The following is a 144,179-nucleotide window of genomic DNA, read 5'->3' as shown; positions in this document are numbered from 1 at the left end:
TTCTATTTCCCGGGTCATATAACTGATCTCTGTGTTTCTAAAATCAATGCCTTTCCTGTAATCTAATTTTCAAAAGTATGCCATATGTCCTCTTTCCTGCTGGTGTTTTTTTTTTGAGGGTCCAGGACCCTCTTATAAAAAGGCCTAAGGAGAAAGAGGTGTACTGGGTGTCCATCGAATAATTTTTTTGATTCAAATTTACATTTGCAAAAAATTATCTATGGGTTTCTAAAATCAATGCCTTTCCTGTACTCTTACTCTATTGTTCAAAAGTATGCCATATGTCCCCTTTCCTGCTGGTGTTTTGTTTGAGGGTCCTGGACCCTCTTATAAAAAGGCCTAGGGAGAAAGAATTGTACTGTGTGTTCATCCAATCAATTTTATTGATTCAAATTCACGGTTGCAACAAATTATCCACGGGTTTCTAAAATCAATGCCTTTCCTATAATCTTTTTTTCACAAAGGATGCCTACTGCTGGTTTTGTTGAGTGTCCTGGAGCCTCTGCTAAAAAGGCCGAAGGATAAAGAAGTGTACTGGGTGTCTATTCAATGTTTTTTTAGATTTCCCGTTTGTAACAAATTTTTTCTGTCTTTCTAAAATCAATGCCTTTCCTGTAATCTATTTTTCAAAAGGATGCCATATGTCCTCTTTCATGCTGTTCTTTCTGTTGAGGCTCCGGGACACTCTTCTAAAAAGGCCTAAGGATAAAGAAGTGTACTGGGTGTATAATCTATGTTTTTTTAGATTTCACGGTTGCAACTAATGATCTCTGTGTTTCTAAAATCAATGCCTTTCCTGAAATCTAATTTTCTAAAGGATGCCATATCTCCTCTTTCATGCTGCTGGTTTTGTGGAGGGTCCTGTAGCCTCTGCTAAAAAGGCCTAAGGATAAATAAGTGTACTTGGTGTATAATCGAAGTTTTCTGCGATTTCGTGGTTGCAACTAATGATCTCTGTGTTTCTAAAATCAATGCCTTTCCTGTAATCTAATTTTCTAAAGGATGCCATATGTCCTCTTTCATGCTGCTGGTTTTGTGGAGGGTCCTGGAGCCTCTGCGAAAAAGGCCTAAGGATAAATAAGTGTACTTGGTGTATAATCCAATTTTTTAGAGATTGCACTGTTGCAACTAATGATCTCTGTGTTTCTAAAATCAATGCCTTTCCAGAAATCTATTTTTCTAAAGGATGCCATATGTCCTCTTTACTGCTGCTGGTTTTGTTGAGGGTCCTGGAGCCTCTGCTACTAAGGCCTAAGGATAAATAAGTGTCCTGGTTGTCTAATCCATTTTTTTTTTGATTTCCCGGTTGCAACAAATTATCTCCGGGTTTCTAAAATCAATGCCTTTCCTGTAATCTATTAGTCACAAGGATGCCATATGTCCTCTTTCATGCTGTTGTTTCTGTTGAGGCTACGGGAGACTCTTCTAAAAAGGCCTAAGGATAAAGAAGTGTACTGGGTGTATAATCTATGTTTTTTTAGATTTCACGTTTGCAAAAAATTATCCACGGGTTTCTAAAATCAATACCTTTCCAGTAATCTATTATTCACAAGGATGCCATATGTACTTTTTGATGCTGTTGTTTCGGTTGAGGCTCCGGGAGCCTCTTATTAAAAAGGCCTAATGAAAAATAAGTGTACTGGGTGTCTAATCAATGTTTTTTTCGATTTACCGGTTGCAACTAATGATCTCTGTGTTTCTGAAATCAATGCCTTTCCTATAATCATTTTTTCAAAAGGATGCCATATGTCCTCTTTGCTGCTGCTGGTTTTGTCGACGGTCCTGGAGCCTCTGCTGCGCATAATAAAGAAAAAAAAATTAATTTAACTTGACTTAATAACTGAAGCATGACTTCAGGAGTCAGGTGTGGTCGTAGGTAGTGGTTGTTGTTAGCAGATTATTTTTATTGCAAATTGCAATTGCCACAGCGTGCATAAAATGTGCGTCACTAGTCCAAATTTTAATTTTTTTTTTTCATTCAGGATTAGTTTGGGGTACGGCGCAATATTGGAAAGGCAAAAAACAGGTCTCGGTACCCGTTGATATAAGGGGTGACTACTAGTGCTTTTACCAGACTCCTCTTGGATAGCCCCAGGAAGTGTGAGTATGAATTCCAAAAAGAAAATTAAATTAAGGTTGAAAAATTACTCCTAAGTAAATTGTAAGACCTGGAGCTCCTCAAACACACGTCCTACCGCAACAGCTATAGGCTCCGCCCACCCAAATCTTACCTTTTTAATGCCAATTGATATTGCCACAGCTGGAACAACAGTAACTAACATGTGCGTCACCACAGTCTCCGAAGCTATTGTCGGATGTATACAAAAACAACAATAAAGAATTCCTTTTGGGGCGCAAAGAGATGGCTACCGGAACACTCCAGGAACTTCACAACAGTGGCTGTCTTGTGTTTCCGGTGATGTTGTAGACATCTGGGTAGTGTACAGGGAGGGCAAAAATCGTCTCCATCTCTGTGCACCACAGGACAGGACGTCCTTGTCATCCATAAGCACATGAAATTGCTGGCATTTTCGTTGCTTCAAGAAGTTCAGTTTTTGTGGTGATAGTACAGAATAAAATAAACTTTGGTTTCCTACCATACTCAAGACAATCTTGTAGTTCAAGCTTCGGACTTGCTGTGGGAAACAGTGGGCTGTCCATAGCAGGAAGATGATTTAGACAGAAGTAACGGGCTCTGATTGCAGGTGACACATGTTTATCGTCAATCATCAAAGGGGTTGCGTGCAGAATATGGCTGATGGCCCCTTATTCACATGTTTGTCCAGAGCAACAACATTTGCAAACAGACAGAAGAGAGGTCGGTTCTCACCAGCCTTAAGTTGAGCTTCAATTAGCAAATGCTGATATTCAAAAAATAGACAAACAGTGCCTTAAAAAACACATTTGCAATATGGATTTACCAGAGCAAGGTCATTGCAAGTATTTCCCACAATAACAAAATTAAAATGACACAACTCCGCAATCTTCCCCTTCACATTATTATTGTCACACTCCATTGTACTCCTATGCCCACCTCCCTGCTCTTGTTTTTGTTGAGGGTCCTGGAGCCTCTGCTAAAAAGGCCTATGGATAAATAAGTGTACTGGGTGTCTAATCAATGTTTTTTTCTATTTCACGGGTCATATAAATGATCTGTGGGATTCTAAAAACAATGCCTTTCCTGTAATCTTTTATTCAAAAGGATGACATATCTCCTCTTTCATGCTGTTGTTTCGGTTGAGGCTCCGGGACCCTCGTATTAAAAAGGCCTGAGCATAAATAAGTGTCACGGCTGTCTAATGAATGTTTTTTTCTAATTTCACGGTTGCAAATAATGATCTGTGGGTTTCTAAAATCAATGCCTTTACTGTAATCTTTTATTCAAAAGGACGACATATCTCCTCTTTCATGCTGTTTCGGTTGAGGCTCCGGGACCCTCGTATTAAAAAGGCCTGAGCATAAATAAGTGTCACGGCTGTGTAATGAATGTTTTTTTCTAATTTCACGGTTGCAAATAATGATCTGTGGGTTTCTAAAATCAATGCCTTTCCTGTAATCTATAATTCAAAAGGATGACATATCTCCTCTTTCATGCTGTTGTTTCGGTTGAGGCTCCGGGACCCTCGTATTAAAAAGGCCTGAGCATAAATAAGTGTCACGGCTGTGTAATCAATGTTTTTTTCTAATTTCACGGTTGCAAATAATGATCTGTGGGTTTCTAACATCAATGCCTTTACTGTAATCTTTTATTCAAAAGGATGACATATCTCCTCTTTCATGCTGTTGTTTCGGTTGAGGCTCCGGGACCCTCGTATTAAAAAGGCCTGAGCATAAATAAGTGTCACGGCTGTGTAATGAATGTTTTTTTCTAATTTCACGGTTGCAAATAATGATCTGTGGGTTTCTAAAATCAATGCCTTTCCTGTAATCTATAATTCAAAAGGATGACATATCTCCTCTTTCATGCTGTTGTTTCGGTTGAGGCTCCGGGACCCTCGTATTAAAAAGGCCTGAGCATAAATAAGTGTCACGGCTGTGTAATCAATGTTTTTTTCTAATTTCACGGTTGCAAATAATGATCTGTGGGTTTCTAACATCAATGCCTTTACTGTAATCTTTTATTCAAAAGGATGACATATCTCCTCTTTCATGCTGTTGTTTCGGTTGAGGCTCCGGGACCCTCGTATTAAAAAGGCCTGAGCATAAATAAGTGTCACGGCTGTCTAATGAATGTTTTTTTCTAATTTCACGGTTGCAAATAATGATCTGTGGGTTTCTAAAATCAATGCCTTTACTGTAATCTTTTATTCAAATGGATGACATATCTCCTCTTTCATGCTGTTGTTTCGATTGAGGCTCCGGGACCCTCGTATTAAAAAGGCCTGAGCATAAATAAGTGTCACGGCTGTGTAATCAATGTTTTTTTCTAATTTCACGATTGCAAATAATGATCTGTGGGTTTCTAAAATCAATGCCTTTCCTGTAATCTATAATTCAAAAGGATGACATATCTCCTCTTTCATGCTGTTGTTTCAGTTGAGGCTCCGGGACCCTCGTATTAAAAAGGCCTGAGCATAAATAAGTGTCACGGCTGTCTAATGAATGTTTTTTTCTAATTTCACGGTTGCAAATAATGATCTGTGGGTTTCTAACATCAATGCCTTTACTGTAATCTTTTATTCAAAAGGATGACATATCTCCTCTTTCATGCTGTTGTTTCGGTTGAGGCTCCGGGACCCTCGTATTAAAAAGGCCTGAGCATAAATAAGTGTCACGGCTGTCTAATGAATGTTTTTTTCTAATTTCACGGTTGCAAATAATGATCTGTGGGTTTCTAAAATCAATGCCTTTACTGTAATCTTTTATTCAAAAGGATGACATATCTCCTCTTTCATGCTGTTGTTTCGGTTGAGGCTCCGGGACCCTCGTATTAAAAAGGCCTGAGCATAAATAAGTGTCACGGCTGTGTAATCAATCTTTTTTTCTAATTTCACAGTTGCAAATAATGATCTGTGGGTTTCTAAAATCAATGCCTTTACTGTAATCTTTTATTCAAAAGGATCACATATCTCCTCTTTCATGCTGTTGTTTCGGTTGAGGCTCCGGGACCCTCGTATTAAAAAGGCCTGAGCATAAATAAGTGTCACGGCTGTCTAATGAATGTTTTTTTCTAATTTCACGGTTGCAAATAATGATCTGTGGGTTTCTAACATCAATGCCTTTACTGTAATCTTTTATTCAAAAGGATGACATATCTCCTCTTTCATGCTGTTGTTTCGGTTGAGGCTCCGGGACCCTCGTATTAAAAAGGCCTGAGCATAAATAAGTGTCACGGCTGTGTAATCAATGTTCTTTTCTAATTTCACGGTTGCAAATAATGATCTGTGGGTTTCTAAAATCAATGCCTTTACTGTAATCTTTTATTCAAAAGGATGACATATCTCCTCTTTCATGCTGTTGTTTCGATTGAGGCTCCGGGACCCTCGTATTAAAAAGGCCTGAGCATAAATAAGTGTCACGGGTGTGTAATCAATTTTTTTTTCTAAATTCACGGTTGCAAATAATGATCTGTGGGTTTCTAAAATCAATGCCTTTACTGTAATCTTTTATTCAAAAGGATGACATATCTCCTCTTTCATGCTGTTGTTTCGGTTGAGGCTCCGGGACCCTCGTATTAAAAAGGCCTGAGCATAAATAAGTGTCACGGCTGTGTAATCATTGTTTTTTTTCGAATTTCACGGTTGCAAATAATGATCTGTGGGTTTCTAAAATCAATGCCTTTACTGTAATCTTTTATTCAAAAGGATGACATATCTCCTCTTTCATGCTGTTGTTTCGGTTGAGGTTCCGGGACCCTCATATTAAAAAGGCCTGAGGATAAATAATTGTGTAACGGGTATCTAATGAATTTTTTTTTTTATTTCACGGGTCATATGAATGATCTCTGGGATTCTAAAATCAATGCCTTTCCTGTAATCTATTATTCAAAAGGATGACAGTACTACCAAAATACAGCCAATGAAGAGCCTTAGGAAGACTGAGCCAAGGTTGGATTGTAGTATTTGGTTAGGCTAATCATGATGGCCATGTAGACCACCACCACCGAGAGTCCTGGAAGTAACAGGGATGATGAGATGAAAGAGCTAAGAATAGTAGAACTTGAAACAACAGAGTTAGCCATGGGTGTTAGTGCAAAACCGCTTGGCTTTTTTTTGGCTTTGGGTGCGGCTATTCATGCAGGCCATATAGAGCTGACAACATTCGGTGTCGTATCAGCTATTAAACTAATAAGAACAGTACTACCAAAATACAGCCAATGAAGGGCCTTAGGAAGACTGGGCCAAGGTTGGATTGTAGTATTTGGTTAGGCTAATCATGATGGCCATGTAGACCACCACCACAGAGAGTCCTGGAAGTAACAGGGATGATGAGATGAAAGAGCTAAGAATAGTAGAACTTGAAACAACAGAGTTAGCCATGGGTGTTAGTGCAAAACCGCTTGGCTTTTTTTTGGCTTTGGGTGCGGCTATTCATGCAGGCCATATAGAGCTGACAACATTCGGTGTCGTATCAGCTATTAAACTAATAAGAACAGTACTACCAAAATACAGCCAATGAAGGGCCTTAGGAAGACCGGGCCAAGGTTGGATTGTAGTATTTGGTTAGGCTAATCATGATGGCCATGTAGACCACCATGTAGTAATAAGAACAGTACTACCAAAATACAGCCAATGAAGGGCCTTAGGAAGACTGAGCCAAGGTTGGATTGTAGTATTTGGTTAGGCTAATCATGATGGCCATGTAGACCACCACCACCGAGAGTCCTGGAAGTAACAGGGATGATGAGATGAAAGTGCTAAGAATAGTACTACTTGAAACAACAGAGTTAGCCATGGGTGTTAATCCAAGACCGCTTGGATTTATTTTTGTATTGGGTGCAGCTAATCATGCAGGCCATATAGAGCTGACAACATTCAGTGTTGTATCAGCTATAAAAATAATAAGAACTGTACTATCAAAATACAGACAATGAAGGGCCTATGAAGACTGAGCAAAGGTTGGATTGTAGTATTTTGTTCGGCTAATCATGATGGCCATGTAGATCGCCCGTAACAGGGATGAAAGTGCTAAGAATAGTACTAATTGAAACAACAGAGTTAGCCATGGGTGTTAGTCTAAGACCACTCTGCTTTTTTTGGGGTTTGGGTGCAGCTAATCATGAAGGCCAGATAGACCTGCCACCATTTGGTGTTGTAACAGGTATGAAAATGCAAAGAACAGTACTACTTAACACAACCTACTTACCATGGGTCCCAGAGCATATGTTTGGTTGTTATATTTTGTAAGGGTAATCATGCAGGCCATATAGACCTCCACCGATAGGGTGAGTATGAGTAACAGCTATTAAAATGCGAAGGACATTACTAATTAACACAACATAGTTACCATGGGTCGCAGACCAAGAGCAGATGTCTTATTATTATATTTTGTATGGGTAATCACCCAGGCCGTATAGACCTCACCAAATAGGGGGAGTTACAGAGATTAAAGTGCTAAGAATGGTAGTACTTAAAACACAACCTCGTTAAAATAGGTAGCAGACCACATGTCTTATTATTATAATTTTTCAGGGTAATCTGGCAGGCCATATAGAACTCCCCCGATAGGGGGGGGGGGGGAAACAGGGATTAAAGTGCTAAGAAAAGTACTAATTGACACAAGCTAGTTGGGTCCAAGAACGCATGTTTGATTATTAGAATTTATTAGGGTAATTATATATCTAACAAATCTATCTATTTCTCTTCTATCGATTCTATCTAACTATCAATCTATGTATATCTATCTATCCTATCTATCACTATCAATCTATCTTCTGTCCGGGATGTTTTGAGACAGCCACTTTGGGAATGTTAGTTGATTTAGACCCATTATGGCTTAAAAGCAGACTCTGCATCAACTATGTAATTTTCCATGGGAGTTTTGCCAGGGATCCCCCTCCAGCATGCAACAGTCCAGGTGTTAGTACCCTTGAAACAACTTTTCCATCACTATTGTGGCCAGAAAGAGTCCTTGTAGGTTTTAAAGTTCGCCTGCCTATTGAATTCAATGGCGGTTCGCGCGTTCACGAACAATACCGGAAGTTCGAGTCCGCGGTTCGCGACATCTCTACTCGCGACATGATAGTTTGGGGATAGAATCAGTTATACTCTTTAAACCATTCGTTCAATTTTTGAGTTTCTTTCTCAGGCTTGTTAATCTGTTGTTTAATGTTCTAGAAGGCCTTTTTTTCTTGGGTTTCTGATTTCTGGCTATATTTTCAGGTTAAAACAAGTAATGGGAGTGACAGCAACTAACTTTTATTGAAAAGTTACATAGACAAAAAATATGGTAACGTTTCGGGAGGCTATCCCTTAATCATGCGATGCCAAACAAACAAATATTACTGACTTATATACTGACATACCACTAGGTGGCGCTAATGATAATTTTGTATGTCAACTCATTCATGACCTGTACAACAGCATATTATACAATGTTACATACTTTTTCAAAATATTAAGTACAAAGTCATTCTTAATAGAATAAGCAGAATAAATATTCTAACTTGAAGGAAAGAATCACCATAGATTGCCCAATCAACTCATACATCAAGGAAATAACTATATTGCCTAGGAATGGGACTATAAAAACACAGACAAGTCCCAATCTTTATTTAGACCTTTAGGCTCAAGGGACCCTAATTCATAAATCCAGAAGGATTCTCTCTGCTTAAGACGAAGCTCCCTATCCCCCCTCTGCATACTACTTCAATATGGTCAATAATTTGAAATTTAAGTTGGCTAATTGAATGACCAGCTTTCAGAAAATGATTAGCTAGTGGGGCTTTTAAATTACCAGTACGAATATTACTTTTATGTTCTATAATCCGATCTTTAGAAGATCTAGTGGACTCTATACAACACCCCCACATGGGCATTTGATCATATAAATTATAAATGTAGTTAAACAGGTAAAAAAAACCTTTGATGGAATATTTTTTACCAGTGTGGGGGGTGATAAAATATGGGACCTTTGGTCATGTTACTACAACATGAGCACCCTAGACAGGGATAACGGCCCTTATTTTTTGAGGTAATATATCGGGAGCTAGTTTTGACTGTAGGGCCCACATCTGCTTTTACCAATTTCATTTGAATATTCATACCTTTTTATAGGCTGGCATAGGGTGTACTTGGAATTCTGCTATATTCGGATTACATCTAGCTAACACATCCCAATGTTTATTAATAATTCTCTGAATTTCAAAACTCTGTGAATTATATTCAGACACAAATAGCGATCTTTGATTTTTATCATCTATTTTTTCAGACTTACCTTTGTCTTTTGCTGACAGCAAATTGGATCTAGGTATAGATCTCACTAAATTGATCTCTTCATTAATTAATTTATCTGGATATCCTCTCTCTTTAAATCTATTCCCCATCTCCTCAAGCCTTTTATGTATAATACTCTCATAAGAGACAATCTTACGAACACGTAAGAGTTGGCTATGGGGAAGAGACCTATTCAGAGAAGATGGGTGGGCACTATCAAATCTTAGAAGGCTGTTGCGGTCAGTGCTTTTTCTAAAAAGATCAGTTTTAAATGAGTTGCCTTCTTTAATTACTCTTACGTCAAGAAAGTCTAAGTATTCATAGCTCCAGACTAATTTAAATTTTATATGATTGGTGGATAAATTTAGCTCATTCACAAAATCTACCAGGATTCCAACGTTGCCCAGCCATATTCCAAATATGTCATTGATGTATCGCCACCAGGTGGCGCCATATCGAATAAACATCTTATTGGAAAAAATATATTTTTCTTCATATAAATTCATAAATATGTTCACATAATTGGGGGCGACGTTGTAACTCATGGCAGTCCCCTGGAGCTGGAGAAAATAATCATCCTGAAACAGGAAATAGTTATTATATAATAAATAACAATTGCATTAAGAAATCAATTTGTGCTTGATTATATTTGGTATCGGATGTTAAAACCGAATATACTGAATCTATACCACTAGTATGCGTGATGTTTGTATATAAACTCTCCACATCAAGGGTGAAAAAAATAAATTTAGTGGTGGGGATTTTCAAGGAATTAAGTTTAAGAAGAAAGTCTCCTGTATCTTTAAAGGGACAGTCAAGTAAAAAAAAAAACTTTCATGATTTAAATAGAGAATGTAATTTTAAACAACTTTCCAATTTACTTTTATCACCAATTTTGATTTGTTCTCTTGGTATTCTTAGTTGAAAGCTAAAACTAGGAGGTTCATATGCTAATTTCTTAGACCTTGAAGACTTCCTCTAATCTGAATGTGATTTGACCACTAGAGGGCATTAGTTCATGAGTTTCATCTAGATAACATTGATCTCATGCACGTGAAGTTACCCAGGAGTGAGCACTGATTGGCTAAAATGGATGTCTGTCAAAAGAACTGAAATAAGGGGGCAGTTTGCAGAGGCTTAGATACAAGGTAATCACAGAGGTAAAAAGTGTATTTCTATCACAGTGTTGGTTACGCAAAACTGGGGAATGAGTAATAAAGGGATTATCTTTCTTTTTAAACAACAAAAATTCTGGTGTTGACAGTCCCTTTAATAAAGGAGTGAGATATCTCAACATAGGGGTGGAGAATTTTATCAAGAAATATTGGTAAACACTGAATTAGTGCTGGCCACGATAGGGCAACCCGGGGGAATGGCTAAATTTTTATGCACTTTAGGGAGTGAATAAATTACAGGAGTACATGGGTGGTCAGTTTTCAAAAAAAGTTTAACATCTTTACCTATAATGCCATTTTTCTCGGCTATTGATATAACTCTTTCTATTTCCCTTTGGATCTTAAAAACTGGGTTATATGCAATTCTCATATACACAGTGATGTCATCAAGTTGTTGTCTGATTTAATTCACATAGTAATCTTTATCTAAGACTACAACTGCCCCTCCCTTATCGGCCCTTTTCAGGATAATTTCTGGGTTATGTTGTAAACCCTGCATTGCTTTAAACTGCTCATCTGTCATATTTGCTTTAATGGGCTTAAATTTGTTACCAATATTACCATACTTTACCACTTTATTTTGTAGTTTTTCTATATCTTTTTGAACTAAGGTGACAAATGTTTCAACACTGTCATTAATAGCCCCAGGAATAAAACAACTTTTCTTTTTCAAACCAAATTGATTTAAATGGATCGTGGGACTCTCAGAGATGGTTGACAAATCTTTATCCCAGCATATTGTTTTAAGTCTTAGAGTCCTGAAAAATTTAAATAAATCTTTTTGTAGTTGAAAAAAGTTACAGTTCTTTTTAGGGCAAAATTAGAGTCCATTGATTAATAAGTCAAGTTCATCATTAACTAGTGTATGCTTAGAGTATGCTTCTCCACAACCCCTCCAGCATTTATTGCTCGCTGTCTTGTATATTTTTCGCAATCTACTACTACTACTGCTACTAAGGTACCATCGCATAAGGAATTTGTAATTAGTTTCCAACACCCTGACTGAGACGGACGATTTCTTAGTTTCAAGGAATGCTCTCTGCCAGTCTTTGTTTGATATGTCTAGTCCTAGTTCCCTTTCCCACACTCTGGTATAGTTGGGTAAATTCAGTGGGTCTCCCTTCAACAATTGTTTGTATACTATAGAAATTAAGTGTCTGGGGGTGTCGTTAGACAGGCAGAGAGTTTCAAATGGAGTCAGTTTTCTGGTTAGATACTGTCTTTTGGGGTGAGTGTGGATAAAATGGCAAGTCTGCATGTATGAGTACCAGTTTACATTAATGTCTGGGTGTGAATCTAGTATAGAGTCCAGGGGTCTAGGTGTCCCGTCTTGGAGAAATATTGAAATAGTTCTATTTTTAAGGTGTGTTCCTGAGGTCAACTGGCTGTCCCTGTGAGTCCAGGGGAGACCAATGTTATGACATATGGGTAACATGGGAGAAATAATAGTGGATATATATGTAGTGGTGTTTATCAGTCTGTCCCACATCTGGAATAGTTCTTCCAATACCTGGTAATGCTGAATAAGCGTCAGCCTTTGTTTAGCCGGAAGCCATGCTGCTATTCCTGCATTGCACAGTCCCATGATATGTCTATCAATTTGGACCCATTGCTTATGTGTGTTATTAGTGCACCACTCTACTAGATTTTGTAGGGCTATCGCTGTCTTGTACGTGTGGATGTTTGGGACTCCCAGTCCGCCGTTTTCTTTGGGCATATACATTGTTTAGCTATTCTTGGTCTAATACCCTGCCAGATAAATTGTTCCATCAAGAATTGGATATTAGAAAGGTATTGGGGTGGGAGGTGTATTGGAGCGGTTTGCAGTAAGTATAAGAACCTGGGAAGAACATTCATTTTAATTACATTAATTCTGCCTATCAACGAAGTGTATTTGCTCTTCCAACTGGAAAGGTCTGCTATTAATGTGCTTATAGTTCTTTATAGTTAGCCTGGAATATTACTTTGGGATCAGACGCAAGGAAAATACCTAAGTATTTAAGTTTCAACCTTTGTATTTTAAGTGGGCAATTTTGTGAAAGTTGTTGAAACCCTTTATCATCGTATGTTAGATTTAGCATTTCCGATTTATTGGTATTTATTAAGAAATGAGATACTTTCCCGTAACTCTAGAATAATTTTAGTGTCTCTTGTAAGGATTTCTCTAGTACCGTAAGTGTAAGTAGAACATCGTCGGCTTAAAGGGCTAACTTATGTTCTGTACCACCCACCTGTATGCCAAAGTCCCTTGTTTTCTATTAGGGTTCTAGTTCTCGTGACTTCATAGTTTGGGGATATAATCAGTTATACTTTTTAAACCATTCGTTCAATTTCTGAGTTTATTTATCAGGCTTGTTAATCTGTTGTTTAATGTTCTAGAAGGCCTTTTTTTCTTGGGTTTCTGATTTCTGACTATATTTTCAGGTTAATCTGGATAACAGTTTTTCAACCAGTGCTTTAAAAGGTCAGTTTTCTGTTCTTTTTATTTTGTTTGTTTGTTATGTCCCGTAAGAAGATTTGCTGATCTTTCTGACATTCTTGGTTTAGACCTAGCCAGAGCTAAAATTAATCAACAATAAAGTTCTGAAGAGCACTGGATAAAACTTAACTTTTATTATTCCTTCATGTAAAAACACATATAGAACAGCAGCTTGGTGTAACGGCAGATGTCCAATGACCCAGCTGATGCATTTTGGCAATAGCCCTGGGGGCCAACCTATCAAGCTCCGAACGGAGCTTGATGGCCTGTGTTTCTGGCGAGTCTTCAGACTCGCTAGAAACACAAGTTATGGAGACTGCTGCTCCATAACCCTGTCCGCCTGCTCTGATGAGGCGGACAGGAATCGCCGGAATTCATTGGCCGTGAGTCTGCAGGGGATGGCGTTGCACCAGCATCTCTTGTGAGCTGCTGTTGCAATGCTGAATACGGAGAGCGTATTGCTCTCCGCATTCAGCGATGTCTTGCGGACCTGATCCGCACTGTCGGATCAGGTCCGCAAAATATTTGATAATTAGGACCCATAGTCTTAGCTGCTATTTTCCAATTTTTTTTCCTCCTTGGATTTTTTTATATTTGTCTTTGGGATTTTGCAGGTTTTTGATATTAACTTCTTTATGGAAATTTTGTTGTTTTATTTAGCTATTTCTTCTGATAGAAGAATTTCTGCTCATTATGTCTTTTCTCCTTAGCTTTTTTAGACTAAGGTGCTGTTTTTTTTACTACGTTGGGACATTTGTTGTTCTTTCCATAGCATTATTCTAAGTGACCTAATTTGTTTTGGTTCTGTTAGAGCTTTGTAGTGTTATGTTGACACTAATAGGGTTTTCAGAAGAACATTTAGTTTGTTAGTTCCTTTTGCTGGTTTTATGTCATTCAGTTTTCTGCTGTTTCTTGGGCTTCTTGGTTAAAGATTTTGATTTATTTAGTTATTTTGTAGGCAGGTTAGCTTCCACCCAGATGGTTTTCTGTTCTTTCCTTCAGTCCAGTTGCCTTTTCTTGTATTTCTGATTGGTCCACTGGTTACTTCAGTTTTCCTAGACAACTATTTGCATTTATTTTCTACCATTTTTTATGTTTTTGCTTCTTCTGAGGCAGCCTTTGGTACAATGTCCTTCATGCAGTTATTTTTTTTTATTATTGCCTTTTTTAGGCTCTATTGGGGTTGTGAATTTAGTTTCTCAATGAAAAAAGATGTTTTTGTAGATCCCTCCCTTTTATGTTATTACTTGTGGACTACACAGCCAGGGCCGGATTGGGCAGCCGGGATACCGGGAAAAATCCCGGTGGGCCGCCGGCCGGTAGCTCAGCTGGGCTGCCTGGCTGGCTGCAGCTGTATAAATTATATTTTTGCAATTGCAGCTTTGCGATATTGTGGCCGCCGGCAGGTAATCAGTCCCTGCTGTTACACTGACTTAGTAACCACTAAGGCTGCGGCACTGTGTAGTAAAAGTTGTTATTAAACTTATTTATAAGTTACATTAACCCCCTCTTAGACTCCGCTGCCTCCGCAAGTTAACCGGCCGCCGACGCTAACCTAAGACCTTACCGCAACTAGTAACTCCTCACTTAGCCAATATAAGCCAGCCCTTAGCCAAATTATAGCGAATCATAATTTCTCTTAGACAGTGACTGAGTCTGTGTCTGAGACTGTCTCTCACTCACACAGTCACAGACTCAGTCTGACTGTCTGTCAAAGCAGTGTCACTCACTGAGGGCCAGGACCTGGGCCGCCAGGGAGGAGGAGGACTCAGGATTCAGCCGAGCCCAGGAATCATCATATGCAGGGCGCGGGCCAGGTCAGGTGGGGTGGGCCGGCGCCGGCGGCTTGTGATGTCACGCCACTGTGTGAGGTGAGTTGACTTCACTGGTGTTCTCATCTCGTGACATAGTGGAGGGAGCCTCAGCCTGGAAGCGGCTGCGTCGCAGCGCAGCGCAGCATCAGTGAGTAGTACAGTAACTTGTAAGTTGAAGCTCAAGCAGGCCATGTGGGGTCACGTGTGGACAGTACACTGGACAGTGGGAGCAGCAGGACTAGGGAGTCAGACGGAACGGAATAGACAGCGGGACCGGCGGCAACTTGGGAAGCGCCAGGCAGAAAAAGCAGAGCAGAGGCAGGCAGCAGGCACATCATTCGGTTCAAGTCTGAAGATTAATTCACGATCAACAAAGGCTTGTGTTTGAGCTCAGGTGAGAGCAATTGTTGGATTTCTCTATTACATGCTTGCAATTACCATTCTTTGTGCAGCAACAAGCTGTGAGTCTCCCGTGTAGATGTGATTTAAAAATAATTTGACTGCATGTAGATCTGCCCTGTGATAATCCATATGGAGGTGTGGGGCCAGGGGTATGCAAGATGCTGCATAAGAAGGCTCTTTGTTCATTGCTAGGTGTCCAGTCATTTGTGTTAGATCATGTCCTGCTTCGTTTGGCATTTGGGGGTGCATAAAGGACTCATGTATGTAGTATATATATTTTTTAATAATTATTGTTGTGAATAGTGAATGTGATACACGTTAGTGACTGTCTGTGTGAAGTCCAGTAGAAGACATACTGACCGTGTCAAAATATGGCAGACTGTTTTATATAAGCATGGCATCTACACTTCATGCAGATATTCATTATGGTGGAGAATGGAGATATATTTATTCATAGTGTTTTTACTTGGAGATTATCTAGAGAATTTAGCCCAACACCTGCTTTTGCAAAAATGCTCCAAGTAAAAACACTATGAATAATTATATCTCCACCATAATTAATATATTCAGTGGCCTCTATGTATGAAGCCGTCTACTTAGCTGCATTCGCCGGCCCAATACGCTCGCCTAACCTCGCCAACCATCGCCGCCGCGGAACTGAATACGTTCGCCAAAGTTATCAAAAAAGCTGTCAAGAAGCCGCGCACAAAGTACGGAGCGATGAGCAGCGGACTGTTGTTAACTGACAGTCATCGATCTCGCTGCTCATCGGCTTCTTCGCAGCTTTTTTGATAGCCTGTCACTAAGCACCCACACTAAACTACACTGTTTTACCCCCTAAACCGCCACTCCCAGAGCCCCCCACAACTAAATAAAGTTATTACCCCCTAAACCGCCGCTCCTGGACCACGCCGCAACTATAATAAATGTATTAACCCCTAAACCGCCACACCCGGAGCCCTATATTAACCCCTTAACGACTCATGTCGTACAGGGTAAGTCTTGCACAATCTGGTCTTTAAAGACCAGAGACGTACCCTGTACGACATAGGAGTTTAAAGCAGCTGGAAGCGATCCTGATCGCTTCCAGCTGCTTTCAAGGTATTGCTGTGATGCCTCCATATTGAGGCATCACTGCAATACCTTTACTGGCACTCCGATGCAGAGAGGGCCACTCTGTGGCCCTCTCTGCATCGTCCAGCGATGGTGCCGATCGTTGGTGGGTGGGAGGCCCATCGCTGGTGTGCTTCGGTCACAATAGTCCCCGTGCGTGTGGGAGCGCGCACGGGGGCGGGGGGAATGTGCGCGCGCATGTGTGCACGTGCACACCCCTGCGATCAGCACTGTTTTTGTATTGTGCTGTTAGTGGGAGGTGTTTGGGAGAGCAGGGGGGTGGGAGTGGGATATACAGTTTGAAAAAGGGATCAATGGGAGGAGGGGAGGGGAGGGAGTGGGGGATCATCTACAACACAAATAAAATTAAAAAAATAAATAAAAGAAATGGACATTATTTTTGAAAAGTGGGTACTGGCAGACAGCTGCCAGTACCCAAAATGGCACCAAATAGTGAGAGGGGTAGGGATAGAGAGCTGTTTAGGGGGGCTCAGGGGGATTGGGTGGTAAGGGGGGATCCTACACTGCAGAAAATATATAAATGTAAAAAAAACAAAAAAAAAAACAAACACAAACTTTTTTTTTTATACTGGCAGACTTTCTGCCATTACTTAAGATGGCGGGGACATTTGTGGGGTGGGGGAGGGAAGAGAGCTGCTTGGGAGGGATCAGGGGGTGGAAATGTGTCAGGTGGGAGGCTGATCTCTACACTAAAGCTAAAATTAACCCTTCAAGCTCCCTACTAGCTACCTAATTAACCCCTGCATTGCTGGGCATAATACAAGTGTGGTGCGCAGCAGCATTTAGCGGTCTTCTAATTACCAAAAAGAAACGCTAAAGCCATATATGTCTGCTATTTCTGAACAAAGGGGATTCCAGAGAAGCATTTACAACCATTTGTGCCATAATTGCACAAGCTGTTTGTAAATCATTTCAGTCAGAAACCTAAAGTTAGTGAAAAAGTGAACTTTTTTTTAATTTGATTGCATTTGGCGGTAAAATGGTGGCATGAAATATACTAAAATGGACCTAGATCAATACTTTGGGTTGTCTACTACACTACACTAAAGCTAAAATTAACCCTGCAAGCTCCCTACAACCTACCTAATTAACCCCTTCACTGCTGGGCATAATACACGTGTGGTGCGCAGTGGCATTTAGCGGCCTTCTAATTACCAAAAAGTAATGCCAAAGCCATATATGTCTGCTATTTCTGAACAAAGGGGATCCCAGAAAAGCATATACAACCATTTATGCCATAATTGCACAAACTGTTTGTAAATAATTTTAGTGAGAAACCTAAAGTTTGAGAAAAAGTGAACAAATTTTTTTTTATTTGATCGCATTTGGCGGTGAAATGGTGGCATGAAATATACCAAAATGGGCCTAGATCAATACTTTGGAATGTCTTCTAAAAAAATATATATATATACATGCCAAGGGATATTCAGGGATTCCTGAAAGATATCAGTGTCACAATGTAACTAGCGCTAATTTTGAAAAAAAGTGGTTTGGAAAGAGCAAAGTTCTACTTGTATTTATTGCCCTATAACTTGCAAAAAAAAAGCAAAGAACATGTAAACATTGGGTATTTCTAAACTCAGGACAAAATTTTGAAACTATTTAGCATGGATGTTTTTTGGTGGTTGTAGATATGTAACAGATTTTGGGGGTCAAAGTTAGAAAAAGTGTGTTTTTTTCTATTTTTTCCCCATATGATGAAAATAATGGTATCTTTAGAAGTCCATTTAATGGCGAGAAAAACGGTATCTATATGTGTGGGTACAGTAAATGAGTAAGAGGAAAATTACAGCTAAACACAAACACCGCAAAAATTTAAAAATAGCCCTGGTCCTTAAGGGAAAGAAATTGAAAAAATGGCCTTGTCCTTAAGGGGTTAAAGTTATTAACCCCTATCCTGCCCCCCACTACACCGCCGCAACCTATATTCAAGTTATTAACCCCTATCCTGCGGATCCCGGACCCCGCCACAACTAAATACATTTTTTAACCCCTAAACCCGCTGCTCCCGGACCCCAGCCGCAACTAAATTAAATGTTTAACCCCTAAACCGCCGCTCCCACACCCCGCCGCCACCTATATTAAACTTATTAACCCTTAAACCTAAGTCTAACACTAACACCCCCCCTAACTTTAATATTATTTTAATAAATCTAAATAAAACTTACTATTATTAACTAAATTATTCCTATTTAAAACTAAATACTTACCTGTAAAATAAATCCTAAGATAGCTAAAATATATATAATTATATTGTAGCTATTTTAGGATTTATATTTATTTTACAGGCAACTTTGTATTTATTTTAACTAGGTACAATAGCTATTAAATAGTTAATAACTATTTTAGCTACCTAGCTAAAATACTTACAAAATTACCTGTAAAATAAATCCTAACCTAAGTTACAATTAAACCTAACACAACACTATCATAAAATAAATGAATTACCTACAATTACCCAAAATTAAATTAAATAAACTAAACTATAGTACAAAAAACAACAAACACTAAATTACAGAAAATAAAAAAGAATTACAAGAAGTTTAAACTAATTACACCTAATCTAAGCCCCCTAATAAAATAATAAAGCCCCCCAAAATAAAAAAATGCCCTACCCTATTCTAAATGACCAAGTAACCAGCTCTTTTACCACCCCTTAAAAGGGCTTTTTGCGGGGCATTGCCCCAAAGTAATCAGCTCTTTTACCTGTAAAAAAAAAATACAACCCCCCCCCCCAACATTAAAACCCACCACCCAGATTGAACTTCAATCTGATTGGCTGATTCAATCAGCCAATCAGATTTTTCCTACCTTAATTCCAATTGGCTAATAGAATCCTATCAGCCAATCGGAATTCGAGGGACGCCATCTTGGAACCTTCATTCGTCGTTCAGTCGTTGGTTGAAGAGGATGGCTCTGTGTTGGCTCCTTTGACGATGGCTCCGCTCCGCTCCGCTCCGGATAGATGAAGATTGAAGACGCCGCCTGGATGAAGACTTCATTCGGATGGAGGACCTCCTCTGCACACCTTGGATGAAGATTTCGGACCGGTTGGGTGAAGACGGCTCCAGGTAGGGTGATCTTCAGGGGGTTAGCGTTAGTTTTTTTTAAGGGGGGTTTGGGTGGGTTAGAGTAGGGGTATATGGGTGGTGGGTTTTAATGTTGGGGGGGTTGTATTTTTTTTTACAGGTAAAAGAGCTGATTACTTTGGGGCAATGCCCCGCAAAGGCCCTTTTAAGGGTTGGTAAAAGAGCTGATTACTTGGTAATTTAGAATAGGGTAGGCATTTTTTTATTTTGGGGGGCTTTATTATTTTATTAGGGGCTTAGATTAGTGTAATTAGTTTAAACTTCTTGTAATTCTTTTTTATTTTCTGTAATTTAGTGTTTGGGTTTTTTTTTGTACTATAGTTTAGTTTATTTAATTTAATTTTAGGTAATTGTAGGTAATTTATTTAATGATAGTGTAGTGTTAGGTTTAATTGTAACTTAGGGTAGGATTTATTTTACAGGTAATTTTTGTAAGTATTTTAGCTAGGTAGCTATTAAATAGTTAATAACTATTTAATACTATTGTCCTATTTAAAATAAATACAAAGTTGCCTGTAAAATAAAAATAAATCCTAAAATAGCTACAATATAATTATTAGTTATATTGTAGCTATCTTAGGGTTTATTTTACAGGTAAGTATTTAGTTTTAAATAGGAATAATTTAGTTAATACGAGTAATATTATTTAGATTTATTAAAATAATATTTAAGTTAAGGGGGGTTAGTGTTAGACTTAGGTTTATGGGTTAATAATTTTAATATAGGTGGCGGCGGTATAGGGGGGCAGGATAGGGGTTAATAACTTTAATATAGGTGGCGACGGGGTCCGGAAGCGGCAGTTTAGGGGTTAAACTATTTAGTTCCGGCGGGGTCCGGGATCCGCAGGATAGGGGTTAATAAGTTTCTATAGGTGGCGGCGGTATAGGGGGGCGGCAGATTAGGGTTTAATATGTATAATGTAGGTGGTAACGGGGTCAGGGAGTGGTGGTTTAGGGGTTAACATGTTTAATATAGTTGCGGCGGGGTCCGGGAGCGGCGGTTTATGGGGTAATAAATTTATTTAGTTGCGGCGGTGTAGGGGGGGCAGATTAGGGGTGTTTTGACTCGGGGTACATGTTAGGGTGTTAGGTGCAGAAATCTCCCATAGGAATCAATGGGATATCGGGCAGCAGCGAACATGAGCTTTCGCTATGGTCAGACTCCCATTGATTCCTATGGGATCTGCCGCCTCTAGGGCGGCGGATTGAAATCCAGGTACGCTGGGCCGGAATAGTGCCGAGCGTACCTGGTAGTAGTTTGATAACTACCAAAAGTAGTCAGATTGTGCCGAACTTGTGTTCAGAACATCTGTAGTGACGTAACCATCGATCTGTGTCGGACTGAGTCTGGTGGATCATATGTTACGTCACTAAATTCTACTTTTGCCGGGCAGTAGGGGTTGATAACTATGGCGAATCAGCCTCGCCACAAATACGCTGCGGAATTCCAGCGTATTTGCGGTTGACGGCTTGATAACTAGAGGCCATAGTGTTTTTACTTGGAGCATTTTTGCAAAATCAGGTGTTGGGCTAAATTCTCTAGATTATCTAGAGAATTTAGCCCAACACCTTGGCAGGTATCCTGTCTGATGTCTTGTTGGTGTGTGAGTGTGCGTGTGAGTGTGTGTGAGTGTGTGAGTATGTATGGGCTCCTTGTCACATTTGGGGGTGCATAAAGGACTCGTGTATGTAGTATATATTTTTTTTAATAATTATTGTTGTGAATAGTGAATGTGATACACGTTAGTGACTGTCTGTGTGAAGTCCAGTAGAAGACATACTGACCGTGTCAAAATATGGCAGACTGTTTTATATAAGCATGGCATCTACACTTCATGCAGATATTCATTATGGTGGAGAATGGAGATATATTTATTCATAGTGTTTTTACTTGGAGATTATCTAGAGAATTTAGCCCAACACCTGCTTTTGCAAAAATGCTCCAAGTAAAAACACTATGAATAATTATATCTCCACCATAATGAATATATTCATAGTGTTTTTACTTGGAGCATTTTTGCAAAAGCAGATGTTGGGCTAAATTCTCTAGATTATCTAGAGAATTTAGCCCAACACCTTGGCAGGTATCCTGTCTTATGTCTTGTTGGTGTGTGAGTGTGCGTGTGTGACTGTGTGAGCGTGTGAGTATGTATGGGCTCATTGTCACAATTCTTGTCTGAGAAATTTCAAGAGTTAACTGTAATAATAAATGTCAGTATATTTATAAGAATCTTCAGTAGTGCTCTCCAAATAATATATCCGTTTATGGCAGGGTTATAATACAATACATTTAATAATTATCCTTTAAAATATAAACCCTCAATCAGTATGCATCTACTAGAAACCATAAAATTAATATAAATATCTGAATTCTTTTTATTAGTTAATATCTATGAACACATTGGAATATATTTGTAATACCAGATATATGAAACAATATTATACATATTTAAAAACTATTAAGATATGCTATACTTCTTACAAAGCTCATAAAAGTTTACCTTTAGAACTAGCCTATTTACAATAGCCTTTCTTCAATGAACACAATGAGATTCTAAGTAAAATACTCAGCTATTTACCCACGCTTTATTCTAACACAATTCTAATTTAACACATCAAAAATTTCACAGATAAATTACTTAGGTGTGCTAGCTGGAGGCGCTGGTTCAGCTTGTATCAGTCGTTGGTATCTTCCTTTCCTTCCTCGGTTGTATAACTCTAGGTGCAAAATAGTGGTGCTGAAATATCAGACAATACACCATACAAAGGTGAATATCTACTCACAGTGTATATTGCAGGTTACCGGCTCCTTCCCAATATGAAAAGACAATATCACAGATTTAGTAAAAAAGTTTGTCTTTATTTGGCTCTTACTTAGCCTACAAGATACAAATTTACAAATTTAACACTATATAGGGCTATGGATATCAGTTTTAAAATACAATTTTTTTCTTTAAGTCTGTTTACATACAGCAACAATGAATGTTTGCTTTAAATGTTTTGCATACAAAGGCAAGCTAAGAGCTATTTAAAACTATGAAATACAGTTTAAAAACACAATTTGCTCACTTCAATCTACCAATAATCTTTTAATACTTTACCAGGATGAACACCAATCGATATCCAATATCTCTTAGCAGGTTTAATCTCACCTCAGAAATACCAATAAGTATATTTTGCAATCAATGAGAAAAGGTAGACTAGCTGTGCCAGAGTAATGGTACTTTTCACGCCCAACAAACCAGTTACAAGTTAGCTCAGCAAAATCTGTCCCTTTTCCTATCTTGCATTAGCTTATATGAGTTTCCATCATGGGTGAGGATATGGAAGGCCCTTTTCGGAAACCTGCTTTGTTATTGGCCCTTACGCTTGTCCCTTCTGATTGGTTCACCTTGTGAATGTATGTTGTCAAGGAGATACCAACCATCTCTTGGTTGCAATTCTCGCATCATAGCACCGGGGGCAGTGTGACAACAGCACAGCAATACATTTCACCATCCAACATTTTTTAAATAATTCATTTTTTCTATGAAATGGTTATTCATTAGACCATAACTTCCTGCATCAATCGCTCACAGTATCAATCACAGATGTGGTAGTATCTCATCACCTCTCTGATCATTTTGATATGAAACATCATGTGTCTAACATTTTATTATATTAAAGCAAATTAATACTGCTAATTATTCTGAAATTAATGGCATTTATACATCTGTTATATATGTATTTACACAAATACAGCCTGTTCTACATCTCCAACAAGTTCTGCATGCATGAATTTTTCTATGGTCCATCTGAAATAAAAATAAGTGTTATTAATTATTTCTTTTTAGTTCCATAAATATTCTTAAAATAATACAGATGCCAAGACATTTTATGCTTTAAAAAAAGAAAAAGAAATATATATATATATATAATATATATATATATATATATATATATATATATATATATATATATATATAATATATATATATACACACACACACATTCATTTCTATGCAGTATCTTGTATTTATTATCTTTAAACTCCATCTGATAAAACAGAAAAACATGTCATATATTTTAAATATGGGATTATTACAATTTCCATTCAATTTATTACAGATTTGAATGTATTTATTCATATATCTATTCACTGCAGCAATTATTTATTAATATAATATGTCCCACTTCCATATATATACACATATATGGGTTATTTGAATTATTTCAAACACACATTAAAATATTGGCATCATTTCCTTTTCAAAATGTATTTATTTTTATTTATGCATACAGGGAATTGTAAATGCTAATTTGTCTGTTCCTTGCACATGGAGACTTCATAAACAGCAGAGATCATTTTACGAGTAGTTGTAAAAGTCACAATACAACATATTTTCTGTTAGCTAGCAATACAGACGTCTATTTGATGTTTAGGGGCAATTAACAAGCCTGTGCTAATTACCATTTCCCTATGATTTTGACCAGCTTTTCACTGCTGATTACAGACTCAGCGTCCCTCTCACCACAGGTAGTAGTATTCCTGATCTAGGTGCCATGCTTATCTTTGTTTGAAAAAGATCTAATCTCATTAAGTGGTGATGTAAAAAAAATGTTTTGAAGTTTGTATTTGGCTAGGGAGCAAATGTCCCTTTTGAAGTTTCTTTAGACTCCTGCTTGTATTTAAGTCTTGAAATGTGTATTCAATTCATGGGGTTTTGAATCAATCCTGACATCAGATTGCAGCCCTTACTTTAGTAATATCTGATAAAAAGATGGTTTCATACATAAACACATTCCCTTGTCCTATTTACACACACATATATATATATATATATATATATATATATATATATATTATATATATATATGTCATTTACCTGTACCCTGACAAAGTAAAAGCATAGCAAAAGAATAAAAATAAAGGTGTGTCACAACCCATTGATCTGATGACAATAATTGTGTCACAACTTAGTGCTCACAAGCTAACAGCTGTAGCAACACACTACAGGCATTTTACTTTGCTGTGTATGTAATGAAGTCCTATAGCACAACATCCCATTCACTAAGGCATTGGTTATAATGATCTGACATCTCACTTGGGTATATAGCTGATATACAGGGCCCAGCGACCAGGCCCAGGAAGCAATCTCTTTATTGCCCCAAATGTGACTTTTACAGAGAGTAACTTTTAATGAATATATGTAGGGGGCGGGGCGGGCCGGTCTATACAAATTTCCAGGGCTGGTCTGATTTCCCAGTCCGGCCCTGTACACAGCTTGGTCATTAGTTCACACGACTAAGGGATAATGGACTCTCACCACCTGTATGAAAGAAAAAATAATTTATGCTGACCTGATAAATTTCTTTCTTTCATGGTGGTGAGCGTCCACAAGACCACACCCTTTTTTTGTTCTGGGTGGGATTTTTCCTTTTTTGGGCACATCTTTTTTCCCTGCTCCTTTTGTGTCTCTTATTCCTTTTTTCCTACCTCATTTTGCTTGGATATACGTCAGCATGGCCACCACTAAGAAGCATTCCCCTTATTTTTTTATTTTTTAATCTCAGCCTTGATAAAAAAAAAATTATAACAGATTGTTATATTTGTATCTTCAATAAAGAAAAGCATATCTTGGTTAATCCTTTCTTTTTAAATTATTTTTTCATTGAATAAATTTACAAGCTCAAATCACAAAATACACATTAAACAAAAGGGAAAGTAATTACAATCAATAATGACATTTTGTTTTAAAATAAATCTTATCTTTCAACCAATCCATCTTTTTTTTTCTCTGCTTGGCGTAAAGGGTCAGAATGCCTTTTACAACTAGTATTACATAATATGAAACTTTGTAAAACATATTAAAAAAAACATATAGTCAATAAAATTAATTTAATTAACAAACATTCAAAAGCTTCATTTAACCCCTTCAGTACCAGGACTTTCAGAAAAAATACCGGAGAATTTTTAGCATTTTTGCTATCACTCCATTTAAAAAGAAATAGAGCCTTGTTTTTATTTTCCTGTCAAAACTATATATATACATGGCACAAATGATTGTAAAAGCTTCTCTGGGACCCCCATTGTTCAGAAATAGTAGACATGTATAGCTTTACAATTGCGTTTTGGGAATTAGAAGGCCACTAATTGTAGCTGCGCACCACACTTCTATTATTCCTGGCACTGAAGGGGTTAATCAGATAGCTTGTAAGGTTAATTTTAGCTTTAGTGTAGAGATTACCTTCCCGCCTGACACTTCCCAACCCCGATCCCTACCTGATCCCTTCCAAACAGCTCTCTTTCCTCCCTCACCCCCACTAGTCACCATCATCGTAGGTACTGGCAGACAGTCTGCCATTATGAAAATGTAAGGCAAATTTTCTTTTTAATTTAAATATTTTTTTTATATGTTTTAATATTTTCTGCAGTGTAGGATCCCCCCTTACCCTCCACCCTCCCTGATCCCTCCCATACAGCTCTCTACCCCCCCCCATATAACTAGTGTCTGACATCTTAGGTACTGTCAGTAGCTATAACACACTTTTTATAATTGTTTCCCACCCACACATTTTCTGTAGTTTAGTGCCCCCCACCTCTCCCCCTCCTGCGATCATTATTTAGGGATCATCTTTTTCTGTAGTGTAGCTCCCCATCCCCTTACTCTCCCTTTTATTTATTTTTTTCCATAGTATAGTGCCCTCCCACTCCCTACCCCTCCGCTACTGGACCTCCCAGATTCCTTCCCATACCTCCCGCCGGCACCAGTAGCAGATCATTACAGACGGTGACACATACAGTGTCACCATCTGTAATGAGCTGGCATCTGCCTTCATATGGAACCAGAATACCGATCGAGCGCCAGTTCCATATGCGGGTAGATGCCTGGAGCTCAGGAACTCCAGCTCTCAGCTGCAACTTTACAGCCAAGACTGCTGGATCTTCTTGCAGCTCAGATGTATATACGCTGTGCAGTACAATAAGCAAAGTACTGCATGACGTGTATATATATATATATATATATACGTCATTATGGGTTAAGGGGTTAAAGGGACTCATATTCTACATTCATCTTTGGGAAACTTAATATAGTATCTCCTCCATAAGACAAGCATGCAATGTAAAGGTACATTGTAGGATCATTTTTTCATTATCCTACAATTTATCTTTTTTTTCTTCTTTTGTCATATGTATTCACTATGGGAGGAAAAGGAGGCGTGCATTTAAATTACTGTGGGCTGCACGAACAAGGTATATCTTCTCCCAAGTAAGGTGCGGCTTAGGTTGTGGGAAAAGTATCTTTCTGGAATGGTTCTATAGCAAACAGTAAGTTAAATTTTAATATATAAACATTTTTTTAAAACACAGATCATACTACAATAGCTGTCATCCACCTGCGTAAAAGAGGGCACTGCCAAAGTGACATATGGAATAATATGGATAATATCAACATCACTATTCAGTTTAAAGAAATGCTGTGTCGTTTTCTACAACGTGGTTATCCAAAAAAAGGAGCTAAACAAGCAAAAACGAAGGGTATTAGAATCTACCCAGGGATGTGCACAACCAAAGAATAAACAAAAGGGACTAACTTTTACGACTACTTACACGCATGACAAACAGAACATGAATGGATGCCTTCATAAAAATTGTCATGTCCTGGTCACCAATTCAACTTTGCCCTTCTACAATATGCACCACCCGAGTGGGATTTAAGAGATCTAGATCCCTCAGAGATGTATTAGTGTAAACAGCTCCAGTACACTGCTATTAAAAGAGGATGTGGTTGCAAGTCAACAAACCAGGATGCTATAGATGTGCAGGATGCACTACATGCAATGGCTTAATAACTGGCTAATACTTTACCCACCTGTATAAAAATAAACAATTCTACCACAAATACCAACCTACTTGTACAACCACATGCATAGTATACCTATTGCACTGCGTTTGTGGTCTCATCTATGTGGGAAAGACAAATGATGACCACAGCCATACACACTGTGATACAAAGGGGCAACTCAGATCAGCCTGTTGCATGCCAGTCTGTACAGGCAGGACACTTGGTTGCAGATTTGAAATACACAATTACAGATCATGTACCAACACCAAACAGAGGGGGAGATCGTGGAAGGCTTTTACTTTATTAAGAAGCACGATGGACTTTTGAACTGGGCACCCTAAAACCAAGGGGCCTCAATTTCCAGCTAGATTTGAATTGCTACTTATAGTCCTTTCCCTCCTCTTTTCATTATTTTCATTTTCTTCCTTTTTTTCTCATTCAAAGCAACCTAAAACAGTTTCTTTCATGTAATTAGCAAGAGTCCATGAGCTAGTGACGTATGGGATATACATTCCTACCAGGAGGGGCAAAGTTTCCCAAACCTCAAAATGCCTATAAATACACCCCTCACCACACCCACAATTCAGTTTTACAAACTTTGCCTCCGATGGAGGTGGTGAAGTAAGTTTGTGCTAGATTCTACGTTGATATGCGCTCCGCAGCAAGTTGGAGCCCGGTTTTCCTCTCAGCGTGCAGTGAATGTCAGAGGGATGTGAGGAGAGTATTGCCTATTTGAATGCAGTGATCTCCTTCTAAGGGGTCTATTTCATAGGTTCTCTGTTATCGGTCGTAGAGATTCATCTCTTACCTCCCTTTTCAGATCGACGATATACTCTTATATATACCATTACCTCTGCTGATTCTCGTTTCAGTACTGGTTTGGCTATCTGCTATATGTAGATGAGTGTCCTGGGGTAAGTAAGTCTTATTTTCTGTGACACTCCTAGCTATGGTTGGGCACTTTGTTTATAAAGTTCTAAATATATGTATTCAAACATTTATTTGCCTTGACTCAGAATGTTCAACTTTCCTTATTTTCAGACAGTCAGTTTCATATTTGGGATAATGCATTTTAATTTAACATTTTTCTTACCTTAAAATTTGACTTTTTCCCTGTGGGCTGTTAGGCTCGCGGGGGCTGAAAATGCTTCATTTTATTGCGTCATTCTTGGCGCGGACTTTTTTGGCGCAAAAATTCTATTTCCGTTTCCGGCGTCATACGTGTCGCCGGAAGTTGCGTCATTTTTTTGACGTTATTTTGCGCCAAAAATGTCGGCGTTCCGGATGTGGCGTCATTTTTGGCGCCAAAAAGCATTTAGGCGCCAAATAATGTGGGCGTCTTATTTGGCGCGAAAAAATATGGGCGTCACTTTTGTCTCCACATTATTTAAGTCTCATTTTTTCTTGCTTCTGGTTGCTAGAAGCTTGTTCTTTGGCATTTTTTCCCATTCCTGAAACTGTCATTTAAGGAATTTGATAAATTTTGCTTTATATATATGTTGTTTTTTCTCTTACATATTGCAAGATGTCTCACGTTGCATCTGAGTCAGAAGATACTACAGGAAAATCGCTGTCAAGTGCTGAATCTACCAAAGCTAAGTGTATCTGCTGTAAACTTTTGGTAGCTATTCCTCCAGCTGTTGTTTGTATTGATTGTCATGGCAAACTTGTTAAAGCAGATAATATTTCCTTTAGTAAAGTGCCATTGCCTGTTGCAGTTCCTTCAACATCTAAGGTGCAGAATGTTCCTGATAATATAAGAGATTTTGTTTCTGAATCCATAAAGAAGGCTATGTCTGTTATTTCTCCTTCTAGTAAACGTAAAAAATCTTTTAAAACTTCTCTCCCTACAGATGAATTTTTAACTGAACATCATCATTCTGATTCTGATGATTCCTCTGGTTCAGAGGATTCTGTCTCAGAGGTTGATGCTGATAAATCTTCATATTTATTTAAAATGGAATTTATTCGTTCTTTACTTAAAGAAGTCCTAATTGCTTTAGAAATAGAGGATTCTGGTCCTCTTGATACTAAATCTAAACGTTTAAATAAGGTTTTTAAATCTCCTGTAGTTATTCCAGAAGTTTTTCCTGTCCCTGATGCTATTTCTGCAGTAATTTCCAAAGAATGGGATAATTTGGGTAATTCATTTACTCCTTCTAAACGTTTTAAGCAATTATATCCTGTGCCGTCTGACAGATTAGAATTTTGGGACAAGATCCCTAAAGTTGATGGGGCTATTTCTACCCTTGCTAAACGTACTACTATTCCTACGTCAGATGGTACTTCGTTTAAGGATCCTCTAGATAGGAAAATTGAGTCCTTTCTAAGAAAAGCTTATCTGTGTTCAGGTAATCTTCTTAGACCTGCTATATCTTTGGCTGATGTTGCTGCAGCTTCAACTTTTTGGTTGGAAACTTTAGCGCAACAAGTAACACATCGTGATTCTCATGATATTATTATTCTTCTTCAACATGCTAATAATTTTATCTGTGATGCCATTTTTGATATTATCAGAGTTGATGTCAGGTTTATGTCTCTAGCTATTTTAGCTAGAAGAGCTTTATGGCTTAAAACTTGGAATGCTGATATGGCTTCTAAATCAACTTTACTTTCCATTTCTTTCCAGGGTAACAAATTATTTGGTTCTCAGTTGGATTCCATTATTTCAACTGTTACTGGTGGGAAAGGAACTTTTTTACCACAGGATAAAAAATCTAAAGGTAAAAACAGGGCTAATAATCGTTTTCGTTCCTTTCGTTTCAACAAAGAACAAAAGCCTGATCCTTCATCCTCAGGAGCAGTTTCAGTTTGGAGACCATCTCCAGTCTGGAATAAATCCAAGCCAGCTAGAAAGGCAAAGCCTGCTTCTAAGTCCACATGAAGGTGCGGCCCTCATTCCAGCTCAGCTGGTAGGGGGCAGGTTACGTTTTTTCAAGAAAATTTGGATCAATTCTGTTCACAATCTTTGGATTCAGAGCATTGTTTCAGAAGGGTACAGAATTGGTTTCAAGTTGAGACCTCCTGCAAAGAGATTTTTTCTTTCCCGTGTCCCAGTAAATCCAGTAAAAGCTCAAGCATTTCTGAAATGTGTTTCAGATCTAGAGTTGACTGGAGTAATTATGCCAGTTCCAGTTCCGGAACAGGGGATGGGGTTTTATTCAAATCTCTTCATTGTACCAAAGAAGGAGAATTCTTTCAGACCAGTTCTGGATCTAAAAATATTGAATCGTTATGTAAGGATACCAACGTTCAAGATGGTAACTGTAAGGACTATCTTACCTTTTGTTCAGCAAGGGAATTATATGTCCACAATAGATTTACAGGATGCATATCTGCATATTCCGATTCATCCAGATCATTATCAGTTCCTGAGATTCTCGTTTCTGGACAAGCATTACCAGTTTGTGGCTCTGCCGTTTGGCCTAGCTACAGCTCCAAGAATTTTACAAAGGTTCTCGGTGCCCTGCTGTCTGTAATCAGAGAACAGGGTATTGTGGTATTTCCTTATTTGGACGATATCTTGGTACTTGCTCAGTCTTTACATTTAGCAGAATCTCATACGAATCGACTTGTGTTGTTTCTTCAAGATCATGGTTGGAGGATCAATTTACCAAAAAGTTCTTTGATTCCTCAGACAAGGGTAATCTTTCTGGGTTTCCAGATGGATTCAGTGTCCATGACTCTGTCTTTAACAGACAAGAGACGTCTAAAGTTGATTACAGCTTGTCGAAACCTTCAGTCACAATCATTCCCTTCGGTAGCCTTATGCATGGAAATTCTAGGTCTTATGACTGCTGCATCGGACGCGATCCCCTTTGCTCGTTTTCACATGCGACCTCTTCAGCTCTGTATGCTGAAGCAATGGTGCAAGGATTACACGAAGATATCTCAATTAATATCTTTAAAACCGATTGTTCGACACTCTCTAACATGGTGGACAGATCACCATCGTTTAATTCAGGGGGCTTCTTTTGTGCTTCCGACCTGGACTGTAATTTCAACAGATGCAAGTCTCACAGGTTGGGGAGCTGTGTGGGGATCTCTGACGGCACAAGGAGTTTGGGAATCTCAGGAGGTGAGATTACCAATCAATATTTTGGAACTCTGTGCAATTTTCAGAGCTCTTCAGTTTTGGCCTCTTCTGAAGAGAGAATCGTTCATTTGTTTTCAGACAGACAATGTCACAACTGTGGCATACATCAATCATCAAGGAGGGACTCACAGTCCTCTGGCTATGAAAGAAGTATCTCGAATTTTGGTTTGGGCGGAATCCAGCTCCTGTCTAATCTCTGCGGTTCATATCCCAGGTGTAGACAATTGGGAAGCGGATTATCTCAGTCGCCAAACGTTGCATCCGGGCGAATGGTCTCTTCACCCAGAGGTATTTCTTCAGATTGTTCAAATGTGGGAACTTCCAGAAATAGATCTGATGGCGTCCCATCTAAACAAGAAACTTCCCAGGTATCTGTCCAGATCCCGGGATCCTCAGGCGGAGGCAGTGGATGCATTATCACTTCCTTGGAAGTATCATCCTGCCTATATCTTTCCGCCTCTAGTTCTTCTTCCAAGGGTAATCTCCAAGATTCTGAAGGAATGCTCGTTTGTCCTGCTGGTAGCTCCGGCATGGCCTCACAGGTTTTGGTATGCGGATCTTGTCCGGATGGCCTCTTGCCAACCGTGGACTCTTCCGTTAAGACCAGACCTTCTGTCACAAGGTCCTTTTTTCCATCAGGATCTGAAATCCTTAAATTTAAAGGTATGGAGATTGAACGCTTGATTCTTGGTCAAAGAGGTTTCTCTGACTCTGTGATTAATACTATGTTACAGGCTTGTAAATCTGTATCTCGAGAGATATATTATAGAGTCTGGAAGACTTATATTTCTTGGTGTCTTTCTCATCATTTTTCCTGGCATTCTTTTAGAATACCGAGAATTTTACAGTTCCTTCAGGATGGTTTAGATAAGGGTTTGTCCGCAAGTTCTTTGAAAGGACAAATCTCTGCTCTTTCTGTTCTTTTTCACAGAAAGATTGCTATTCTTCCTGATATTCATTGTTTTGTACAAGCTTTGGTTCGTATAAAACCTGTCATTAAGTCAATTTCTCCTCCTTGGAGTTTGAATTTGGTTCTGGGAGCTCTTCAAGCTCTCCTCCGTTTGAACCTATGCATTCATTGGACATTAAATTACTTTCTTGGAAAGTTTTGTTCCTTTTGGCCATCTCTTCTGCCAGAAGAGTTTCTGAATTATCTGCTCTTTCTTGTGAGTCTCCTTTTCTGATTTTTCATCAGGATAAGGCGGTGTTGCGAACTTCTTTTGAATTTTTACCTAAAGTTGTGAATTCCAACAACATTAGTAGAGAAATTGTGGTTCCTTCATTATGTCCTAATCCTAAGAATTCTAAGGAGAAATCGTTGCATTCTTTGGATGTTGTTAGAGCTTTGAAATATTATGTTGAAGCTACGAAATCTTTTCGTAAGACTTCTAGTCTATTTGTTATCTTTTCCGGTTCTAGAAAAGGCCAGAAAGCTTCTGCCATTTCTTTGGCATCTTGGTTGAAATCTTTAATTCATCTTGCCTATGTTGAGTCGGGTAAAACTCCGCCTCAGAGAATTACAGCTCATTCTACTAGGTCAGTTTCTACTTCCTGGGCGTTTAGGAATGAAGCTTCGGTTGAGCAGATCTGCAAAGCAGCAACTTGGTCCTCTTTGCATACTTTTACTAAATTCTACCATTTTGATGTATTTTCTTCTTCTGAAGCAGTTTTTGGTAGAAAAGTACTTCAGGCAGCGGTTTCAGTTTGAATCTTCTGCTTATGTTTTTCGTTAAACATTATTTTGGGTGTGGATTATTTTCAGCAGGAATTGGCTGTCTTTATTTTATCCCTCCCTCTCTAGTGACTCTTGTGTGGAAAGATCCACATCTTGGGTAGTCATTATCCCATACATCACTAGCTCATGGACTCTTGCTAATTACATGAAAGAAAACATAATTTATGTAAGAACTTACCTGATAAATTCATTTCTTTCATATTAGCAAGAGTCCATGAGGCCCGCCCTTTTTTGTGGTGGTTATGATTTTGTATAAAGCACAATTATTCCAATTCCTTATTTTATATGCTTTCGCACTTTTTTATCACCCCACTTCTTGGCTATTCGTTAAACTGAATTGTGGGTGTGGTGAGGGGTGTATTTATAGGCATTTTGAGGTTTGGGAAACTTTGCCCCTCCTGGTAGGAATGTATATCCCATACGTCACTAGCTCATGGACTCTTGCTAATATGAAAGAAATGAATTTATCAGGTAAGTTCTTACATAAATTATGTTTTTTACTTATCCAATGTAACCTAACTACTTCTAAGTACTGTTAACAAGTGAATAGCGGCTTAGTCTTCCTAGCAAGGATAAGGTATTTTTATTCAACACTATACAGCAATAGAATATGCTAAGAAGTATCAAAAATCGTCTAGATGGGGGGAACTTCCGGGAGGCGGCCATGACTGGTCGCATATTTATCAGCTCTCCTCATCAGCGCAAATCTACCTAAAAGCTCCTATTTAAAACTGCATCACACATATTTTTTTTGTGTCAAACTAACACAGATGAGTACCCTATAGTGTGTATGATCCTTATTTCTAGATTTGAGGCTATTCGCAGCACCCCGGTAAGGATCAGAGGTTGCAGCCTACCACTCTAACCCCCCCGGCAGGGCAATCATCCGCCTCTGTCGTTAAGAAGCAGGGAAGCTCCGCAAAACCCTGCAGGTTCTCCAACTATCAAGTCACTGCAAGCAAATCCTATAACATCGCCTACTACGTTTCCGTTCAACGTCTGGCCACAGGTGTCTACAATGGAGATCCCTTCAACTTTTTTCACGGAACTGCGCAACTTGCTCTTGAGTCATCACACAGACCTGGAAGGCAAGCTCTACCATTCACCTACTAGCAGCGACACTTACTTGTCTCCTCAGCCTGCTCGTTTTGAGACGAATCCATCTGATAATGGGGGTGGCGGCGTCCTTGGGCCCCGGCGTCTGCACCCTACATTTGATGAGCCTGTTAAGGTAACGGAGCGCAAGAATGGGGAGGCGGCTGTCATGCAGGAGAGCAGGCTGACAAATGGAACAGTGGCTGCCCTCAAGAATCCTACATATCTATACCAGGCCTGCGCTCCTTCAATTGCTGATTTCCCACTCACTGACCAGCAGAGCAGCATAGATGGTGAGCTCAGCCTGCAGACGCTGTTCCCTAAAGTAAAGGAGTGTAGCTATTACAACCTCTCACCGTGCATTACATATCCCTTTATCACTATCCTGAGAGGGGTTGGGATTCTCTGAGACCCAGGGCAATTACTGCCACTCTCGCAGAGGCTATGCTTAGGTTATTGCACAGCCCCACTATACCTTACATGGGATCCTGGAGGTCCGTGATCTCTTTATGAGTGGAGCGCAAGTCAGGGACTGATACTTTTGCTGTCTTTCTCGCGGCTTGCTAGCCGCTGTGGGAGAACGCTGGAGACCTATTTTCATAGGATATGTCACTAACCTGCTTGTTTTATTCACTGGGACGTTTGTTTGTTATCTCATTTATGATGCCTTGTTTTCTGCACTCGGACTGTTGGGCATGAACATGAGGTTGTGAATCCTATTCACATTGCCATTTATATTGGCCTTAGATATAAGTAACTGACTAGCTTATAGGAAATAAATATATTGGGCAGTTGAGATCCCCTGTTGTAGGTTTCATCAGCTGGGTAGTTACATTAAGCATCTAGCATTCGTAAAAATGTAATATGTACACTTTCTCTGTTAATAATGTGACCTTTATTGTGATGTGTCTCTCTTTTCTAGGCCACCATTCTGTTGCAGGCAGGTCCTGCACCAATACTCTCCCCTTGGGAAGATTAGAGCAACATTATATAAAGTTGTACCCAGTACTATATATATACATGCCCATAGTATGTTCTTTTTACAAACTAACTTACACTATGATATAGATGGTTCGGTTCACTTACATGTAAATACCTTAGTTTAAAGTTTTAAAACCTAGCCCAGTCTTTGATGTGGCTTGCAAAACTATAATCAGTCCCCCAGTTACCAGTGTTGCCCATCTTGTGTTCTAATGTTATACTTATTTATAATGTTCTATTGATTACTTCCCCTCAAAGTTAATGTGCATACCTTTAAAATCATATTTGTCCTAATGGTCTTCAATACACCCTAGCAGTCAGCTCACCAATTTACCTCCTTTAGCTAATTTATTTCTCGCCTACTTCTCCCTTCCGTCCAAACTAACTGATGGGATCTTTAAAGCTTGAATTATTTATCTTTTAGACCTACATTCTGATTAACTTGTAACTGAATGGCTGGAGTTGGCACTCTATTTGCTAGTGTTCTCTTTCAACCTACCTGTTACTTCAAGTTGGGAACCAAAAAATATAAAAAATGAGGTTCTTATTTGGAGACCCAAAAGTGGTTTCCATTGTGAGCATTAGCCTTTCCTATATTTCTTATATACATATGTCTGAGGTCCAAGAGCGTCCTCTTGTAGCAGTTGGGAGGCACTCAAGAATATTAGGCATCTTACCTGTGTGCTATACCTCTAAAATGTCCTTTTGAATTATTCTATGTATTTATAGATTTGTGTCATATGAAACTTATATGTTATTATTATTATGCTTGTTTTTTTCTTTGTTTCATGTATGCATTACTATGAACCTCCAATAAAAATTATAAAAAAAAAAAAGTCTAGATAATTGTGTTAAAGGGACACTCAATCAAAATTAAACGTTTATTATTCAGATAGAGCATGTCATTTTAAACAGCTTTCCAATTTACTTCCATTAACTAAATGTGCACAGTCTTTTTATATTTAAACTTTTTGAGTCCCCAGCTCCTACTGAACATGTGCTAGAATAAGTGTGTATGCATTTGTGAATGGCTGATGGCTGTCACATGGTATGTGTATGCATTTGTGATTGGCTTATGGCTGTCACATGGTACAGGGGGGGAGTGGAAAAAGACATAACTTAAAATTGTCAGAAAAAAAATCTACTACTCATTTGAAGCTCAGACTAAGTGCTATTGCATTGTCTTGTTATCTTGCATTTGTTGATTATGTAAATCTACTGTGTTGACTGGTCCTTTAAGATATGAGATTTAGCTATATATTGATACATTTAGCTCTTATCCATTCTTTAGTCTAATAATCTCCACCCTCAAATTTACTTTCATCCTATTTTCGGTTCAAACACTTCTGATTATTATCATTAACATTAATATAATTTGTGCTATTAATATACGTTATACTAGAAGCAGTGACTAAGGCTTTGATGAAAGAGATATGCAGGTAGAGAACTGCTTTAAAGGGACAGTCAACACCAGTATTTTTGTTGATTTAAAAGATAGGCAATCCCTTAATTACCAATTTCCCAGTTTTGCATAACCAACTCAGTTATAATTATACACGTTTTACCTCTGTAATTACCTTGTATCTAAGCCTCAGCAGATTGCCCCCTTATTTCAGTTCTTTTGACAGACTTCCATTTTAGCCAATCAGAGCTGACTCCATGGTAAATTCACGTGCATGAGCTCAATGTTATCTATATGAAACACATGAACTAATGCCCTCTAGTGGTGAAAAACTATCAAAATGCATTTAGATTAGAGGCAACCTTCAAGGTCTAAGAAATTAGCATATGAACCTCCTAGGTTTAGCTTTCAACTAAGAATACCAAGAGAACAAAGCAAAATTTTTGATAAAAGTAAATTGGAAAGTTGTTTAAAATCACATGCCCTATTTGAATCATGAAAGTTATTTTGGACTTGACTGTCCCTTTAAGTTAAAAAGCCTTGGCTTGTATAGAGTTGTCATGGTAACATCAGTACTAAAAATTCAAACTATAAACGTGTATGCACATAACACAACAATGCAACACTAAAGGATAATATGTTAGGATGCGAAAAGGTTTGTTTTATTTATTTGTGAGATTACTTGTGACCTTTAACCTAGAATACATTTATATCCACTGTTTTGTTTGTTTGTGCACAGATACATGCCAGGCGCTGCGTCATCTGGAGCAATGACGTCATTTCTGCTCTTAGGACGATGTAGTAGCGCTGGCAGGCAGTGGCTCGGAGATGTTGATATATGGTAGACGGGTAAGTGTGCACCACATTTAACCTCACAGCGAGTGATCTCTATGGATTTATATATATATATTGTATATTGAAAAAAGAAAGTACATTATCTTTTAGATGTAGAGATCACAACGTATGTATATGTGAAGAAAATATTTTTGGGATTAAAATATATTGAATATTCTAGAAATTAAAAGTGAATAAAAGCAGCAAAAAGACAATAGTACCTAAATCATGCATATTGCAGAATGCACAGATATTAAAAGAATAATAAGCATACAGCTGTATTCTGCCTTCAGTATGTTTGTGGACAATAGGGCATAGAAGGAGTGTTGTATGTTAAATGTTTGGGTAGGATGTGTTACATATATCACCGCAGAAGCTATACAACCATCTCTCTGTTGCCAGTTCCCTGTGTACATACACAATAACAGAGCACTTAAAACCTATCAACCCATGTAAAAACAATTTTGAATAAACTCAAAAATAAGAGCAAACAAAACACTTGCCTGGCCAGACCGGTGTAATTCCAAAACACAATGCGTTTCAGGGACACGCTCCTTCATCAGCTGTAGTTGAGTAATAACTGCCATGATAGACAATAGATATCAAATATACCTAAAGAACAGTTTATTAGAATAAAGAAAAACTTAATGATGAGTCTGACTTTCACTCTCAGGCTGAAACATTAAAATCAAGATTTATAGAAAAAGGCTTCAATCAAAACAAAGAAATATTGCATTAATGAGATAGATAATTGTAGAATATCTGAAATGAGTGATAATAGAAAATATACTAACAAGATGTTAACTACATATTGCCAGGATAAGTAACCTACTGAAGAAATTATTAAGCACTTGCATCTAGTGTGTAAGGACCCAATCTTAGGTCCAACTGCACCAAAAGCAAATCAAATGATTTGCAAAAAAAGAAAACTATTTAAATCAATTCTATCTCCCTCTGATTTGACTACTAAATTTGTGGAATGGGAATAGCAGAAAAATGAAAAACCTTATAGTACAAACCAAAAATGATGGGGTCTGACAAATGCACCTCCTACAGGATGACACAGATGCAGTCAATGTGAATACTGTACGTATTGCCCCAATAAAGCACTAACCTTCCTCCATGATGGAAGAAATGATAAAATAAATGTTTTTATAAATTGGGATACCACCTTTGTGATTTGTGATCTGTAGAGATGTAGTTGCAACCTATATTATATTGGACGCACTCCACATCCCTTATGTAAATGTATATACAAACATCTGTACAATATAAAAGTCAGTCTCTTAAAACATTCTGTCTCCCGTCATTTTGACCGGGTACACCAAAGAAACGTAAGCGATTTGATGGCCCTGGGTATTGAAGAGGAGATTGAGAAAGGAAGCTAAATAAATGGGAGACTTTTTGGGTACTTAATTTGCATACTCTATACCCAAAGGGACTAAACTAAAATTTTAATCTAGTTTCTTTTTTTATAATACTATGTTTATAGAATCAGTAATATGAAAGGAGAAAGAATGAAGCAGATACGATAAGATGTGTCTATGTCAGACAACAATGGGCATTCTGTTGAAGCACTTTAAATAAGAGCAAATGATCCTTATACACTACACCTTATGAAGGGGCGTGTCCATGAAACGCGTTGTGTTTTGGAATTACACCGGATTGGCCAGGCAACTGTTTTGTTTGCTCTAATTCTTGAGTTTATTCAAAATTGGTTTTATATGAGTTAATACAATGCCTTGCTAAAGTATTCACCCCTTGACTTTTTACCTATTTTGTTACATTACAGCCTTAACTTCAATGTTTTATTAATCTGAATTTTATGTGATGGATCAGAACACAATAGTCTAAGTTGGTGAAGTGAAATGAGAAAAATATATACATAAAACTATTTTTTAGAAATAGAAAACAAAAAATTGTCATGTGCGTATGTATTCACCCCCTTTGTTATGAAGCCCATAAAAAGCTCTGGTGCAACCAATTACCTTCAGAAGTCACATAATTAGTGAAATGATGTCCACCTGTGTGCAATCTAAGTGTCACATGATCTGTCATTACATATACACACCTTTTTTGAAAGGCCCCAGAGGCTGCAACACCTAAGCAAGAGGCACCAATAACCGAACACTGCCATGAAGACCAAGGAGCTCTCCAAACAAGTAAGGGACAATGTTGTTGAGAAGTACAAGTCATGGTTAGGTTATAAAAAAATATCCAAATCTTTGATGATCCCCAGGAGCACCATCAAATCGATCATAACCAAATGGAAAGAACATTGCACAACAGCAAACCTGCCAAGAGACGGCCACCCACCAAAACTCACGGACCGGGCAAGGAGGGCATTAATCAGACAGGCAGCACAGAGACCTAGGGTAACCCTGGAGGAGCTGCAGAGTTCCACAGCAGAGACTGGAGTATCTGTACATAGGCCGACAATAAGCCGTACGCTCCATAGAGTTGAGCTTTATGGCAGAGTGGCCAGAAGAAAGCCATTACTTTCAGCAAAAAACAAAATGGCACATTTTGAGTTTGCGAAAAGGCATGTGGGAGACTCCCAAAATGTATGGAGGAAGGTGCTCTGGTCTGATGAGACTAAAATTGAACTTTTCAGCCATCAAAGAAAATGCTATGTCAAACCCAACACATCAAATCACCTAAAGAACACCATCCCCACAGTGAAACATGGTGGTGGCAGCATCATGCTGTGGGGATGTTTTTCAGCAGCCGGGACTGGAAAACTGGTCAGAGTTGAGGGAAAGATGGATGGTGCTAAATACAGGGATATTCTTGAGCAAAACCTGTACCATTCTGTGCGTGATTTTAGGCTAGGACGGAGGTTCACCTTCCAGCAGGACAATGACCCCAAACACACTGCTAAAGCAACACTTGAGTGGTTTAAGGGGAAACATGTAAATGTGTTTGAATGGCCTAGACCTCAATCCAATATAAAATATGTGGTCAGACTTAAAGATTGCTGTTCACAAGCGCAAACCATCCAACTTGAAGGAGCTGGAGCAGTTTTGCAAGGAGGAATGGGCAAAAATCCCAGTGGTAAGATGTGGCAAGCTCATAGAGACTTAGCCAAAGCGACTTGGAGGTGTGATTGCTGCAAAAGGTGGCTCTACAAAGTATTGACTTTAGGGGGGTGAATAGTTATGCACATTTACTTTTTATGTTATTTTGCCCTATTTGTTGTTTGCTTCACAATAATAATAATAAAAAAAAACATCTTCAAAGTTGTGGGCATGTTCAGTAAATTAAATGATGCAAATCCTCAAACAATTCATGTTAATTCCAGGTTGTGAGGCAACAAAACATGAAATATGACAAGGGGGTGAATACTTTTTGCAAGGCATTGTATGTTTTAAATACTCTGTTATTGTGTATGTACACAGGGAACTGGTAATAGAGAGAGATGGTTGTGTAGTTTCTGCAGTGATATATGTAACAAATTCTACCCAAACATTAAACATTTAACACTCCTTCTATGCCATATTGACTACAAAAATACTTAAAAGAATAATAAAAATACAGCTGTATTCTTACTTAATATCTGTGCATTCTGCAATATGCATGATTTATAGAATAGAACGCTAGGTACTATTGCGTTTTTGCTGCTTTTATTCGCCTTTCATTTTAAGAATATTCAATATATTTTTTTAATCCCGAAAATATTTTGTTCACATATACATAACATATGCTGTAATCTGTACATCTAAAAGAGAATGTACTTTCCTTTAATATATACAATGTATTGAAGTTGAGACATCAGTCTCACTCTCTTTAAATTTTGATACACAATATAAAGACTATTTTTTTTATTTTAGTTAAACATAGCGCTGTTTCCTTTTGTTGTTTTTTCTCCAATTGACTATAAAATAGCAGCTGTTTAACAATTAATCTATCTTATATAGAATCTTTTACCTTATAAAGATTTGGTATATTCTTTACACTAGGTGGCGATCTCTAGTCAATTTAAAAAATATATATATACCTGTACATACACACACACATTCATTAAATATTGTAATAATTGATTTAAAATATGATATGGGAAAATATATAATAAAGACTATTAAACAATCAAACAATAAGTAGTAGGATAACTAAATTATCTAAGTAAAATAACTAAGTATCTGAATAAAATGTAATTAGAGTTGATTGTTTCTATAACAGAAAATCATCCAAACCGCCCTGTGAGATCCTGAAAGATGGAAGAAACGGGCAGAAAATGGGGTTGTGAAATGTATAGGAGGTGGGAAAATGAAGTCAGCACATCACCAGATGGGAAGGGAACAGTGAAATGGCGGATGGAAAGGCAGCAGAGCGCAGGTAAGAAGCGCTGCTGAAAGTGAATTAACAAGCTGAGGAAAGAAACACTGCAAGATACAAAACTTTAAAAAGAAAACTGGAATAAATAAAACATAAAGGGTCAGATTACAAGTTAAGCACAAAATATTGCTTTTGCGAGGGCAATATTTGCGCAGGTCAAACGTGCGCTAGTACTACAAGTTAGGTGTGTTCGCATTGCACGAATGCATTGCACTCACAAGAGCATGCTTCCATAGTCTTAAACATAGCGCAGCAAAGGGGGTAAGTTGTGCAGTGATGGGAAGCAGAGCTTAAATATATATGTATATGCTTATATACGTATTTATATTTACAGTGAACACAAATCTCCCTTGGCCCGCAATGTAAAGGTACTTTTCAGTGCAGTTTTTTTTTCTAACACCCACCACTTTTAACCCTTAAAAAAATGGCTTTTGGCAATTATATTTTAAAAAAAAATAAAGATGCTCATTGTTTTTTATTTTTAAACAAACACACCAATGTATTTTGGGGGCAATTGGGGCACATTTAGAAAATTAACCAGATATCTGATCACTGGTTAATTTTCAGAGCACTAATTTTTATCACTTTTACGGGCGCAATTCATTAGCACTCCACTTGTAATCTAGCCCAAAATATATTACAGATATTATAGGAAAATTTATAGTGAAATAAGTAGGAAATAAAAGAACAGAATAATCAACAGAGGAATAAAAAGGAGTGAAAATTAAATTCTAAAACGGAGAGAAAAATTATGAAAATCATTTAAAAAAAAAATTGTTGGTAAATTAATTAAAAACAAACGGCTAGATTACGAATTTTGCGTTATGAGCGTTGCGGTGCTAACTTGCACGTTTTTTCCACCGCTCACCTCCCTATAGCGCCGCTATTACAGGTTTTCATAAACCCAGCATTAGCAGGTAATAAGTGAGCGTTGAGCAAAATTGCGCTCCATACCGCACTCTAATACCACCGCTGCTTTGAGCTGGTTTTAAGTGCTCGTGCATGATTTCCCCATAGACATCAATGGGGAGAGCCGGCTGAAAAAAAAAGTCTAACTCCTGCAATAAAGGAGCGTAAAGCTCCATAACTCAGCCCCATTGATTCCTATGGGGAAATAAAAGTTATGTTTACACCTAACACCCTAACATAAACCCTGAGTCTAAACACCCCTAATCTGCCGCCCCCGACATCGCCGCCACCTACATTAGTTATTAACCCCTAATCTTCCGCCCCAATGTCGCCGCCACTATACTAAAGTTTTAAAAAAATCTAAATAAAACCTACTATTAATAACTAAATAATTCATATTTAAAACTAAATACTTACCTGTAAAATAAACCCTAAGATAGCTACAATATAACTAATAGTTACATTGTATCTATCTTAGGTTTTATTTTTATTTCACAGGCAAGTTTGTATTTATTTTAACTAGGTAGACTAGTTAGTAAATAGTTATTAACTAGCCACCTACCTAAAATAAATACAAATTTACCTGTAAAATAAAACCTAACCTGTCTTACACTAACACCTAACCTTACACTACAATTAAATAAATTACATTAATTAAATACAATTAACTAAATTACAAAAAAAAACAAAAACACTAAATTACACAAAATAAAAATAAGAAATTATCAAATATTTAAACTAATCACACCTAATCTAATAGCCCTATCAAAATAAAAAATCCCCCCAAAATAAAAAAAAAACCCTAGCCTAAACTAAACTACCAATAGCCCTTAAAAGGGCCATTTGCGGGGAATTGCCCCAAAGAAATCACCTCTTTTACCTGTAAAAAAATAATACAAACAATCCCCCAACAGTAAAACCCACCACCCACACAACCAAACCCCCCAAATAAAATCCAATCTAAAAAACCTAAACTCCCCATTGCCCTGAAAAGGGCATTTGGATGGGCAATGCCCTTAAAAGAGCATTCAGCTCTTTTTCCGCCCAAACCCTAAGCTAAAAATAAAACCCACCCAATAAACCCTTAAAAAAACCTAACACTAACCCCAGAAGATCCACTTTCAGTTTTTGAAGACCCGACATCCACCCTCAACGAAGCGGAAGAAGTCCTCAATGAAACGGCAGAAGTCTTCATCCAACCGGGCAGAAGTCTTCATCCAGACGGCATCTTCTATCTTCATCCATCCGGCGCGGAGCAGCTCCATCTTCAAGACATCCGGCGCAGAGCATCCTCTTCTTCCGACGGCTCTTCTCAAATGAAGGTTCCTTTAAGTGACTTCATCCAAGATGGCGTCCCTTGAATTCTGATTGGCTGATAGAATTCTATCAGCCAATCGGAATTAAAGGTGAAAAAATCCTATTGGCTGATGCAATCAGCCAATAGGATTGAGCTTCAATCCTATTGGCTTATCCAATCAGCCAATAGGATTAAGCTTGCATTGGCTGTTCCAATCATAACAGTAATGTAGGTTGCTGCAAAGTTAGGGACAGCAGATTAGGGGTTAATAATATTTAACTAGTATTTGCGATGCGGGAGTACGGCGGTTTAGGGGTTAATATGTTTATTCTAGTGGCGGCGATGTCCGGAGCGGCAGATTAGGGGTTAATAATTTTATTTTATTATTTGCAATGCGGGAGGGCCTCGGTTTAGGGGTTAATAGATAGTTTATGGGTGTTAGTGTACTTTTTAGCACTTTAGTTATGGGTTTTATGTTAAGGCGTTGTAACATAAAACCCATTACTACTGACTTTCAGGTGGCGGTACGAATCTTGACAGTATAGGGTGTACCGCTCACTTTTTGGCCTTCCAGGCAAACTCGTAATACCGGCGCAAAGGAAGTCCCATTGAAAAAGGACTTTTGGAAAGCTGCGGTAGTTACGTTGCATTACGGCCAAAAAAGTGTGCGGTGCAGCTAAACCTGCAAGACTTGTAATACCAGCGGTAGTAAAATAAAAGCCTTAACGCTGCTTTTTCACTCATACCACAAAACTCGTAATCAAGCCGAATGAAAATAAAAAAATAAGATGGTTGTAAATAAACCCATAAAGTGAGAGAAACAATAATGAAAATTGTGAATACAGGTAGCCCTCAGTTTCTGCTTCTGTTCCTGTATAGTTGTAAAACAAATTGGTGTAAAATAAACCCAGTTATATCATGTAAGTCAATGGGAAGTAAATGAGTTATGTTCCAGGCCCCTGTCAAAATTGACATTAGCAAGGTAATATTATAACTATATATATATATATATATATATATATATATATATATATATATATATATATATATATATATATATATATATATAATGTTTGTTATTGTGTAATATTTTATTATATTTAAAGCCCTCACATTAATGCTGTGTAAAAATCAGTAATATAAAAAGTGTATTTATGCTTGTGAGGCCAGTCAGTATCCATCTATAAGGCAGTTTTTTCTTCACATGCACACAGACAAACACTTGCTGTTAGCTTCAATATCAAAAAGATCAGCATGGAAACATATTTTTAATATGTTACTGCGCTTTTATATTTATGATAGCAATTTTATTTACAGTTCACCTATTCCCCAGTTTTGCATAACCAACACTGTTATAGTAATAAACTTTTTACCTCTGTGATTACCTTGTATCTAAGCCTCTGCAGACTGCCCCTTATCTCAGATCTTTTGACAAATTTGCATTTTAGCCAATCAGTACTAACTCCACAGGAGTGAACACAATGTTATCTATGTGACACACAGGAACTAGCTCTGTCTAACTGGGCAAAACTGTCAAAATGCACTGAGATGAGAGGCGGACTTTATTGATTTAGAAATCGGTTTGAGCCTACCTAGATTTAGCTTGTAACAAAGAATACCAAGAGAACAAAAGCTAATTTGATGATAAAAAATATATTGGAAAGTTGTATAAAATCGCATGCCCTATCTGAATCATTAAAGTTTAATTTTGAATTGACTGTCCCTTTAACATTATATAACATTATTGGAGTACCTTCCCCTGTATCATCAAATGTTCTATGCTTACATTCACATCCCACATAAATAATTTCAAGGGAGTGAGCACAATGCTATCTATATGGCACACATGAACTAGCACTGTTAAAAACTGTCCAAATGCACTGAGATAAGAGGCATCCTTCCATGGAAATTACCATATCAGCCTACCTAGATTTTGCTTTGAACAAAGAATACCAAGAGAACAAAAGCAAATTTGATGATAAAAATAAATTGGAAAGTTGTATAAAATCGTATGCCCTATCTGAATCATTAAAGTTTAATTTTGAATTGACTGTCCCTTTAACATTATATAACATTATTGGAGTACCTTCCCCTGTATCATCAAATGTTCTATGCTTACATTCACATCCCACATAAATAATTTCAAGGGAGTGAGCACAATGCTATCTATATGGCACACATGAACTAGCACTGTTAAAAACTGTCCAAATGCACTGAGATAAGAGGCATCCTTCAATGAAAATTACCATATGAGCACCATAGAGAACAAAGCAAATGTTATGATAAAAGTAAATTGGAAAGTTATTAAAATTGCATGCCCTATCTAAATCATGAAACTTTAATTTTGACTTGACTGTCCCTTTACTAGAGCAAACAAATGGCAAACTACTCGTGTGCTGTACACCATATTACAGTGCTGTACTATAAATGCAGGTGACAAAAACCCTTCTGCTAAGAAGCCTGTGGAATAACTTCTTCAATAGTGGTCACGTGATCACTTGGAACAGGCGCTATTGTGAAATGGTGCAAATTGAACCAGCTCGAAATGAGGGCTACCTGTACTGTAATTAAAACAATTCAATAACACTTGAAATAGAATAAAAATACTGAGCACTTGTGTTTAAGAGCAGCAAAGAGAAAAGGGGGAGATTAACTTCTGATTGGACACTATAAGAACCTTGGATTTCTCTGATTCGTCCTTTCCATTACTTATTTTTTTCATTGGTTTATATTATATGTTTTATGTTATTGTTTAATGTGCATGTTTTATGCTTTAAAGGGCTGTTTGAGTAGTAAAGAAATGTTATAGCAAAATATTAGTCTCTGTCCTTGTAATAAATAAGATGAGCATTAAAACGTAATTGTAGTACTAGACATTTTTGGTGTGCAAAATATTTCTCATATACACCTTTTCTTTGAATCACTATTCTGCAAGAACCTTACTATTAAAGGGAGACTAAAGTCAAAATTAAACTTTCATGATTCAGATGAAGGATTCCATTTTAAGAGACTTCCCAATTTACTTCTATTATCAAATTGTGCACAGTTTTTTTATGTGCACACTTTCTGAGGCACCCGCTATTACTGACCATGTGCAAGAGTTCAGTGTATTTGTAAGTAAATTTTAAAATTGTGCTTATTAGGGAAAAAAATTACTGCTCATTCCAAATCTACTGTATTTAATGGTCCTTTAACCCCTTAACGACAAAGGACGTGCCAGGCACGTCCTACAAAAAACGGTCTTTAACTACTAAAAACATGCCTGGCACATCCTTGGGGAATATGAGCGATGAAAGTGATTGTGATTGCTTCCAGCCACTCTCAGGGTAATGCAGCAATGCATCAATATTGAGGCATCGTGCAATACCCTCTGTGGCCCTCTCTGCATTGGCCAGCGATGGTGCTGATCGTTGGTGGCGTGGGATGGTTAGGAGGGAGGCGGGTGGAAGACCCATTGCTGGAGGGGGCGGGAGCGGATGAAACCGCTACGCTATGGAAAAAAGCAGTGAGTGGGAAGTAGGGAGGATGGAGGAGGTGTAAGGAAAGAGAGGGGTATCCTATGTGGAATTCGAGTTAGGAAAGCGATCTGGGAGGGGGAAGAGGGTAGTGTAATGAGGGGGGGCAACTACATTACAGAAAAAAATGTTTTTTTTTTCATTTTTATTAGTAAAATGAGCATAATTTGCAGCAAACTGGGTACTGGCAGACAGCTGCCAGTACCTAAGATGGCGGCAAATAGGTAGAGGGGGGAGGGTTAGAGAACTGTTTGGGGGGGATCAGGGAGGTTGGGTGGTAAGGAGGGTCCTACACTGCAGAAAATATATTTTAAAAAAAAATAACTTTTATTTTCATACTGGCAGACTTTCTGCCAGTACTTAAGATGGGGGTGACCACTGGGGGGGTGGGGAGGGAAGAGAGCTGTTGATCAGGGGGTGGGATGTGTCAGGTGGGACGGTAATCTATACACTAAAGCTATAATTAACCCTACAAACTACCTAATTAATCCATTCACTGCTGGGCATAATACAAGTGTGGTGCGCTGCTGCATTTTGTGGCCTTCTAATTATTAAAAAGAAATGCCAAAGCCATATATGTCTGCTATTTCTGAACAAAGGGGATCCCAGAGAAGTATTTACAACCATTTTTGCCATGATTGCACAAGCTGTTTGTAAATAATTTCAGAGAGAAACCTAAAGTTTATGAAAAAGTAAACTATTTTTTTTATTTTATCGCATTTGACGGTGAAATATACCAAAATGGGCCTAGATCAATACTTTGGGTTGTCTACTAAAAAATATATATATAGTTTTGATAGGTGAATATTAAAAAAGGCTTTATTTCTGTTTAAATGGAGTGATAGAAAAAATTATAAAAATACTCCGATCTTTTGGGGAAGTTTTAGTCTCACATTCCCGGTCCGTTAAGGAGGTAGACATTGGGTATTTTTAAACTCAGGACAAAATTTAGAAACTATTTAGCATTGGTGCTTTTTGGTGGTTATAGATGTGCAACAGATTTTGGGGGTCAAAGTTAGAAGCAATTTGTTTGTTTTTTTCATTTTTTCATAATATTTTATAATTTTTTATAGTTAATTATATTATATGATAAAAATAAAGAAATTCCATTTAATTGCGAAAAAAACTGTATATAATATGTGTGGGTACAGTAAATGAGTAAGTTGAAAATTACAGCTAAACACCGCTGAAATGTATAAACAGCCCTGGTCCTTAACAATAGGAAAATTGAAAAATGGTCTGGTCACTAAGAGGTTAACCATTATTCCTGCCCTTTGAGCAGAGAGGGGCACCCACCCAGGCCACTATGATTTTGGGAGCTCCAAAGTGTCAGGGGTGAGGGTATGAGAAGGTGCATTGTACGTCCTGTACTTATTTTATAAAAAAGTGTTTATAGTATCAGGAGGTGTAATAGATAGTGTTATGCTTTACAGAGGTAAGACTGAATATTGGGACAAGACTGGGCTATACTGGGGTCAGGGCATGGGGGGGGGGCACAAATTTGTCTTGTACAGGGCCAAGCAAATGGTAAAGTTGTCCCTGTTAATGAACCACACATAATATCCTAGATATATAATTAATATATTTATTCTAAGTAATATATAAATCGAATAATGCAACAAATCCCAATAATCAATATTTGCATAAAACATGTCACAAGTGACCGCAGCTCCACAACAAACAAGCAATGCTCTAAGTTTCCACCATCAGCATAGGAAACTGTATTACATTTTTTAAGCCCTGGGTTGCTAATAGCTATGCAAATGATTTCAATATATTTTCAAGCTCAGCATACCAGAGGGAAAGGGCAGAGATCTACTGAACATTCAGTGGCAACAGTGCACTTTAAATCAGGTAAAGATAACCTGTTCTAATTGGAGGCAATACCAAGCTTTCATTACTCATGCACAGACCTCTGGACCAGTGGCGTCACTAGGGTTGGTGTCACCCGGTGCGGTAAGTCATGGTGTCACCCCCCCCCAGAAAGCAGACACACACAAAAACACAGGCAAACACACATACAAACACTCAGACACACTTAAACACATACTCAGATGCACACACAAACACTCGGAAACACACTCAGACACACACAAAAAAACACACACAAAAAAACACACACACAAAAACACACACACAAAAACACTGAGACACACAAAAACTCAGACACACACATACAAAATATGTAAACTGCACTTCATTAATTAGGAAGCTCATGCCTAGAGCTGCTCCCTGGTTCAGCAGAACATCAAATGAAAGATAAACAGAGCACTCTAAAATAAATCACTGAAGAAAAGGTTTAAGCACGCAAACTATGAAAATTCTGCTCTCTGACCCTGTTCCAAGTCTGTCAGTGCACAGCCCTGGGCCGCATGTCACTGAGCAGTGAGCACAGATAGGCAGGCAGGTTTAGGCTAGCAGCGCAACTTTGCAAGCCCCACGGCACACCCACAACATTCATAGTGAAATTGGGCAGGGGAGGAGCAAAGTACAAACAAGCAAAAGCAGCCGGGAAAACTATTTGTTGAAATTGCAGCACTGGCTCAAGGGGCAAAAAAATTGTGTGTCTACAACTTCCCCAGTCCCACTAATGTTCACAAATGCCAGCCTCTAATAAAATAACCTATGCATCTCAACATTGTATTTCTTTGAATTTCAATAAAATGTAAAAAAAAAAAAAAAAAAAAAAAAAAAAAATTTTTTTTTTTTTTTTTTTGGTGTCACCCCCTGGAGGGTGTCACCCGGGTGCGGCCCGCCCCCCCCCGCCCCCCCCTAGTGACGCCACTGCTCTGGACCTGTCAGTCTTGTTTATACGCACACAAACCACAAAGAGAGCAAACACTTGTGAAATTACTGACCACACACCCCAAGAGTCTCTGATCTCACCCTGTAGATGTTTCTGTAGAGGTCACCATAGTGACAGTTCTCTGTGCTTGAATTACAATTTGCAGACACTTACACAAGCTTAGCTGGGGGACACACAGGTGTTAAATAAGTGAAATTGAAGTTTCTCTCTCTCTCTCTCTCTCTGTATTTCATACCTTACACCATAATTGAATCTACATCATAATTTGCTTTTCAATTTGAAGATTTTCTTTGGATTTTTTTTTTTAAATATATAAACAAAAACAACAACAGGTAAGCAGACAATGTGTGTTTTATGTGTTTTTGAAAATAATTCTAATCCTATAATGTATTACCTAGTTATTTTCAGGTGAGCAGTTGACATCATTGATATATAAATGAAAGGCTAGGGGTCACAAAGAAGACTTTTAGTCATGTTATTTGTCTACTACTCTTTACCTCTCCACGTTTGCAACACACAAAGTGCTTCTATTTTTGCAAAAGATTCACTCCTGTCATCTCTGTGTAGATCAAATTAATATGCTTCTGTATCTGTGCTTATAAGTAGTTTACACTTATATTATTTAAAGGGACAGTCTACTCCAGAATTTGTATTTCTTTATAGATAGATAATCCCTTTACTACCAATTCCCCAGTTTTGAATAACCAACACGGTTATAATAATATACTTTTTACCTCTGTGATTACCTTGTATATAAGCCTCTGCAGACTGCCCTCTTATTTCAGTTATTTTAACAAACTTGAATTTAGCCAATCAGTGCTGACTCCTAGGTAACTCCACAAGAGTGGAAAGATAATGATAGAAGCACCTAGGATTGTGGTTAATCCTGCTGCTACTGTATACAGTTAAACCCCTCAGGAAAAATTAAACTAAGTGTTAGGAAGAAAGTGAAGCAGCGCTAAAAGCACGTATACTAAGTAAAATAATAATATAATGATTTGGAAAGTGTATATACAAATAGTATTTAATGTGAGGTCAAAAAGGTTATATCAAATGTATCTAGACACAATTACACAGATACAAGTAGGGACATCTCCCAACAATGTTAATATACAGCAACAGAGTTAAAAAACACAAGTTATAATCTCTGCATTTCTAAAAACATAAAATTCTAATAAGAACACAGTCTCTGCTTCTAAAAAAGCAAGATGAGTAGGTAATACAGGAAAACAACCTCAGTCACCAATGGCGACAATATAGCAGAGGTGTTTATAGAGTAAGAACCTTAATGTAGTGTCAATACAAATGTCCCCTCCGCGGATCAGAAAGCATCCAGAGGGATCGCTAAGTTGGTTTGGGCAGAAGGTTACCTTAGTTACCTCAATCATAGTTACTCTGTGAGCCTTTATATCTCCAAATTTTCAGTGAGCACATCCAGCATGTGTTTGCGAAGTGTAGAGGCTCTGGCTGTAAGAGTAGAATCACCTGACTCACCTCCCCATATCCGGAGGTCAGAGGTCAGATGCGTCACAACGGTGACAGCTCAAGGGAATCCGCTGGTAATCAATAAATGTGATATGTGGTACTCCTGGTTGCAAATCCTGGTAACTTTTGATGAATGCCAGACACCTCCCTCTGTCCAATCCTCTGACTTCCACAGGGTGGGTGTGGTAGCGAGGTAGCGATGTGTGCTAACAAACCTCGGATCCGGAATGCAAACTTGGAAACAAGAACCAAATATTGTGAGTTGAAGTGACAGCAAGTCCTGATCAACATGTTTTGCCTGTAGAGGGGTTTATCAAGACATGCACATACTTCTCACTTCCAGATTTAAAAAAGCCTTCCTTCCTTTTGATTGGTCAGTTTTTTCTGAGTCCTAATTTAAGGTGGAAAGGTGAAGATCTTTCCCAAGTTATAGGGCAATAATGTAAATAGTAATGTCCCGTTATAGATGGACAATGTCTTTATATTGCTCTAATATAATATCATCATTAAGGTCACATATAAATATACAATACATAACTTAACAGACGTATTTATATAGGCTTATATAGACATGTACAATAAAAGAATATGGTAATGTAATGGCTTACAACTAGATGGATCATTGTAATTCAGTATACAACTTGAACAGATATAGTGCTGGAGGCTATTATGGGCCTATACAACACAAACAGGTGATAATATGATGGGATTGATTTAAGGTGGACTTACACCTAGGTGTTTGTGCAAGATAGAGGTTTAGGCATATGATGAAAGAGGTTGGATGTATGAGGATATTGGATGCTATATAAAAGGGGACATATCAATTTCGGAGTTTAGGCCTTTTGGAGATAATGTGTCTAATTTATAGATCATTTCTGCTTCAGTTTTTAGCAGTGTATTATCCCAATATGTATCTCTCTAAAATTACTATAGATACATGTATCTAAATTACCCCTGTCTATACAGGACAGATGTTCCCTGATTCTTTCGCGGACAGTTCGTGTCGTTTCACCTATATAAAGTTTTTTACATGAACACTCAATTGCGTAAACTACGAATTTGTCTTGGAATCTAATGATGTCTCTAATGATGTGTTCAAAATTGTTAGCGTTGGATTTAAGGACTTTTAATTTGCTACTATATTTGCACGCCCTGCATCAAAACCAGGGGAAGAAGCTTTTTAGTTGATTCCCTTCTATGCCTACTTCATAGTCCTTATTCCTCAATGTTTTTAGTTCACTGGGGGCTAGTATGCTTTTAAGATTTCTTGCTCTCCTTTATATCACTTTCAGTTGTTCTGCAACTTTTTCTCCTATGATGGGATCTGTTTGAACCAGATGCCAATGTCTTTTCAAAATGTTGGTTATTATTTTATTGTCATAATTGAAATCAGTGATGAACGGGACGTTAATTTTAGTTGAATCTGTTGGTCATTTGCATTATTCTGTTTGTATGTAAGGAGTCTTTTTCTATCCCTTTTTCAATTTCTTGTTTAGCTTGATTCGTAATGTCTGGGTCATAGCCTCTTTCTATGAACTTTTGTTCCAGAATTGGTATTTGTTCTTTAAAATCTTGTGTCCTGGAGCAATTTCTTTTAATTCTAAGGTATTGCCCCTTAGGTATGTTATCTTTCCACCTTTTGAGGTGGCAACTGTTGTAGTGAATTAGATTCTTGGCATCGACTTCCTTAAAGTGTGTTTTTGTTTCCCAAGTTATTGTCAACGACCTCAATATCCAAATCTAAGAATGTTATATGATGTTTACTGTAAGTATGGGTGAATGAGATGCCCATATTGTTCTTGTTCATGTCTGCAAGTATAGTATCTAGTTCTGATTGGTTCCCTTTCCAAACAAAAAATACATTGTCAATGTATCTTTTGTATAGCACAAGATTCGCACCCAGGCTATGGCTGGGGATGAATGCATTCTCCCAACGTCCCAGAAATAAATTGGCATAGCTGGGTGCGAATCTTGTGCCCATATCTGTCTCTCTCATTTGAATATAGAATTTCTCCTTTAATGAGAAGTAATTTTGATTTTAAATAAATTTTATTCCATTAATAATGAAGTCCTTCTGTTCCCTTGCTAGTGTGAGATCTCTGTCTAGATTAAATTGTAAACCCTTTATACCCAAATCATGATCTATAATGATGTATAGGGATGAGACGTCACATGTCACAAGTATATAGTGGGGGGGTTCCCATTCCAATCTATCCGGTTTAAAATGTCTGTTGTGTCTTTTAGATAGGAAGGAAGTTTTTTTTACATAATTTTGCAGGTACCCATCTATATACTGTAAGAGATTTGATGTAAGTGACTCTATACCCGATATTATGGGTCTGTTGGGCAGGAAGTAGAAAATAGGGGTATTAGGAAATTTGGTATATATAAACTCATATTCTTTTTTGTTTACAATTTGTTTGGTTTTGGCCTCATCTAGCAATTTAAAAAGTCTAAGGAAGAATTTTCTTGTGGGGTCTAGTTTAAGTTATTTATATGTTTTGATCTCGCCCAAAAGTCTATGTGCTTCCTGTATATAGTTGGATCTGTCCATGACCAATACTCCACCACCTTTATCCACTTGTTTTTTTTATTATTTCTTTGTAATTTTGTAGTTTTTTTTTTAGAACTGACCTTTCCCTAAATGTTAGATTTCTTGGTGTGTTATTCTTTATTTTGGCCATTGTTATGTCTTTTTGCACTAGTTTTTTGAATAATTCTAGATTTCTGCCCTTTTCATTAGTAGGGTAGAATCTAGATTTGAGTTTAAAGGAACACTAAACCCAAAAAATGTCTTTCATGATTCAGATAGAGAATACAATTTTAAACAACATTAGAATTTAATTCTATTATTAATTAGCTTCATTCTTTAGATATCCTTTGTTGTAGGAAGAAATAGCATTGCACATGGGTGAACCAATCAGATGAGGCATCTATGTGCAGCAACCAATCAGTAGCTACTGAGCCTATCTAGATATGCTTTTCAGCAAAGTATAGCAAGAGAATGAAGCAAATTAGACAATAGAAGTAAATTAGAAAGTTGTTTAAAATGGCATGTTCTTTCTAAATCATGAAAGAAAAAATTTGGGTTTAATGTCCCTTTAAGGTCTGAATTAATACTTTTTGGAGTGGGAGGTGTAGTTTCTACTTGATTGCTATTCTGCCAGTTTCTTTCAATTGGGTTTCAGATAAAGTATTTTTTAAATGTCAGTTTTCTAACAAACTGGCTAACATGGATATGTGTGTCGAATTTATTCAGCCTAGCTGATGGAGCAAAGCTAAGACCTAAATTTAATACTTTTTCTTTTTACTTACTTAGATTAAAAACACCATTTTTTGGTAGATACTTTACTCTTTTTATTTCTCTTTCTTTTTCCTCCTCTAGTTTATCTCTTGTTATTTTTCTTATTCCTATTGGGGGATCTTTTGTGTGTTCTGTATTTTTTGAGGGACCTGGTCTCTGTCTTTATAAAAACCTCTGCCATATTGTCGCCATTGGTGACTGACTTTGTTTTCCTGTATTACCCACTCATCTTGCTTTTTTAGAACCTGAGACTATGTTCTTGTTAGAATGTCATGTTTTTAGAAATGCCAAGATTTTAACTTGTGTTTTTTAAATCTGTTGCTGTATATGAACATTGTTGGGAGACATACTTGTATCTGTGTAATTGTTTCTAGATACATTTGATATAACCTTTCTGAACTCCACAGGAGTGAGCACAATGTTATCTATATGGCACATATGAACTAGCGTTGTCTAGCTGTAAAAAAATGTCCAAATGTACTGAGATAAGAGGCGGCCTTCAAGGGCTTAGAAATTAGTATATGAGCTTACCTAGGTTTAGCTTTCAACAAGGAATGCCAAGAGAACAAAGCAAATGTAATGATAAAAAGTAAATGTGAAAGTTGTTTAAAATTGCATGCCCTATCTGAATCATGAAAGTTTCATTTTGACTATACTGTCCCTTTAAGAATTGTTGGATATCTATCTGTATGTTTTTCTGTTGAGAGAGAGACAATTCATCTTTTCTATGTTTTTTAAAAGACTATGAAAGAGACACACTGTGTATGTGAGAAAAAAAAACACATGCATTAAGATTATAATAATATTTTGCAATGTTAATTGAAATGTATTTTGATAATTGTTAAAAAAACAAACAAAACAAAAAGAGATAGATAGACCGATATAATCCGTTTTGGAATTGGATAGTTGTAGAGTGTATTTTCAGTACCCTGAATGACTTGCAGCTGAGAATGTAAGAAGAACAGTTATTTAGGTAAAATCTCATTTGCTGAACCTGACACACATCTGTATAAACATTTCAGGTGTCTCAGATTTTTAAAGGCTGTGTTTAAAAAAAGCATAATTTAAAAAAAAAACTAAGATCACATATTTAATTAAATACACGGACTTGTATTTGTTTACAGACTATGGAGCAATGTTAACTTGGGCAAATTGAATTTATGAATTCCTGCAGTGGGTAAACGACTTATCAACAACCATGTTATCTGCCACAGACAGAAGTAACATTTTCAACCTGAACACTCAACAGCTAACAGAAATCCCAGAAGAAATTTTCAAAATCAATCATTTAAAATGTTTACAATTAAACAACAATGCAATAAAAGCCCTGTCTGCTGATGTGGGGCATCTTCATGAGCTTGAAATGTTGTCACTTGAAGGGAATTCACTGGTATCCTTACCAGCGGAAATTGGTTTTCTTTCTCAACTGCAAGCCTTAAATATAAGTCACAATTGCATAAAAAGTTTGCCTAATGAGATATCAGGCTTTGATAATATCAGACAAATCTTTGCAAGCCACAATAAACTTACACAGTTGCCTCATTGCGTGGGAAACCTCACAAACCTGCAGATTTTAGGATTAAGTGGGAACTCTCTTAAAACTCTCCCAGATTCTGTGTGCAACCTTCAGAACCTGCATGTGTTAAACCTTGATGACAATCATATTTCTACATTGCCAAAATCCATATTCCGTCTGCAACACCTGGTCAAGCTATGCCTATCTGGAAATCAGATTAAAAGTTTGCCAAAAGAAATCGGGCACCTCAGAAACCTACGAGAGCTGACACTAAGCAACAATCACCTCACCTTTTTACCAGTACAACTATTTAACTTGGCCAATCTAGAAGAGCTCATACTAGATGAGAACAGTTTGACCGTCCTATCAGAAAAGATTGAAAAACTGCAGCAGCTTAGAGTCCTTTCTATCTTAAATAATAAACTCAGAGCTATAACAGAAAATGTGTGCTGCTGTCCGTTCATAGAATGCCTGACCGTAAGTGGCAATCAGATAAGCAAACTTCCTGCCAAGATTCGGAAATTGAATAAGCTGAGGGAACTGCACATTGATCGAAATGAAATAGTGGATTTACCAGAACAGTTGGCTCATTTAACAAATCTATCTGTGGTTACTTGTTCTGAGAATGGTTTGCTGTATCTCCCAATTGAAATGAAAAGCTGCTGGCAAGTTACAAAGTTAGACTTACAAGGAAACAAACTGAAACAAATCCCAGCAGCATTGACCTCAATGACTGCTCTACTGTATTTAAACTTGAACAAAAATAACATAGTTGAGATACCTGAAAATATAACTTGCATGGAGAAACTAAAACATTTGGAATTAAGTGAAAATAACCTAAGAGTATTTTCTGTATATATCTGCAAGCTCCAATACCTCAATTACTTAGATCTCAGCAAAAATAAAATAGATAGAATTCCACCTGAGATTAGCAACATGGCTTCTCTTTGTGAGCTTCTACTGCAACTCAATACATTTACAGGATTTCCAGTTGAAATTTGCAGGTTAAAAAACCTTCAGAAAATTAACCTTTCAGACAATGAGATCCTAAATGTGCCCAAGGAAATTTGCCAACTACAAGGCCTTAAAGATTTGAATCTTTCGAACAATAACTTTAATTCATTTCCAATCTCTATTTGTGATGTCATTTCACTAGAAGTTTTGAAGATCACACAAGAAAATGGATTGAAGGTAAACACTACAGTTTTCAAAGTGCTCTGAAAAACTATCCCTATGGTTTACTGGCTCTGGTAGAAAAAATATAGTAACAAGAAATATCAAGCCTGAAATCTGCATGGTGTATTTCAATTTGACTTAGAAGCATTTTTGCAATATAGTAACATTAGCAAAAATGCTTCTACCAAAAGGTATTACTAGTTTTCAGATGCATACGCACATATCCTGTGAGGGTCAGTGCACCAGTACTCAAACACCATGCCTGCTCAGAGAGTGAGCAGTGACTTGTATGGCACAAACTATGTCTTCACAGACGCAATACACACCGCCACCAGCTCTCTGAGCAAGCATGGTGTATGAATACTGGTCAATGGGCACTCACAGGATATGTGCATATGCCACTGATAAGCAGTAATACATTTTATTAGAAGCATTTTTCCTCATGGGAGTATATTGCAAACGTTTCTTTTTCAAATTGAAATGCAGCCATATACATTTTCCTTTTTAACCTTTCTATCCCTTCACATTAATATATATTTTCTGTTACAATTGCACATTTGTAGACTCCAGTTATAATAGCTATTTCAGCTGACTGATGGATATATTTTTATTTTGCATACCTGGATTTAACGTGATGTTTGGGGGAGATAATATGTAGTAACTGGATAGAAAAATAGGAAGCGTGTGCACAGAAATAAATGCGTACCATAAATAAACTGCATCAATAAAGTCCAAGCCTGAGCACTGAGTTTAATTAAATAATGTATATAACATATTTCTTATTATTTAAACCCTGTAATGTAAATTCACTATTTGTCTACCTTCTCTGTAATTTAATAATGTTTGTTCACTGCCTCTAAAGGGCTAGAATAAACACTGCAGAGTTCATATACTTTGCTCTGCAACATTCTGCTCAGTGCAGGAGCTCATTCATTTATGCCCCTTTTTGACCACAGATAAGAATATAAGATAAATATTCTCAATAGGTTTTTTTCAAAGGGTATCAGCCTGGACTGCAAACCAATGCAAATTTGTGCTAACAAAATTACAGTTTTAACATTTTAGTGCTTATTTCTATATACTGGATAAACTGCACACAAATATAAAAATTATTTTAATGTACCGTTACCGAGAACATAGCAGTAGGCAGCCTGTTAGCCTGCATCTAAATACTTATTAACTTAGCTCTATATGTGTTTACAGTTAACTGCTCTCCCTGAAGAGTTGTGTAATCTGGAGAATCTCGTGCACCTTGATGTATCAGAGAATGCTCTGAAAACAATTCCAAACAGTATTGGAGAAATGAAGAATCTGACACAAATAATAGCATCAAACAACCAGCTTTGTTTTCTTCCGGCTTCCATAACCTCCTTGGAACGTCTTCAACAAGTCAATTTAAAGGGTAAGCACAGTTTTGTTTTTTAGAGTATATTATCTATATTATTATTTTTTTTTAAAATAGGAAATTAAACAAACAAATAATATAAAAAGGAAAAATAGAGTACAATACAGAAATGCTACAACCAGGACTACTAAAACAAAGATGTAGAATATCACTAGAAAAAGTCCAATAAATTTGTATAAACAACATCAAGTTCAGAATTGCCTTCTCATAGAAAAAATATTGTTCCATATCAATCCGTGATTGGCTGTTTGAAGGTTACTGGACAAATACTCTGAAACAAATGAAATAAGACAGAAGGAGTGTATAGGAATTGTGAAAAAGAGTCAAGTGAGAGATTAAGAAGAGAAAAAAACATGACAAAGGAGAGATTAAAGTAAATAGCTACAGGAACCTCAGAAGAATATATTGAGGTATCTAGCTTTTATGGAACCTCAGAAGAATATATCGAGGTATCTAGCTTTTATGATTGTCCCAATACAGTTGTAATTCTCCAAATTTTTACCGGAGTAAACATTAAGACGACTAGATTACAAGTTCAGCAAAAAATATTGCTTCTGCGAATGCGATATTTGCGCTCAATTAATTAATATTAGTGCACGCAAATGTGGGTTGGTATTACAAGTTAGATGCAATGCGAACGTGATATTGCGTTCACATTGCACGGAAGCTTTGCACTGAGGAGAGCACGCTTCCATAGGCTCCAATGGGAGCCTCGTTCTCATGCCATGAGACACGGCATGAAAACCTAGAGTAGCGAAGGTTGTAAGTAGCGCAGCAATGTGCAGCAAATTTATTTGCCAAAAGGCACTACACAATTTTTTTGGGTGGGGGGCAATTGAGGCACATTTTTAAAATTAACCAGAGGTCTTACCTCTGGTTAATTTTTTGAGCACTAATTAGCAGTAGCAATAACCAGCCACTTGTAGTGGCTGGTTATTTATTGAGCGTCCATAAATGGGAGAATTTTTCAGTTTACGGATGTGCGATAAATTAGCACTCCACGAGGCGTGTCTGAACATCGATCGGGAACGGTCTCTTTTTCTTAAGCTCCAGCTGAATCTCTTTTAATCTGCCGGTTAATAGAGTAGCCACAAAGCTATTTTAACGCTATTATATGTTGCACTGTCACAGTGGCCCATTTTTAGTGAACAACCTGGGTTGTCCTTGATGATTGGTGGATAAATTCATCCACCAATAAAAAGTGCTGTCCAGAGTTCTGAACCAAGAAAAAAAGATTAGATGCCTTCTTTTTCAAAAAAAGATAGCAAGAGAATGAAGAAAAATTGATAATAGGAGTAAAACACAAAGTTGCTTAAAATTGCATGCTCTATCTGAATCACAAGTGAAAAATGTGGGCTCAGTGTCCCTTTAACTTCTCTATCTGGATAGCCCGTGGGAGGTGTTCGATGTCAAAAGGTCTAGGCCCCTACTTTGGCCCCTAAAGAGTCCAAAGCAGCGCTCTGTTGTAGTTACATCAGTCGAAGAAGAACAGCATTTGACTCAGCAACAGGGCCGCCATCAAGGGGTGACAGGGGTGACTCCTGTCAGGGGCCCAATGGGCCAGGGGGGCCCCATGAGGCAGCCACCAGTGGGTACTACAGCAGAGTGCTAATTGAGCATGGGAAATGTTATTACAAGGAGTAAAGTATTAGCATTTGAGAGGATTTCTGAGTGTGCACTAAACCACTATGCACAGTTTGAGACAGACTTGGCACTTTGTTTGTACAGTGTGTGCCTGAGTCAGACGGTAGATCACTTTCATTTGCAGAGGAGGTAGGACTTACTTAGCAAATGTTTTTATTTCTTTGTGCAATTTCGGATTGTAACTTCAGTGTGGTAGTAGTTGTATGGTGGGGCCAGGGGTCCATAGAAACACATTTTTTTAGCAGCAGTGTATTTATGATTATTTGACAAATGCTGTAGAAATTCTATATTTAAAACCATGCAGAAATGTTTCCTCCTTAATACACAAATGGTAGGTGCCCTCTTGGCAGATATGCATTTTTATATATATATATATATATATATATATATATATATATATATATATATATATATATATATATATATATATATATATATATAAATAAAACATTCCAGTTTACTGCCCCTTTATGCAGGGACTTTCTAGATGCAAGGAGGCATTTTATCTAAGATTTTTACATCTGCATAAAATGTTATACTCTCAGACTAAGATTGCTCAGTGTTTGAAATGAGACAGGTTAACTTAAAACTGTTCAGTTTACACTACAGCTGACTTAATTTTGAAATACATACCAACAAGCCTAAATCCTGCATTTAACCAGATCTAATGGTATGAGTACCACAGCTTATGGTTCCACCAAGACCATATAGAGTACAGCATTTTCAAAATCCATAAGTACAGCTGACAGATGGGAACATTTGTACACTATATATGAAGTGGTGCTCTTAATTGGGGAAAAAAACAAACAAACATATGTCAACCTTTTAAAAGTACTTTTCTTCATCTAGTTATCTACCCAGATCATTAATGTACAATTTTGAATTCACAGAATTATTTTTGTTTGCACATTTACAAATATGATTCTTTAAAAAGTGATCTCTTAATTTCTGCATTTTTTTTTTATCATGCATGTCACACACTGTTGATTTAGGGGATGCAAGGTGCATAAATGTTTCCTCCTGTGAGTGTTTCTGTGGGTGTCTGTGTTTATGTCATTGTGCTTTGGTTTTTGTCTCTATGAGTGTGTATGTATTTTTTTTTCTGTGGGTCTCTCTGTGAGGGTGGGTGTGTATGTCTTTGTGCATTTTCTGTGGATGTCTGTGAGGGTGTGTGCATATGTCTTTGAGCTTTTTCTATGTGTGTCTCTGTGAGGGTGTGTGTATGTTTGTCTTTGTGTATTTTCTCTGGATGCCTCTGTGAGGGTGGGTGTGTATGTCTGTGTTTTCTGTGGATGTCTCTGTGAGGGTGTGTATGTATGTATGTATGTATGTCTGTGTTTTCTGTGGATGTCTCTGTGAGGGTGTGTGTTTTTTGTGGGTGTCTCTGTGAGGGTGTGTGTATGTTTTTGTGTGTTTTCTGTGGATGTCTCTGTGAGGGTGTGTGTATGTTTGTTTTTCTGTGTTTTATGTGGATGTCTCTCTGTGTGTGTATGTCTTTGTGTGTTTTCTGTGGGTGTCTCTGTGTGTGTGTGTGTATGTCTTTGTGTGTTTTCTGAGGCTGTATCTGTCGGTGTTTCCTTGGTTGTATGTGCAAGTTTGAGTTTGTGTGTGTGTCCATTGTCTGTTCCTTTTTAGGACATTTTGACCTTACTACTGATTATTCACATCTTTCTACAGACTTTCAGACTAACGAGACCTTTCCGGAAGTCACCAATCCACCATTTAACCTTTAAATTACTGTTTAGGCAGTTCAGGGCCCTTCCTTTCAGCCACTGCATGCTGTTGTTATCATTTAGTTGGGGATCTTCCTTTACAAAAAGATAATCAGAACTCCATATTTTGTTTTCTAAATCTCCTTTTTTTTTTATAAAACTGTAGTTTACCTCATTACTTGTCAGGTCAATGTAAACAAGTGCTGAGTGTCTGTTTCTGAGTGTGTTTCTTTGCGTGTCTGCTAGAGTGTCTATATGTGAATCCTTATGTGTGAGTGTGTGTGTGTGTGTTTCAGTGTATGAGTGTGTCTGTGTGTGTGTATGTTACTACCTTTACAACATTTCCAAGTTTAAATAGACACTTAAGAATAAAGTGCATATACATTTTAGTCACTTGGTCAAATATTGCACATGTCAAACGGTGGAGGGGGGGGGGGGCGGGCTGATCAATGGTTAAGTCAGGGGCCCCAAAATTTCTAGTGACTGCCCTGCTCAGCAATGTGTCTTGATCTCGATTCTGCAGTTTATCAACTTAGGTGCTTGGATTAGTCATTTAAATGTGGCATATTTTTTGTCAAAATAGCAGAGCTTCAAGTTTTTGCTGCCTGTCATGGCTGCTGCCCGGACACGCCCTCCAGATTACAAGTTTTTATACCTCCAGCAGCCATAGCCATATTGTCTGGAAAAGCCACGCTGATGTGTCTCATCCCTACAATTCACACCAAAACACATATCACAAAAATTCTCAATCTGCTTGCTGGAGATCTTCTTTGTAAGGTATGGAGCAAATACAGCAGAGACAAGGGAGGACACAGGCACACTTGCTAGAATACTTACATACCTACAGGTCACAAAGAAAAAGGGCTTTGGATTGCTACAGTCTCTTTAAACAAATAAATGCCTGGGGATGTGAATTAAAGCATAGACATTTGATGATACAGGGGAAAGTACTCCAATAATGTTATAACGTTTAAGGGACAAGCCAAAAATAAACTTTCATGACTCAGATAGGGCATGCCATCTTAAACAACTTTCCAATTTACTTTTATCATTAAATTTTTATTTGTTTTCTTGGTATTCTTTGATGAAAACTAAACATAGGTGGGCTCACTGATTTCTAAACAATTAAAGTTATAGTTATACAGTGCTAGTTCATGTGTGTCATATAGATAACTGCTATTATTGATTGCATAATATTTGTAGTGAAGTCCAACATAGATGCTAGAAACATAACAGGCCTTCAAAGTAGGAACAGTTCTTTAAGAACATATTACAAATCAGCTGCTTTTATTTAAACATATAGTTGCAAAACACTAAAAATAAGGTGCTCTTGTGGTATAGTATACTTATGTTATCATATAAAATATGCCTGATTAAGCAGCAACATTGTATTACGTGTTGCATATTGTTTTTATACTGTAATTATGTATCGTGTGTGGTATCACAACCAGGGTTTGTTGCTGCTACGGAGCACGCTGTCTGGGTAGTTGCCAATCGACCCATAAGTTAAGATAGTGCAACACACTTGTGATTCATATACTACAACATCTGAGTTTCTTCTTCTTTATGTTTCTGTTTTTTTACTGCTAGGAAATAAAAACATTTTATACTTGGCCGCTAACAAGAAATATACAAAAATATGGAAGTATTCAGATTTTAAACTGCCATATTTTTACCACTGATAATTTTAATAGTATTTTTAAGATACAATAGTAATAGCATTTGCTTAAATTAGAGAAAAAATAAGTGGGATAATAGAATTTTTTATGTCTTTTAAGGATGGGAACATGGATAGCCACCCTAATGTGTTAATAAATGATGTTAATTGACATTTGTCTGATCAGGAAAACAAGGGATATGGAATCTAACACAATAACGAATGTAAAAAGTACCTGATTTATTTTTAACAGGAAACCAACTGACATCTTTGCCCAGTGATTTCTACCGTCTGAGGAAACTAGAAAAAATACATTTTGATGATAACCAAATGTCCAGACCACCTCCTCTTGTATGTGAAGGAAATCAAGTGTATCCCATTGGATGTTACCTACAGAAGGATGACCTATGGGAAGGTATGTGACAAAGCCAATTCAGATTAGAATAGATGCACTATGTTCCTAAATCTGCTACTTATTCTGGTCAGGTTCCTCTTCATAAGTGATTACTGATTCTAAATATCATACTATTATCCTTGAGAGAAAATAAACAAATGATATCGTTGCATGGAATATATACGTTTCTTTCATGTAATTAGCAAGAGTCCATGAGCTAGTGACGTATGGGATATACATTCCTACCAGGAGGGGCAAAGTTTCCCAAACCTTAAAATGCCTATAAATACACCCCTCACCACACCCACAATTCAGTTTTACAAACTTTGCCTCCTATGGAGGTGGTGAAGTAAGTTTGTGCTAGATTTCTACGTTGATATGCGCTCCGCAGCAGGTTGGAGCCGGGTTTTCCTCTCAGCGTGCAGTGAATGTCAGAGGGATGTGAAGAGAGTATTGCCTATTTGAATACCATGGTCTTCCTCTAGGGGATCTATTTCATAGGTTCTCTGTTATCGGTCGTAGAGATTTCTTCTCCTACCTCCCTTTTCAGATCGACGATATACTCTTATATACCATTACCTCTACTGATTCTCGTTTCAGTACTGGTTTGGCTATCTACTATATGTAGATGAGTGTCTTAGGGTAAGTAAGTCTTATTTTATTTATGACACTCTATATATATATATGTAAAGTTCTAAATATATGTTTTAAACTTATATTTGCCATGATTCAGGATATTCAGTATTCCTTCTTTCAGACTGTCAGTTTAATTTTTGGGGGAAAATGCTTATGAATTAATATTTTTTCTTACCTTAAAAATATTCAAATTGACTTTTTTCCTTGCGGGCTGTTAGGCTCGCGAGGGCAGAAAATGCTTTAATTTATTGCGTCATTTTTGGCGCAAACTTTTTGGCGCAAAATATTTGTAATTTCCGGCGCCATAGTTGACGCCGGAAGTTTGTTCATGGTTGTGTCATTTTTTGACGCATGTGTGTTACAGACGTTTTTTTAGGCCAAAAAATGTGGGCGTCATTCTTGGCGCCAAAAAATGTGGGCGTCATACTTGGCGCCAAAATTTTTTTTGTTGCTTCTGGTTACTAGAAGCTTGTTTGTTTTGCATTTTTTTCCCATTCCTGAAACTGTCATTTAAGGAATTTGATAAATTTGCTTTATATGTTGTTTTTTTCTATTACATATTGCAAGATATTTCAAACACTGTTCCTGTATCAAGAAATGCTGAGGGATTCCTGTTGACTGATATCAGTCCTACCAAAGCTAAGTTCATTTATTTTAATGTTATGAATGTTTATCTTTAGCTATGGTTCATAATAAGTTATCATGATAAACTTTTACATGCAGAATCCATTAGTATTTATGCTTTATATATTGCTATTCTTTTTACATCATATGTACAAGATATACTTCGAAATTTATAAGAATATTTTTCTGATTCTATTTTAAAGGCTTTGTCTGACATCCCGCCTTCTAATAAAATCTTTAGGTCTTTTTCAAACTTCTTTTTTAGTTGATGAAGTTTCAAATGACCAACAACATAATGAATTATCCTTCTCTGATGGTGTTTTTTCTCATTCAGAATTTTTCTTCATCAGATATTGACACTAACAAATCTATTTTTTTATTTTTTAATAGAGTACATTTGTTCTTTGTTCAAAAGGTGTTGATTATTTTGGATATTGAAGTAACTAGTTATTTTGATTTTAAAGACTAAGCTAACATTTAAATTCTGCTTATTTATCTTCTGTGGTTTCTTCAGAGGTTCTTTTCCAGTTCCTGATACTAGGGAATGGAATAGGCTGAGAATTTTATTTTAGTCCTTCTTTAAGGTTTTTAAATTGTATTCTTTGCCGGCAGTTAGTTTTCAGTTTTGAGAAAAGATTCCCCAAGTTAATGGGGCTATCTCTACTCCTGCTAAATATACTATTATTCTTAGAGCAAATAGTATTTATTTTTTTCCTTCAGATGGTTGTATCTTATTTAAGGAAAATTATTTTCAGGTACTTTTCTTAGACCTGTAATTTATTTGGCTGATGTTGCAATTGCTTCATCTTTCTGGTTGGATACTTTAAGATCAAGTATCGGATTATGATTTGTTTAGCATTGTTAAAAGGACAAAATCTACTACTCATTTGAAGTTCAGACTAAGTGCTATTGCATTGTCTTGTTATCTTGCATTTGTTGATTGTGCAAGTCCAGTGTGTTGACTGGTCCTTTAACTTGATTAACATGCTAATAATTTCATTTGTGTTCATTTTATTAAATATTTTCGCAAATGAGGTTTAATCTATGTCTTTAGCTATTTTAGCTAGAAGAACTTTGTGATTTCAATCTTGGAATGCTAATTTGATTTCTAAAATCCATATTTCTTTTTTTCCAAGATAATCAATTATTTGGTTCATAATTGGATTCAATTCTTTAACTGTTACTCTGGGCTTCAAGATTGAGTTCTAAGACTAAAACTTTAAGCTTATATTAGTTTTCTGTTCTTACTAAGGAACGGAATCCTGAATTCTTCCCCAAGTAACATGTTTATAATTGGAAGTTTTTTTCTTCATTCAATTAAGCCTTTTAAAACTTCAAAGTCAGCTCCCCAAATTTGCTTGTAGGTGCAGGTTCTTATTCCAGCTTGGCTGCTAAGGGGCAGGTTAAGACTTTTTTGAAATTTGTTTGGTTCTATTTGGTCCAAACTTCTTAGACTTTGGGTACAGAATAGGATTCAGAGTAAAAAAATCTGTGAGAAGTCTTTTTTCTCTATCATATTCCAGCTATTCCAGTAAGACTAACACTTTCCTGAAGTGTGTTTCAGACCTATATGTTTTGGGTACTGGTGAAGTGCGGCTGGTCACCCGTTGAGGCTCAAGCGCTGTTCAGACCTGGAGTTTTCTGGGGTATTTATTCCAGTTTCATTTTAGGAACTGGGTTTTGGGTTTTTTTATTCAAAACTATTCATTGTTCCAAAGATAGAAAATCTTTTTGAATTGTCATATAAGTGTACCATCTTTTAGAATGGTGTTTATATGGTCTATTCTGCCGTTTTGGTCAATGATGGCATTATTTGTTTATAATAGATACAATAGATGCATATCTTCATTTTCTGTTTTCATTCAGATTATTTTTATTTTCTCAGATTCTCATTTTTTGACAAGCATTACCAATTTGTTGCTTTTCCTTCTGGTCTAGCGACAGCTCTAAGAATCTTTTCAAGGTTCTCAGTGTTCCTTATTTGGACGGTATCGTGGCACTGGCTCAGTCTTTTCGTTCTGCGGAATCTCATACGATTCAACTTTGTTGTTTCTTCAAGACATGGTTAGAGGATCTTTTTATCAAAAGCTCCTTGATTCCTCACACAAGGGTCACCTTTTTTAGGTTTCCAGATAGATTGTGTCAATGTTTTTGTCTCTAACAGACAAGTGACAAGTTTATTGGGTTCCGCTTGTCGGAACCTTCAGTCTCTATTATTTCCTTCAAGTTACTATATATGCATTGAAGTTTTAGGTTTCATGGCTGCAGCATTGGATTCGATTCCCTTTTCTCATTTCATAGGAAACTTTTCCAGTTTTTTATGCTGAATAATGGTGCAGGGATTCTAGGATATCACTTTTTATATCTTTGAATCCTAATGTTTAACTATCTTTGATTCGGTGGTTAAGATCACCATCATTTAGTTCTACAGGTCTCTTCGGTTCTTTCAACCTGGACCATGATCTCTACAGATGCGAGTCTTTTAGGTTGGGAGGCTGTCTGAGGATCTCTGTCAGCACAAGGGGTTTGGAAATCTCAGGAGGCGAGATTACCATTTGAAATTTTTGAACTCCGTGCATTCTCAGAGTTCTTCAGTTGGTTTCTTTTTGAAGAAGAGACGTTTATTGTTTTTTCAGACAGACAATGTCACAACTGTGGCGTATGTCAATCATCAGGGTGGGACTATCAGTCCTTAGGCTGTGACAGAAGTATCTCGGATATTTGCTTGGGCTAAATCCAGCTCCTATCTAATTTCTGTGGTCTTTTTCCCAGGTATAGACAATTGGGAAGCGGATTATCTCTGTTAATCAAGCTTTACATCCGGGAGAATGGTCTCTTTACCCAGATATGTTTTTCAATTTTTCAGATGTGAGGGCTTCCAGAAATAGATTTGATGGCATCTCATCTAAACAAGGAACTTCCCAGGGGCCTATTCAGGTCCGGGGATCCTCAGGCGGAAGTAGTGTATGCATTGACACTTCCTTGGAATTATCAATCTGCCTATATTTTTTCATCTCTGGTTCTTCTTTTAAGAGTGATTTTCAAAATCATCAGAGAGCAATCTTTGGTGTGGCTGGTGGCTCCAGCATGGCCACATAGGTTTTGGTATATGGTTCTTGTTCAGATGTCCAGTTGCCGATCTTGGCTGCTTCCATTAAGGCCAGACCTTATATCTTAACATTCGTTTTTTTCATCAGGAATTCAAATTATTAATTTGATGGTATGAAAATTTAACGCTTAGTACTTAGTCATAGAAGTTTCTCTGGCTCAGTGATTAATACTATGTTGCAGGCTCGTAAATCTGTGTCTAGTAGGATTTATTATCGAGTTTGGAAGATTTACATCTCATGATGCTCTTCTTATGAATTCTCTTGGCATTATTTTAGAATTCCTAGGTTTTTATAGTTTCTTCATAAGGTTTTTTTCTGCATGTTCCTTGAAAGGACAAATCTCTGCTTTTCCTGTGCTGTTTCATAGTAAGAATTGCTAAATCTTTCTGATATTCATTGTTTTGTTCAGGCTTTGGTTCGTATCAAGCCTGTCATTAAGCCAATTTCTCCTCCTTGGAGTCTTAATTTGGTTCTGAAGGCTTTACAGGCTCTTCTGTTTGAGCATATGCTTTCTTTGGATATTAATTACTTTCATGGAAAGTATCGTTCTTTTTAGACATCTCTTCAGCTAGAACAGTTTTTGAATTATCTGTTCTTTCTTGTGAATCTCCTTTTTCTGATTTTTCATCAGGATAAGGTGGTTTTTGCTGTCCTCATTTCAATTTTTACCTAAAGTTGTGAATTCTAACAACATTAGTAGAGGAATTATTGTCCCTTCCTTGTGTCCTAATCCTAAGAATTCTTTGGTAAGATTCTTAAATTTTTTGGATGTGGTAAGAGTTTTGAAATATTATGTTGAAGCTACTCAGATTTCAGACAGACTTCTAGTCTATTTGTTATCTTTTCTGGTTTTAGGAAAGGTCAGAAGGCTTCTGCCATTTCTTTGGCATCTTGGTTAAAGCTTTTGATTCATCATGCTTATTTGGAGTCGGGTTAATCCCCGCCTCAGAGGATTACGGCTCATTCTACTAGGTCAGTTTCTACTTCCTGGACTTTTAAGAATGAAGCTTCTGTTGATCAGATTTGCAAAGCAATAACTTGGTCTTCTTTGCATACTTTTACTAAATTCTACTATTTTGATGTTTTCTCTTCTTCAGAAGCAGTTTTTGGTAGAATAGTACTTCGGGCAGCTGTTTCAGTTTGATTCTTCTGCTTATAATTTCAGTTTTTTTCATTATAAAAATTTAAACTTTTGATTTGGGTAGTGGATTAATTTTTCAGCGGAATTGGCTGTCTTTATTTTATCCCTCCCTCTCTAGTGACTCTTGCGTGGAAGTTCCATATCTTGGGTATCTGCTATCCCATACGTCACTAGCTCATGGACTCTTGCTAATTACATGAAAGAAAACATAATTTATGTAAGAACTTACCTGATAAATTCATTTCTTTCATATTAGCAAGAGTCCATGAGTCCCACCCTTTTTGTGGTGGTTATGATTTTTTTGTATAAAGCACAATTATTCCAATTCCTTATTTTTTATGCTTTCGCTCCTTTCTTATCACCCCACTTCTTGGCTATTCGTTAAACTGAATTGTGGGTGTGGTGAGGGGTGTATTTATAGGCATTTTAAGGTTTGGGAAACTTTGCCCCTCCTGGTAGGAATGTATATCCCATACGTCACTAGCTCATGGACTCTTGCTAATATGAAAGAAATTAATTTATCAGGTAAGTTCTTACATAAATTATGGTTTGTTTGTTTTTCTTTAAACAATTGTATCTGTATTACATGGATTGAAAGGTCAAAATTTAAATCTGCATGGTAAATATACATTTTGACCTAATATCATATTAAAGATACTTTTGATATACCCCAAGTTATAGTAGTCTACAATGTGCTGCATCCTAAACATATTTGCTATAAATTCTTATCAAGCAGCTAAATTATATTATTATGTACAGACACTAGCGTTAAATCCTGTTAATTAATTTGCTGCTCTTTTTTTTGTGCAAAATGGTACAATAGCTCATCAGTTGCAATTTTAGCTTTTAGAAAGACTTTGGAGAGATTTGTTAAACTTTGGTGAATCTAGTGTGATTTAAGTTCTCAGACATACCTTGTCCAGTAATGGTTCAGTGTGTGCACTACCCGCTCTACTACCTCACTGGCTTTACTAGCCCTCCACCTGAATAGGTGCTGAATAGGTACGTAGGTGGTTCCGTCAGGTAATTCTGTTGGGTTTAATTATTATTAGCTAAAATGTGGCAAGTGACCCCCAAAACAATGTTGACCAAAGATTTTTATTGCAACATAATATTAATGAAAAGATTGCAGCTATATTTCTCCGACAGCATAATCTGTTGGAAGAGCCAAATGATACAGAGTTATTAGTTGTGGAGATACCATACAGAAAAAAAGAAGACAAAACAAAAAGGGAGAATTCTTGCCTATTTTACGCTGTCCATAAAAAGGATGCCAAACTACATACTTGGGGCCTGATATTCAAAAGCTTGCCGCTCAGGCAAGATGATCTAAGACATCTCATCAGCATGGAGAGGTCCCTTAAAAGTTTAATTTGAAAGATGTTTATCTCACTATGCAGGGTTCTTGATGTGCAGGAAAGACACCAACATTACAATTAAAGGTTTAAAAAAATCCCAAAGATTTTGCATGATTTCTCTCCATGCCGGCGAGTTTTTAAATATCTGGATCTCAGTGAGAAGTGGAGCTCATACCCAGTCCATTGAGTGATCTTGACTCGAGGTGAAAACTACAATTTTAAGGAAAATAAGACGTATAAGTCGACAACTCTTCTAATCGCATCTAGATCATTTGTGCTGGAAATATTTAAGAAACAGTCCAAAGGAAGATTTATTCATTTAATTTTTAAATGACATGAAAACAGTACATCATTATTACATGTATTATTCATTGCTTTTTATTTTTATTTCAGTTTTTACATTGCTTTTGTTTTGGTATATTTGTTTATTTAAACTAAAACATATGTTCCAATGAAATGAGCCGGTCGGTAGAGCACACATTGAAATGTGAACTGAACCGGTACAGCACACAATAAAGCAGTACCCACTGTCCTTTCTGTTTTTACAAAACAACAATTTCTGCTCTATAAGAGGAATGTTCAAATTTTATTAAATTGATAGCTAGATTTGTCAATCTGCAGGCGGGTCAGTATAAACTATGAGAATGTACACTATTAACCGATTTTAACTGTATTAAACGTCCATATATAGGTAGGCAAAAAAATAAATGCAATCCAGCACAAACATTACTTTTTATTCATATAAATACTTACTATAATAAACAAAACAGCATTTATTAAGCTATTATTAAAATTACAACATATTTGGGAATTCTGACTGCCCTGCTGTAATTAAAATCATTTCACTATTTGAAATTTTACATATTAAAGTTGAATTTCTAAATTAATATAATTAGTAGACATGTACGTCGCTGAAAAAATTATTTTGTTTCTTTCTCAACAGTTAAATAAATAATTTTGTTTTGGCAAATTAGTTAAGTTTTTTTAAAAAAAAATTGTTTTGGCAAATTAGTTAAGTTAATCGTTTTTTTCGGATCCAGTCTTTATTCATATGTATTATTCTATTCTGAAGTTTAGAATAGAATAATGCATATGAATAAAGAATGGATCCGAAAAAACTATTTGATTTAACATAACTAATTTGCCGGCGATTGCCAAAACAAAATTATCTAAAGCCGCCGCCACCCACATCGCGGACACTAATAAAGCTATTAACCCCTAAACCCCCCCACATCACCAACAATACCTAAACCTATTAACCCCTAAACCACACCCCCTCCACATCACCGACACTAACTAAACCTATTAACCCCTAAACTGCACCCCCCACATCACCAACACTAACTAAACCTATTAGACCCAAAGCTGCAGTTCCCTGACATCGGCAAAACTAAATAAACCAATTAACCCTTAAACCGCAGTTCCCAAACATCTCCAACACTAACTAAACCTATTAACCCCTTAACCACAGTTCCCAAACATCGCTGACACAAACTAAACCTATTGACCCCTAAACCGCAGTTCCCAAACATTGTCGACACTAACTAAACCTATTAACCCCTAAACCGCAATTCCCAAACATCGCCGACACAAACTAAACCTATTGACCCCTAAACCGCAGTTCCCAAACATTGTCGACACTAACTAAACCTATTGACCTCTAAACCGCAGTTCCCAAACATCGCCAACATGAACTAAACCTATTGACCCCTAAACCGCAGTTCCCAAACATCGCCGACACTAACTAAACTTATTGACCCCTAAACCGCAGTTCCCAAACATCGCCGACACTAACTAAACCTATTGACCCCTAAACCGCAGTTCCCAAACATTGTCGACACTAACTAAACCTATTGACCCCTAAACCGCAGTTCCCAAACATTGTCGACATTAACTAAAACATTTTAACCCCTAAACCGCAGTTCCCAAACATCGCCAACACTAACTAAACCTATTAACCCCTAAACCGCAGTCCCCAAACATTGCCGACACTAACTAAACCTATTAACCCCTAAACGGCAGTTCCCAGACATCACCGACACTAACTAAACCTATTAACCCCTAAACCGCACCCCCTCCACATCGCCGACACTAACTAAACCTAATAACCCCCAAACTGCATCCCCCACACATCGCCAACACTAACTAAACCTATTAACCCCTAAACTGCACCCCCCACATCGCCAACACTAACTAAACCTATTAACCCCTAAACCGCAGTTCCCCGATATCGGCAAAACTAAATAAACCAATTAACCCTTAAACCGCAGTTCCCAAACATCTCCGACACTAACTAAACCTATTAACCCCTAAACTGCAGTTCGCAAACATCGCCGACACAAACTAAACCTATTGACCCCTAAACCGCAGTTCCCAAACATTGTCGACACTAACTAAACCTATTAACCCCTAAACCGCAGTTCCCAAACATCGCTGACACAAACTAAACCTATTGACCCCTAAACCGCAGTTCCCAAACATTGCCGACACTAACTAAACCTATTAACCCCTAAACGGCAGTTCCCAGACATCACCGACACAAACTAAACCTATTAACCCCTAAACCGCACCCCCTCCACATCGCCGACACTAACTAAACCTATTAACCCCCAAACTGCACCCCCCACATAGCCAACACTAACTAAACCTATTAACCCCTAAACTGCACCCCCCACATCGCCAACACTAACTAAACCTATTAACCCCTAAACCGCAGTTCCCCGACATCGGCAAAACTAAATAAACTAATTAACCCTTAAACCGCAGTTCCCAAACATCTCCAACACTAACTAAACCTATTAACCCCTAAACCGCAGTTCCCAAACATCGCCGACACAAACTAAACCTATTGACCCCTAAACCGCAGTTCCTAAACATTGTCGACACTAACTAAACCTATTAACCCCTAAACCGCAGTTCTCAAACATCGCTGACACAAACTAAACCTATTGACCCCTAAACCGCAGTTCCCAAACATCGTTGACACTAACTAAACCTATTGACCCCTAAACCGCAGTTCCCAAACATCGCCGACACTAACTAAACCTATTGACCCCTAAACTGCAGTTCCCAAACATTGTCGACACTAACTAAACCTATTAACCCCTAAACCGCAGTTCCCAAAAATCGCAGACACGAACTAAACCTATTGACCCCTAAACCGCAGTTCCCAAACATCGTCGACACTAACTAAACCTATTAACCCCTAAACCGCAGTTCCCAAACATAGCCAACACGAACTAAACCTATTGACCCCTAAACTGCAGTTCCCAAACATTGTCGACACTAACTAAAACATTTTAACCCCTAAACCGCAGTTCCCAAACATCGCCAACATTAGCTAAACCTATTTCCCCTTAACCGCAGTACTCAAACCTCGCTGACACTAACTAAACCTATTAACCCCTAAACCGCAGTCCCCAAACATTGCCGACACTAACTAAACCAATTAACCCCTAAACGGCAGTTCCCAGACATCACCGACACTAACTAAACCTATTAACCCCTAAACCACAGTTCCCAATCACCAACACTAACTAAACCTATTAACCCCTAAACTGCAGTTCCCCGACATCTCCGACACTAACTAAACCTATTAACCCCTAAACCGCCGGCCCCCACATCGCAAAAACCTAAATTAAACTATATTAACCCCTAAACCTAACACCCCGTAACTTTAACATAATTAAAAAAGACCTAAATTAAAGTTACAGTTATTAACTAACTACCTACTTATAAATAAATACAAACTTACCTGTGAAATAAAAATAAAACCTAAGCTAGCTACAATATAACGATTTACTTACTACCTAGTAAAAATAAATACAAAGGGGGCGGAGCCAGTCGGGAACGCGAGCGGTCACACTTAGCTGCAGCTCCGGCAATAATTCGCTTTAAACATCACTTTTGGTACATTGCTTTTCAATGGACAGACATCTTGACTCCCCGGTGGTCACGCTAATGATTTTTTTGAACACGGAGTGATCCTTATACTGCACTGATTTTATAGCTGCAGACATGTGGCCTACAATGATTGTTGAAATGGTGGCCATCTTCACATGCTGCGCAATAGAAGTGCGACTCATGACAAGTAACCACAAGTATTTCCAATCTACATTCAAGTGTGTCGTTTGAGAGGTCTAGCATAACTTATACCTCTGCAGCTATACAGTTTTACAGCTAACTTTGCAAATACCGCAAGCAGTGCAGAAACGGTTCAACTATTTTCCCTATGCTACAGCCAAAAGGATCTCATGGCAATTTATCTCGCCTTGCTGGATGAGCTAACAAACATTATGACTCCATTACCGTAACCCCGGTTACCACAGTTTATCCTCCTGACACAGATACTACTGTGATTGACTCTGTTAAAAATCCTGCATTACCATGCCGTATGGGTGGCAGTGCTTTGGGGCCCCAGCACCTGTCATCATTCGACCCTGATAGTATTGAAAATCTTGGCAGTGCATAAACTACAGGGATAGAGTCCTCACAAGTATTTCAGCTAACGAAAATGGAACATGTAGCCAAAATTCCAGCTACCAGTTTGAGAGATGTCGTATTGAGCAAAGCAGAGCAGTTAAATGGTTACCGAAAAGAAAAATCTACAGAATTGTCTGGCTCTCAAGGACTGTATATGCGATTTCCTACATGTACAACAGTATTCTGCATTGCTGACTTGTTCTTATACGGAGTTAAAGGGACAGTCAACACCAGAATTTTTGTTGTTTTAAAAGATAGATAATCCCTTTATTACCCATTCCCCAGTTTTGCATAACCAACACAGTTATAATAATACACTTTTTACCTCTGTGATTACCTTGTATCTAATTATCTTCTAACAGCCCCCTGATCACATGACATTTTATTTATTATCTATTGACTTTCATTTTAGCCAATTAGTGCAGTGTCTGCCACAAGCGTGATCACAATGTTATCTATAGGGTTTACCTGAACTAGCTCTCCCCTGCTGTGAAAAGCAAATACAAAAGCATGTGATTAGAGGCGGCCTTCAAGGGCTTAGAAATTATCATATGAGCCTTCCTAGGTCTAGCTTTCAACTAAGAATACAAAAAGAACAAAGCAAAATTGGTGATAAAAGTAAATTGGAAAGTTGTTTAAAATTACATGCCCTATTTGAAACATGAAAGTTTTTTTTGGACTTGACTGTCCTGTCCCTTTAAGATTGGCCATGTTGTAAACTGGCTGTCTAATTAACCTTATCTTGGACTTTCAACTATATTTTACCACACTGTGAGATTTTTCTTCTCTTTTTCAATTGCAGGATTGCTTTAGTTTTTAATTACTTCCAAGATTTGATCGCAACATTACTCATCTTTCCCTACACTGGATTTATTAGGGCAGTCTTGGGTCACTTATTACCTCATGTGAAAGTAAAATGTTGGATTACATTGTCTGTCTAAATTTGGGTTTACTTAAGCCCCAGCTGTAACTTTATGTTAAACAAAGTTATCTGTATCTCCACAATGCACACCACATCCATTTAAGTTTCTCTTTATGCAGTTTTATATTAGCTCGGGAAATGTTGTTCCTTGTTCTTTAGTACCTATGCCGAGATTTGAACCAAATAACAGGGGTACTGGGGTGATATTACTGTTTATTTCTATGTTCCTTTAAAAAGAGAGAGGTTGCCTATCCCCCTCCCCCCAAGCTTGTCTAATTAGAATATGACATTGCCTAAATGTTGCCTGATATATTTGTCCAAATATATCAAACGGCAGACTGAGGACTGATAATAAAATATTCAGAGATACAATGTAAATACCATCTGTCACCACTAGAGGGGAGTCAAGGATTGGTTACAGATTGATGCATACAGCAGGTGTACATGATCTTGTAGCTTACTCTATTTTATTTGCTCCTGTCTATTTCAAGCTGACCCTAGACCTGCTATCCACAAACACACTATAAGTGTATAGATTTAGCTCATAGGGGAGAGTATAATCAACAATCCCTGAGCACCTTGAACCAGCATATAACATATATTACTTTACTTACCACACCTAGGCCTAGATTTAGAGTTTGGCGGTAGCCGTGAAAACCAGCGTTAGAGGCTCCTAACGCTGGTTTTAGGCTACCACCGTTTTTTGGAATCAGTCAGGAAAGGGTCTAACGCTCACTTTTCAGCCGCGACTTTTCCATACCGCAGATCCCATTACGTCAATTGCGTATCCTATCTTTTCAATGGGATCTTTCTAACTCCGGTATTTAGAGTTGTGTCTGAAGTGAGCGTTAGAATTCTAACAACAAAACTCCAGCCGCAGAAAAAAGTCAGTAGTTAAGAGCTTTCTGGGCTAACGCCGGTTCATAAAGCTCTTAACTACTGTGCTCTAAAGCAGTGTTTTTCAACCAGTGTGCCGTGAGAGATCCTCAGGTGTGCCACGGCAGACTGACAACAGTGTGACATATTTTTTTAATTTTGCTTGTTTTTTACTCTGGGCCGTTTTTTTATTTTGAGTGAGATGATGACTGAGGATAACTGCAGTGGCAGCTCGCTTCCCCAACCTGTGTTCACACTTGGAAGGAAACCCCACAACACGTGCCTAGTGCTGGCTCTACACGCAGCACCACGCGACACTTCAATCCCCCATGCATGCTGGCGCAGCTTTGCTCCTCCTCCAGAACAGCATACCATGCTCCACATATAATCTTGTGCTCCACAGATAACATTTTTCCCAGTTTGCGGGGGTGTCTTTCATATTTTGAAATATTGGGAGGTATGTGAAAGGCTCATCAGGCAGACAGGCAGGCATCATTTACAACCATGACATATTGATATTCATTCACAGACAATCATTATGATTGTGAATGAATGTCAATATGTCACGTATAGTTTGTAGGAGGCATGGCATGACAGTACAGTATGTGTGTGTGTGTGTGTGTGTGTGTGTATATATATATATATATATATATATATATATATATGCATGCTGTATTAGGCTACAATGAGCGCTTTTGTAAAATTTTGGGATGGTGGTGTGCCGCAGGATTTTTAAATGTAAAAAAGTGTGCCACGGCAAAAAAAGGTTGAAAATCACTGCTCTAAAGTACACTAACACCCATAAACTACCTATGTACCCCTAAACCGAGGTCCCCCCACATCGCCGCCACTCGATTACATTTTTTAACCCCTAATCTGCCGACCGCCACCTACGTTATCCTTATGTACCCCTAATCTGCTGCCCCTAACACCGCCGACCCCTATATTATATTTATTAACCCCTAACCTGCCCCCCTCAACGTCGCCTCCACCTGCCTACACTTATTAACCCCTAATCTGCCGACCGCAAAGAGCCGCCACCTACGTTATCCTTATGTACCCCTAATCTGCTGCCCCTAACACCGCCGACCCCTATATTATATTTATTAACCCCTAATCTGCCCCCCTCAACGTCGCCTCCACCTGCCTACACTTATTAACCCCTAATCTGCCGAGCGGACCGCACCGCTACTATAATAAAGTTATTAACCCCTAATCCGCCTCACTCCCGCCTCAATAACCCTATAATAAATAGTATTAACCCCTAATCTGCCCTCCCTAAAATCGCCGACACCTAACTTCAAGTATTAACCCCTAATCTGCCGACTGGAGCTCACCGCTATTCTAATAAATGTATTAACCCCTAAAGCTAAGTCTAACCCTAACACTAACACCCCCCTAAGTTAAATATAATTTAAATCTAACGAAATAAATTAACTCTTATTAAATAAATTATTCCTATTTAAAGCTAAATACTTACCTGTAAAATAAATCCTAATATAGCTACAATATAAATTATAATTATATTATAGCTATTTTAGTATTTATATTTATTTTACAGGTAACTTTGTATTTATTTTAACCAGGTACAATAGCTATTAAATAGTTAAGAACTATTTAATAGCTAAAATAATTACAAAATTACCTGTAAAATAAATCCTAATCTAAGTTACAATTAAACCTAACACTACACTATTAATAAATAAATTAAATACAATTCCTACAAATAAATACAATTAAATAAACTAACTAAAGTACAAAAAATAAAAAAGAACTAAGTTACAAAAAATAAAAAAATATTTACAAACATTAGAAAAAAATTACAACAATTTTAAACTAATTACACCTACTCTAAGCCCCCTAATAAAATAACAAAGACCCCCAAAATAAAAAAATGCCCTACCCTATTCTAAATTACAAAAGTTCAAAGCTCTTTTACCTTACCAGCCCTGAACAGGGCCCTTTGCGGGGCATGCCCCAAAGAATTCAGCTCTTTTGCCTGTAAAAAAACACATACAATACCCCCCCCCCCCCAACATTACAACCCACCACCCACATACCCCTAATCTAACCCAAACCCCCCTTAAATAAACCTAACACTAAGCCCCTGAAGATCTCCCTACCTTGTCTTCACCTCACCGGGTATCACACCGATCGTTCCTGGCTCCAAAATCTTCATCCAACCCAAGCGGGGGCTAGACATCCATCATCCGATGGCTGAAGAGGTCCAGAAGAGGCTCCAAAATCTTCATCCTATCCGGGAAGAAGAGGCGATCCAGACCGGCAACCATCTTGATCCAAGCGGCATCTTCTATCTTCATCCGATAAGGACCGGCTCCATCGTGAAGACCTCCAGCGCGGATCAATCTTCTTCCGACGACGTCCAACTGAAGAATGACGGTTCCTTTAAGGGACGTCATCCAAGATGGCGTCCCTCGAATTCCGATTGGCTGATAGGATTCTATCAGCCAATCGGAATTAAGGTAGGAATATTCTGATTGGCTGATGGAATCAGCCAATCAGAATCAAGTTCAATCCGATTGGCTGATCCGATCAGCCAATCAGATTGAGCTCGCATTCTATTGGCTGATCGGAACAGCCAATAGAATGCGAGCTCAATCTGATTGGCTGATTCCATCAGCCAATCAGAATTTTCCTACCTTAATTCCGATTGGCTGATAGAATCCTATCAGCCAATCGGAATTCGAGGGACGCCATCTTGGATGACGTCCCTTAAAGGAACCGTCATTCGTCGGGAAGTCGTCTGTGAAGATGGATGTTCCGCGTCGGCGGGATGAACACGGATCCTGAAGAAAGAAGATTGAAGATGCCGTTGATAGAAGACTTCAGCCGGATCATGGACCTCTTCAGCTCCCGCTTGGATGAAGACTTCAGCTGGATCATGGACATCTTCAGCCCCCCGCTTGGGCTTGGATCACGACATCGGAGGAGCTCTTCTGGATCGATCGGTGAACCTGGTATGGTGAAGATAAGGTAGGAAGATCTTCAGGGGCTTAGTGTTAGGTTTATTTAAGGGGGGTTTGGGTTAGATTAGGGGTATGTGGGTGGTGGGTTGTAATGTTGGGGGGGTATTGTATGTGTTTTTTTAACAGGCAAAAGAGCTGAATTCTTTGGGGCATGCCCCGCAAAGGGCCCTGTTCAGGGCTGGTAAGGTAAAAGAGCTTTGAACTTTTGTAATTTAGAATAGGGTAGGGCATTTTTTTATTTTGGAGGTCTTTGTTATTTTATTAGGGGGCTTAGAGTAGGTGTAATTAGTTTAAAATTGTTGTAATTTTTTTCTAATGTTTGTAAATATTTTTTTATTTTTTGTAACTTAGTTCTTTTTTATTTTTGTACGTTAGTTTATTTAATTGTATTTATTTGTAGGAATTGTATTTAATTTATTTATTGATAGTGTAGTGTTAGGTTTAATTGTAGATAATTGTAGGTATTTTATTTAATTAATTTATTGATAGTGTAGTGTTAGGTTTAATTGTAACTTAGGTTAGGATTTATTTTACAGGTAATTTTGTAATTATTTTAACTATTTTAGCTATTAAATAGTTCTTAACTATTTAATAGCTATTGTACCTGGTTAAAATAAATACAAAGTTACCTGTAAAATAAATATAAATCCTAAAATAGCTATAATATAATTATAATTTATATTGTAGCTATATTAGGATTTATTTTTCAGGTAAGTATTTAGCTTTAAATAGGAATAATTTATTTAATAAGAGTTAATTTATTTCGTTAGATTTAAATTATATTTAACTTAGGGGGGTGTTAGTGTTAGGGTTAGACTTAGCTTTAGGGGTTAATACATTTATTAGAATAGCGGTGAGCTCCTGTCGGCAGATTAGGGGTTAATACTTGAAGTTAGGTGTCGGCAATGTTAGGGAGGGCAGATTAGGGGTTAATACTATTTATTATAGGGTTATTGAGGCGGGAGTGAGGCGGATTAGGGGTTAATACATTTATTATAGTAGCGCTCAGGTCCGGTCGGTAGATTAGGGGTTAATAAGTGTAGTTAGGTGGAGGCGACGTTGGGGGCGGCAGATTAGGGGTTAATAAATATAATATAGGGGTCGGCGTTGTTAGGGCAGCAGATTAGGGGTACATAGGGATAATGTAGGTGGCGGGGGTGTACGGAGCGGCAGAGTAGGGGTTAAAAATAATATGCAGGGGTCAGCAATAGCGGGGGCGGCAGATTAGGGGTTAATAAGTGTAAGGTTAGGGGTGTTTAGACTCGGGGTACATGTTAGAGTGTTAGGTGCAGACGTAGGAAGTGTTTCCCCATAGCAAACAATGGGGCTGCGTTAGGAGCTGAACGCGGCTTTTTTGCAGGTGTTAGGTTTTTTTTCAGCTCAAACAGCCCCATTGTTTCCTATGGGGGAATCGTGCACGAGCACGTTTTTGAAGCTGGCCGCGTACGTAAGCAACTCTGGTATCGAGAGTTGAAGTTGCGTTAAATATGCCCTTAATCACCGATAACCTTAAAAATCTTAACATAATATAAATAAAGACATATTTGGGTATAAAAACTTAAATAACATCATAAATAACGATTTGCAATGCTAACAAAATAACTTATTGCATTTACCCAAGCCTTATTATTGTGCTAGCCTCAAATTAAGATAACCTTTTCCAACCTTTTAAGGTTAACTTTTAAACTACGACCAGGCCGTCTTTTTGCTCAGTTGGACTTAGCAAGACGCTAAGTCCGTTCCATTCAAACTTATAACCAGCTCCAGGGGACCCCATGCCAGTGACGTGCGGTGAGGTCTAAGGCTGGTGAGGCAATAGATATGATATGCTGGAGAAACACATATACCGCGGGCCGCAAGTAACCCAAACAGGGCAGGTTTTAATTATCGATGAATAAAAATAATTACAAGAGCAGCACGGCAGTATTATTGAAACGAAATACCTTTATTTCACATGTAAGACATACATGCATGCAAGAATGAACAAAGCGTCTGACATGTTTCGCGCCCTCTAGTGGCGTTTCATCATAGACTGAGGATAATACTCTGAAGCCTACATTATATAACCGCCCAGGTAATTATAAACAAAACACCTGGCACTTATACAAAAACAGTTAAAAACAAAATGTACTTCATATTATTATACAATTTCTCAATATCAAACCTGAGGCAAGGGATATGTCAAAAATTATAATATTGATAGCAACACCATGATATTATTTTATACAGAAACAATTGTTTGCAAAGAAAAATATAAAAAATAAATAAATAAACAACTATTCATAGTGTTACTTAAATCCATATGTCCATATGAATCCTAATTTGCAATTTCCAAACATTCTGAATTAGTGAATTTGTAAATTTATATACTTCATATATCATAGAAGATGGATTTGTAAAGATTAAGGCCTAGATTTAGAGTTCGGCGGTAGCCGTCAAAACCAGCGTTAGAGGCTCCTAACGCTGGTTTTGGGCGCCCGCTGGTATTTGGAGTCAGTGATTAAAGGGTCTAACGCTCACTTTGCAGCCGCGACTTTTCCATACCGCAGATCCCCCTACGCCATTTGCGTAGCCTATCTTTTCAATGGGATCTTTCTAACGCCGGTATTTAGAGTCGTTTCTGCAGTGAGCGTTAGAGCTCTAACGACAAGATTCCAGCCGCCTGAAAATAGCAGGAGTTAAGAGCTTTCTGGCTAACGCCGGTTTATAAAGCTCTTAACTACTGTACCCTAAAGTACACTAACACCCATAAACTACCTATGTACCCCTAAACCGAGGTCCCCCCACATCGCCGCCACTCGATTAAAAATTTTAACCCCTAATCTGCCGACCGCCACCTACGTTATACTTATGTACCCCTAATCTGCTGCCCCTAACCCCGCCGACCCCTATATTACATTTATTAACCCCTAATCTGCCCCCCACAACATCGCCGCCAGCTACTTAAAATAATTAACCCCTAATCTTCCGACCGCAAAGCGCCGCCACCTACGTTATCCCTATGTACCCCTAATCTGCTACCCCTAACACCGCCGACCCCTATATTATATTTATTATCCCCTAATCTGCCCCCCTCAACGTCGCCGACACCTGCCTACACTTATTAACCCCTAATCTGCCGAGCGGACCGCACCGCTACTATAATAAAGTTATTAACCCCTAACCCGCCTCACTAACCCTATCATAAATAGTATTAACCCCTAATCTGCCCTCCCTAACATCGCCGACACCTAACTTCAATTATTAACCCCTAATCTTCCGATCGGAGCTCACCGCTATTCTAATAAATGTATTAACCCCTAAAGCTAAGTCTAAACCTAACACTAACACCCCCCTAACTTAAATATAATTTACATCTAACGAAATAAATTAACTCTTATTAAATAAATTAATCCTATTTAAAGCTAAATACTTACCTGTAAAATAAATCCTAATATAGCTACAATATAAATTATAATTACATTGTAGCTATTTTAGGATTAATATTTATTTTACAGGCAACTTGGTATTTATTTTAACTAGGTACAATAGCTATTAAATAGTTAAGAACTATTTAATAGTTACCTAGTTAAAATAATAACAAATTTACCTGTAAAATAAATCCTAACCTAAGATATAATTAAACCTAACACTACCCTATCAATAAAATAATTAAATAAACTACCTACAATTACCTACAATTAACCTAACACTACACTATCAATAAATTAAATAAACACAATTGCTACAAATAAATACAATTAAATAAACTAGCTAAAGTACAAAAAATAAAAAAGAACTAAGTTACAGTAAATAAAAAAATATTTACAAACATAAGAAAAATATTACAACAATTTTAAACTAATTACACCTACTCTAAGCCCCCTAATAAAATAACAAAGCCCCCCAAAATAATAAATTCCCTACCCTATTCTAAATTAAAAAAGTTACAAGCTCTTTTACCTTACCAGCCCTGAACAGGGCCCTTTGCGGGGCATGCCCCAAGAAGTTCAGCTCTTTTGCCTGTTAAAAAAAACATACAATACCCCCCCCCAACATTACAACCCACCACCCACATACCCCTAATCTAACCCAAAACCCCCCTTAAATAAACCTAACACTAAGCCCCTGAAGATCTTCCTACCTTGTCTTCACCATCCAGGTATCACCGATCCGTCCTGGCTCCAAGATCTTCATCCAACCCAAGCGGGGGTTGGCGATCCATAATCCGGTGCTGAAGAGGTCCAGAAGAGGCTCCAAAGTCTTCATCCTATCCGGCAAGAAGAGGACATCCGGACCGGCAAACATCTTCTCCAAGCCGCATCTTCTATCTTCTTCCATCCGGTGCGGAGCGGGTCCATCTTGAAGCAGGCGACGCGGATCCATCCTCTTCTTCCGATGTCTCCCTACGAATGACGGTTCCTTTAAGGGACGTCATCCAAGATGGCGTCCCTCGAATTCCGATTGGCTGATAGGATTCTATCAGCCAATCGGAATTAAGGTAGGAATTTTCTGATTGGCTGATGGAATCAGCCAATCAGAATCTAGTTCAATCCGATTGGCCGATCCAATCAGCCAATCAGATTGAGCTCGCATTCTATTGGCTGATCGGAACAGCCAATAGAATGCGAGCTCAATCTGATTGGCTGATTGGATCAGCCAATCGGATTGAACTTGATTCTGATTAGCTGATTCCATCAGCCAATCAGAAAATTCCTACCTTAATTCCGATTGGCTGATAGAATCCTATCAGCCAATCGGAATTCGAGGGACGCCATCTTGGATGACGTCCCTTAAAGGAACCGTCATTCGTCGGGAGACATCGGAAGAAGAGGATGGATCCGCGTCGCCTGCTTCAAGATGGACCCGCTCCGCACCGGATGGAAGAAGATCGAAGATGCCACTTGGAGAAGATGTTTGCCGGTCCGGATGTCCTCTTCTTGCCGGTTAGGAGGAAGACTTTGGACCCTCTTCTGGACTTCTTCAGTGGATGTCTAGCCCCCGCTTGGGTTGGATGAAGATATCGGAGCCAGGACGGATCGGTGAACCTGGTATGGTGAAGACAAGGTAGGAAGATCATCAGGGGATTAGTGTTAGGTTTATTTAAGGGTGGTTTGGGTTAGATTAGGGGTATGTGGGTGGTGGGTTGTAATGTTGGGGGGGGGTATTGTATGTTTTCTTTTACAGGCAAAAGAGCTGAACTTCTTGGGGCATGCCCCGCAAAGGGCCCTGTTCAGGGCTGGTAAGGTAACAGAGCTTGTAACTTTTTTAATTTAGAATAGGGTAGGGAATTTTTTATTTTGGGGGGCTTTGTTATTTTATTAGGGGGCTTAGAGTAGGTGTAATTAGTTTAAAATTGTTGTAATATTTTTCTTATGTTTGTAAATATTTTTTTATTTTCTGTAACTTAGTTCTTTTTTATTTTTTGTACTTTAGCTAGTTTATTTAATTGTATTTATTTGTAGCAATTGTATTTAATTTATTTATTGATAGTGTAGTGTTAGGTTAATTGTAGGTAATTGTAGGTAGTTTATTTAATTATTTTATTGATAGGGTAGTGTTAGGTTTAATTATATCTTAGGTTAGGATTTATTTTACAGGTAATTTTGTAATTATTTTAACTAGGTAACTATTAAATAGTTCTTAACTATTTAATAGCTATTGTTACCTAGTTAAAATAAATACCAAGTTGCCTGTAAAATAAATATTAATCCTAAAATAGCTAAAATATAATTATAATTTATATTGTAGCTATATTAGGGTTTATTTTACAGGTAAGTATTTAGCTTTAAATAGGATTAATTTATTTAATAAGAGTTAATTTATTTCGTTAGATGTAAATTATATTTAAGTTAGGGGGGTGTTAGTGTTAGGGTTAGACTTAGCTTTAGGGGTTAATACATTTATTAGAATAGCGGTGAGCTCCGATCGGAAGATTAGGGGTTAATAATTGAAGGTAGGTGTCGGCGATGTTAGGGAGGGCAGATTAGGGGTTAATACTATTTATGATAGGGTTAGTGAGGCGGATTAGGGGTTAATAACTTTATTATAGTAGCGCTCAGGTCCGCTCGGCAGATTAGGGGTTAATAAGTGTAGGTAGGTGTCGGCGACGTTGTGGGGGGCAGATTAGGGGTTAATAAATATAACATAGGGGTCGGCGATGTTAGGGCAGCAGATTAGGGGTACATAGGGATAACGTAGGTTGCGGCGGTTTACGGAGCGGAAGATTAGGGGTTAAAACTGTAATGCAGGGGTCAGCGATAGCGGGGGCGGCAGATTAGGGGTTAATAAGTGTAAGGTTAGGGGTGTTTAGACTCGGGGTACATGTTAGAGTGTTAGGTGCAGACTTAGGAAGTGTTTCCCCATAGAAAACAATGGGGCTGCGTTAGGAGCTGAACGCTGCTTTTTTGCAGGTGTTAGGTTTTTTTTCAGCTCAAACAGTCCCATTGTTTCCTATGGGAGAATCGTGCACGAGCACGTTTTTGATGCCGGCCGCGTCCGTAAGCAACTCTGGTATCGAGAGTTGCATTTGCGGTAAAAATGCCCTACGCTCCTTTTTTGGAGCCTAACGCAGCATTTGTTTGAACTCTCGATACCAGAGTTAAATTTATGGTGCGGCCAGAAAAAAGCCCGCGGAGCGTTAACAGCCCTTTTACCGCCGAACTCTAAATCTAGGCCTTAGAGATCTAAGCTTTATTAGCAAGAAAATTAGACTTGTGCTATTTGGCCAAGTATTTAAAGTGACAGTGCCACACACAAATGTCACAACAAATCCATTATCAAAAATGGAAGTTAAAATTAAGTGCCAGGTGTTTTGTTTATAATTACCTGGGCGGTTATATAATGTAGGCTTCAGAGTATTATCCTCAGTCTATGATGATGAAGCGCCACTAGAGGGCGCAAAACATGTCAGACGCTTTGTCCATTCTTGCATGCATGTAGTCTTACATGTGAAATAAAGGTATTTCGTTTCAATAATACTGCCGTGCTGCTCTTGTAATTATTTTTATGTATCCATAGCAGTTGGTTTCTGCTTTTTGAGCATTGCACCCTTTGCCCTTTTGCTAAGCCCTTATGCCGGTATTTGTGGCGTCTGACGTCACTATCGTGAGCCAAGGAGGCGCCCGGTATGGAGTTTGAAGCGGCGAGCCGACACGTTTTTAATTATCGATGAACCAGTGCATAGATTAAATAATAAGCTGATGGGTGAGGGCATGTTATTAACCATGGTGTTACTGATCAGCTGATTATTTTACCTTTGCACTGGTTCAGCTATAATGAAAACCTTACCTGTTGGGGGTACTTGAGGATACATTTAAGATACATTTCACTAAAGCTCTGAAATTGTAATCTGCACAACTTCAGAGCTTTTTCAGGCTGAGAAATTCTGTGAAGTATTTGTCAGAATTTAAATGCCTTGGGTAATAAAACAATGCAATATATAATATTTGAAAAAGCAGGCATCTAAGCTAAGGTGCTGATCCATTTTTGGTTCAGAACCTTGGTTGCTTTTGCTGATTGGTGGCTAAATGTAGCCAACAGCAAGCAAGCACTATCCAGGGTGCTGAACCAAAAATGGGCCAGCTCCTTAGCTTAGATGCCTGCTTTTCCAAATAAAGATAGCAAGAGAATGAATAAACAGTGATAATAGGAGTAAATTAGAAAGTTGCTTAAAAGTTGCATGCTCTATCTGAATCATGAAAAATACAATTTGGGTTTAGTATCCTTTTAACCATAAAACAATACCTCCATGATTAAACATGCTACCCATCTGCAGCATTTAGCATAACAATTTAATGAAAGTCACATCTATAATACAGATCAAATGAGCATTTTAGTGTAATTTTTTTTTTTTCAGCATTTTATGTTTAATCACAAATTTTCTTACTGTCAGTTTCAAATAGATCAGCATTGTGCTCTACAATACCCCAGTGCCACTCCAGGTGAAAATGTCAGTGGTTTTATGACTGCTCCTGACTGCTCAACTGACTGCATCATTTTGCAGGGATTTATTTTTACTCTAGAATGTCCCCTTAAAATATCTTAAAGGTACATATAATTTCTTTAAAACACACAGGACTACTCAGCGCTAGGTTCTGATGTTATGCCCAATATAATGCAATGTAAAGTAGTGATATAACAAATCTATACAATAGTAACAATAAAAATTGAAATAGATATGAAGCTTCCAAAATTTAGATGCGATAAAGTCCTCCACTCAAGTGGATATGATTAAAGTCAATATTTTGACCAAACAGTACCTTTAGCTCTCAAATGTAGAGCAGTATTGCTTCTGTTGAAACTGTTCAAAATTATGCTGTCAGCTTCCAAGATCTTTCTTTTTCTTCTCCTCCTCTCTGCTGCTCCTTTTAAATCCCTTCTTTCTCAAGGGATTATGGGATCCAGGATCCAGAGTATATTACCAAGAAAAACAAAGCGCAAAAAGAGAGAGGATTCAAGTGTAGTTATTAAACAACATGAATAGCGCAATAGGTAATGTATCTACTCACCAGAATTAGATAATAAAAATGCGCTTTGTTTTTCTTGGTAACATATAATTTCTTTGTTGCATCTAAAATGAGGCATTTTTAAATTGTCCTTTTTTTGTAAAAGATGTTCCTGTGCTAAATAGTTGTTTTATTTTTCTGCTTGTGAGGTGTGTCACTGTATGAAACACAAAAACAGAAGAAAATGGGGGCACAATGGTTGTTTTCTCTTTACAAAATGGTGCTTCCCTCATAATATCAGAAGGGCTTGTTTAAACTAAAAAAGGCTTATCATCCATATAAAAAAAATCAGCAAAGAAACAAGCTAAAAGTAGTTTTATATATATATATATATATATATATATATATATATATATATATATATATATATATATATATATATACAATTATTAATATATAGCTGTTTAAGCAACTATTGAAATATGTAGTACACATTTTTACACAACTGATTCATTGATACTTGAGTATGAATTGCTCACTAATAAAGACCATTCCCAGGCAGCCATACTGATTATTTATTACAGTATTAGTCAGTAGTTTACATATCTGCTAATTTGGGTTAAACTTGGTTGAATGCACAAAGACTGGAACCCATATACTAAACATAAATAGGGGGCTCAAAGGTCACTCACAACCTTAATTTTGTAATAATTGTAAATGCACTCGTCATTAATAAAAAAAAAATATTTGTTACCTTAGAATCATCAATACATATTTCCCCATGTCATTGGCTTATTGGGATGCATTTATATAAATGTGCTAAATACTGGCTGTTCATAACTCTCATTTTTGTGCACAGAGTCACACTCACAGCTGCTCAACAATATTAGAGACAACACACTCAGTTCTATACACAGTTGGTTGAGCTCTATAACATTTTGTACACTGCAATGTGATTATTACAACAATTTACTTTTTACTTTAATATACATTTTTTTTTTTTTTTTTATTTATTTATGACAAAGACAGAGAAGGTTGCTACAATCTCGGTTACCAAGTATAAAAACATGTGTCACAGTGAATATACATAATATATAAATACATACTTAGGTAAAATATCTGATTGTAGATGCCGGGACTAAACTCTGGATTACCCACTATGGGTAAATATTGTGAGACATAAGGAGAGATTCCCACCTCTGTGCACAGTCTTTGCCAGGCCACAATGACATTCTTGAAGGTACATAGGTAGAATATATTGGAAGGCAGTGACGTAAGAGGGCAATGCAGAAGAGCCTTTAACTGAAAGGGAACTACAGCCTGAGATTCCCAGGTAAAAGATGTAATCTGCTCCTTCTCAGTTAGCCAATCTAATGCAAATCTGGCTATAATAACCAGATTATATGTCTGGATATTAGGAAGTGCCAAGCCAGCTGCTGACTTGGAGTTCATAAGCTTAAAAGAGGCAATCCGTGGTCTCTTGCCATTCCATAGAAATTTGGAGCAGGCTTTATTGTATATAGTGATATCTTTTTTATGCAAGAACCACGGGATGTTTTGCAATATATAGAGGAGTTTTGGAAAGATAACTGATTTAATCAGGGTCACCCGAGCGGTTAATGAAATTGGTAACCTAGCCCAGTCCTCAAGCTTTTTCTTGCAGGAGTCCAGTACCATCCTATGATTTAATCTATACCATTCTTCCGAGTTTCTGGATAAACGTAAACCCAGATATGTAATCTGGGAAACTTCTTGAAAAGGATGTTTCGCATGTGGTGGCGAGTTTTTATGTATCCACATTGATTCCGATTTAGAAGTATTGATCTTAAATCCAGATATTTCCCCAAACTCTTGGGTAATCTTCTGTAGAATAGGCAGAGATACTTTAAGATTATATAGAAATATAAGGAGATCATCTGCGTATAGGAGAAGCACCAGTTTCTCCCCCGCCCATGGAATCCCCTCCAGTTCTTGTCGTAATCGGATAGCTAGGGGTTCTATACTGAGATTAAACAGGAAGGGTGAAAGAGGGCAACCCTGTCTAGTCCCTCTAAATAGATCAAATCGTTGTGTAGAAGTATTATTAACAATCACCGCAGAGGAGGGGGTACTATAGATCAAGCGTTTGTAGTTGGTAAAGGATCCTGTAAACCCAAATCGTTCCAGCGCAAAGAACAGATGGTCCCAACTGACCCTATCAAAAGCCTTCTCGGCATCAACCGTTAGAATGGCCTTGTCTATACTATCATCAGGTTCTGTAGATTTGTATTTATTCCAGAAAGATTCGATCAAGATCAGAAGTTTCCTCGTATTCTTTACGGGATTGCGTCCAGGCATGAAACCGGTTTGATTCTCATGAATTAGCTCGTCCATAAAGGGTTTCAGTCGTGAGGCTATGATAGCTGCTAACAATTTATAATCAGTGTTCAGGACCGAAATGGGTCTAAAGGAGCTTGGTAACTCAGGGTCCTTACCCTTTTTTAAGATCAACGAAATATTTGCAGAAGCAAAGAGAGAAGAACATTGAGTGTTCTCTGAGAAATAAAAATGAAATAACTTAGTTAATATAGGCATTACCTGTGGTTGTAAGATTCTGTAGTATTCGATAGGAAGAGCATCTGGGCCGGCAGCTTTGTTAGATTTCGCATTCTTAATTGCCCATGATATTTCCTCTTCAGTAATGGGTGCGTTAATAATGTCTCTAGCCTCTAAAGCAAGGCGTGGTACTTTAATCTTACTCCAGAATGCCTCTTTCTTATCTAAATCAAGGGGGTCTTGTCTATACAAAGTCTGAAAGAATTCAGAAAACACTTTTTCAATATCTACGTGCCTCGTATATCTCTTGTCTCCTTGTTTGATAGCAGTGATAGCATGTCTAGGCGAAAAGTTGGCTAACCTCGCTAAAAACTTCGCCGATCTGCCCGTGTAACCCCCATATCTAGCTTTCATTCTAATTTCTTCCTGGGCACTAACCTGTTTCATGTGTGTATCTCGAAGTGTCTTCGCTGTAGTGTAAGCCTCCCAGCTTTCTCTGGTATGCCTACTGACATAGGATCTATAAGTATTCTTGACGCGATTGGCTAATTGTCTAGCCACTGAACTACAATGTTTTGACCAATAGAGTGTATAAGATTTAATCTCTCCGCGTAGGACGGCCTTGGAGGCTTCCCAAAATATCACAATTTTATCTATATAATTGCCATTATTATTAAGATAATCCGCCCACTTTAAACGTAAATGTTGCTGGAATTTAATGTTGTTGCATAGATATCTAGGGAAGGAAATATGGTTTGCTCCCGACCGCTTCTGGCCAATATCAAGATTTAGTATTATGACAGCATGGTCGGAGATAACAATATCTTCGATTCCAGAGACCCAGTTCCGGCCAAGCATTGTTTCTGATATCAGAAAATAGTCAAGCCGGGAGAATGAACGCTGGACATGAGATACACACGTATACGTACGATCGTCCGGATTCTGTACCCGCCATAGATCGACCAGGCCCAGATGAGAACATAGTTTCTGAAAGATACGTACTTTCCTGCCTCTGCTATTTAACGCTCTTTTATTAGAGCTATCTAAAAGGGGGTCAGCTAGCAGATTAAGATCTCCAGCAATAATTAGATTTAGTCCAATAAATTTATGTAGCTTTACAGAAAGAGCTGACCAAAATGTATGGTCAATTTGATTGGGTCCATATATATTGCAAAGTATATATCTAGTATGCTTAACTTCCACTTCAAGTATTAAAAATCTCCCTTCGGGATCAGACTCCATATTAGTTATTTGATAATCTAATTTCCGATTTATCAGAATTGCGACCCCCCTCTTCCTTGAAGTGAATGGAGCTGCTACCACTTCCCCCACCCACTTAGATTTAAGTTTGGGGATTTCGGTAATATTAAGATGTAGTTCTTGTAGAAGAACTATATCGGGATTAAATTTCCCCAAATGTTTTATTATGGCTTTTCTTTTAATTGGTGAGTTAATGCCCCCTACGTTCCAGGATAATAGCTTAAGATTATATGCCATTAACATTATTCAACTTACCGACCCCCACCCTCAAAGGGTACTCCATATACTCTAAAACGGGACTGGGGACCGCCGTCCGGAGGGTGGCAGTCAAGCAAAAGAGAGGAAAGAGGGGGGAGGAGGAGAGGGAAAGGGAGAGGAGAGGAAGGAGGCAAAAAAAAAAAAGAAAAAAAAAAAAAGAGGAAAACAAAAATAGAAAAAACACCATTTCTATAACTAACATAATTTGCACTTGTGAAAACCATATAGCTACCAAAAACATATCTCTTAGTAATTAAATGTTTAAATTCTAAGATCAAAGAGCATATCCTTAATACAATTCGGTACGTGATCAGGGTACACCTGTTTCCCTACAGAAGGTCTCTGCCTCCATAACATTATTGAGTGTGTGTGTAGTACCATCTTTCTGTACAATTAGCTTTGCGGGATAAATCAGTCTGATATTGTAGTTTTCTTTCTGTAGTCTCCCATAAAAAAAAGACATATCTCTTCTCTTAGTTAGTGTTTCAGAGGAGAAGTCTTGAAACATTAATAGTTTATGGGAGCCTACAGAGAGAGAGCCACATTTCCTGTAATGCTTGAGATATAATAACTTGTCTTGGAAGTTCACTAACTTAAAGATTACTGGCCTGGGTCGTGTGGCCTCACTGTGCTCACGCCTTTGACCTATCCTATGTACTCTCTCGATCAGAAAGGGAGCAGCAGGAGCCGGAATCTGTAAAGCCTGGGGTAATATAGTGGTGGCAAAATTCATTAAGTCTTGAAATTCAGGGGACTCAGGCAGACCGATCACTTTAAGATTATTACGTCTCGATCGGTCCTCAAGGTCCTCCATCTTGGCCTGCAAGGACGAAATGATTTTGCTGTGAGTGTCCATTGTAGGATCCGTTACATTAAGTCTGTCCTCCAGATCCGAGATCCGATTCTCTATTTCCTCTAGTCTTGAGGAAAACTGTCTAACCTCTAAAGTGAGGTTTGATATCTCACTTCTGATCTCCTGTTTGATCATATCGAATTGAGGTGTAAGTATTTTGGCCACTTCAGCTGCAAATTCTGCCATATTAATGGGAGAGGGATTGTAGACACTTTTTTCTAGTGGGGAGACTATACTGGAGTCCAGATTCCTGCTGCTCCCTTTTTTGTCCCTTGCTTTAGGGGGTATATTGGAGGGTGAGCTTTTTGGATTAATGTATTTGTCCATGAACAGGACGTGACTGTAACTTGTCTGTGCTGTGACAGGTATTATCTATATAGCTTAAAAATAAGGGAGACAACTCCGGATTCTCAAACAAAAACTTGTAGTGCTCTAACAGATTGTTACTAGATGATAAATCTTATGCAACAACCCTCTATATTATATGTGTAATACAATTGGTTTAAAGATAGGAAAAAAAACAAAAAAAAAAAAAAAAAAACAAAAAAAAAAACAATGTGTGCTCTACAAGTGATATAGTGTTTTTGTTTCACTTACCCTCTCAAAATTCCCTAAAAATTTAACTTTTATCTAGAATACTATACTTTCTGAAAACACTGTTCTCAGTTTCTAAACCCCTTCTAGTGTATGTTACAGTGTAGGTTTAAACCTCGTGATACAAGACTTTTAGCTATAAAGATAAATATAGAATAGGAAGATATAAAATTGTAGATAGATATTTCCTTAGTATATAGCCACCCCACAAGGGATTACCTGCCCCAAATTAGATATGCAATAATATATAGCTAAAGATTGATCTAAGGGGGATATCCTTCAGTGTCCTTCTATTTAGTACTATTAACTTAAGGATAGCGCTCAGGTGAGAGATTGGATTTATCAAAGCCAGTGTGGCATAATGCCCATTTTATATCATTTATCTACCATGCGTAGAAATCAACCTCAATACTCTCTAACACAAGCTAACTGTCAGCAAAAGAAAATCTATGAAAATCAGCCCCTTATGTTTTTGCCTCAGATAACACTGCATAGCAAGATACCCATATATGCGCTCATCTCCCTACTCTTACTTCCAGGGGAAACAACCCCTTTTACTTAGACCTATGATACTAAAAGATTAATAGGCCTGTGGAGGACAAGCAAGATATATTATGCACATTTAGGTGAAATATGGATCTCAGTCCTTCAAACCCTAAATTGAGTATCATCGGCCCCAATCTCAGTCCAGCACCCCCAGTTCAATAAAACAGCAGCAGCTTGCACAGTCTATTGAGGGTGTCAGCACAGACAATAAATCCAGCAAGTAATAAGTCTACTCACCATACTCAGCAAGGCACCCAGACAAATTTGAACATTTATGGTGAGCGAACTTAAAGTACTTTTTTTTTCGTCGGCAAAGTGCCGATAGACAAACCTAGATGTAGTTCCTCAGGACAGATATCTGGAGCCTCCTTGGGTACTGTACCCACCCGATCGTCATAGGGTGAAGACTGCCAGAGCTAGGAGATCTCTGGCTGCGCTCCGGATGAGCAAACACCTGCGCGGTAATCCAGCCCGCCCGCACTGAAGCGGCAGGCGACCAAACAGCCACCCGGGCCAATCTTCTTCACTCCGGGAACAGCCTGCAAGAAGAAAGGGGCGCCAGCCAAGCGGTAGCCAGGTCCGCTGTACAGAGACACTTCCAATACCTCACGTTAGGGGAGGTGCTAACGCTTTGGCAGCATGCCCATCCAGGGGGCTCCGACTTCTTGCCGCCCGCAACTCTCATCCAGGGAGAGGGACTCCGCTCATATGTTCCCAATATTCTCTGGTATACTCACAACACAGGAGTTTTTCGTGGTGCAGATCCAGGCTTGGCCGGGGACAAGAAGAGCTTTCCGCTCGCATGTAGCAGCTGCTCCACCAGGTGAGTACTACAGCGGCAGCTTAGTATAACCTGTCCCCGAAAACGTGTTGTTTATTAAGAAAACAATCTTTGTGCGGGTGGGCTCAGGAGGTTCTTTAGTAAACGAAGTTTGAGTAGCAGGTGTATTAAAGGATTACTTTCTGTTATAATTTTTAAGCTAAACAACTAACATATTAAAGTTAATAAACATTAATTAAAACCTACTGACCTATATGTTCTCCAAAACAAAGTTTCATAACGTTCTAAAAGTTATATCTTTTATTCGCCGATGATGTCACGTTATCCTGCCCACTATTTTCAGCACTGCATGTTTAAAATACTTAAACCAATAACTTTGTGTTTAAAGCGCCATTTTGAAACCTAGGTATTGTAAACGGATTGGTACAAAGCAAAGGATACCCACGGAGTGGGTTTGGAAAACAATTAAATTTGCAGACAAGATTTCTGACATACGGTAGAGATATGTTAATGAAATGCTATTGATAAAAAGCGTATTTGGGGTAGTTAGTTAGTAACAGGCATAGAAAATATTTACTTACAGTGGCCCTTTAAGCAGGTAGACTCGTAGCCACAAATATACAGCCCTGCAAGGCGTTAGAAATGCTTATCTGAAAGCGTCTCATTCCAGTGTTTGCGGGCCCATGTAGAAATGGTGTGCACCAGCCAGCGTGCACTCCTAGGCTGCAAAACGTTAACTTCCCATGCCGGATCAAAGTCCTATAGCCCAGACCTATACGTGGTCAAGGGCAAAAAAGGCATCTGTTGGTGGTGTATTAGGCCTCACACAGAGGTACGTAGCTTCCACAGCACCTGCAGCTACCTGCATGCTCCGCCTCCAACAGGAAGTCATTAAAAGGTCTTTAATATACATTTTATTATGCTGATGCATTTGCTGAGATTTATAAATAAATTAATTATGACACCTGCTGAAAAGCTGGGAATTACTGACTGGAATCTGGATATATTGCTCCTATAACTATGGAACCGTTTAACTAAAATAACCAGCCTGCAGAGCCAGAGAATGGATTACCATTACCTTGTTGGGAATCTGGAACCTGGTCAGGTCCTGGTCCTTACCTGAGCTAAATGACAAGCAACCGGTCATCACGAAGACTGACTGAGAGACTCAGACTCCTCCACACTCCACCCCCGTGGCTGAGCTCCGTGTCCTCTCCTGTTCTCCTACACTCCTCGGCTCCTCCTGGCCTGGCCCCTGGGACCGGACGGTCACTCTTCTCCACGCCATCTGGCAGTGGTACACGCCCACATAGACACAGTACTCTCCTCCTCGAGTCGTCCAGGACCTCCTCCTCCACAACGAACAACCGCAGCTGCTGCCTGCTCCTGTCACTGACTCAATGAGGCTGAGCATAGTGAGTGAGCTGAGCTGACTGTCAGCACTTTTAAATTCTATTCGGGCACGCAGTTGCAGCAGAAGCTCCCTCTCTTCGTCTTCTTCCCGCCTGAACTGACAAGCCCGGTGCGACGTCACGTGACCAACACATCACTCACTCTGTCAATCAGCAGGCACGCCTCCCCGCAGTGCTGAACGCTGATTGGCTGAGTGATGTAGCTCATCATGGAGGCGGTTTTGAGAACCGCCTCCATTGGAGCTACTATGAGGGACGGACAAGTCACCAGTGGGTGGCGCAGCTCCAAGTAAAGAGATTATTGTAATTTAGATCCATGTTGCGCAATTATTGGAGGGCAGCGGACCGGCTCACTGCCTCCTAATTGCACAACAATGGATGATGCTAACTGAATTTGGCTGCTGCGCAAGCGCAGTAAAAAAATATAATAATGACGTGTGTGTAAATTTTGTAAAATCACCACCTGGGGGTGGGGGGGGGGTACCCCTTGGTACGGGGGTCGGCGTGGCCAAAAAATAATAATAAAAAAAAACACTTTTTTTATTTTAAATAAATATTATTTAAATCTTTTTTCCCTGATTGGACAGGGGAGGCACTGCCTCCCCTGCCTCCTATTACTGCACGTCCCTGCCCCATGCCCAAGGAGCTAATTACCTAGCTCCCTTGGGGAGGCTACCAACCAGCAGTTTTCATGCCTTGGTCTGAAAATTGATGATGCTAGCACCCCGCCAAAAACTGGGAAGTCACCACTTTCCCAGGTGCGCCACACCTCACATCAGCAATTGAAGTTTGTCTTGAATGGCCAGAAGGAAAAGCCTCAAACCGAATTCGTTCAAGTGGACACCATCCTGCAAATAAAACTCACCATTCCCCACATCCTCCAAATCCACATGATGGACCACTGCACCATTAATCCGCCATATAAAGGACGACACCAACATATTCACCTTACGTCTGCTGTTGTCCAACCTATAAGCATCCCAGGACGCTCGCCAGTGCAAGCGCGGAACCATCGCAGACCACACTATCAATAGTCCAGGAAACAAACCAGTCGAGAGAAATCCCTCTTAATCCTCCTCACCAGTTCTTTCTGAGGCAAGAATCCCAAATCGTTGCCACCAGCGTGAACAACAAGTACATTAAGACAAGGAAATTGTTTCGCAAAACCCACCAAAACACGCCCCGAATGCCAAACCACCTAAACACAGCCTTGTCCCTTCTAAAACCAAGTTGGAGTAAATCCTTTCTGGACACAGCAGCCCTCCGCGCTCAGTAAATAAAAGAGTGGCCAACCACCCAAACCTACAGAGGATCTGGAAAAGAAGAAAACAGCACTGTTGTGATGAAAGTAACAAGTGTGGACGAAAATACGAACGGAAACAATTGGACTCTTATCTCCCAACACCTTTAACAACATCAACCCCCAAACCCAAAGCAGTTGCTTCCGTGGCTGCCCCTATCCTAAAAAAATGTGATCCAAATTCACTAGTGTTGCAACCGAATACACACAACGCCTTTGCAAAAAACGAAAATTGGTATTGAGAAAGGCCCTACCATCAATAATAATCAATAACGAACCTCCCACCACCGGCCTAGCTGCCAAAAACGTACTCAAGGCCAAGCACGGGCACACCTCAACCCCAGTGGGATAAAGAATGACTGTTTTTCCTTTTCCCAGCTGATCTGTCTTCGATCTTCTCAAAAATATGGACACATGGGAGTCCGTTACACCGACATCATAAACACCCAAAACCCCTTGAACATCCCTAGAACTACTTATCAGCTCTGAAATCCGGAAAGCCCCAAAAAAGGCCAAAGAAAAGGCCGTCTGAAAAAGCACTTTTTCATAAAAGGAATTACAAACCAACCCCAACACCTTCCACAATTTGGACAGAAGTGAGAAAGATACTGGGCGACGACCATCGCCTCTACTCCCTTGCCTCTTCAGGCCCTTAATAATTTGCCGCACACAAAACAATTTAGTGAGGTCAACAACACCCAATAACTTAAAAAGGAAGTCCAGTGCAGCCAGCCGTTTATCTATTGCAGAAGGAGACAACCTATAATTTTTCCAACGCCAAATCCATCCCAACAGAACTCCCTGGCAAAGCTGGTCACCATCAGAAATACCTTGCTGAGAAAGTAAAGACTCCCATTCTCCCCAAATTTTGGAATAAGCTTTCCAAGAACTCGGAGCCAAGGAAGATCTCACCAGATCAGCAAGTCCCCTGTACCAAGGCTCCATAAGTAATCCGGCACTTCTTTCCCCAACTCGTCTGCAAATGGAGCCGGCTCCCGAAAGCGCTTCCACTGAAAACGAGAAAGCGCATCAGCTATTGAATTCTGGACCCCAGGGATATGTTTCACCTTAACCCATACATTCAATCTCATACACTGCAAAATGAAAACCCTCAAAAGACGAATCACCAGAGGAGATGATGAGCTCAAACCATTTATCGCAGACACCACACCCATGTTATCCGTAGCTAACAGGACAGACCGGTCCCTAAACTCATCGCCCCAAACAAACAGAGCGACCAAGATAGGGAGAAATTCCAAAAACACCAAATTGGTAATAACCTCACACTCAACCCACTCCTTTGGCCAAGTGGCCGCACACCATCTGTTCCCAAAGATGGCCCCAAAACCTTTACTCCCAGCGGCATCCATCACCAGTCCCAGCTCCTCGCTCAAGATCCTGGACGCCTGAATCAAAGCAGACCCATTAAAATTCTCTAGAAAAACCTTCCAAACCCTGAGATCTTTCTTAATGGGCACAGTCAAACGTATGAAATGATGAGGCTGCCGAACGCCAGTCATAGCTAACGACAGCCTGCGGCAAAAAACCCTACCAACCGTAATAATTTGACACGCAAAATTTAATTTGCCAATCAAGGACTGCATTTCAACTAGCTTAACCTTAGAGGCCAAGAGGAAACACAAGAGTACTTCAACCAAGTCATGTACTTTACTGACAGGGAGCCTACATTCCATCAACGCAGAGTAGATGGTAATACCTAGGAAACTTAAAACGGTCACCGGGCCTTCGGATTTCTCAAAAGCTATAGGCACTCCAAAATCATCAGCAATATGGTAGTAAGTATAACGCAACACTTCACAAACTGGATCGCCCGCTGGACCCACAAACAAAAAATCATCCAGGTAGTGGACAACCAACAAAAAAACAGCCTGCTCCCTGACCACCCATTCCAAAAACGTGCTAAAACTTTCGAAGAGCGAGCACAAGATGGTGCACCCCATCGGGAGGCACAGATCAACAAACACTTTGCCAACCTTCGCCATTAGAGCGCATTTTCCCGCCGTTCTCACCAGGTTAACCGCCGAATCAAAAGACGCGTATTTCACAGATGCTAGTTCAGGAGGGATACCTTCATTGACCGAACTACCCTTCGGGAAGGACAGATGGTGGATCAACCGAAACTTCCTGGATTCCTTTTTTGGGACAACGCCCAATGGAGATATCCGCAGGTCCGGGAAAGGCAATGAAACAAAAGGCCCCGCCATCCTACCCAACTCAACTTCCTTGAAAAGCTTGTCCCTCACCCCCTGAGGCCACTCCCTAGCAGACTTCAAATTCACTGCAAAGTGAACCAAACCCCCAACTGAAGGGATAATAAAACCAGAAGGTAAAGCCGTGCAGCAGTCTGGCCACCTTCTCCCGACAACCTCAGTTATTGGTGTAACGACCTAACCAGGGCTCCATCCTTTCCACCTGATTGGGGACACCCCCTTCCTTAGGAGGATCCAGTTTACCCGTGACTTTTCCCTTCCTAAAGCATTTCGCAAAAGCATGGGCTCCCCCACAACCAGAGCACTCGTGCCTAAACTTGCAATTTGGAGACCTTTGAGCCTGCTACAGAAAAAATATTGGTAACACTGGCAGTTAAAACATTACAAAGTGCAGGACCCACATCAGTAGGCCCAGACAAAACTTCCCTCCCTGAAGACTGAGCAGAACCCCTTAAATGCAAACTGATCCTGGGTCTAGCACCCCTAGGGACAGGAGGAGGGACCGCATCCTCACCCTCAGAGTAGCTTGGAAAAGAATCAATAAGGACTATTATAGTCCTTATACATTAGGGACATTCCTACCACGTGAACCGCTCCCTCCCCGGACCTCCTAGCAGGCCTGGAGGACCGTGTAGGCTGTCCCTTCTAGAAAATTCTACCAGCGCCCCTCCCCCTGAAACGTCCCTTAGCATGAGGCCCTTCCCCAATATGCACCATACATGCCCCAGGCTCACTGGGACTGGGAAATAATGAAGGGCTGACCCCTCCCTCCCCCCCATGGGCCAAGTATTGATGACCATAAATTCACTGCCCCTTATACCTGAAATACCACCCTCATCCCCCACATGTTCACCCTGCCCCTCCTCAGCACAATCCCCTCCCATAACAGAAACTGGCACAGATGAGTCGTCGTGCCTCATGTGCGCTGCCGCCACCATTATCATGCCCTCCAATTCACTGTGTACCGGCTCCTATAACACCTCACCTGCCACCACAGGCGACTCAGCGTGGACCTCCACTGCCACAGAATGACAGACATCACCCAAGAATCCGGATACAGTCACCTCCGACTCCACTCCTGCTACAGCTGAGATCTTCTTTGATGGTCTCCTAGTGTCCCCGCTATGGCTCCTTCTGCGACGCGTGCCTAAAGACCTCTGCTCTGGACTGAGCAGTACAGGAGGCCGTGACCGCCACAGGTTCTAGGAGCCGAAGTTTCCTCCTCAGTGACGACCTCCTCGGTTCCCAGAAGACCCGACATCTGATCACGGATCCAAGCAGGACCCCTCTCGGCAGCAACGGAACAGATCTTCAAGAGCAGCTCCTCGATCTCTATGCTCCAACGCCACGAAAATCCTCTTAAAAAAAACTTCTCCACGCTCCTTCCACGAACAGGTAAGAAAAGCTTCAATGGCGCTAGAACACGCCCCCCTCCTTAAATAACGTCCTCTGAAGCCACTCCTCTTCAAACCCATGAGGTCAAAGGGCCCCTCCCACTATGTTCCCCTGTTTGCGGGGCCCACCATTATGTGATAGTTCCCAATTATTTGCCTGGTTGGCTCCACACTTTCCACCCCCCCACCCCCCACTTAAAAGTACTCTGGATACTTATTTAGTATCCAGAGACTATTTGCATGGTTTCCCTCGATATGCACAGTTTCCCTCGATATGCACCGCAATTAATCTACTTTTCTTTAGCTCCTACAGTTATACTTGTTTATACTATAGTCTGTAATATTAATAAAAAATATGTAATCACCTATTGGATGGGGGTAGACAGATTGTAAGAAAAAAGATCTATAATATTCAACCTTAATACAACTATAGCAAAAGATGCAGGTATCTGACAAGGTGTATTGTATGTATTTCCATCTAAGCACTGCTGGAATCTGGCGCCAACTCAAGGGCCCTGGGTGGCATCGGATCTTGAAAACCTCATATTGACCCACAGTGTTCAGTACTGCATTTATGTACGCTTACTATATACAAACTGGCATATAGATCATTTTGTTTTTTAACTAATTGACAAATATTCTTTCAGTCAGTCTATTCTATTTTTACATCATCTAAAATTAGTTGTGTTGTAATAGAAATCTTCTTCTTGTCTACCTTATATTTACAGGTATAGAATAACTCTGATAACAAATATATTTTAGAAATATTACTATCTCCACCTCTACTTACAATAATTGTAGGGCGTTTTAAGATTGTTTATTCTACCTTGTTATATTTATATCACTGTATTGGTTTTATTTGCTGAAAGATGCCCTCTATACAAATTATAGACACAGGATAATGCTCTATTATTGTATCCCAAATAAGGCTATTTAAACTCTAATTTATGAGTAATTTCTACAGGTTTAATTATATTAACATATTAGAAAATGTGAGGTTTATATTTACCTATAGGAATTTATCCGTGATGTAACAGATATGACTGCATTCATTTATTAACGTGACTGATAGTATTTTTCCTTTTTTTTTATTTCTTTTAAGCCTTTTAAAGTATCGCATGTATGTCATGTTCTTTATTAAACCTCAATAAAAATTATTAATAAAAAAAAAAAAATTACAAACTTACCTGTGAAATAAAAATAAAACCTTGGTGTAAAGCTTACACTAATAAAAACCTAACATTACTAAACATAAAAAAACCTAACATCACCAAAAATAAAAAAAACTAACGGCTAGATTATGAGTCTTGCGTTATGAGTAAAAAAGCAGCGTTAAGCCTCATAACACTGCTTTTTTACTACCGGTGTTATTACGAGTCTTGTAGGTACAGCTGTCCCGCACACTTTTTTTGCCTTACCGCAAATCAACTTACGCAATTTGCGTATAGTCTTTTTTCAATGGGACTTCCATAGCGCAGGTATTACAAGCTTTTTTGAGGCCAAAAAGTGAGCCTATCCCGCAAGATTAGTAACGCACTCTAAAGTCAGTAGTAATGAGTTTTACACTACAAAGCCGTAGCATAAAACTCATAACTAAAGTGCTAAAAAGTACACTAACACCCATAAACTACCTATTAACCCCTAAACCAAGGCCCTCCCGCATCGAAAACACTAAATTAAAATTATTAACCCCTAATCTGCCGCTCCGGACATCGCTGCCACTATAATAAACATATTAACCCCTAAACCGCCACACTCCCGCCTCGTAAACACTAGTTAAATATTATTAGCCCCTAATCTGCTGTCCCTAACATCGCCGCCACCTACCTACATTTATTAATCCCTAATCTGCCGCCCCCAACTTCACCGCCACTATACTATATTTATTAACCCCTAAAACTAAGTCTAACCCTAACACCCCCTAACTTAAAGATAATTAAAATAAATCTAAATCAAACCTACTATCATTACCTAAATAATTCCTATTTAAAACTAAATACTTACCTGTAAAATAAACCCCAAGCTAGCTACGATATAACTAATAGTTACATTGTAGCTAGCTTAGGGTTTATTTTTATTTTATAGGCAAGTAGTGTATTTATTTTAACTAGGTAGAATAGTTATTAAATAGTTATTAACTATTTAATAACTACCTAGCTAAAATAAATACAAATTTACCTGTAAAATAAAACCTAACCTAAGTTACACTAACACCTAACACTACACTACAATTAAATAAATTACCTAAATTAAATACAATTAAATAAATAGGTAAGTGAGCGGTGACAATAACGTGCAAGTTAGTATCGCACACCTCATAATGCAAAACTCGTAATCTGGCCGTAAGATTACTAAAAAATTAAAACTACAATTACAAAAAATAATAAACACTAAAATTACAAAAAATAAAAAAAAACTACCATTACAAATAATAACAAATGAAATTATCCAAAACAATAAAAATGATTCCTATTCTAATACCCCGTAAAAAAAAACAAAAACAAAAAAACCCCTAATCTATAATAAACTACCAAGGGCCCTTAGAAAGGCCTTTTGTAGGCCCTTAAATGGCCTTTTGTAGGGCATTGTCCTAAAGTTAACAGCTCTGAAAAAAAGAAAAACAAACACCCCTAACATTACAAACCCCCCCCCAAACCCACAAAATACAAATAAACCTAATCTACCCATTGTCCCAAAAAGGGCATTTGTATGGGCACTGCCCTTAAAAGGGCATTCAGCTCTTTTTCGGCCCATTAAAAATAAAAATTGCCTAATCTAAAAAAAACAAAAAAACACCCCAAAAATAAAAAAAAAATCCCATTACAAAAAATAACAAACGAAATTATCCAAAATAATAAAAATTCCTATTCCAATACCCCATTTAAAAAGAAAACCAACCCCAAAATAAAAAAACCCTAATCTATAATAAACTACCAATAGCCCTTAAAAGGTTAAAAGGGCCTTTTGTAGGGCATTGTCCTAACAGCTTTTTTGCTAAAAAAAAAATAAACACCTCCTAACATTAGAAACCTCCCCCAACCCCACAAAATAAAAAAATAAATAATCTAACCATTGCCCTTAAAAGGGCATTCAGCTCTTTTTCGGCCCAAATCCCTAATCTAAAAAAAAAAAACCACACCAAAGAACAAACAAACAAAATAAAAACCCAACACTAACCCCAAAATCGGTACTCACAGTTGCTGAAGTCCGGCGAAAGATCTTCATCCAGGCGGCTCCATCTTCATCCATCTTCTTCATCCCTGCGGAGGCGGAGGTCCATCGGTCCGACGTGGATGTCCTCTTCATGCAATCGTCCGTCATACACTGAGGATTCAATGAAAAGTACCCCTCTTATATTTTGGGATACCATTGCATTCCTATTGACTGAAAAATTAAAATGAGCCAATAGGAATTAGAGCTGCTTAAATCTTATTGGCTAATTTAAACTCCCCCTCTATTATCCCATTTCCTGATTTCAGGGTTCTCACAAGAGAAAGTATATATTCTAATCTATGAGAGTTGCAGGGCCAGGTCAGGTCAGATAATAGGAGTAAGAGTAGTGTTGCTAGTGAGATGTTCAGTGTTGTTCTATATTGAAATTAGAAACCAGAACATTTTAACTGGTTGAATGTCTATCTTTTCCCTTCGTTTGGACTAGTTTAATTCCTTACAGGTGCTGGTTGGTGAAGCTCGGCACCTTTATACTGGGTGCCGCCATTTTGGAGTACTCTTGCACCCTTTGACAGAAGTTATGCCAATTCACAGATCAGTGATTTTGCCTTATTTGTGACACCTGTATTGTGCACTTTATGTTAGTGTGAACAATACAGAGAGGAGGCTGTACATTATTGCATCATTATTTTTAAATTATGATTTTAATTGTGCACTTTTGTAATGTATTCATTTCCTTCCTATACAAAAATGCAGTATATGCTCCTTAGCGAGACACCCTGTTTTCAGGGTAAAAAGTGGCTTTAGATAATTCCACTAGGGAAATAGAGGGGCTGGTGAGCATTCTTATAGAATCTGGCCCCTAGTGAGCCACTGACAAGAGACAAATGTATGTAGCCACCAATCACCAACTAGCTTCCAGTAGTGCATAGCTGCTGCTGAGTATATGTATTTACACATTTCAACAAAGGATAACAAGAAAATAAAGTACATTTGATTATAGAAGTGAACCTAAAACTGTCCTAAAATTAAAGGCTCTAAATCATGAAGGTTTATTTACATCATGTCTCTTTAAGAAATACATATTTAGCTTTGTTATGTACTTTACTTGTTTACAGCAAAATAAACACATACATAGACAAATAATGTTAAACAACTGAAAGTATTAGCATAAATAAATGAAATAATTAATACCCCATTTCAATAAAACTTATATTCAAGTGTAATTTGTGCCTAGAATTTTCTGGAGTTAAGTAACATACATTACTTGAATAGTTGAACAAATGACCTCTAATAAAGTATACCAAGAGAAGAAAACAAAACTGACAATAGAAGTGAATTGAAATTTTGTTTAACAAATGCATGCATTGTTTTTCTCTTTCATGTCCCTTTAATACTGCATTATAGGTTTATATGCATTTAAAGGGATACACACCAATAATAACCAGTCCGCTATTATTTTAGAGAGAATTATGATGAAGATATTCAAGACCGTCTCCTGCAACATTCTCATGGAAGATTTCCTTTTTTTCTGCAAAAAACTTAAACTGCGAGATGATGTTGTAAAATTTATTGCAAAGAAAAAGTAAGTTCTGTAAATGTTTACCACAGGCCTGTTATGTTTATTAAACTGTGATAAATAATATTGTTTAGTAACATTGCTTTATGTGTACATTTTTGTGTACCTCAATACAGGGTCGGCTCCAAGGGGGGGCATTGACGGGCAATGCCCGCCCAAATGGAATACTGTGCCCCCTCAAAAAAATAATTTTGTTATTGTATAAATAAGTGTGTCATAATTCTGGAACGGTGGTAACGCTAGTTATGATGCCAGTCACACCCAGTGGGTATTCACACAGCATATTGTGTGTGTATCACTTTCTCAGTGGAATGATGCTGACCTTTTACAAGCAACACACAGAAACTGTTCCCTGCACAGTGTGTGCAAACCAGACTCTTACAGGGAGACTGTATAGAATAAATCTCTTACACGCAAGGTAGCTATGACACCAGCCCCAAACTGTAAACATTCTCAAAAAACTTTGTAAACCCGTCACTCAATGGGAACAGTTCACAAATCATTCCAGCAACCACCAAATTGTGTATATAGCAGTCACATGTAGTAGGTGTTCCCAGCATAGCGTGTCTATCTATACCAGTCACACAGTGGGTGGTTCCTTATACAATGCCAACCTCTTGTCCAGCCCATATGCGTGTCATGCTCAAGTTACAGTCCAATGCCTGCACTGGGCCAGCAAAACAAGCAGTAGGGGAAGACGCCCTTCTCATCTGACAGCAGCAGCACACTAACTAAGGGAATGCTTCCACTTTACATAAACATGGCGGCCCTCAGAGGCGCACACCGGTTGCTGTATCACAGTAAGTCCCAAGCTTCTCTATATACCATATTATACAGTGTTAACCGAGCTTTGACCCTGCTCTGTGCCCGCATTATATACCCACTGGGCAGGCGGGCAGCGGGTCACTCATGACCTTGTACAGGCAAAGCGTGTGGTTTCCTGATGCTAATATATCTTCATGTCACGCATATTTAGTGTCATTTACTAACATTACCAGCTGATTACATTAACCAGTAGTTTACTCTCTATATGCATTTGCCTGATATATCCACTATAGTCTCAGTGCAGTATGGATTAAAAGTGCTTCTGTCAGATGCTTCTGTTGTGTATTTGAGTAGAAACGCTGATGTCACTCTGAGTGGTTATTGCACTATCAGTGTAGCATTATTTTATTTCTCTTGTAAGTGATGTCCCCTCACTCTGCTCTTATTTTGACTCTCATACATGCTTTGTAAAAAATGTGTGCCCCCTTCTGAAAACAAAATGCCCCCCCCCATTTCATTTGTTCTGCAGCCAAGTCTGCCTCAATATGTACTTGAAATTAAATAGAATCGTTACTGTTCATCATGTTATTGTTTTTTCTCCTGTGTTCACAGCTCTCTTTAAAGCAGCTCTCTTATTTAACCCCTTAAAGGGATACTAAACCCACATTTTTTCTTTCATGATTCAGATAGAGCAATTTTAGGCAACTTTTTAATTTACTCCTTTTATCAAGTTTTATTTGTTCTCTTTCTATCTTTATTTAAAAATCAGGAATGTAAAGCTTAGTAGCCAGCCCATTTTAGGTTCAGCACCCTGGATAGCGCTTGCTATAAGCAAGCGCTATTCAGGGTGCTGAACCCAAAATGGGCTGGCTTCTAAGCTTTACATTCCTCCCACGATATGACAAAAAAACAGACTGTATCAGTCAGATTCTAAATGGGCATAAGACAAACCGGCAAACGCAAATAGCTTTACAATTTGAGCCGTGGGGCTTTATACCTACCTGCAATATCACTAAGAGCTTAGTTATAGCGCTCTCCAATGTGAGTATTGTTCCCTGTGGGATTGGATTAGTTGATCCATACATACTTCACTATATTTGTCCTTTTCCTTCCTTGCATATCTTCCTGTTATCCTCTGCATTTAAGCACCTGAGGCAGGTTTTCTGCCTATTTGGACTTTCCTTTAACATATCCTTGCTCCTCTCTGTATTGTTCACACTAACAAAGTGCACAAAATAGGTGTCACTGTCATGAGATGCAGGACACAGCATAGAAGGTACAACGCTATTTTATTGTATAGAAGTATACAGCTTGTACAACACAGCTAACTTAGTAACTGCGACATAGACAATAACAGCTATAAGCCACGCACCCATCCGGTGACGTCACCTCCCACTCTCATCACATCTTCCCCTTTTTCAAAGGACAAAGCATACTTTTTTTTTTCTTGTAGAGTACATCAAATAACAAGGTATACAAGAAGCATACAAAAATAGTTTTGTTTATTGTATAACAAATAAAGTTGAAAAGAATATATATGAACAACAAGAAATACAATCCTGACTTGAACATTGGGGTAGACTACCCTAGTCCACAGTGACCATGGGATTATTTTGCCCATTCTTCTGGTCACTGCTCTAACTAGTGCTAATCCCGATATTGGGCTAGAAGTTTTACCACTCTTCCCCTTTACGTCATTTTACATGAACTGTCCTCTGATACAGAAGAAGGTGATTGAGAGTCTGCTGGAAGCAAAGAAGTATCCCCGCTGTGATCTTGCTGAGGGGAAGGCACCCCTCTTAAAACAGGGGATTCCACCGGGGGTGGTTCTGAGGCATCCAGTTCCAAACTCTCAGGTACTGGCTGAAGATGTCTTCTATTTCGAAGTGTGACTGTCCCTCCATCAGTAAGGACTACATAAGACCTTGGTTCTGGAGAGCTTCCAATTACCGTAGCATTTCTTTTCATCATCCAGTTTAACTCTGACACTTTGCCCCACATTCAGCTCCTGCAAGGACGTCACAGAGTGTTTTCTATCGTAGAAGAATCGATAACCCCTTTTAGCCTCTTCATCCCTCCTAAGGAACTCGTCCCAAGGAACAGAATTGGTTGACTGGAAGACACCAACGGAGAGTAAAGTGGTGCGAATCTGATGTCCTAGCATCAGCTGTGCCGGGCTAAAACCCATAGCTTGGATGGGAGTCGCCCTATAGAGAGAGCTATGTACGGCTCAGATTGCTTCAAAATGAACTTTGTTGTTTGAACTGCCCTTTCAGCCATTCCATTGGCCTGCAGGTAATGTGGATTTGACGTAGAATGAATAAAATCCTATTCTATGCTGAAAGAACTGAACTCCAAGGAAGCAAACTGCATTCTGTTATCACTCACTAACTCCATTGGTATGCCCCACTGGGGCGAACAAGCTCTTGAGACGAGTGATAATGGCTTGACTGGTGATCTCATTCAAGGGTGCAATCTGCAAATACCTGGAATAGTAGTCAATCACGACCAGGTACTTTTTCCCGTGCAGTTTGCAGAAATCAGCACCTATTTTCTGCCATGGGCCTGTAGGCAGCGGAGTAGAAATCAAGGGCTCCCTTCTCCGAGTAGGCCAGCGTTCCCGGCAAAAGGCACATTTTGACACGTGGCTTGCAATGTCGGAACTGATCCCAGGCCACTATACTGCCATAGCTGCCCTTTCTCTGCACTTTGTAATGCCCAAGTAGCCATCATGAATCCTGCTTAACATCTCCTGCTGCATGCTAACAGGATAACAATGCAGTCCTGGAACAGCACCAACCTATCCAGCTCCATGAGCTACGACCTCTCTGACTGGTAAGAGCTTAAAAATATCCAGGCTGCCCGGCTCTCGGGCCAACCGTCTTTTATGTACTTAACTTCTTCAAGGTCTGTATCTAAACATGCCTTTCACATCTGATTCTGCAGGAGCAGCCAGCGGGAGCCTGGAAAGTGTATCTGCCACACCTTGTTGTTTCCCCGGCACATGCACTGCCTGAACATTGAACCTGAGCAGCTTCATCAGAAGTCTCTGGCTTCTTAGGGGTGTTTTGTCAATATCATAGGAGTTGATTAGAGGGACTAGCGGTTTATGGTCAGTCTCCAGACTAAATTTCTCTAAACCCATTAAATAACGCTGTAACTGCTCACAGGCCCAAACTGCAGCCAGGCACTCTTTTTCAATTTGGGTGTATTTCGACTCAGCAGCTGTCCATGTATGGGAACAGTAGGCGATGGGCTGTAGTTTGTTCTCATTCAGCTGCAAAAGGGCGGCCCCTAGCCCATAACTTCTTGCACTAACCACAGTCTTTTTAGAAGGGTTGTAGAACCCTAACACTGGGGCAGACCCTAGCAAGGACTTGCCCTATACAAAAGCTTCTTCCTGTGAAGGACCCCAGACCCAGGCAACATCTTTCTTCAACAACTCTATGATAGGGTATAGTACTGTGGATAAATCTGGAAGGAACCTGCCCACATAATGCACAAGGCCAATATTTGTCTCAGCTTGTGTACATCAGAAGGACTTTTCATCTGTTCAATAGCAAGGATTTTATCAGGGCCAGGCTTGATGCCATCTCCATTGATGATATGCCCAAAGTAACATAACTCAGATTTTCTAAAATGGCATTTCTCTTTATTCAATTTCAGCCTGGACACTCTAATGGTCTGCAGCACACAGCTCAATCGCTGATCATGTTCTTCCAATGTAGACTCATACACTAAATGTCGTCCATTACGACTACCGAATCTGCAGAAGCAAAACCGACCTACTGGTGTAATGAATATTGTCAGTTTGCGGCACTGTGAATTTAGAGGTATCTGCCAGAAGCCACTGGAAGCATCCAGTGTAGAGAAGAACTTAGCTCTAGCCAGTTTCTCATTTTTCTTCACAACAGGCACAATGGAGGCACACCAGTCAGTTGCTTCAACAACCTCTTCAATAACTCCCATATTTTTCATACGCAGAAGTTCCTTCTCCACTTGAGCATGAGCGGGAATGGAATTCTACGAGGAGTGGCAATGCTGTATGGGACTGCATCACTTTTAAGTGATATACGGACTGGGTTGCAATTCAGTAGGCCCAATTCACCAAACATGTCTTACGAAATCTCATTCACTCTGGCGACAAGGCCCAAACCACAGGCTGCTTTCCTACTCAATAGGTTAACACACTGACCTCTAATTACATGTACCCACATGGTGAATTTCCTCTGCTTATACTCACAGTTGGCAAGAAATTTCCCCTCACAATCAATGCGGCCACCAGGAATATGAACTTTCATTGTAACTTTCGTCAGCTGAGGCTGTCGAGGCAGTTTTATAAATGCTGCAAGGGACATAACAGTGATGTCTGCTCCCGTGTTAATCTTGAAGGCAACCTTGGCTCCCATTACAGTAAGGGTAACCCGCCAATCTTCGTCTAAACAAGCCAGTGTAACATCAAGGTAAAAATTGTGTTTCTTTAATTCTTTGAAGGACCTGGCCGTAATGATGAGACTTCTTAGATCATCTTACCTGAGAGGAGAGCTTTAGATCATTGTGCCCTAAGTCATCTGAAGATATGTAGACAAATATGTCATCAGAAGGAGAAAAAAAAGAGTCAACCCTTCATGCTTTTTTCCCCCCATTTAGTGAGCATGAGCAGGCATTTAAACTATATATATATATATGTATATATATATATATATATATATATATATATATATATATATACGTGCATAACACGTCGAATCTTGAAGCTACAGCTGCAGAAGACCACACCGGGTGCCACTCCTGTCAGCTAAGAACAAGAAACTGAGGCTACAATTCGCATAGGCTCACCAAAATTGGACAATAGAAGATTGGAAAAATGTTGTCTGGTCTGATGAGTCTCGATTTCAGCTGCGACATTCAGATAGTAGGGTCAGAATTTGACATAAACAACATGAAAGCATGGATCCATCCTGCCTTGTATCAATGGTTCAGGCTGCTGGTGGTGGTGTAATGGTGTGGGGAATATTTTCTTGGCACACTTTGCGCCCCTTAGTACCATTTGAGCATCATTTAAATGCCACGGCCTACCTGAGTATTGTTGCTGACCATGTCCATCTCTTTATGACTACAGTGTACCCATCTTCTGATGGCTACTTCCAGCAGGATAATGCACCATGTCACAAAGCTCAAATCATCTCAAACTGGTTTATTGAACATGACAATAAGTTCACTGTACTCCAATGGCCTCCACAGTCACCAGATCTCAATCCAATAGAGCACTTTTGGGATGTGGTGGAACAGGAGATTCGCATCATGGATGGGCAGCTGAAAAAATTTGCAGCAACTGCGTGATGCTATCATGTCAATATGGACCAAAGTCTCTGAGGAATGTTTCCAACACCTTGTTGACTCTATGCCACAAAGAATTAAGGCAGTTCTGAAGGCAAAAGGGGGTCCAACCGAGTACTAGCAAGATGTACCTAATAAAGTGGCCAGTGAGTGTATATATATATATATATATATATATATATATATATGTGTGTGTGTGTGTGTTAAAAGTAAAAATACTAACACTTTATAAAAGTTAGAATGTGTTTTCATCAGGTCTAGGATGTATTATTAAAATACTATTGTCAAATTATCCTTATGTAAATTATAGTGGGCATTTTTGCTACACAAGTGCAGTTGTAAAGTTTGTGATAAATGGATTACCAAATGGTATTGAAAGGGATTGGAATAGCTTCAAACATGAAAAAGCAGGGAAAAAATATTTGATGCACATTACACAAAGATCCAAAAACATTAGGGGCAAGATTACATATGCGGAGTCGCCGGCTTTTATCAATATTTTATTAGTGCACGATATATTTGTATATATATATATATATTTGTAGTGCTTTTATGTATCAATGCGGTACTAATTAATATTTCAGTAGGAGGCGCATCTGACATTCACTTGTTTGTTTATTTATCACAAACTTTACAACTGCACTTGCCGGTTTTTATGCGGTTTTGGTATCACATATACGGCGCCGCATATAAATGCAGCACGTATATTTCACCCGTTGGCCTCCGATAAAGGTAACATAGAACCACGTCAAAAATCGGTATCATATATTCAGCGCAAGGACTTACACAGCGAAAATGGAGAAATTGTACTCCATTTCACCTTGCAACACATAGGCAGGCACAGGCAGCAAGCCTTGCGCTGAGTATTTAAGCACTGTAACTCCCTGAAAATAGTAACTAACACCTAATGCATGCGCAATATCTATCTACCTCCTGAAAATAATTAACACCTAACGCATGCACAATATCTATCTACCTGTCAACCGCAATCCCCCTCCGCAATAACTAATAAAGTCTATTAACCCATAATCCGCCAACTCCCACACCGCAATAAACCTAATAAATGCATTAACCCCTAATCCGCCATTAGCCCACATCGCAATAAACCTAATAAATGTATTAACCCCTAATCGGCAATTAACCCACATCGCAATAAACCTAATAAAACTGTTAACCCCTAATCCGCCATTAACCCACAATTCAATAAACCTAATAAAACTATTAACCAAAAATCCACCAAACCCCCGCAACGCAAATAACTAAATTACTAAGCACCCTAACCTAACACCCCCTAAATTAACCCCAATTACCTAAATTAAAAAATACTAAGTTACAATTAAAATAAAAAAAGCTAACATTACTCAAAAATATAAAAAAACTAGAATTAAATTAATCTAAAATTACCAAAAATAAAAAATTCTAACATTACAGAAAATAATAAACAAAATTATCCAAAATAAAAAAATGAAACCTAGTCCCTATGAAAATAAAAAGCCCCCCAAAATAAAAACACCCCCTAATCTAATGCTAAACGACCAATAGCCATTAAAAGGGCCTTTTGTAGGGCATTACCCTAAGTTAAACAGATCTTTTACCTTAAAAAATACTAAGTCCCCCCTCTAACAGTAAAACCCACCACCTAACAAACCCCCCAAAATAAAAAAAACTAACACTAAAAAATCCTAAACTACCCATTGCCCCTAAAGAGGCATTTTGTATAGACATTGCCCTTAAAAGGGCATTCAGCTCTTTTAAGAGTGCCCAATAAATTCCTAATCTAAAAAAAAAAAAATCCTAACTCTAACCCCCAAATAGGTACTCACCATTACTAAAGTCCGGCGGAGAAGGTCCTGTTCCAGACGGTAAAGTCTTCTTCCAAGAGGCCGACATCTTCTTCCAAACGGGGACCACTTCCCTCTTCATCCAGGACCAAGCTGGCAAGGAGATGAGCGCATAGCAGGACTGTACGATCGCCGCCGTAGACACTGAATAGAGAATTCCAGATACGCATTTAAATATGGCGTCCCTTGCATTCCTATTGGCTGATTTGATATTATTAGTTGTGATGTGGGTTTGATAGCGGATATAGGGGTTTTACGTGTTGCGTTTATTTTTGGGAGGCGGGTTAGAGTTTTACGGGAGATTTGATTTTTTTTTTTTTTTCTTAGGTGCCAGCAGTTTCTAAAGTGTCGTAAGTCACTGGCGACTCCAGAAATTTGTATTTACACTCATTTCTGGACATCGCTAGTTTATCCGACTTACGGCACTTTATGAACTGCCGGCGCCATATATGTGATCCCCGGTGTGCGAGGTTAAATTACGGATGGCGTGGGTTTCAGCAGTTGCGCTGAAGCCTGCGCCGCATATGTAATCTCACCCTAGATTGGTGCTCTCTATTTGTAATGGGGAGCTTGTGTTAAAGGTCTTCTTAAGGGACATTGTACTGTAAAATTGTCTTTTTTTTAATGTGCTCCCAATGATGCCTTTTGCCTGAGAGGGGAGTATTAAATAGTTTGCCTTTATTTTGTCATCTGAAATGGCTGCTTTCACTTGTTGAAAACATCACCTCATACTGACAATTTTAAAACTTCAGTATAGACTATAGAACAGATATTTACACAAGAAACAACAGCAGAAATCAACCACACACAGTGGCGGTTCTATGGAGATGCTGGGGGGTGCTATGCACCTCCAAACGCTTTTGTAGCACCATCATTGAGATGCATAGGGCTCCATATATTATGTGTGCTGTGTATTTGCCCCCCTAATTAACCCCCCACATAATATGTTCTAGAGTTGCCACTGTCCACACAGTAGTGGGGGTGAGAGAGAGCCCAGTCAATTTGAAAGTGTGTTTCCAAAACTGCCTTGAATACAATTAATTTGTAAGCTGTCTGTGTGCGTACATTGTCCCTTTAGTTTGTCATAGATTACAGCTTGGTTAACCCTTTGATGACCGGTCTAATTTGTCTACATCGAAACAACATTCCGATGTAAACAAATTGAAATCACACGATTGTACATGCAATCCCAACATTTCAATGATGGGAAGTATATTGGTTAGGAAAAGAAATATTTAGAACCAATGACTAAAACATAAAAAAATCAGATTACGGGTGGAACGCTATTTAGCACTTTCCCTTTGCGTGCATCGGGTTGTGCTGGTATTATGAGTTGAAAATAAAAAGTTATCACTCTCAAACTAACCCAACGCACGCAAGAAAATACATTTTCAAAATCGTGTGCGCGATAACATATTCCTCCATAGAAGTCAATAGAGCAAAGAAAGTAGAAAAAAACTCCCAAGTCGTGCGCAATTTATTTCAATTGTAACGTGAAATATTTACAGTAAATGCACAGTATAACACTATTAAATAAAAATATTGCATAAATATGCTTTTACATGTTTTTATCTACTTAACTGCAAAGGGGTCAAATGCACTTATATATATATATATATATATATATATATATATATATATATATATATATATGTCTATATATGTATTTTTATATATATATACTGTATATATATATATATATATATATATATATATATATAGACCTGTATATATTCATACATATACATCTCAATGTTAAAGCCCTCTGCCTGCCTTTTTGTTTTCTAACACCTGAGACCTCATATCTTTGAGCCCTTATAACTTTTTTGTGCAATATTTTTTAGAAATAATTTTATTAGATGGTGTAACTGTACTTTGTATTTTTTTATGTGTTTTGTGACACTTCATGAAACAGTTAACCACAGCTCTGACAACACGCTAACCCGCCGAGCGTTAACTTGATTTGCACTCAAACGATTGCGTTTACTTTCAACTTGTAATAGTATGTTGTATAGTTTGCTACTTTGTTATTTCTTTTCTCTCAATAAAAAGAATTTGGTAGGGAAAAACATAAAACGAATTTAGCAGCAGTTGGTTAGAGAATGGTATAAAACATACTGGCTTGAACATAAACGGTTTGATTGCAATGTTTAAGAATGTGTTTATTAAGAGGAGTTCAAGGTGATTTGGAATAACTTTGTTATCTTCCCCATGTGCAATGCACTCTGAAATGGCCATAGATGTCAGTTTAGATAAATATGAATGTATGGCCTAGATTCATTAAACCTAATGTATGTGGTATCTTGTACAACAAATTAGATCTGCACAAAATGTGAGAAAATGAAAATCACAACAGAAACATCTAGAAATGAAATTTAGTGCTTTCACTATCAAAATGTTCATTATTTCATACTTACATTTTAGTGCTTCTAAGTTACAGTAACTTTGTCTTATAAAACAGGATTTCTATCAGCATTCACTTAGTTGTGATAGCGATTTAATAGTTTGCTGTTCCATTCTATTTATTGGCAACCAAGATATTTTGCTGAGTTTTTCCAGTAAAATTCACAAAAACGTGTTTTGAATATTTGCGATTTTTCTACAGTATCAAGAACTTTTACCGAAATTACGAGTTTTGCGTTAACAGGAGTGCGTTGCTAACGAGCAGTTTTTTCTCACCGCTCACTTAAGACAACGCTGGTATTACAAGTTTTTTTAAACCAGGCGTTAGCCGCAAAAAAGTGAGCGTAGAGCAAAATTTAGCTCCACATTTCACCTCAATACCAGCGCTGCTTACGGTAGCGGTGAGCTGGCTAAATGTGCTCGTGCATGATTTCCCCATAGGAATCAATGAGGCAGAATCAGCTGAAAAAAAACCTAACACCTGCAAAAAAGCAGCGTTCAGCTTCTAACGCAGCCCCATTGATTGCTATGGGGAAAGAAAAGTTATGTCTACACCTAACACCCTAACATGAACCCCGAGTCTAAACACCCCTAATCTTACACTTATTAACCCCTAATCTGCCGCCCCCGACATCGCCGCCACCTGCATTATATTATTAACCCCTAATCTGCCGCTCCGGACACTGCCGCCCCTACATTATCCCTATGAACCCCTAAATCTGCTGCCCCCAACATCACCAAAACCTACTTTTGATTTATTAACCCCTACTCTGCTGCCCCCAATGTCGGCGCCCCCTAACTACGTCGCCGCCCCTATAATAAAGTTATTAACCCCTAAATCTAAGTCTAACCCTAACCCCACCTAACTTAAATATAATTTAAATACATCTAAATAAATATTCCTATCATTAAATAAATTATTCCTATTTAAAACTAAATACTTACCTATAAAATAAACCCTAAGCTAGCTACAAAATAACTAATAGTTACATTGTAGTTATCTCCGGGTTTATTTTTATTTTACAGGCAACTTTGTATTTATTTTAACTAGGTACAATAGTTACTAAATAGTTATTAACTATTTAATAACTTCCTAGTTAAAATAAGTACAAATTTATCTGTAAAATAAACCCTAACCTAAGTTACAATTACACCTAACACTACACTATAATTACATTAATTTACTAAATTACCTACAATTAACTACAATTAAATAAAATAAACTAAAGTACGAAAAAAAAACTAAATTACAGAAAAAAATAAAATAATTACAAGAATTTTAAACTAATTACACCTAATCTAATCCCCCTAATAAAATAAAAAAGCCCCCCAAAATAATAAAATTCCCTACCCTATACTTAATTACAAATAGCCCTTAAACTGGCTTTTTGCGGGGCATTGCCCCAAAGTAATCAGCTCTTTTACCTGTAAAAAAAAATACAATACTCCTCAACATTAAAACCCACCACCCACACACCCAACCCTACTCTAAAACCCAGCCAATCCCCCCTTAATAAAACCTAACACTAACCCCTTGAAGATCACCCAGCCGGGCACAAGTGGTCCTCCAGAGGGGCAGAAGTCTTCATCCAATCCGGGCAGAAGAGGACCTCCAGACGGGCAGAAGTCTTCATCCAGGCGGCATCTTCTATCTTCATCCATCCGGAGCGGAGCGGGTCCATCTTGAAGCCAGCCAACGCGAAGCATCCATCCAGACCGACGACTACACGACGAATGACGGTTCCTTTAAATGACGTCATCCAAGATGGCGTCCCTTGAATTCCGATTGGCTGATAGGATTCTATCAGCCAATCGGAATTAAAGTAGGAAAAATTCTATTGGCTGATGCAATCAGCCGATAGGATTGAAGTTCAATCCTATTGGCTGATCCAATCAGCCAATAGGATTGAGCTTGCATTCTATTGGCTGTTCCAATCAGCCAATAGAATGTGAGCTCAATCCTATTGGCTGATTGGATCAGCCAATAAGATTTTCCTACCTTAATTCCGATTGGCTGATAGAATCCTATCAGCCAATCGGAATTCAAGGGACGCCATCTTGGATGACGTCATTTAAATGAACCGTCATTCGTCGTGTAGTCGTTGGTCTGGATGGATGCTCCGCGTTGGCTGGCTTGAAGATGGACCCGCTCCGCTCCGGATGGATGAAGATAGAAGATGCTGCCTGGATGAAGACTTCTGCCCGTCTGGAGGTCCTCTTCTGCCCGGATTGGATGAAGACTTCTGCCCCTCTGGAGGACCACACGTGCCCAGCTGGGTGAAGACGTCTGTCTCACTGTAGGGTGATCGTCAATGGGTTAGTGTTAGGTTTTATTAAGGGGGGATTGGGTGGGTTTTAGAGTAGGGTTGGGTGTGTGGGTGGTGGGTTTTAATGTTGGGGAGGTATTGTATTTTTTTTTCAGGTAAAAGAGCTGATTACTTTGGGGCAATGCCCCGCAAAAGGCCCTTTTAAGGACTATTTGTAATTTAGTATAGGGTAGGGATTTTTATTATTTTGGGGGGCGTTTTTTATTTTATTAGGGGGATTAGATTAGGTGTAATTAGTTTAAAATTCTTGTAATTATTTTATTTTTTTTCTGTAATTTAGTGGGGGGTTTTTCGTACTTTAGTTTATTTAATTTAATTGTAGTTAATTGTAGGTAATTTAGTAAATTAATTTAATTATAGTGGTAGTGTTAGGTGTAATTGTAACTTAGGTTAGGGTTTATTTTACAGGTAAATTTGTATTTATTTTAACTAGGTAGCTATTAAATAGTTAATAACTATTTAATAACTTTTGTACCTAGTTAAAATAAATACAAAGTTGCCTGTAAAATAAAAATAAACCCTAAGCTAGCTACAATGTAACTATTAGTTATATTGTAGCTAGCTTAGGGTTTATTTTATAGGTAAGTATTTAGTTTTAAGTAGGAATAATTTATTTAATTGTAGTAATTTTATTTTGTTTTATTTAAATTATATTTAAGTTAGGGGGGTTAGACTTAGGGTTTAGGGGTTAATAAATTTAATATAGTAGCGGCGACGTTGGGGGCGGCAGATTAGGGGTTAATAAATGTAGCTAGGTGTCGGCGATGTTAGGGACGGCAGATTAGGGGTTAATAAAATGTAACTAGTGTTTACGAGGCGGGAGTGCGGCGGTTAAGGGGTTAATATATTTATTAAAGTGGCGGCGATGTCCGGTCGGCAGATTAGGGGTTAAAAACTTTAAGTGTTTGCGATGTGGGGGAGGGGCTTGGTTTATGGGTTAATAGGTAGTTTATGGGTGTTAGTGTACTTTTTATAACTTTAGTTAAGAGTTTTATGTTACAGCGTTAGCCTATAAAACTCTTAACTACTGACTTTTAAATGCGGTAGGAGTCTTGACAGGAGAGGGTGTACCGCTCACTTCTTCCAAGACTCGTAATACCGGCATTAGGCAAATCCCATTAAAAAGATAGAAAGTCTTCAAAGAATGCAGCAGCACCACTTCTCATATAAAAAGTTCCTTTATTAAACACATAGTAGGAGCAGGTAAAAATAGAACGACGTTTCGGGTAGTTATCCCTTAGTCATGTTCACATAGTGTTTGTTAGACTTAATCACCTTTAAATAGCCATCAGTCAGGTGAGACCACACCTTTTTACTTAATTACTTAGGTATACATTTTTCTTAACCTCTATTGCCATCTAGTGGTCTAACCTATATCAAACATACAATTTTATTTTACAAAAAATATTTTTTTTAAAAAAAGAGAACAATCACATTTGTTGAAGAGCAGATATCAAAATGTCAAAATATAAAATTAAGTGCCAGAAAAGGAATTATATAAAGATAAAAATCTTTTACTTTACAGGAATACACTTAAATCAAGTTCCCTATTCATACCATTGGGGATTAAGCAATCTAATTTATTAATCCAAAATGCCTCACGTTTTTTAAGAAGCAATTCTCTATTGCCACCACGTCTAGGGCTCTGTATGTGATCTATTATTTGGAATCTTAATTGTGCAATAGAGTGACCTTTACTTAGAAAATGGTGGGCAACTGGGGCCTTTAAATCTCCTGTCCTGATATTGGATTTATGTTGGATTATTCTGTCTCTCACCCTCTGAGTCGTCTCTCCAATGTAAATAAGCCCACACGGACATTTGATTAAATATATAACAAAATTGGCATTACAATTATAATAGCCCTTTATTTTAAATTTCTGTCCTGTAAGGGGGTGGATGAATATATCAGATTTTATCATGTTATTACAACTGGAGCAATTGAGACAAGGGAAACAGCCATTCCTCTCTGAAGTAATGTACCCCAATCTGGATTTCTTACTGGAGCCCACGTCAGCCTTAACAATTTTATCTTTTAAACTAGGAAGTCTAGTGTAGGCTGGCATAGGTGGTTGGCGGAATGCTAGTACCTCAGGGTTACACTCACTTAAAACATGCCAATGCTTCTTAATGATCCTTTGTATTCCTGAACTGCAAGAATTGTATTCAGACACAAATACCATCCTGTCAGGGTCCTTTCTCTTATAGGTATTTCCAGTATTAACCCTTTCATCAGGTAGCTGTATCACCTTATCAATAGTCTCCTGAATCAAATCAGGGGGATAACCACGCTGCACAAATCTAATGCCCATCTCCTGTAATCTCTGCAAAGCCAAGGCCTTGTCTTTCACTATCCGCTTTACTCTCAGCATTTGACTGTAAGGTAAAGATTTCACCAAAGCAGGTGCATGGGCACTAGAGAAGTGTAGGAGGCTGTTCCTATCAGTATCCTTTCTAAATATATCTGTTTTTAGAAGGGAACCATCTTTATAGATTCTAGTATCAAGGAAGTTGATAGACTCTTCGCTCCAAGACATTGTAAATTTAATACATCCTGATGCCCTGTTCAATTCACTCACAAATTGTTGTAGGGATCCAACGTCACCCCACCAAATGCCAAATATGTCATCTATGTAACGCCACCAGGTGGCGCCACATAGAATGAAGAGCTCATTTTCATATACAAATTTCTCCTCGAAAATACTCATAAAAATATTGGCATAGGTAGGGGCGACGTTGGACCCCATAGCAGTTCCTTGTTTTTGTAAGAAATAAGAATCCTCAAAAAGGAAATAATTACAGTGCAGAATAATTTCCATTAACTCTATAATAAATTGCTGTTGCATAGCAGTGAACCTATTACTTTTACCAATAGCATATTTAATAGAATCTAACCCACTACTATGTGGTATAGATGTGTAGAGGCTAACAATGGCCAAGCTATACAAGATGCATTTATCCATATTCCCTGGCAGACCTTCAATCTTAGATAAAAAATCATTAGTATCTTTAATAAAAGACATAGCCTGAGCTACAAATGGTCTCAACAGTCTATCAAGGTATATGGATATATTTGTAAAAATAGAGTCAGAACCCGCCACTATGGGACGTCCAGGGAGGGTCCCCAGATTTTTATGAACCTTTGGGAGAGTGTAAAGCACTGGTATAGTGTATTCCTCTTTAATAAGATAATTTTTAGTTTCATTATCAATAATTCCATTCTGGAATGCTCTCTGTATGCATCTTTTTATGTCTACTGCAATTTTAGATGAGGGGTCTGAGGTTAATGGCATATATACATCTGTGTTAGCTAATTGAGCTTTAATTTCACCAATATAGTACCCCCTATCTAAAATAACTGTGGCTCCGCCCTTATCAGCTTGTTTGCAAATCAATTCTTTATTATTGCAAATTGCTTGTAAGGCTTGACCATCTTCTTTAGACATATTAGGCAAAAAACGTAATTTCTTCTTACAGTATTTTTTCTTTAGGTTATCCAAATCAGATTTAACTAATTTCATGAATACATCAATACTTGAATACTACAACAATTTGTGAGTGAATTGAACAGGGCATCAGGATGTATTAAATTTACAATGTCTTGGAGCGAAGAGTCTATCAACTTCCTTGATACTAGAATCTATAAAGATTGTTCCCTTCTAAAAACAGATATATTTAGAAAGGATACTGATAGGAACAGCCTCCTACACTTCTCTAGTGCCCATGCACCTGCTTTGGTGAAATCTTTACCTTACAGTCAAATGCTGAGAGTAAAGCGGATAGTGAAAGACAAGGCCTTGGCTTTGCAGAGATTACAGGAGATGGGCATTAGATTTGTGCAGCGTGGTTATCCCCCTGATTTGATTCAGGAGACTATTGATAAGGTGATACAGCTACCTGATGAAATGGTTAATACTGGAAATACCTATAAGAGAAAGGACCCTGACAGGATGGTATTTGTGTCTGAATACAATTCTTGCAGTTCAGGAATACAAAGGATCATTAAGAAGCATTGGCATGTTTTAAGTGAGTGTAACCCTGAGGTACTAGCATTCCGCCAACCACCTATGCCAGCCTACACTAGACTTCCTATTTTAAAAGATAAAATTGTTAAGGCTGACGTGGGCTCCAGTAAGAAATCCAGATTGGGGTACATTACTTCAGAGAGGAATGGCTGTTTCCCTTGTCTCAATTGCTCCAGTTGTAATAACATGATAAAATCTGATATATTCATCCACCCCCTTACGGGACAGAAATTTAAAATAAAGGGCTATTATAATTGTAATGCCAATTTTGTTATATATTTAATCAAATGTCCGTGTGGGCTTATTTACATTGGAGAGACGACTCAGAGGGTGAGAGACAGAATAATCCAACATAAATCCAATATCAGGACAGGAGATTTAAAGGCCCCAGTTGCCCACCATTTTCTAAGTAAAGGTCACTCTATTGCACAATTAAGATTCCAAATAATAGATCACATACAGAGCCCTAGACGTGGTGGCAATAGAGAATTGCTTCTTAAAAAACGTGAGGCATTTTGGATTAATAAATTAGATTGCTTAATCCCCAATGGTATGAATAGGGAACGTGATTTAAGTGTATTCCTGTAAAGTAAAAGATTTTTATCTTTATATAATTCCTTTTCTGGCACTTAATTTTATATTTTGACATTTTGATATCTGCTCTTCAACAAATGTGATTGTTCTCTTTTTTAAAAAAAAATATTTTTTGTAAAATAAAATTGTATGTTTGATATAGGTTAGACCACTAGATGGCAATAGAGGTTAAGAAAAATGTATACCTAAGTAATTAAGTGAAAAGGTGTGGTCTCACCTGACTGATGGCTATTTAAAGGTGATTAAGTCTAACAAACACTATGTGAACATGATAGCAAATACCAGGATATCACAAAAACCAAAGAAATGTGACATAAATGTGATAAAGTAATGAACGTGACAAGTGATAAAGTATACTTAAAATAAACTAAATGCTTATAAAAGTTCATATAAGGATATGTATGTTCTTCTACAATCTTCACGCTTCTATTTTCTTTTGGTCCTCATATGAAAAGAAAGAAAGAAATGCCACATAGCGTAATTCTGTAACCTTTTCAAATGTAGAATGCGTGTGTACAAGTGCTTACTCACATGGGATGGAGCTATAGCCAAGCTCAGGTTTATGCGCACACCCAATGTTATACTGTTGGGTAAACAGTTGCTTGAACCGGATATTTGAATAAAATGGATTTATTAAAATATAAGTATAAAAAAGCGCCACAAGAGCTGCAGAGACCACCAAATACAATCGGATTGGCAATACAATCAAGTAATTGCTCAAATTGAGCTTATATACAATGCTAGAGACCGTGGTAAGGAGTGCAGAAGCTTAACCACACAACCTCCCCCTTAAGAGTCCAGCATATGTTGCTCTCCTCACTGGTGTGCAGATTCTTGGAAGGACGCCAAAGAACAAGAAACGATGTATCCGACGTACGTTTCGCAAAAGAGCTTTTTCAAGGAATGGTGTGCGCATGTCTGAAAGTCCTATTTGAATGTTTTAGGTTTAAGCCGGATATCCGGTATTTAGTCCTCCATTTTGGAAGTGGGCATAATCATGATTAATTTTCTTTAGACTGCCGATATTTCAACACAAAAACTCTAGACAATATATATATATGTACATGTTAAGGAAAATATTGGTTTACACATATCTTCATTTAAAAACGTCCAGAGCCTATCTTAATAAAGCGACAACTGCCAACATGTTTGTTACATAGCATCTCGGTTAATTCTTTTATGGGTTATTGTATAACACATCAACTTAAGTCACAATTATCGTTCACCGCTATTACAATATTCCATACCCCTAACAGGAATATACATGCTTATATTTATCCAACCCGGTCTTATCATTTAAGAAGTATCGTCATGATATATATACGTGGATAATCTCCTACACACAATAATCTTTGATAACATTCTCAGGTTTCATTAAACATTATCCATTATACTTTGAGACACAGAATTTCTCATGATATCAGTGGTTCTTTAACTTTTGTGATTATTTTAAATCTACCTATAAACAGATGAATAGAGATGTCTTGAGTTAGTGATATGATTTCACAAGAATGGTAACTGAGTTATATCTTTATAAGAAATGATGTAACTCAAAATCTTTGTTAAGGCCGTTCGGTATGAAACTATCCATAATGTGGATCCATTTCATCTCAAGACGACCCAATTGGTTCTGTACATCTCCTCCTCTCCAACTATACTCTATCTTCCTGATACCTAGAAAGTCAAGATCTTCTATCCTCCTATTATGTTTTCTATTAAAATGTGCTGATAGTGAATGTTTTTGAAAACCTTTTTCTATGTTGTAAATATGCTCATTAAGTCTGGTTTTCAGAAGCCTGGAAGTGCGGCCAATGTAAATTAAATTACACGAACACCGTAATAAGTATATTACGTTCTTACTATTACATGTAATGAACTGATTGATATCATAAGTTTTATTGCCATCAGCAGAGTGAAATTTGTTACAAACTCTCAATCCTTTTTTCATTTTCTTGCAGGCACTGCAAAACTGGCATCTTCTAAAGCCCGCTTGGGGAGAGGATAACCAGTTGTTATTTGAACTTATTTTTTCCACTTTTGTTATATTATGTGAGAGTTGTAATTTTAAATTAGGTACCTTTTTAAAAATTATATTTGGTCTATCCTCTATAATTTCCAACAGACTTGGGTCTCTGAATAGAATACCCCAATGCTTCTGTATAATATCTCTGACTTCCCTACTTTGGGTGCTGTGTTGTAGAATAAGTCTACTTGCTGTTTTGGTGTTATTCATTATCGGTGTCCCTTTATTTTTCTGTTTGTACTGTAATAACTCGTTCCTATCTAATCTTGCAACTTCCTCTATTTTCTCCTCTAAGAAGTCCTTAGGATAGTTTTTTTCTTCAAATCTCTCTTTTAATATTTTAGCTTGGGTTTGGAAAACGTTCTTATCCCTACAGTTGCGTCTTAAACGAACAAATTGCCCCTTTGGTATATTATTCAACCAATGTTTCTGGTGGCAACTATTAAGACTAATATAGTTATTCACATCAATACTCTTAAAAAAGTTTTTAGTTTTTAACGTGTTGTCTTCTATATAGATTTCTAGATCAAGAAATTCTACCCTAGTGTTACTATGGGTCCATGTTAATGCTATGTTAAAATTATTGTTTGCCAGATATTTTTTAAATTTGTCCAATTGGTGCTCTGTTCCTGACCAAATCAGGAACAGGTCATCAATGTAACGACGATAGGCCACCAGATATTGCGCCCAGGGGGAATTGTGGATGTAACGATTTTCCCAATTAGCCATGTATAAATTGGCATAACTGGGCGCAAATCTGGTGCCCATCGCCGTTCCACTGATCTGAAGATAATAGTCTTTATTGAACCAAAAAAAATTGGTCTCAAGAATAATCCTGATCCCCTCCAGGATGAAGTGTAATTGTTTGGGGTCAAGCGTAGTATCTTCTCTTAAAATGTTTTGCACTGAAGTAATGCCTAATTCCTTATCTATAATGGTATAGAGAGATGTTACATCTCCAGTTACTAATAGCCAGTCTTTGTTCCATTTAATATTTTCCAGATCATTCAATATACTAATCGTGTCTTTTAAATATGATTTAGTATTTTTAACATATGTTTGCAAAAATGTATCTATATAGGCTGACAAATTGCTAGTATGTGAATTGACCCCAGACACGATCGGTCTCCCTGGAGGGTTTTTTAGATCTTTATGGATCTTGGGAAGTACATAGAAATTGGCAGTTTTGGGGAATTTAATGTGTATATATTGGTATTCTTTTTTGTTTAGAATACTTTCTTTTAACCCTTCATTTAGATATTTTTCAATTCTTTTCTTAAGGTGAATATGGGATTGGAATCTAGTTTTTTGTATGTGCTTGTATCGTTCAGCTGTCTGAGGCATTCTTCATTATATTTTTCTCTGTCCATTATGACGGTGCCTCCGCCCTTATCGGCCGGCTTCACCACTATCTCACTTTTATAAGCATTTAGTTTATTTTAAGTATACTTTATCACTTGTCACGTTCATTACTTTATCACATTTATGTCACACTATGTGAACATGACTAAGGGATAACTACCCGAAACGTCGTTCTATTTTTACCTGCTCCTACTATGTGTTTAATAAAGGAACTTTTTATATGAGAAGTGGTGCTGCTGCATTCTTTGAAGACTTTGGATACTGTTTGGATCTTTGCAGTGATCCTGTGCTAGCTTGCACACACCTTGGGTCTGAGTGCTGGATTCCTATCTTATTTTCTCCATTAAAAAGATAGGATACGCAATTGACGTAAGGGGATTTGCGGTAAGCTCGAGCCGCAGAATAAAAGTGAGCGGTACACCTGTACCTGCAAGACTCGTAATACCAGCGGGCGTTAAAAAGCAGCGTTGGGACCTCTCAACGCTGCTTTTTATGGCTAACGCAAGACTCGTAATCTAGCAGTTAGTGTCTTTTTACAGTAATAGAATTTGACAAAAACAAACACTTCTCTGTACAGTGAGGTTTGACAACTTTGGGGATATTTTAAAACTCATAACTTATTAGTTTCACAATTTACAATATGAAAATTGTTAAAATCCCATTTTAGAAGAGGAGATAAGCTGTGGCTTATTTTCCTATGAAAATAAATGTACTGCAGTGTTCTTCTTGATTTAACATAAAAACCTTGTCACATAGGCAAACAAGATTTTCTCTGTGAATTATTGAGAAAAAATAAGACAAAATATACTGAACTTTTAAAATATAAAAGTTTAAATTGATGGTAAATTTAGTGATTTTGAATATTTGAATAATATAGTATGGGAGGAGTTAAACTGATAACTTTATTATTAACTAGGTGTTAAGCCTTCCCGGAAGGGCAGTCTATTGTTGTAGAGTAAAGGAGGGTGGGAAAACAGCACCACTGAAGAAGTGTTCGGTGTAAGGGTTAACTGCAATAACCCTGAGTGAATCCAAAATACAAAGTTCACCAGCACTATGTAGTAAGAAAAATATTATCTTTATTAAAGACTCATTAAAAGTAGCGACGTTTCGGGGATTAACCCCTTAATCCCTGAAACGTCGCTACTTTTAATGGGTCTTTAATAAAGATAATATTTTTCTTACTACATAGTGCTGGTGAACTTTGTATATTGTTGTAGAGTGAGGTTCCTCTGGGGGGGCGAGGGATCTCACCACCCTGCCATTTTCAGAATCTACCTGGATGCAGCTCAGGGGCGAGATTACATATGCGGCATAGGTTTTAACGCAACTGCATGTGCGGAAATACACATTTCTGGAGTCGCCAATGACAAAAAAATGTTGTGTCAACCGTAAAAGTCTAACCCGCCTCCCTAAAAATAAACCCAACATGTCAAAACCCCTATTTCCGCCATCCCCCCACATTGCAACTAATAATAAAATGTATTAACCTCTAAATCGCCATCCCCCCACATTGCAACTACTAGCAAAAGTATTAACCCCTAATCCGCCAAATCGCACTCTACCTAATACAGTTATTAACCACTAAACCGCCAACCCCCCACATCGCAATCTACCTAATAAAGTGATTAACCCCTAATCTGCGATACACCCACAACACAAATAACCTAATTAAAGTATTAACCCCTAAACCGCCAATCCCCCACAACACAATCTATCTAATAAAGTTATTAACCACTAATCCGCCATTCACCCACAACACAAATAACCTAATTAAAGTATAAGCCCCTAAACTGCCAACCCCCACAACACAATCTACTTAATTAACCCCTAAACCGCCATCCCCCCACAACGCAAAGTATTAATCTAGTCACTAAGCCCCCTAACCTAACACCCCCTAAGTTAACCCGAATTACATAAAATAAAAAAGACTACCTTACTAATTAATTAATTAAAAAGTACCAGTATTTTTTAAGGAAATCATTAAATAACATAAATTGGGACAAAGTAATTTCTAATAAAAATACAGAGGATAAATGGATAACATTTAAAACTTTGTTAAATAAATATACATATTATACAAATACCATATGGTTATAAAAATAAAAAATCCAAGCCAATATGGCTAAATAAAAATGTGTTAAGAGAAATTAGGAAAAGATGTAGGGCATTTAAATTATTCAAAAAAAATAGTATAGACTCAACATTCCATATTTACAAAGAATGTAACAAAGCATGCAAAAAAAGCAATCAAATTAGAACAAAAAAATTGAAAATGAAAAATGAATTGCAAAGGATTCTAAGTCAAACCCTAAAAGGTTCTTTAAGTACATAAATAGCAAAAAATCTAAGAAAGACAATATAGGTACATTAAAATGTGTGGAGGGTAGTATGATTAACAGTGACAGGGAGAAGGCTGAGGTACTAATCCAGTTTTTTTCTTCAGTATACAAAAGAGAGGAACCATTGGATGATACTTTGGAACAAAATAGAACATGCCAGCCCATACCATTAACTGGGTTATGTATAGAGGATATTAGGAAAAAATTGGATAATATTAAGGTAAATAAAACTCCAGGCCCAGATGGAATACACTCAAGGGTGTTACGGGAATTTAGCACTGTTATAGACAAACCTCTACTCTTAATTTTTCAAGACTCATTATCCTCAGGCATGGTACCCCAGGATTGGCGTAAAGCTGATGTGGTGCCACTCTTCAAAAAGGGAAGCAGGGATGATCCAGGAAGCTATAGACCAGTTAGTCTGACATCAATAGTGGGGAAGATATTTGAAGGGATTATATTGATGAGCATATTTGTGTAAACAAGATTATGAGTTCTAATCAACATGGTTTTATTAGAAATAGATCATGTCAAACTAATCTAATTAGATTCTATGAGGATGTAAGTAAAAATATAGATAAAGGGGAATCAGTTGATGTGATATACTTAGATTTTGCAAAGGCGTTTGATACAGTGCCACATGAGAGATTAATGCACAAAATTAAGGGACTGGGAATAGCTCATGGATAAATAACTGGATAAAAGATAGGGAGCAACGAGTGGTAGTGAATGGATCATACTTAGATTGGACAAAGGTAATCAGTGGAGTCCCCCAGGGATCAGTACTGGGCCCTGTTCTTTTTAATATTTTTATAAATGGCTTGGAGCAAGGATTACATAACAACATCTCTATTTTTGCAGATGATACTAAGTTAAGTAAGGTCATTAGGTCAGAGCAGGATGAAATTTTGTTACAAAGGGATCTGCAAAAATTAGAAGTATGGGCAGGTAAATGAAAATGAGATTTCATACAGGAAAATGCAAGGTTCTACATTTTCGAAGTAAAAATAAGCAGGCAACATATTATTTAAATGGGACAAGACTTAGCCAAACAGATGAGGAAAGGGATTTGGGAGTAGTAATAGATAACAAGCTAAAGATGGGTGCACCATGCAGGGCAGCAGCTTCAAAGGCTAATAAGATACTAGCATGTATTAAAAGAGGCATTGATTCAAGGGACGAAAGCATAATTCTGTCACTATATAAATTCCTGGTAAGACCTCAACTTGAGTATAGAGTGCCGTTCTGGGGACCGATCGCAAAAAAAGATATTGTAGAACTAGAAAAAATTCAGAGAAGGGCCACAAAGCTAATAAGGGGATTGGAGAATTTAAGCTATGAGCAGAGGCGAGCCAAACTGGGTCTGTTTTCTTTAGAAAAAAGGCGCTTGAAAGGTGTCATGATTACTTTATATAAATATATTCAAGGCCCATATACAGAGATGGCAGAAGCTTTGTTTATTCCAAGAAAATGGTTTGTGACAAGAGGTCACAATTTAAGGTTGGAGGAAAGGAAATTTAATCTCCTGCAACGGAAACGTTTTTTCACTGTAAGAGCAATAAAATTGTGGAACTCGTTACCAAAAGGAGGTAGTGAATACAAATACCCTAGATACATTAAAAAAAATTGTTTGTATTTTAGATTTGTATAGGTTGAACTTAATGGACTTCGGTATTTTTTCAACCTCATCTACTATGTTACTATGTTACAAAATAAAAATATCCTAGCTTAAAATTAAAATAAAAAAAATAACATTTTGTAAAAAAACTAAGATTAAATTAAAATAATAAAATCTAATATTACAAAAAAAATAAAAAATAAATGTAAACCTAATCTAATACCCCTATAAAAATAAAAAAGCCACCACAAATCTAACACTTAACTACTGCTCACCTACTGCCCACCCATCCAACCCCTCAAAATAAAAAACCTAAGTCTAAAAAAGAATCTAAGCTACCCATTGCCCCTAAAGGGGCATTTTTATGGGCATTGCCCTTAAAGGGCAATCAGCTCTTTTGCTGCCCATTAAAGTAAAAAAAAAGCCTTAATCTAAAAAAAAAAAACCATTAAAAAAAAAAAACAACAACCTAACTCTAACCCCGAAATAGGTACTCACCATTCCTAAATTCCGGCGGTGAAGGTCTTCTTCCAGGCGGCTCCATCTTCATCAAGCGAGGGGATATCTTCTTTCTTCATCCGGAGCAAAGGCGGCGCGGAGCAGGACCGGCGGCTGCAGAGACATCCAGCGTGAAGGATCCTCTTCATGCAATCGTCCTTGCGCCCTGAAAATTAAATGCAAGGTACCCGTTTTATATTGGGGCACCTTGCATTCCTTTTGGCTTAAATGTTCAAATCAGCCAATAGGATGAGAACTACTGAAATTATATTGGCTGTTCAAATCAACAAATAGGATTTCAGTAGCTCTCATCCTGTTGGCTGATTTGAAAAATTCAGTCAATAGGAATGCAAGGTACCCCAATATAAAACGGGTACCTTGCATTCAATCTTCAGTGTGCAGCGACTCCTTTAAGGGCTATTGGTAGTTTAGTGTTAGATTAAGGGGTGTTTTTATTTTCGGTTGGCTTTTTTATTTTTATAGGGGTATTAGGTTTTTAAAAAAAAATTATTTGTATAATTTTGTTTATTTTTTTCTAAAATATTAGATTGTTTGTTTTATTTTAATTTAATCTTAGGGTTTTTTTTATGTAATGTTAGGTTTTTTATTTTAATTTAGGATTTTTTTTATTTTGGTACTTTTAATTAAAGGGACACTGAACCCAATTTTTTTCTTTTGTGATTCAGATATGCAATTCAGAGCATGCAATTTGAAGCAACTTTCTAATTAACTCCTATTATCAAATTGTCTTCATTCTCTTTGTATCTTTATTTGAAATGCAAGAATGTAAGTTTAGATGTCGGCCCATTTTTGGTTAACAAAGTGGGTTGTTCTTGCTGATTGGTGGATAAATTCACCCACCAATAAACACGTGTTTCCCATGGTTCTGAACCAAAAAAATTGCTTAGATGCCTTCTTTTTCAAATAAAGAAAGCAAGAAAATGAAGAAAACTTGATGATAGGTGTAAATTAGAAAGTTGCTTAAAATTGCATGCTCTATCTGAATCACAAAAGAAAAAATTTGGGTTCAGTGTCCCTTTAATTTATTAAGAAGATAGTCTTTTTATTTTATGTAATTAGAATTAATTTAGGGGGTGTTAGGTTAGGGGGCTTAGTGATTAGGTTAATTATTTGCTTAGTGGGGGGTTTAGGGGTTAATAGTGTAATTAGGTAGTTGGCAATGTGGGGGGTTTGCAGTTTAGGGGTTAATAATGTAATTAGGTTATTTGAGTTGTGGGTGAATTGCGGATTAGGGTTTAATTGCTTTATTAGGTAGTTTGCAATGTGGGTGAATGGCGGATTAGGGGTTAACTTTATTATGTACTTTGCAATGTGGGGGTTGGCGGATTAGGAGTTATTACATTTTAATTAGTTATTACGGTGGGGGATGGCGGTTGAGAAGTACATATTGCGCATGCGGGTTAGGTGTTTAAGTTATTGCGGTGGGAGGTAGTTGAGAGGTACATATTACACATGCGTTAGGTGTTTTGGAGCCGACATTATTTTGGCTGTACACAACTGACGATGGCGACGGACTGTCAGGGTACCTGTAAGTAACATTAAATAAGCTACAGATATATATCAGATATTTGATATTTCATTTTGTAGCTAGAAATCCAATGTTAGATGGGTTTTGGCTGGGTGATACAACCCCCTTCTTCTTGGTAACAATGCATCCAAATGAGAACAAAGAAATGAAACATTTCTTTGATCTAATTAGCTCAAGCAATCATTTAAAAGAAAGACAAATTAGTTAAAAATATATATATATATCAGACATAAGATACGCTTCTCCTGGGGGGCGGAGCCGGAACGCCATCTAAGATGGCTGTGTCTTTCTAAAGCTCCTGTTAGTGGAGCCACATAAGGCACAATTCCCACATCCAAAACGCTCGTTTGAGCTCAGGAGAGGTACAGATCGACTGAGGACACAGTGGTGCACCTGCTGCTTCTTTCAAAGGTCCGACTCAGCTGATCTCACAGCCACGAGTTCTGAGGCCTACAGGACGCGGGAGCGTGAGTAATGGCGGACACCTAAGCCTCCGAGAAGGTGCGACTGGATATCATACAACCTATATGCCTGGGGTAAGTGCCGATGCAGCCTCTAAGGCTTACCAAGGAAACGGTACCGAAGCAGACAGAATCCCCAGAGATGTTAACTATCGCATAGCCCCAGTTAGGCAATAGATACACATCACAACCATTACTCACATAGGGGAATAAGAAAAGAGCTGCTGCCGCTCCTGCTAATATATAAGACATTTACAAGTAAACAAAGCATGAACCTCAGGAACTACATATTTATTTAAGCAGCAGCAGTTAAGCGGAATAACAAATACCACACTGCATAACCCTCCCTGAGTACAATAACAAGATCACCATTGCTCTAAATAAAGCAAATGCAATCTTAATATCCCAGGACAAACTACTACCAGCTTCTATCTACAAATAAACGTATAACCTGTCATAGAAATGTCTACAAGAAGAATTAATAAATCAGAAAAGCAGATTAAAGCGACTGTAGGAAATGTGGGCACATTTTTTAAAGCAATAGACAAACAGAAATATGCTGAAGATCATACTATAGTCATGTCAGACAGCATGACAGATAACGCGCAAGATTCACAAAATATGTCTGATCTGGCCCCTACACCTTTAGACAAAGGCACAATAATTGACAAAGAAGGTCCTGTCACTCTTAAAGCAATGGAGCAACTAATAAATCAGGTGAAATCCTGTATAAAAGAAGGGTGTGCAGACCTTAAAAAGGAATTAAATGACCTGGGAGCCAGAGTAGAAACCCTGGAAGGGGACAGGGAAGAAATAACTTCTGAAATTCGGTTAATGTCAAACAAGATGCGTCATCAACAAAAACAAATAGTTGAGCTGGAATCAAAATTAGATGATATTTAGAATAGGACGAGGCGTAGCAATCTACGTCTAAAAGGGATCCCTGAAACCGTAGTAGGACCTCATTTACGCAACTATTTAGAGGGACTATTCAGATCACTTCTGGGAGATGATTACCCTGATTCTGCCACTATTCAACTTGAAAGAGCACATCGCTCCCTGAAACCGAAACCTACAGATGATAACCTACCCAGGGACGTGGTGCTTTGTTTTACAAAGTTCCAGGAAAAGGAACTTGTCCTCCAACATGCACGCCAACAACAATCTTTCCAATATCAGGGGGCCACAGTTAAATTTTTCGCTGACCTTTTCGATAAGAACTCTACAGAAAAGACGGGAATTCAATACCCTGACCCAGCACCTTCGAAACTTAAACATTCCATATAGATGGGGGTTCCCAGTCCAAATACAAGTAACCAAAAATGGAAAGCGATTTGACTGTGCACACCCAGAAGAGATCACAATCTTTTGTAACAAATTGAATATCTCTCCACTAACTATGACACAAAGAGAAACCTCCCCGCCATCGAGTTCAAAGAGACTCACACCACAGTCCTCAAACAACAAAGCATGGAGCTAAAAACCCTCCTAACAAACGACATCAATTCCAGGATCTCCAACGGATAGATCAATCACAGAACTCTCTGGAAACCTCCCAACCGGGATGACTAAAACCTGCTAAGTGAACCGACACCCTTGATCTTTCCTTTTTACTCTCTCTGGAGAGATGGGCCAAGGAAGGAGTAACATACAGCTATATGGACACCCTCAGATATGAGAGACTTTTTACGCCATATGGCACATCCTCTAAATATTTCAAACTTTTCGTATATCAGACAATAATCCAATTAAAACCATCTCTGATAGCCGTTGGCTCTGATATCCAAGCTTCATAGGAGGACTTCTTGTATTGAAGCTCCAGTTTGATTTTGCAAACTTAGAAAATGCTTGACTTGCACTTAACTAGTTGTTATTATTATTCTCTATGGATAGGCTTTGCAGGCCCTACGGAGGAATTGTACCCCCTTTTTTTATCCTTAAGCAGATAATACCCATATGTTACCTCAGAATTTGCGGTTTGTTTGTTAACTGTTGGTAAGTTGGTAAGTTGATTGTTTTATTATTTCTATGTTCTCGATTCAAGTTTTTTTTACGAATCACAGGTTATTTGAAATATTATCTGTTACATTTGTTAAAGCATGTGACAACCTGCCACAACAGGGAAATAACTGTTGACCATACATGTCCTGACTTAAACTGATAAAACATGTAATGTTGTTCTTCTGCACTGTTTTTCTCTACTCTTACTTTGCCCTGCTTCTTATAACTAGTGATAGTTGTTAGACACTATATCAGGTCCTAAAATTATTTACACTTTGTTTACGAAAATCCCATAATGCAAGTGGTCTTATAATTAATAAGTACCTACTCCCCTGACTCATTGTACATTTGCAAAGCCTTATTATTCCACTACATGACCCTCTAATACCTTCCCCCTAAACAAAATATTGACAGATTTATCTAAAAAATACACACCACTATTCCCAATCTATCTATTCATCCTCCCTATACATTTGTCATCCTACACTCCCTTTCCGACTAACTACAAAGAAATTGCTTTAAGCCTGCTATAGCATCACTGGTTTAGATTATGACAAATATTGATGGTATAACTAATGGTAACCATGTCCACTCCAATAATCTCCAAATAGCTACACAGAACGTTAAGGGATTTTTATCACCTCAGAAATGCTCCATAGGTCTTCATGATTTCCACAAAAAAATCTTGATATAGTATTTGTCCAAGAGACACATTTTAGGAAAAGACACAAACCCAGGCTCCCCACATTTTACTTTGACCAACACTTCACTAGCTCCAACCATACTAAGAAGAACGGGGTATGTAAACTTATCAAAAAGGGACTACCCTTTGAATTGTTACATCGTAGCCAAGACGACGAAGACAGATTTATCCTACTAGTGGGGCTTTGCTATGGCAAACCCATCACACTATTGAACTTGTATGCCCCAAAGAAACCCAGTCCACCATTTTTCAGAAAGGTAATGAACTTGTTACTAGACCACGCAAAGGGCTCCATATTCATAGCGGGTGATTTTAACTTTCCCCTAGACCCCTCACTAGATGTATCATCCGGAAAATCCTACATATCTGCCAAAAACATTAAAGCCAACTGGTTAGCTCTGCAAACAATACCCACTTTCGACACATGGAGGTTGACACATACTACGACCAAAGACTTTACCTTCTTTTCCCACCCCCAAAAAATATATAGTCGACTAGACTACATACTATGTGATCAATCGTCCCTCCACTTACTTATTGACTCTAAACTGTCCCAAACACCATGGTCAGACCATGCAATGGTTATTAGCTCATTCACCTGGCCCCAAAGATCCGGGATAAGAAACTCATGGAGACTAAATGATGCAATCTTCACTGATGCATTAATCCTTAAAACCATCACAGAGAAAACCTCTATGTTTTTTTATATCAACGACCCACTGAACACCTCACAATGTAATAACTGGGAAACATATAAATGTTTTATCAGGGGGGAGATAATCAAACAAACCACACAACATCGAAAACAGATTAACGATTGTTACTATACTCTTCTACACACATTAAAATCGGCAGAGGCTGAACATAAACAACACCCATCCTCGAATGAACTATTACAAAAAGTCACTTTAGCTAGGGAAGATCTCAACCAACACCTCATTAAAAATGCACACCGCAGAGCTCTAGCACTTAATGCCAAGTTTTTTGGGGAAAAGAACAAAGCAGGGAGGCTTATGGCTAGATCACTTAAAAAACCCCCATATAAAACGTTTATTAAAACAATCCAAGGTAAAGATGGACAGCAAACCCACATCAACTCCAAAATAGCCAATACATTTGCAGAATACTACAAGGGACTCTATAACTTAAACGCCAACAACCCTACAAAGGAAAAAAACATACACATCGAGAAATACCTTTCACAAATAGACCTTCCCACTTTAGATGTAACCAGTAAAACAGATTTAATCTCCCCGTTCACACCTCTAGAATTACAAGAAGTAATCCACCAACTAACCCCAGGAAAAGCGCCAGGACCAGATGGCTTTACACCAAAATTTTATAAACTGATGGCACCTTACATCAAGACAAAACTCCTATCATTATATAACTCCCTTACAGACACAAATCCCTTCTCAGATCGAATGCTTGGGGCCAACATTACTGTCATTCCCAAACCGGGTAAAGACTCACACAAAGTTGAAAACTACAGGCCAATATCACTCTTAAATGTTGATCTTAAAATATACACTAAATTATTAGCAAACAGACTCAAAGACCATCTCCCTGACCTGGTCAATGAAGACCAGGTAGGCTTCATACCCACACGGGAAGCTAAAGATAATACCACCAGACTCCTCCAAATTATGCACCATACCTCGGTTAACAACAAGCCGCTCACCCTGTTGTCAACAGACGCTGAGAAAGCGTTCGACAGGGTGGAATGGCAATTTATTTGGGCAACTCTTTTAAAATTTGGAATCCCCCAACAATTTATAAATAAGATCCTGGCAATATATTCACACCCTAATGCCAAGGTAATAGTTAACAATACACTATCAGACACTTTCCAGATCACAAATGGCACGCGCCAGGGCTGCCCCCTTTCGCTCCTATTATTTGCTCTTTCAGTAGAAATACTAGCAGCTAGAGTCAGATCAGCTGCAAAAGTGGAGGGGATAAAGATAGGGACATATGAAACCAAATGTCTTTTGTTTGCAGACGACATTCTATTCACCCTGTCCAACCCCCAGAAGTCACTCCCGATACTTGCAAATATCCTATCAGAGTATAAATCAGTTTCAAACTTCTCCATCAATATGAATAAGTCGGTCATAATGGGACTGAGGAACTCCACTGCAGAAACTCAATTTATTAAGGCACAAACCCTGTATGTCCCAGCTAAACAGTTTACATACTTAGGACTAGTGATTAAACCCACCATATCAGAGACAATAGACACCAATTACACAAACCTCAAACAAAAAATAGAAGTAGAACTTAACTCTTGGCATCGCTCAGGTCATCTGTCTTGGATGGGTAGGGTGAATGCTATTAAGATGTCAATACTCCCTAAAATCCTATATATTATGCAGACCTTAGTATTAGCCCCATCGACAACATATATTTGCAACTTGCAGAAAACGCTAAACAGATTCATCTGGTCCTTCTCTAAACCAAGAATCCAGAGTCATACTACTTATATCTCTAGAGATCTTGGGGGTATGGGAGTCCCAAATATTCAAAATTACTACATAGCTGTCCATCTATCACGTATAATATGCTGGAACCAATCCATAAACCCCAAGATTTGGGTTACTCTAGATGAACAAGCCCTCCAAGATGTCAGGATAGGAGACCTTTGCTGGATACCGCACAAACTCAGACCTAAACTTGACCCACACAATCCTCTTATAGAGGAGACTTTGCGGGTTTGGGATAAAACTATTTCTTCAAACAACAAGATTTCCACACCAAATTCTCCACTTACACCTATATTACATAATAGTACCTTTCCAGATCTACGTTCAGGTTCCCCACTGGGTATTGATGGGAAATATAGACGGGTTCCCATTTACTCCTTAATAAAAGATAGCCAGATTAAAACTTTTCAAGAGATTAAAGATGATATAGGCCCCCCGCTCCATACCTGGTTCTCTTACTTTCAAGTGAGACACTTTATCAATAGCCACCCAAACAAGACTCAATTTACCAGACCTCTGACTCCGTTCGAAACATTCTGCCTTCTCCCCAATACCCCTAAACATCTCATATCTTTCATATACAACTTAATGGTACTATCATCCTCACAAAAACCCTCTTCCTTTCGATCACAGTGGGAAAGTGAACTACACATACACCTAGACGACTCACTATGGGAAAGATGTTTTAAATCTATCAAGAGGTCCTCCCCCTCATTGAATATAGTTGAGACTAACTATAAGCTGCTATCAAGGTGGTACTTAACCCCTGTTCGACTCCACAAAATGTATCCAACAGTCTTACCTAGTTGCTGGAGAAAATGCGGAGGCCTCGGATCCCTATCCCATTTATGGTGGGAATGCCCACATATTAAACTATTCTGGTGTCAAGTTGAGGAAAGAATAAATACCATATTAAATACAGATATATCTCTTGATCCACAGATGATTTTACTTAATAACTTACCGAACCTACACTGCCAGTACAAGATGGGTTTACTTCAGATAATGATCAATAGTGCCAAGAGGCTTATCCCCCCGCTGTGGAAATCATCCCAAATACCTAGCTTAGATCAATGGTTACAAGAAATAAAACATGTCTTAACACTTGAAGAATTATATCACAATTACCACAACAAAACAGAACATTTCGCTAATATTCTATTCCTTTGGAATCAATATATTTCCCAATGAATAGCTGGATACCAATAAAACCACAGATGCAAAGAATTTTCTTAACACTTGTAGTTTCCCTTTCCTTTTCCTCTTTCCCTCCCTCATTCCCTATCTCCTATATATGTCTCTGAATTTTCTCCATGAATGCCCAGATTTTTATTTTGGATAAATGGTTATTTTTGGCCATGTTTCCGGTCAAAGTTTGACATGTATATCTCTATATATGTTAGTATAAGAATGTACAATCGTTATAGATTTAATGCTGATCCTGTTTCTTTATAAACTCAATAAAAAATATTGAATTCAAAAGATACGCTTCTCCTAGTTAAGATAACAGTTAAGTTATTTCAAAGAGAAAGCATCTGTCTCATTAGCTAAGTCACAGGAACCCCTTGGTTAATGGAGTCAAAAGTCTGTGTTGTGACTGATAATTTGATGCCTGGAACACGGTCACTTTAAGCAAAATAGCTACCCTCTCTTCTCCACATGCAAAATACTCCTTTTGTATTCTGAGGTGAATTGGACATACAGTGAAAATTCTGGAAATTGGAATATTCATCTGTTATCTGATAAAGTATAAGAGGTTGCTAAATATAGGTAATATTTAAAACAAACACCCATTGTTGCTGTAGTTAGCAGACTTAAAGGAATAAATTGTATTTTAACCTTGTATTTCATAGCCTGTGTATTTTAAAACTAATCCTTTAGTGTTAAAGGGACATGAAACCCACATTTTTTCTTTCATGATTTAGAAAGAGAATGCAATTTTAAACATCTTTCTAATTTACTTCTATTATCTAATTTGTTTTATTCTCTTGATATTCTTTGCTGGAAAGTATATCTAGATATGCCCAGTAGCTGCTGATTGGTTGCTGCACATAGAAGCCTCGTGTGATTGGCTCACCATGTGCATTGCTTTTTCTTCAACTAAGGATATCTAAAAAAATGAAGCAAAATAAATAATAGAAGTAAATTGTAATGCTGTTTAAATTTCTATTCTCTATCTGAATCATGAAAGAAAGATTTTGGGTTTAGTGGCCCTTTAAGTAATTTATCTTTGCAAATTATATATATATATAATATATATATAGATAGATAGATATATATATATATATATATATATATATATATATATATATATATATATATATATATATATATATATATATATATATATATTAGAATTGGTCTTAATTGTAAGTAATTAAGGATTTATTTAAGCTTAGATAAATTGGTCTTAATTGTAAGTAATTAAGGATTTATTTCAGCTTAGATAAATTGGCATTTCAACTGACTGTTTACATTTAGAATATATATAACTTCTGGTGTTTCAATTAGAGTGTATATTGTTCTATTGTTTAACTAAACACTGTTAAAGTATAGTTGTCTGGAAGTTAGTGACCCATACTATAATATTTCATTGTGGTGAGTTAATGCAATTCAATTGTGAATAAGGCTAGTTCTAAAGGTAAATGTTATGATCTTTGCATAGCATATTATATAGTTTAAAGGGACATTATACGCTCATTTTTTCTTTGCATAAATGTTTTGTAGATTATCTATTGATATAGCCCATAAAGTTTTTTATTTAAATAAATGTATAGTTTTGCTTATTTTTAAATAACATTGCTCTGAGTTTCAGACTCCTAACCAAGCCCCAAAGTTTTATGTGAATACCGTCAGCTACCTTCTCCAGCTTGCTCCTGTTTGTGTAAAGGGTCTTTTCATATGCAAAGGAAGGGGGAGGGGGGGAGTGTCTTATTTGCCACTTGCAGTGGGCTTTCCAGCTACCTTTTCAACAGAGCCAAACTGACAGCTTCTAAGTAAGTTTTTAAAATGTTTTATACTGGATTTTTATATCAGTATCTGTGCATCTTATTCTTTATAGTAGTGTCTATTACATGCAGTTATATGAAAATGAGTGTATACTGTCCCTTTAAACGTGTATAGTTTTGATTCATATCTGGTTTTCTACAAATATATTTCAATGTGTCTATAAATTTTAACTAATATAAAGAACTTAGGAATTTTTCTTAATTTTATGGTTTTGTATATGCATTTTATTGAGGGTTTATTTTAAAGGATAATTATCAAATATATTGTATTATAACCCGGCCATATACTGACAGGATGCGTTACAAACGCAATTATAGTATAGATATTGAACCTTAGTATTTTTATAATTTTACCTTTTATTTCTACCTTGCAAATTAGCTTCCACCTCCCCATCCATTGCTACTTTCATTTGCACTGTGTCGTAGAGAACAGTCCCACACACTCTCTACATAGTAACATGCACTCCCGATACTGAGAATGGCACATGCACAATAGCTCCTCATCTGCTCCAATGTAAACAATGAATCACTAGATTGTAAAATCCATTTTCTCCAATTTTTAAATAGAAAATCGGAAATATTGAAATCAGCCCTAATGTTAGCTATGTAGGCATCAGGGCTAACATGAAGTAAGGTTTACAAGGTGGATTAAGTTAGAGAAATGGTTCATATAATGTGGTTCAAGTCAAATAAAATGGTAAAGTTAAAAAAATTATATATCTAGGAAAATTAAATTGGAGATAATTTACTAATTGATTTGTAATATAAAGATATATATATATATAATGCTGAATGGTCCTGTGCAAAAAAAGCATATTTTCTGTACTTTTATTATATAAAAGGTATAAAAGTACTTTTTTTTTTAACAAATCAACAGTAACTGAGTGCATAATAAAACAAATGGCAAAATACCTGTATATTACTGAATGTTTGGTTTTGTGCTATGTTACAGAGTTAGAGCAGCATGAACACTATTATTACTTACTGTTATATTTTCTTATGTTTCAGAACACTTCAGCTCCCAGAAAAAATTTTGCAAGCCCTTGATCTCTGGAGAACAGAAAAGCAAACTAATCTTACCCCAGAGGCTGTTTATGAAAAGTTGATCCGAGTTCTGGTTATGTCTGATTTACATGATATTGCACAGAAGGCTAAACTTGTTAAAATGAATGCAATGACAATCAAATACTGATCGTTAGTGGCATTGTCGTCATCATTTATATGTATTGTGCCATCTTATTTTGTGGTATAAGACAGCGGGTGGAATTAATGAAAACAAGAAATAGTATACAAAATGAGAGACATCTGAGAGCCATACTCCTAACAGAGCTTACAGTTGAAGTGGTAAAAAGTGGAAACAAAAGTGACATAACTGTTTGAACGAGTTGATTGTAAGGCAGAATTAATTAAAATGTCAAATGTCCTGACTTGCTTGAAAGATGGTCTTGCATTTAATGGAGGGATTTCATATAGTTGGTATTATCAAATAGTGTGTTATTTAAAGTGTTTAAACTCAGAGCCGAGACTGAAGATGAACTTTGCGAATGGACAAGTGCAGTGGAGAAAACATTAGGTCAGGAACAGAACAAAAGGTGGTATTTATGGGAGTATTTGGAATAAAATGTAACTTTTTAAGAGTGCAGTGTTGTAGAGGGCTTTATAAGTGATGCTGTGAATGTAACCAGTCTTGAATAAACAATAGATAAGATTAATAAGTTTGGCAGAGGAGTTCAAAAAAGATTAAGTGTCGTTTGCTGATTTTAGAGGGAGC

The 144,179-nt window shown here is 38.0% G+C and overlaps 1 protein-coding gene across 1 annotated transcript; it reads left to right on the top strand.

The window, feature by feature from the left end:
* The first annotated feature begins 51,847 nt into the window (after positions 1-51,847).
* Positions 51,848-143,830, top strand: LRRD1 (leucine rich repeats and death domain containing 1). The gene is made up of 6 exons (XM_053712973.1): positions 51,848-52,039; positions 56,211-57,793; positions 58,982-59,180; positions 64,450-64,611; positions 106,952-107,072; positions 143,417-143,830. The coding sequence occupies exons 2-6, from the start codon at positions 56,285-56,287 to the stop codon at positions 143,598-143,600; spliced, it is 2,175 nt and encodes a 724-aa protein (XP_053568948.1). The 5' UTR covers positions 51,848-52,039; positions 56,211-56,284; the 3' UTR covers positions 143,601-143,830.
* The last annotated feature ends 349 nt before the right edge of the window (positions 143,831-144,179 follow it).

This window comes from Bombina bombina, chromosome 5 (genome assembly GCF_027579735.1).
Source record: "Bombina bombina isolate aBomBom1 chromosome 5, aBomBom1.pri, whole genome shotgun sequence".
In the NCBI taxonomy this organism is placed as follows: domain Eukaryota; kingdom Metazoa; phylum Chordata; class Amphibia; order Anura; family Bombinatoridae; genus Bombina; species Bombina bombina.
This window is presented reverse-complemented; position numbering and strand designations above follow the sequence as displayed.

Bases quoted from the DNA above. Each gene is read 5' to 3' on its own strand.
- LRRD1 (XM_053712973.1), top strand. From the start codon at position 56,285: ATGTTATCTGCCACAGACAGAAGTAACATTTTCAACCTGAACACTCAA. The intron at 59,181-64,449 runs GTAAGCACAGTT...TATTTTTAACAG, and splicing joins TCAACAAGTCAATTTAAAGG to GAAACCAACTGACATCTTTG. The intron at 64,612-106,951 runs GTATGTGACAAA...CTATTATTTTAG, and splicing joins GAAGGATGACCTATGGGAAG to AGAGAATTATGATGAAGATA.